This window comes from Gopherus evgoodei, chromosome 2 (assembly GCF_007399415.2).
Source record: "Gopherus evgoodei ecotype Sinaloan lineage chromosome 2, rGopEvg1_v1.p, whole genome shotgun sequence".
Taxonomy (NCBI): Eukaryota; Metazoa; Chordata; order Testudines; family Testudinidae; genus Gopherus; species Gopherus evgoodei.
Window position 1 is genome coordinate 254,266,068 of NC_044323.1, and position 144,179 is coordinate 254,410,246.

General features: G+C 43.3%; 3 protein-coding genes across 7 annotated transcripts; 1 reads left to right on the forward strand and 2 right to left on the reverse strand.

The window, feature by feature from the left end:
• The first annotated feature begins 2,168 nt into the window (after positions 1-2,168).
• Positions 2,169-80,309, forward strand: INTS8 (integrator complex subunit 8). 3 transcript variants are annotated; one of them, XM_030553503.1, is made up of 27 exons: positions 2,169-2,837; positions 8,925-9,099; positions 11,911-12,051; positions 12,643-12,714; positions 13,717-13,768; positions 15,193-15,375; positions 17,607-17,714; positions 22,984-23,139; positions 26,069-26,169; positions 26,889-27,030; positions 29,439-29,509; positions 33,922-34,097; positions 38,376-38,509; positions 39,621-39,731; positions 42,171-42,372; positions 43,674-43,795; positions 44,945-45,129; positions 47,560-47,593; positions 48,610-48,666; positions 48,753-48,814; positions 51,027-51,145; positions 53,177-53,280; positions 76,813-76,863; positions 77,906-77,979; positions 78,049-78,113; positions 79,381-79,424; positions 79,676-80,309. In XM_030553503.1, the coding sequence occupies exons 1-27, from the start codon at positions 2,708-2,710 to the stop codon at positions 79,790-79,792; spliced, it is 2,988 nt and encodes a 995-aa protein (XP_030409363.1). In that variant the 5' UTR covers positions 2,169-2,707; the 3' UTR covers positions 79,793-80,309. The 3 variants fall into 3 exon arrangements, with proteins under 3 accessions (XP_030409363.1, XP_030409364.1, XP_030409366.1); XM_030553504.1 differs by lacking the exons at positions 77,906-77,979; positions 79,381-79,424; positions 79,676-80,309 and having other exon boundaries at positions 78,049-78,119; XM_030553506.1 differs by lacking the exons at positions 76,813-76,863; positions 77,906-77,979; positions 79,381-79,424; positions 79,676-80,309 and having other exon boundaries at positions 78,049-78,111.
• An 87-nt stretch (positions 80,310-80,396) lies between these two features.
• Positions 80,397-97,085, reverse strand: CCNE2 (cyclin E2). Its single transcript, XM_030553510.1, has 11 exons — positions 97,025-97,085; positions 96,814-96,934; positions 96,542-96,598; positions 94,253-94,404; positions 91,154-91,289; positions 88,549-88,695; positions 87,503-87,598; positions 86,100-86,234; positions 84,946-85,057; positions 82,670-82,824; positions 80,397-81,382 (listed from the first exon to the last, which is right to left on the reverse strand). The coding sequence occupies exons 1-11, from the start codon at positions 97,036-97,038 to the stop codon at positions 81,281-81,283; spliced, it is 1,227 nt and encodes a 408-aa protein (XP_030409370.1). The 5' UTR covers positions 97,039-97,085; the 3' UTR covers positions 80,397-81,280.
• An 18,266-nt stretch (positions 97,086-115,351) lies between these two features.
• TP53INP1 (tumor protein p53 inducible nuclear protein 1) lies at positions 115,352-134,317 on the reverse strand. 3 transcript variants are annotated; one of them, XM_030553511.1, is made up of 5 exons: positions 134,152-134,317; positions 127,532-127,577; positions 127,291-127,404; positions 126,428-126,776; positions 115,352-119,092 (listed from the first exon to the last, which is right to left on the reverse strand). In XM_030553511.1, the coding sequence occupies exons 3-5, from the start codon at positions 127,400-127,402 to the stop codon at positions 118,843-118,845; spliced, it is 711 nt and encodes a 236-aa protein (XP_030409371.1). In that variant the 5' UTR covers positions 127,403-127,404; positions 127,532-127,577; positions 134,152-134,317; the 3' UTR covers positions 115,352-118,842. The 3 variants fall into 3 exon arrangements, with proteins under 3 accessions (XP_030409371.1, XP_030409372.1, XP_030409373.1); XM_030553513.1 differs by adding an exon at positions 121,686-121,719 and having other exon boundaries at positions 118,978-119,092; positions 127,291-127,577; XM_030553512.1 differs by lacking the exon at positions 127,532-127,577.
• Positions 134,318-144,179: the final 9,862 nt, after the last annotated feature.

Below are 144,179 nucleotides of genomic sequence, written 5' to 3' on the forward strand. Positions count from 1 at the left end.
TGCCCCAACCCCCTGCCCTAACTCTGAACCCCCTCCTGCACCCCAACCCTGAATCCCTTTGCCCCAGCCCAGAGCCCCTTCCTACACCCCAAACCCCTCATCCCTGGCCCCACCCAGGAGTTTGCACCCCCAGCCAGAGCCTGCACCCTAAATCCCTGCCTAGTGAAAATGAGCAAGTGAGAGGGTGGGGGAGAGTGAGCGATGGAGAGAGGGGGTGGAGGGAAGGGATTAAGCGGGGCGGGGCAAGGATGTTTAGTTTTCTGCAATTAGAAGTTGGCAACCGTACCTACCACTGAAAATATTGGAATATTGCCAGGTCCGGGGAGCTAACATTTCACCCCTGTGAAAGGTTCCATAATTCTTTAATGTTTAAAAGTGTTACAAAGGGTAAATTTTTTAGATGAGGAAATAATAATGTACTGCTAAATTAATATAAGCAAAGGTCATAACAGTTTCAATGCCCTTACGTTAGGGTATTGCATGTATTTGGCTAGATCAATTTTTTAAATCAATTTAAAGTGCTCCACTCATCTGGTACAAACAAAGCTGGAGGTTATGGAATGGAAAAGTGCATTTGATTTTATAAACATCACTATGGCCATGAAAAGCTTCCTGCATTGCATCCACATTCTTGAGGTCTGACCGATGAGTGAGAGGAACAGTGAATAGTTTTACATTAGCATCAAGCTCCAAGTCAGGATAGTTCAGTGGTTTGAGCATTGACCATACAACCCTGGGTTTAGCAAGCTAATCCTTAAGGGGGCTACTTAGGGATCTGGGGCAAAATTCGTACTTGGTCCTGCTAGTGAAGGCAGGGGGCTGGACTCAATAACCTTGTGGGGTCCCTTCCAGTTCTCTGAGCTAGATGTATCTCCATATATTAATAAAATCTTTTGATACAGAAAGTAAAATGCTCAGATTAAAATAATGGTTCTGAAATTGTGTGGCTACTCATTATAGGAAACAGAGAGGGTAAAGTCCTAAAAAATGGTCTTACCATGGCGTGGTGCATAAGGGACTAGATGAGGCTTTAGGAGAGCAGGGTTCTGTTCGCTGGTCTGTTACTACCCTGCTGTGTGACTTTGAGCCAGTTGTCTCACCTCCCATTTCCTCTCCCACCCTTTGTTTTGTTTATTTAAATAGCCTCTTCAGCAAGAGCTTACAGAGTTCAAGCTATGTACCTAGCCTCAAAATGGCACCCTGCTTTTAGTGGGTGCATAGTACTAATGTACTACACGTAATAAATACGTTTGGCTTATTGTCCATATGCTTTGACAGAGTCACCCTCTGCACCCTACTGCTGCCTTTCTGCCAAGCGTTCACAAAAGCAGGGCTGTAGGTAAGATGAAACAGGTGGAGAGCTGCTTGCTCTCAGCTGCACTGACATTTCCAATGCCATTCATTACCCAGTGCCCCAGCTCCTTTGCTATGCTAATACAGGCGCCCTCTGTATTTGCCGTTTCTGGTTGCTGAGCTATGGCCCTGCCTCTCTTCTCCCACCCAAGCCCGAGGGCTCGAAAGCTACTGGTGGAAGAATAACGTGACAGGAGAGCTAAATCGATCGCCGGTGGATCGATCTCAGAGCGGGGACCCCTGCTGTAGTGTAGACCCGCCCTAACGGGGACGGAGCCAACGGCCGAGGCCCAACCGCTCTCTGAGTGGCCACAAAGGCTGAATGGGGTGGAGCAAAGCGGGGCCTCCCCCCCTCCGCGGCGGCCATCTTGGAGCGTGGGGCTCCTTCGGCCGTGGGCGGGGCAACCAGTGAGGGATTCGGGAGCCTGATGGGTGTGGCCCGGGGTCGCTGAGGGCAAAGGGGAGACCACGAACGGGGGAGTTCCCCCCCCCCCAGTACCTACTCGCCGAGCGGAGACCACGAACGGGGGAGTTCACCCCCCCCCGCAGTACCTACTCGCCGAGCGGAGACCACGAACGGGGGAGTTCACCCCCCCCCCGCAGTACCTACTCGCCGAGCGGAGACCACGAACGGGGAGTTCACCCCCCCCCGCCCCAGTACCTACTCGCCGAGCGGAGACCACGAACGGGGAGTTCACCCCCCCTCCCAGTACCTACTCGCCGAGCGGAGACCACGAACGGGGGAGTTCCCCCCCCGCAGTACCTACTCGCCGAGCGGAGACCACGAACGGGGAGTTCACCCCCCCCCGCCCCAGTACCTACTCGCCGAGCGGAGACCACGAACGGGGGAGTTCCCCCCCGCAGTACCTACTCGCCGAGCGGAGACCACGAACGGGGAGTTCACCCCCCCCCGCCCCAGTACCTACTCGCCGAGCGGAGACCACGAACGGGGAGTTCACCCCCCCTCCCAGTACCTACTCGCCGAGCGGAGACCACGAACGGGGAGTTCACCCCCCCCCCCCCAGTACCTACTCGCCGAGCGGAGACCACGAACGGGGAGTTCACCCCCCCCCCCAGTACCTACTCGCCGAGCGGAGACCACGAACGGGGAGTTCACCCCCCCCCCCAGTACCTACTCGCCGAGCGGAGACCACGAACGGGGAGTTCACCCCCCCCCCCAGTACCTACTCGCCGAGCGGAGACCACGAACGGGGAGTTCACCGCCCCCCCCCGCAGTACCTACTCGCCGAGCGGAGACCACGAACGGGGAGTTCACCCCCCCCCCCGCAGTACCTTCTCGCCGAGCGGTGCTGGGGCTCAGCGAGCCGCCGCGGGGCAGAGCCGAGCTACCGCTATGAGCGCCGAAGCCGCTGACCGGGAAGCGGCCACTTCCAGCCGGCCTTGCACCCCGCCGCAGACCTCCTGGTTCGAGTTCCTGCTGGAGGAGGCGCTGCTGGAGACGCACCTGAAGAAGCCCTGCCCTGGTTAGTGCCGGCCGGGCTTGCGGGCGCTGCGGGGTCGGTGTGAGGCCGGGCGGCCTACGCTCGGTGCCTCACATGCAGTGACGGCGGCGGCCATTGGGCTCGCGGGCCCGCCCGCGACTCGCTGCGAGGGACCGGCGGCGCGTGGGAGCGTGGGAGCGAGCGAGCTGCGGCTCGTGCCCAGCTGTGAGGCGCCGCCTAGAGAGAGGCGACGAGGTGGCTGGTCCGGCCTCAGGCTCAGGGCCTCTGAACTTAGCTACTCGGCTGGCTTCGCTCTCCAGGCTGATGGTCTGGCGTCATTTTTGAACCGCTAGACTTGTATGTTAAGGAGCCAGAAATTTATAGGTGGTGAGTTTAAAGCAAACACAAGGAAGCGTTTCCCATAATGCATAGTCCACCCGTGGAGCCCGGGCCAGGGGATGTTGTGAAGGCCAAAGCTGTAACTGGGCTCAAAAAAGAGTTGGCTAAGTTCAGGGTTAGGTCCATGAATGGCATGTCCAGGTGTCCCTAGCCTCTGACTGCCAGAACCTGGGACTTGACAACAGGAGATAGATCACTTGATAATTGCCCTGTTCTGTTCACCAGGCACTGGCCACGGTCAAAGAGAGGATGCTGGGCTGTGTGGACCACTGGTCTGACCTACTATGGCCGTTCTTACGTTCTGTTGCTCCTATGAGTGCATCCAGCCTCCACCATTTCTTGGCTTCCTTTTTACAGCCTGCCTCATTCTCTCAAGCCTGTCCATCCCTTCATCTCAGTGTAAAAGTGCATGAACTAACCAAAGCAAGTGCGTTTGTAACCTTTGTCTTTCCATCCCTTTCCTATGTTGTCCGATGTCTCATTTTGTCTGTATTTACACTGTAAGTGTTTGACACAGTCCCTGCTACTAGTTTAGTTTTGTAAAGTGCCAGACATGTTCAAAGTATTGAACAAATGATAAATAAGGGTAAAGTACTGCAAGAAGACTGCCTGTTATAAGGCATGTTTAGGAGGAGACATTGTGTTGATCCTAGATCAATTTTGGGATGACTGCCAGCAAGGCTTTCAGGATGTAGGTTTGCCTATCCAGTTGAATCACAATCAGTGGCAGTCTTATGACCCAATGGTTGGCATGAGCTCAGCTGCAGGAGGCAAAAGGACATAAAATACTTCCAGAGGTAGCAGTTGACCTCATAAGACTAGCTGCGTATGCTGTATAGGTAGAAAATAGTTTTGGACACTGTTTATATTTGCTGAAACCTGAAAAAAGTATTATGTTCTTTTGTTACTTATTAAAATATTGCTGCTTTGAAGACATCACTGTAATATGCTGTGACACACAAAATCATATTTTTCATCCTCACATTTTAAAGCAGGCCTGCACAACATGCGGCCTGTGTGGGCTCACTGTGCAGCCCGCAGGCAAGCAGCTGGGTGGGGCTGCTGGGTTCACCCCCACCTGGGGGGGGGCCTCACAGCCCCGCGCATGCTGCACTCCAACCAACCTGACAGCCAGAACCACACGTGTCTCCGTCTCCCGCTCTCCCCCCCTCCCCTTTGGCATACAGCAGGTATGTCACTTCTGGGGCCTGCTGAGGCGGGAAGTGCCGAGCGAGGGGAGGGATGCCCGGCCTGGGCTCGAACCGCAGCTCGGGGGGGAGGGACTGGGCTGAGACCCCCCACCTCCCCCTTCAGTTGGGGGCAGAGCTACTACTGTGCTGGTTGGTCCCAGGGCGGCCTCCGTAGTGATCGGGTGGGGGTTGAACTGTCTATGGGCAGCCAGGAAATCCCTGGGGAAGACGTGTGGGTTGCACCTGCCCTGCCCCGACTGCTGCTCCCTTCCCTGGGCCAGGGACCTTCCCCCTTCCTGGCCCTTATCACACAGCCCTCCCCCACCCCGGCTCCCTGTGTTTTTGTGTTGGACAGTCACATCCAGTCCTGTCACACTGCCCCTTTCCCCTCCCCAGCTTAGTTCATAGCCCCAGAAAATCCCTTCAAACTATCCCTCTTTTCCCCTCCCCTTATTTCATGGGGGTGGACGATGAGCTGGGGGGCCAGTGGCGGTAAGGCTTTATACTTGGGGAGGGGGATGAGGAGGCAAGTCCGTAGCTGGAGAGGGGCATCCATTTTCAGTGTTTTAATTTTTGGTACTGCTCTGTGCAGTAATATAGTGACCCCTGGGGGGTTGAAGAGGAGTGTGATGGAGGAGACAGGCCCTATTTTACTGTTGTGATCTGGTTACCCTGTGCATGCTATTTCCCCCCCCTTCCCCCCGCCCCTTCAGCCAACAGCGCTGGAGAAGGAGGGTTTGTTTCCACAGGGCAGGTGGCGCTGGGGCGGGGTGTGTGTTTTGGGGGGGATGTTTTGGTGTCACGGGGGGGGGTGTTTCGGCCCTCAGCTGTTTTCTTCGGAGTAATATGGCCCTCGCCACTTTGCAAGTTGTGCAGGCCTGTTTTAAAGCCTTCCATAGCACTACCTCTGTTTACATCTTGTTGGTCACCTGCTGCTACACTTGTATTCAGGCTCTGTTTTCTGCTCATTGCTTTTCTCCATGCTTGTTTTATTTGTCTTTCTCAAGCACTTACATACTTTACTTTTCTTACATCAGGAATATCTTTCATGTGCTGTGCTATTTGTCTCTGTTAGATTCCTCCTTAAAGCCCACCTTTTCCTGCAGCAGGGATTGGCAACTTTTGGCACATGGCCTGTCAGGGAAATCCACTGGCAGGCTGGAGCGGTTTGTTTACCTGCAGCATCCGCAGGTTCGGCCGATCACAGCTCCCACTGGCTGCAGTTCGCTGTTCCAGGCCAATGCGAGCTGCGAGAAGTGGCGGCCAGCACATCCCTCGGCCCGCGCTGCTTCCCACAGTCTCCATTGGCCTGGAACAGTGAACTGCGACCAGTGGGAGCTGCGATTGGCTGCAGGTCAACAAACTGGCCCAGCCTGCCAGCGGATTTCCCTGACCGGCTGCGTGCCAAAGGTTGCCGATCCCTGTCCTGCAGTCTTTCAGATAACCCAGGTAGTGAAAATGGTGGTAAGAAAAATTCATATTGTTAACCTTAGCCTACCTACCACATAACCACCTTTTATTCAGACCTATCTCTCCCCTGCCCTTCTGTCCACCCCCTTGCCTGATGGTAATTCTCTAGCAATATGTTTGTCGTTCACCACTTAGGGACAGATCTTGCAAATGTTACAGGATGTAATGCTTACTGCCAATGACTACAGTGGGATAACTCATAATAAGAAGGGTCTGTATCACATAGTAAATATATTAAGGATCAAGACCTTTGCAGTCCACATGAGTTAGTCATTAAGTCTGCAAATATCTATCTAAAGAAGTGTGCACACCTGTGGTGTTTTATGCAGTTACTAAATAATATTAACATATAAATGAGCATAACTGAGAAAATAAATCTTCAATGCAAACTGACTTGTGGTAATGAAAAAAGTTTTAAAAGAATAACCAAAACTGCAGTTCTGAAATTTATTACCCAATATTCTAACACCTAAAGCTATGTCTGCACAACACACCTTACAATGGTGGAGCTGTGCTGCTGCAGCTGTGCCGTTGTAAGGTGTGCTGTGTGGTCACTCTTTATCACTAGGAGAGAGAGCTCCTGGTGCCAAAATAAAACCACCTCCCACAAGGAGCGGTAGCTTCATTGATGGAAGCGTGGTTCCCGCCAACAAAGCGCTGTCCATGTCGGCTCTCTTCGTCACTAAAACGTTTGTCATTCAGGAGGATGTTTTTTCACACCCCTCAGCAACAAAGGTTGTAGCAACGAAAGTGCCAGTGTAGACAGCATAAATTACAAGGTTTTCTATTTTTTTGTTTAATGTTTCATTTAACGATACTTCATTTCACAGTTTTCCTTTTTGTTTGGTCCTTTCACACAGCAATAGAACAAGCATTTTTTTTGTAAAACCACAAAAATTGTCAGAGGGATTTAGGCAGGTTTGTACCTGAAATTTCTTTTAACTCAATCTTAGTTTCAAGAAATCAAGTTGCATGCCTTTCTAAATGAACTGTGCAAGCGTAGCCTTATCTGTTTAGAATCAGGACTTCTGAGATACTGTTATTAACCATGAAAATTTTACCATAGTCAAGTGAGAATCTGACTAAAATTACAAAGTGAAACTCTCATTTATTTGTTTTCTTGTAGCACCAAAGGCCCTGGCCATGGCTGAAGTCCCATTATCTTCACAAAAGACTAAATATGACAGGCCCAATCTACATTGTTAATTTAGATCTCCTAGTATTAATCCACAATTTTTGATGTCTAAGGTAGCGGTGTTTGCCTGTATTTTGTAAAATACAGGAAAAAGTTAATAGTTCTAATCTTTGAATACTAAAAGCAGTCAAAGCTGTAGGAAAGATTAGTGATCAGTTCAATACTGCTTTCCCCTGACTTGAATTGTATAGCACAGAATTAGGAGTGTCAAACAATTAAAAAAAATAATTGAGAGATTTAAAAAAGTTGTGATTAATCGCACTGTTAAACAATAATAGAATACCATTTACGTAAATATTTTTGCTAATATTTTTGGTTTGGTGCGTGTGTGCTTAAAGAGAAAGCACTTCCTGCACACAAAGTACTCAGGAGCACGAATTCTTTTTCAGCCAGCAGCGCTCATTCCTGAGCCATCCTCAACAGACAGGATGTCCTCCTACCCCTACTTGTGTACCTGGTTGCTGTTGACATGGGGTCAGGGAGAAGGGTGAGCTTAACTTCAGCCCCTTTGCATTTCCTCTGCGCAGCAGACAGAAGGAAGGCTCCCTGTTCAGAGCAGCTTGGCCAGGGTGGCTCCGCTGAGGGAGAGGAGGCTGGAGCAGGGTGCAGAAGGAGGGGCGCCCCTGCCCCGACATGCAGCTGTGCCCCCTTGAGCATGGTGCCATGGGTAGTGGCCCCCTTCACCCAGCCAGTGTCTGCCTCCCTGCCCTGCTGCTGGAGTCTCATCTCCAGAGGTTTGCGATTAACTCTCATTTTTTAAAAAAGTGTTAATTGCATGCCTTAACTGCAATTAATTGACAATTCTGAAAAAAACAAAATTGCATACCTCTAAATACCATGTGGAAAAGCAGAAGTGGAAACAGATTATTTCCAGCCATATTTGAAGTTATCCATGAGGGAAAAGTCTATTTTCTTGGGATGTTAATTCCAGTGAGGCTGTACTGGAAAAGATCCTGAGAGGTCTCTGAAGAAGACTGAAATATTTATTGTTACTGTTATTCTAAACTATTATTGTCAGTGTACAGCAATTAGTCATTTTATTGAAGACCTTTAAGAAATTGAAATGAATAGGCAGTGGGTTTAAAGCAAACGAAAGGAAGTACTTCTTCATACAACACACAGCCAACCTGTGGAACTTGTTGCCAGGAGATGTCGTGAAGGCAAAAATTATAATTGGTTCAAAAAAGAACTAGATAAATTCATGGGGGGATAGGTCCATCAGTAGCTATTAGCCAAGATGCGCTGGGATGCAACTACTTGCTCTGGGTGTCCATAAGCCTCTGACTACCAGAAGCAGGGACTGGATGACGGGGTGGATCACTTGACAATTGTCCTGTTCTGTTCATTCCCTTTAAACTATTTGGTATTGGCCACTGTCGGAAAACAGGATACTGGGCTCGATGGACCAGTGGTCTAACCCAGTAAGGCCATTGTTAAGTTCTTACATTGAGCCCTGCTCAAAATCAGGTCTTAACCTTTCTATTTGCCAGATTCTTTACTGTCAGCTAATAGTTAATGTGCTCAAGACCCATTTAATATGGGAATGCTTTCTCTTATGGTTGTTGGTGATTGAAATTTAGTAACAGTAGTGTACAACAGTGAAAATAAATACAAAAAATATTTGGGTGCCATGATAAAATCATAATTTAACCTAAGTTTATTTTATTAAGAATCTGGCTAAATGCAGTGTAAAAACTCATGATGTTCTTTTGAGGTTAGAATCTCTGTCAAGCAAGAAAGATGCTAGTATAAATGCCAAGAACATTTTCTGCTCAATATTCATGGTTGTAATTTTGTTTCAATATGACGTTTTGTTTCTGTGCCTAAAAATGAAGTTTAAAATGTGTGGCGTTTTTGTTTTTTTCCTGTTTATAGATCCTCCACCTGTTCAGTTGATTGTCCAATTTTTAGAGCAGGCTTCTAAGCCATCAGTGAATGAGCAGAACCAGGTCCAGCCTCCGCCTGATAACAAGAGAAACCGTATTTTAAAACTTCTTGCTCTTAAAGTTGCTGCACACTTAAAGTGGGATTTGGATGTACTAGAGAAAAGGTATTGCTTATACATTTCAGGTTGAAAATCTTAAATTACAATGTGGCCGAAGTTCTGTTTTTTAACAAGTTGGAAATGGATCCTATTCTGTATTCCGACTGAGACATTTGAAAAGAAACTTTGGCGTGGGGTAGGAGAAGGAATTTAACAGTTCAGTCAACTGATAGTTCCATCTGTTTATAAGTAGGTAAAATAGACTCTTGATTAGGGGTTCTCAAACTGGGGGTCGGGACCCCTCAGGGGGTTGTGAGCTTATTATATGGGAGGTCACGAGCTGTCAACCTCCACCCCAAATCTTGCTTGCCTCCAGCATTTATAATAGTGTTAAATATATTAAAAAGTGTTTAATTTACTGGGGGAGCAGTCGCACTCAGAGGCTTGCTGTCTGAAAGAGGTCACCAGTAAAAAAGTTTGCGATCTCCTGCTCTTGATGATGTAAGGAAGCCAGGCCATAAACAGGGATGTTGCAACTCCCACAAGGGAATTAGTAGTAGTAGTAGCAATAATAGTAATTTTAAAAAGAAACACAGCAAACCTTATAAGATGTTCACATTCTTAACCTAAGTAAATGTATGCTCTTATTGTTGTAACCTTTGTCCTTCTCCACCTTCTCACTGTTTATTACATTTGTTTAATGTTGGATTGTAAGCTTTACAAAGCTTATCTTAAAGCTTGGGTGCCAAAAAAAAGCAAACATTGGTTTCAAGTAGGTTCATTAGAAAACTAAAAATTCACCTAATTTTCTGTCTTATAGGAGTAATTGATTTTTCTGAAGTGGTATAAAGAAAGCATAATTTTCATGAAGACAAAGAAGCTTGCTATCTTTATAAGCATATTGGACCATATGACTGTCTTCAAACAAATTTTTATATAGGTGGGATGGGGTATTCATAAACAGGTTATTCTCCTTTCTCAGCAGACTCTGATGTTTGAATTTTTATAAGCTGTGCTTCCTTGTGTATTCCACATTTTCAGATAATGTGGTGTAAGGAGCAGAGCAGGGGCCTATGAGTTAGTGTCTTTGGTTCTAAATTTCCAGCTTTTTTAAATTTCTGTTACTCAGTTTCCTCATTTGTGGGGTATAGTATTTATTTGTACTGCTGGAGTGTTGTAAAGCTTAATTAACATCTGTAAAAGTGCTATGAGGTTCTCCCCTATAAGTCTCTGCATTTATGTAGCACTTTAATCATAATCTTTATGGTCATGATTAGATACAAAACCCACAATAATATATGAGCTATAATACTTTTACTGCCAAAAATGTATTTTTAATTTAATTATAAATATACTGTAGAAGTCAAGATGAACAATCAATGCTTTCCCATGGGCTTGACTTTCAAACTGGGTCTCCAGTTTTGCGGGCACACCTTTGTGTTTGTAATTAATTCATGTGGTTTTTTTGCACTCAATTTATCAAGAGTTCAAATTCATAAAAAATAGAGGCCAGTTTTGAAAATTGTCTCCTTAATGCCCCACAATCTTGAGCTGATGCAGGACTTCATAGACTCACTTTGTCCCTCTGAACTGGTCCTGTCTTAATTTAAAATTTCTCCCTAATAGGGAGAGACTAAAATATGATCCCTCATCCTATTAACTGATTCATGAATAACTGTGGGTCTGATTGTCCTAAGGCTTCATAATCAGGACCCAGACCTTAGGGTTTCAACTGTCTATGTTAGGTTACACAGCTGCATTTAAAGAGATTTCAGTGGCATTCTCCAGGGCTTCTCATATTGGGTCAGGACTCCAAAGTGGGTCATGACCCCATTTTAATGGGTCTCTAGGACTGGTGTTAGACTTGCTGGGGCCTGATGCTGAAGCCCGAACCCCACCACTGGGGTAGTGGGGCTCGGGCAGACTCAGGCTTCTGTTTTCCATCGTGGGGTCATATAGTAATTTTTGTTGTCAGAAAGGGGTTATAGTGCAATGAACTTTGAGAACCGCTGGCATACTCTGATCCCAGTCTGCATTACAGCTTCATGCAAGGTGAATCATGGGTCCCATTTTTGCCCAGATAGACAAGATTCTTGGACCTCTCATAATCAGAGTAGATTAATTGGCATGACTTTCAATATTGTATAGCATGACAACATATAGATCAGTCTGTTATTTGTTGAGGACTAAAAATCCAAATGTTTCAGAAACGAGCTGTAGTTACTAAATGTGCATGTGGAATTGGTTGCTTTGGGGCTTTCACGAATGTTACTGTGTATTATGTAGTAGTATTTTTCTGAAGTCTTAGGGTACGTAAGCCAGTCATTTTACTTGAACTTCAAATGCTTCTCTTACAGAGAAATCTGAATTAGTAACCACGGTATTTTCAGTTGCATAGCACTGAACTTCAGAATCCTAGAGTGGGGCTTTCCTGTCTTTTCAGTGGAACTATACTGTTTTATCAGAGTAAGACCGTGATTGTACTAATGCCCATCACCTGTGTTAGTGTTCAAACTTATTATGGAGTATGTGCCACTCTAGCCCCCAGTCTTAAACCATTGTGTGGTAGTGTGCACAACTCATATGAGGCAAATAGAAGTAGCACATAGTTGCTTCTTGTTATAGGGGTCCACTCCTACTCTCAGTAAGAGTTTTGTCATTTACTTTGTGGAAGCAGGATCTGACCCTGGTTTGGGAGGAAGAACTTATCCATGAGTGGGAGTCACTATTATAGAGGAGCAAATTACTCTTACTTTCCTGGGTAATTATGGATCAATTTAAGTAATATGCCCTGCACTGACTAGTTCTATCTTATCTAAACATATTAGAATAGGACTTCTATGTGAAATGTACAATCCTCTTTTTCTTGTGTTTTAGTTTGTCTGTTCCTGTACTGAATATGTTGCTGAATGAACTACTATGCATTAGCAAAGTTCCTCCAGGAACTAAACATGTAGATGTGGACCTATCCAGTTTACCTCCAACCACTGCAATGGCTATACTCCTCTACAATAGATGGTAAACTAACTCTCTCCTTCGAGCAATTTTCATAGGTCAAATACAGAAAGAAATGTTAATTAATCCTATTTAAATTTAATATTGGTTCTAAATTAGGCTGTTCAGAGAAGTGTTCAACTTCTGTCCTTAATGAGTGTTGGTGGGAGTGGGTGTACGTGCATGCACAAAAGTACACGTTTTAGCTTGCTAACAGTTTAAATTTAATCTGTTTACTTTTCTGTACTTAGATAAGAGGTGTGCAAACTCAACATGACCCTATAAATCTCAAACTAAATGTATAGCATTGTTAATGTTCTGCTCTTTTATACTTTTGAAGTCACCTGGATGAGTGCAACAAGTGGATGGGTCTGAAGAGGCCTTAGAAAGAAAATATGCTGTTATGTAACAGAATATTGAATATAAATGTTTTTAGTGTGTTGGCTACTGAATTATATGTCTTAAATACCCTATGCAGAGAATGTGTACAAGTTGTCAGGTTTTCTAAATTGAGGGGTATTTTTAGCATGCATTGTGCTCTGCATATCACGTGTTAATGTGAATAACAAACAATTCTGTGCTTAAATTTTTGTTTTCACTTTTTCCCCCCCATAGGGCCATTCGGACCATTGTCCAAAGTAGTTTTCCTGTAAAACAAGTAAAACCTGGTCCACCTCAGTTAAGTGTGTAAGTCAGCAAATATTCTTCGGAATGTTATTGACATAACATGTATTGAGCGTCATAGTTCAGAACCTGAATTTTCAGTTTGACGATGGCACGTTAATAGCCTATAGAAGATTAAAATTATGAATTAGTGTACTCTTGAAAAAATATAAAATGAATGTATTCAGAATAAAGCTTAAAAATATATTTGTTATGTGATCTGTGTAGCCTGACAGAACTTGAAAAATCATAGAGAAAAGGGAGGCAGGTGTTTTTCACTCTGACTAGTAGGCTTAGGCCTCAGTCTAGTCTGTGTTTGGTAAATTTTTAAGTCTCTGGCTTTATTATACCAGGCTGGTTAAATGAGTCAGGTCATATTGTTCCAGACTGTCAGACTGAGAATCCACTGAGCTATTGGATTACTAATCTGCAAGAATAAAGCTTGTTTTCTTCATTAGCTCGCAGGTTATTTCATTAGACATTTTGTATACTTAAATATAAAAATCCACATTGTTTTGAGCAAAATATATAGAGTTTTTTTTTAAACTGCCCCTTGGATTGACTTTTTTTACACTGTAAATCTCTGTAAATTGCATTGCCAAAATACTGTCAGCTTTATAGTCAGGAAGTCTGTTTATGAAAAGCAGTTATTTATTTTGTAAAACAGAGGATAGACGCTAACTTTAGAGGCATAGCATACTTTATATATATATATATATATATATATATATATATATATATATATATATATAATATATATATTTTAAAACCTCCTATGTCTGGCTCTGACGCTAAACTGGTCATTTAATGGGAAGATTCTCTATGGAGAAATCAGTTTTAAAATATCCACTAATTCTAAAATAACCACTTGTCAGTTCCTGCAAAAGTGTGTTTTATTAATTGTGAAGCCCAAAAGTACTGTAGGTGTTTATGGGATTGGGCTACACTTCTTATTAACATAGTTGTTGGTTTGTCCTATGATTAGGATTGTGACTTGCCATCTAAAAATATTTTCTTTTCCTTCAGAATGAATCAGATACAGCAGGAAAAGGAACTTGCAGAAAATATTTTAAAAGTGGTGAGCGTTTTTCCTTTATTTTTGTTTAGATTTCAGACAGATGTGAGTGTACCAAAGGGTTTAACTACTAGAGGTGCAATGTAACGTGTGTGTGTGTGTGTGTGTGTGTGTATATATATATATATATAGCATCCGAGTACTTTAACTTGTACAAGATATGTTGGTTAATAAGCTTTTTCACTTATTTGTGTATCTCTGTTTTGTTATTCCACTACTTTTATAATGGATACTGATCTCTGGATAATGTAAAAAAAAAACTTGCTTTGTGTCATGAAAAGTTCTTTATGGGAGTCTTTTTGTGCTCACACAAATAGAGTAGACATAGAGGGGGGTGTAGTCATGTGAGAGTGATAATTACAGGACCAAATGCCTATGCTTTGAAATTGAATGGCAGCAAAAAGGAAAATAGATACGTGTACCTACTTCAAGCTGTGGGTTCTTTTTTAGAATTCATTACTCACACGCTTCATATGTCTAGCTCTCAGCTGTAAGTCCAGTGGTGCATGATGTGTTCTACTTTTTGTGGGGAGTAGGCTAGGAAGAATACACTCCACATTTGTGGTAGTTGACAGTTGAATTTATTGCTATGGAAACTTTTTTAAAAGAAAATGAAAACTTTGCATTACTATGTTGAACTGATTTCTTCTGTGGTTTTTTTTTCCAACATTTTTCATGGCTTTTTTCGGATATGGGAAAATGCTTTTAAAAAGCCTATTTCTACAATGGCTCTTAGACAAATTGCAAGGTTTTATTTACTGATATAATTATGTATCCAGTGCTGCAAATATAAATAATTTTGAACAGGAAATTAAAATAATTCTCCTGTCCTATTTAAGCCTTCTGAAAAGTCTCACTATATTTTAATTCTTCAGGAAACCTTATTCTGAAAGATCCTATGTGAAAATTTGCCAAAAATTGATATTTGTAAAAATAAGATACTTCAGAATTTAGGACCAAAAAAGGCAATTTTTTGCCCTTTTTTTTTTTTTTTTTTTTTTTAAATTCAAATGGAAACAGTTCATTTTTAATAAGTGAAACATTCAGATGAGGTGTCTACAACCCAACTATTGTAACTTGCTAATACACTGGAAACTGACTAAAATCAGGAAGTCAAGCTGACAGAAAGAAATTGACAAGTTTTTCTACTTTACAAAGTGAACAAAATATAAAAATGTTATAGACAGTGAAAAGTAAGGATCCAACCCTGCATTCAGTGAGTGCCAAAAACTCTCTGACTTGTGTGGGAATTTTGGATGCACAAGAAATGCAGGATCAGATGCTACATTAGACTTTTACAGTTGAAATGTTAATACTAGGATATCTGTAATACAGGTAAGGAGTATGGTTTTTGTTTTCAATATGTGAAGTTAAACTCGAGCAAAAAGAAAAACCTTGATTTTTAAAATGCACTTAAATTATTTTAGCTGAAAGAGCAGGCTGCTGACTCCATCCTGGTGCTAGAAGCAGCACTTAAATTAAACAAAGATCTTTATGTCCACACTATAAGAACTCTGGATTTATTAGCCATGGAGCCTGGTATGGTGAATGGAGAAACGGAGAGTTCCACAGCTGGATTGAAAATCAGTACTGAGGAAATGCAATGCCAGGTACATTGAGTACTAAACTAAAAGCTTGCAACTTTTTGTATTCCTTTTTTTTCTCTAGAGAAAGTAATTGTACTGTCGTTACAGTCTAAATTAGAACGTTCTACGATTTTGGATTGAGGGACAAAAAGTTCAAATAAGATAATTTGTTGCTTCAGTTTTTTAAAATACATTAAAGCTGTTTCAGAATTGTAGACCTACTGTTCATGCTTTCCCTCACAGCCCCCCCCCCCCCCCCCCCCGCCTTTTACTCCTTCTCTTTTCTCTGAAAGGAAAAAATGTGAGACCTGATGTTGACATGGAAAGTTATAATAGAATTAGGGCTGTCACTTAATTGCAGTTAACTCACATGATTAACTCAAAATTAATCTCTGTTTAAATAATTAATCACAGTTAATTGCAGTTTTAATTGCATGGTAAACAATAGAATGCCAACTGAAATTTAATAAATATTTTGGATGTTTTTCTACATTTTCAAATATATTGATTTTCTGTTACAACACAGAATACAAGTGTACAATGCTAATTTTGTATTTATTTTTATTACAAATATTTGCACTGTAAAAACAACAAACGAGAGTATTTTTCAATTCACCACACACAAGTATGGTAGTGCAGTCTCTTTATCGTGAAAGTGCAACTTACGTTGTAGTTTTTTGTTTTTGTTTTTTGTTACATAGCTGCACTCAAAAACAAAACAATGTAAAACTTTAGAACCTACAAGTCTACTCAGTCCTACCTCTTGTTCAGCCAATCATTCAGACAAACAAGTTTGTTTACATTTACAGGAGATTAATGCTGCCGTCTTTTTATTTACAATGTCACCTGAAAGTGAGAACAGGCGTTCACATGGTACTTCTGTCGCTGGTATTGCAAGGTATTTACATCCCAGATATGCTAAACATTTATATGCCCCTCCATGCTTCAGCCGCCATTCCAGAGGACATGTGTGTATGCTCATGATGATTGTTTAAAAAAAAAAATGCATTCATTAAATTTGTGACTGAACAACTTGGGGGGAGAATTGTATGTCTCCTGCTCTGTTTTACCTGCATTCTGCCATATATTTTATGTTATAGCAGTCTCAGATGATGACTCAGCACGTTGTTCATTTTAACACTTTCACAGCAGATTCAACAAAACACAAAGAAGGTACCAATGTGTGCTTTCTAAAAATAGCTACAGCACTTGACTCAATTTTTAAGAATCTGAAGTACCTGACAAAATCTGAGAGGGATGAGGTTTGGAGCATGCTTTCAGAAGTCTTAAAAGAGCAATACTCTGATGTGGAAACTACAGAACCCGAACCACCAACAAAGAAAATCAGCCTTCTGCTGGTGGCATCTGACTCAGATGATGAAAATGAACAAGCGTCGGTCGGCACTGCTTTGGATCATTATTGAGCAGAACCCGTCATCAGTATGGATGCATGTCCTCTGGAATGGTGGTTGAAGCATGAAGGGACATATGAATCTTTAGCGCATCTGATGCATAAATATCTTGCGACGCTGGCTACAACAGTGCCATGCAAACGCCTGTTCTCGCTTTCAGGTGACACTGTAAACAAGAAGCCGGCAGTGTTATCTCCTGCAAATGTAAACAAACTTGTTTTTCTGAGCAATTGGCTGAACAACAGGTAGGACTGAATGGACTTGTAGGCTCTAAAGTTTTACATTGTTTTGTTTTTGAATGCAAGGTTTTTTTTTTAATAATTGTACATTTATAAGTTCAACTTTCATGATAGAGATTGCACTATAGTACTTGTATTAGGTGAATTGAAACATACTGTTTTTTTACAGTGCAAATATTTATAATATAAAGAGTAATGTACACTTTGTATTCTGTGTTGTAATTGAAATCAATACTTTTGAAAACGTAGAAAACATCAAAAAATATTTAAATGGTATTCAATTATTTTTTTAACAGCACAATTGTGTAATTAATCACAATTTTTTAATTGCTTGACAGCCCTAAATAGAATCATGTTGTTTTCTACAGAAATGCACAGGCTGTACAAACACAAGCTACATTTCCTGCTCTGACGAGCTTGCAGTATAAAAAGACAAAAAACAAATGAAGGATATAGGAAAACTTGTACAACATATCCACAGGTTAAATAGAAGAAGTGAGAGTATAAAATACGTATAAAAATATCAACCTGAAACACTTACTTTAAAATGTTTATTAATTTTTAACTTAACTTACTGTTTAATATCAAGTAATGATTGTTGCAGGTCTGTTATGATTTGGGTGCAGTCTACTTCCAGCAAGGCTCCACAAATGCAGTTGTTTATGAAAATGCCAAGGAGAAGTTTTTTAGAACAAAGGAATTGATTTCAAAGGTAATCTTGACCAAACATTAGAGGTCTAGAAACTGAATCTTCTTGAAAGTCAGCATACTAAACATAGTTTAAAAGATTAATATTTTTTTCAGGAACTACCTAAAAACTCCACCAACACAGTGCTTAAATTCAAGCTTCAGCAATTTCAGAGGCATGTTTTCCTGAAGTTGAATGAATGGGCTTCCACTGGCCACTGGTGTCTCAAATCTGTGTTGGATAAAACCAGTTTTATAGTATGTAAGCCCTTTTAGCTCTTACACACTCAAATGCTATGGTAATGAACATGGGGTGTATCTTTCCCTTCATACACTTGAGTCCTCTATACATGTATGCAGTTTTGAACATGACTGACTAGCATATGGCAAATTTGTGTTTGTAGAGGTTTCTGAGATTACTATTCCAAATGTTGGTGATCTGGTCAGTGGATGAAATATAGGATTGGACATCTTTCCAGTTACGGTGCAATGTTCTTGTATGTATAAAGATAGCCATAGAAAGGTTATGGCATGTTTTGCTCAAAAATCAAACAAGAACACTTCATTTAGAAGAGATACCATCTAAAAGAACATGTATGTGTGCTCCAAAGAAGGGTTTGACAGGTCTGGTTTCTTTTAGGTGTAACTGCAGATCTGACAGACAACTCACTTAGTTTTATATCAGAAGGGTAGCCTTGTTAGTCTGGATCTGTAAAAGCAGCAAAGAGTCCTGTGGCACCTTATAGACTAACAGACATATTGGAGCATGAGCTTTCGTGGGTGAATACCCACTTTGTTGGATGCATGTAGTGGAAATTTCCAGGGGCAGGTATATATATGCAAACAAGAAGCAGGCTAGAGATAATGAGGTTAGTTCAATCAGGGAGGACGAGGCCCTCTTCTAGCAGTGAAAACCAAGGGGGAGGGGAAACTGCTTTTGTAGTTGGCTCGCCATTCACAGTCTTTGTGTAATCCTGAGCTGATGGTGTCAAATTTGCAGATGAACTGAAGCTCAGCAGTTTCTCTTTGAAGTCTGGTCCTGAAGTTTTTTTGCTGCAGGATGGCTACCTTTAAATCTGCTATTGTGTCTCCAGGGAGATTGAAGCGTTCTACAGGTTTTTGTATATTGCCATTCCCAATATCTGATTTGTGTCTGTTTATCGTTTTCAGTAGGGACTGTCCAGTTTGGCCGATATACATAGCAGAGGGGCATTGCTGGCATATGATGGCCCCACAATATACCAACATTTTTATGGCTGACCTGGAACAATGTTTCCTCAGCTCTCGTCCACTCATGCCCCTTCTCTGCCTATGCTATATTGATGACATCTTCATCATCTGGACCCATGGGAAAGAGACTCTCTGGAAAATTCCACCACGATTTCAACAGCTTCCACCCCACCATCAACCTCAGCCTGGACCAATCTTCACGGGAGGTCTTAGACACCATGGTGCAGATAAGTGATGGTCACTTTAACACCACCCTATACAGAAAACCTACCGACCGCTATGCCTACCTTCATACCTCCAGCTTCCATCCTGGGCACACCACATGATCCATTGTATACAGCGAAGCACTGAGGTACAACCACATCTGCTCCAACCTCTCAGACAGACCAACACCTACAAAATCTTCACCAAGCATTCTCAAAATTACAATACCCGCACGAGGAAATAAGGAAACAGATCAGCAGAGCCAGGCATGTACCCAGAAGTCTCCTACTGCAAGACAAACCCAAGAAAGAAACCAACAGGACTCCCCTGGCCATCACATACAGTCCCCAGCTAAAACCCCTCCAACGCATCATCAGGGATCTATAATCTATCCTGGACAATGATCCCTCACTTTCAAAGGCCTTGGGTGGCAGGCCAGTCCTTGCCCACAGACAATCTGAAGCATATTCTCACCAGTAATGGCACACTGCACCATAGTAACTCTAACTCAGGAACCAATCCATGCAACAAACCTCGATGCCAACTCTGCCCACATATCTACACCAGAAACACCATCACAGGACCTAACCAGATCAGCCACACCATCACCGGTTCATTCACCTGCACATCCACCAATGTAATATATGCCAGCCATGCCCCTCTGTGTACATCGGCCAAACTGGACAGTCCCTACGGAAAAGGATAAATGGACACTGTTGGGGACCCCGGTGTCCCAATAATGGAAAGGTTCGTTGCCTGACCGCGAGAGTGACAGGCAACACCAGCAAAGTCTGAACAAAAGCTCTTTAGTGAAGAGTGCAGACGACAACAAAGAGCAAGCTCGTCTTCAAAAAGAACCAGCTTGCTTCTTTACAACTAGCATATGATTTTTATAGACAGTTCCATCGCGTCACAAATTATTCATTTAGCAGTCCAATCCCCTTTTACTAATTACTAAAACCCAAACCTTTATTATGTTTAAAACTAATTGATTAAGATAAATAATGCTGCCTAAACAGTTATTACAAACAAGAATGAACAATCGCAGGTAAGTAAGCGGAAAGAAACAGAGAACAGAAACAGGGAGTTTTGCCATTGTTCCTACTACAGTACATCTGGTATCATGCCAGGAATGCCATTCCTTTTATCTCATGGATGCCTAACTCTGTCAGAGAGAGGCAACTCCCAGGCGTTTTCCACTCATTAATTACCCAGAAGCCTCTGTTAGCCTGACTTTATTCAGGTTGGCATAACTGGCTTTGTGATACATTTCCAGTTAGTCCTAACAACACAAATCGGATATTAGGAACGGCGATATATTAACACCTGTAGGAGAACACTACAACCTCCCTGGACACACAATAGCAGACCTTAAGGTAGCCATCCTGCAGGAAAAAAACTTCAGGACCAGACTTCAAAGAGAAACTACTAAGATTCAGTTCATCTGCAAATTTGACACCATCAGCTCAGGATTACACAAAGACTGTGAATGGCTTGCCAACTACAAAAGCAGTTTCTCCTCCCTTGGTTTTCACACCTCAACTGCTAGAAGAGGGCCTCATCCTGGCTGATTGAACTAACCTCGTTATCTCTAGCCTGCTTCTTGCTTGCATATATATACCTGCCCCTGGAAATTTCCACTACATGCATCCAGTGAAGTGGGTATTCACCCACAAAAGCTCATGCTCCAATACGTCTGTTAGTCTGTAAAGTGCCACAGGACTCTTTGCTGCTTTTAGTTTTCTATAAAGTTCTTCATGTGTTGAAACTCTCCCTTTTTTAGAAAGCAGTTGTCATCTCTCTGGTTTGATTGCCTATCTTGTATGGTATATATTCACTGAACATTGAGCTTATAGTGGAAAACTATTGTTCTGTAGATTGAAATAACTTCACAGTGCGCAGCAAAACTATAGCTGCATCTCGGGTTGGCAGTGCTTGCTGATGACTTCTCTGCTTGAGATAAAGTTTCCCATTGTAAATGTGTGTGTTATAAAACCACTTTTCAAAAACCAAAACTTTACTGGGAAGAATCCCACACTTCTTAATTGTGTCTGCCAGTGATGCAAGAAAATATTTCCCTGTGGACTTTCTCACTTAAGCATCAAATATTCTGAGGAAAGTTTTGGTGGGCTGCATATTTCCTACTGTAGTTGAGAAGATGACAGGCAATTGTTAAACAAATTTCCATCTCAGGTAAAGCGTTTTTTGTTTTGTTTGGATTGTTTACCAAAATAGATTGAGATGAAAGAATCCTGGAAAAAGACCACAAATTGTCTTAGGCGCTGAACTGAATAGCATTTCTCAGCATATTTTACCATGCCTTGTATATGCTGATATCCTTTAATATTACTTTTATTACCAGAAATCTGCTTGGCAAATGTACCTTTTTACAAGAGGAAAATGTTTTTATCTACTTTAGATGAGCCTGCTTTAAGTTGATTGAGGTTATAGAATTTCCAGCAGTTGAGAGAAGAACTTGTGGTTGATGCCATTGTTAGACGTTGTCTCCCTCAACTAAATCATTGCATTACAGTCCAGAATTAGCTAAAACTGTTCTCATGCAAAAACCACAAACTTAAAATAAACAAAAAAAAAAAACAACACAATTTTTTTTCTTCAGATATCTTTTCGGACTTGAGACTAGAACTTAAGTTCTGTTTGACTCATTTTTTCTCTTCTGTCACTTTAAAACAACTTAAAAACTGCAGTTGCACTCCAGATGCACCTCTACCCCGATATAATGCAGTCGTGGGGAGCCCGATATAATGCCTTTATATCGGGGTAGCAGTGGCAGGGCTGCAGTGGTGATTTAAAGGGCCTAGGGCTCCAGCTGCTGCAGGAAGCCCCAGCCCTTTAAATCACTGGTGAGGTCTGCTGCCACAGCCCTGGGATAGCAGTGGCTAGCAGCAGCCAGAGCCCAGCTGCTACTGCGCTATATGCAAACCTATGTTATATCAGGTCGCATTATAGCAGGGTAGAGGTGTAGTAGTAAAATTTTGACCTCTTTTTAAAGATACAAACTCCATCAACGACTGTTTTTAAATAGAAGCTTTGTCTCTATCGACCACCTTCTGTTTGTCTCATTCAGTTAGAGGAAGCTTATTTAAAAAAAAAAAAGGGAAAGCTCATGTTTACATGAAGGAGTTGTGTTAATACAGCGCTAAAGTTATACTAGTTTAAAAATATTCAGAAAATTCAAAAGTTTAGATTTCCACAGTAGTAATGCCTTGGCTGTACAGCACACTCTGTGTTCTTTGGTATTTAACGGTAATATGTTGAACTACATATTTAAGAACAATAAACAGGAACAGGAGATACATGTGCAATGTGGTTGTTAACATTGCTGTAGAAATCCATAACTCTTTCCATTTCCTGCTTCTGATTTTTTTAATTAAAAACTTTAATATTCCATTCATTTTAGGATGTGGGTTTATTTATTTGAATTTAGTTTTGTAGTTCTTCTAAAGTCCTTGGGAGGAGGCAAAAGGGGGAAATTAAAATGGTCACTAGTATCTTAACAGTGATCAACTTGGACTAAATTTTCAGTTTTACTAAAACAACCTTTCATAAAATCTAAGACGATAGAAATGTTTCAGCTGTTTAAAAACATTTTTCCTGCCTCACTATGAATCCAAATATGAAATCATAATGAAACTGGCATTTCTGTCCGCTTCGTCAGTGAAAAATCAAATGATTGTGAATAAAAAATTAACTGATTTTTTAAAAAGTTCTTTTGCTTTTATTTAATATTGATAATTCATTAAAATAGAAGTTGTGAATGCTCAACATTGCTCAGAAGTAAGCCTATAATTATTCATAGAATCTAAGTAGCTAAAATTTGATGTGTTCTTATTTTGCAGATTGGTTCATCATCACTTCATTGCACCATAGATGAGAAGAGGTTAGCTGGGTACTGTCAAGCTTGTGGAGTTCTTACATCATCTTCCAATAGTACATCACAACAGTCAACTCCTTATAGTCAAATCCATTGCTGTATGAGATGTGGCAACTATAAGGTGAAGTACTGGAAAAGCAATTTGGAGCCTTTTAACTTGAACGAGTTCATATCTAAGATTTCTTCCTTAAGTAGTATCCACGGTGCTCCACGGTAGGTGCGCTTGTGTCCCTGTGCTGCTGGTCAGAGAACTTTTGGTAGCAGTGTCTCTTAGACTCGCACATGTGCAGTCTCACTCCATGCCCTGCCATGAGGCTATTCAGTGCATGGGCTAACCTACCTCATTTCCTTCGCAACTGCTCTGGCTAGATCATTACTTTCTATTTGCATGTCTATGGTTAGTTAGTATAGTTGTGGCTTTTCTTTACTCTTTTTTTTTCCCCCTCTTTTTTTAAAATTTTATTTATTTTCCCCCTTGCTTTGCTTTTCTCATTGGGGACCCTTCACCCTCTGGGATATGCCTAGTTCACAGTCTACAAGAAGTGCCTCACTGGCAAGGAAACAATCCTGGTTGTAGACAAGCACTCCCAGTGCGTTCGCTGCCTCAGGGAAGGCCTCATCCAGCAGAAGTGTGGTATCTGTCAGCAACTCAGGCCACAGTCACATAGGGATAGAGAGCGCCGACAAGATTATCTTCATGCAGGTGGTGCTCAGACCCTCTCAGTACCCATGCCACAAGTCACCTGGCAGACAAGAGTCATCCCCAAATCCCTCTATAGCTAAAGGCTGTGAGTCGAAGAAGCAACCTGCTGACCCTTTTCAGCTCATCAAAGAAGAGAGTGGGAAGCAACCATAGTGAGCCCCAAGTTAGCCATGAGTGATCTCCATCCCTCTCTGTATCTTCGGCACCGAGATCGTCCCAGTCTGGTACCCATAGCTCTCAGAAACTGACAGTAGCAGGTACCGTTGACATGCTCACAGACCTAATGGGCACTGGCACAGAGTGGTTGGCACCAAGGGACACAAGTAAGCTCTCCGCTAAAAAGGCCACTTGCAGTACACGAGTCTGTATTGGTACCGTCATTAATGCCTCATCCAGCACGAGAGCGACCGGTACAGGTAAGATTCCCTGCACCCCGCCTCAGCACTGAGCTGGTCAGTACTGGCAGAATTCCACCACTCCAGATACCTCTGCGTATCAGACATAACCGGAGTCCCTGCTTCTCAGTACTAGGATCTCCACACCAAACCTCTGCCTAGCACAAGAATCATCCCTGCTGCCATGCATGCCCCCCACTCTAGCGAAAGTTCAGACAGTGACCAAAGGAGGTGATGCGTCAGTACTCTATTCAGGCTCAGTATGGTATTCAGTGTACCCTTAGATCGCCCCACCATCATCATCCTGGTACAGCTGCCAATGGGCACCACTGCTGGGCTCTGTTACTGCCACCCCAGTGGCCATATTGGGATCCATGGGTGCCATATTGCCAGCATGTCTCTTGAACTTTGAGCCTCACCCATGAACCCTTGAGGCGCACCCCCTTGGCCTCAGCATCCAGAGCTTTGACGCCCCCAGAAGACGTCATAGAGGAACCTCGAGGACCATATCCTCCTCCCTGGACTGGACAAAGCTGTCATGTCTTCCCCACCATCTTTGGCTGACAGCTCTCATCTCTTCCAGGATTGGGCAAAGAGAATTGCAGACACTCTCCAAATACTCTGGAGGAAGTCAAAGACACTCACCATCGTCTCCTAGACATTCTCCATTCATCCTCTTCCTCAAATACAGCTCTTCCTATTAATGAGGCCATCTTGTACCTGGCAAGAACCCTCTGGCAAACTCCAGTATCAGTATCACCTGCCTGCAAGTGGGAGGACAAAGATATATCCCAGCTAAGGAATCTGAATTCCTCTTCTGCCGCCCTCCACCCAAGTCTATCATAGTGAGTACCGTCACATCCCATGGCCATCGACACCAGATGGGGTCCACTCCCTGTGACAGGGACTGCACATGCCCGGACCTTTTCAAAAGAAAGGTGTACTCCTCAACCACACTTCAATTCTGTATTGCCAACTGCCAAGCCCTCATGGTGAAATATGATTATATAAATTACTGAAAACTGAATGATTTTATTGAACAGCTGCCAGTGTCACATCGTGACGAATTAAAGGCCACTATTCAGGAGGGCTAGTTAGTAGCAAAGACAACCTTCCTCCCCTCTATTTCAGAGTTCTTGTCAATCTCTTTGCAGTAGAGAAGGAACTAGGGGTGGGGGGGTACTGTGCACTGACAAGCCTCATGGCGGGGCATGAGAGGAGAGAGCATATGTGCAGACCTAACAGACACTACTCCAAAGTTCTTGGATCAGCAGCTCAGGGACGCAAGCACACCTACCGTGGAGCACCTGCAGGGGGAGATATCTTGAAGAACCATTGTTATTGCAAAAGGTGAGTAACTTCCACTTCACAGGGTAACTGTAGTATGCCATGGAGGCATTGTTACCTAGGAATTAGAACAGTAGTGGGCAACCTGCGGCTCATGGGCCGCAAGTGGCCCATCGGGGCATGGTCACCAGACCATTTGTTTACATTTGCACAGCTACTCGCAGCTCCCAGTGGCCGAAGTTCGTTGTTCCCAGCCACTGGGAGCTGCAGGCGGCCATGCAAATGTAAACAAATAGTCTGGTGGCCTGCCAGTGGCTTGCCCTGACGGGCCGTGGGTTGCCTACCACTGAATTAGAGGGATGTTGCAGTCACAACTTGTTGTTTCTCTTTCCAGCTTTTCTAATGACACATTGTGTGACGTTAGGGAAGTAATTTAATTGTTGTTTTGGTTTCCTGATCTGTAAATGGGATATAAAACCTACTTCATAAAGAAGGTATGAGATTTAATGAACAGTTCATAAAGGCTTTTCAAGTTCATTTAGGTGCAGGTTGGGTGGTGGGAACAACTTAGTTTGATCTGTTGCATTCGATAGCCTCATCTGTTAATGTCTAATTAGAGAAATGCCTTTTGAAATTGATACAGTATTTATCTGTTTGTGTTCTAGGAGTTAGTGAAGATTTTCCTTGAAGATAATATAACTCTCAGTTTACCTGTTCAGTTCAGACAGTCTGTGCTGAGAGAACTTTTCCAGAAGGCGCAGCAGGGGTGAGTAGTTAGCATTAGCAGCAGCATAACAGTAGTGCCTAGGAGCATCAGTCATGGACTAGAGCCCCACTGTGTTAGATGTACGAACACAGAACAAAAAGTCACTCCCTCCCCCCAGAGATCTTGCTGTCAACTTGACCGATGTTATTACTTTGAAAATAAAATAACAATTTTATATTGTTAATGCTTTCCACAGAAACTGTCTGAAGAATTCAGACACAAGTAATTAATTGGAGGAAAGTCAGTCTTATGTGATGAGAGAAACTGAACATTCTGCATAGATATGATTCTTCAGGCATGTATTTCACTACAGTCACACAATGACAGAACTTCTTATAAAGAAGGATAACATGGACACGAAAATGTCTGTGAAATCTTTTTCACTTAACTCTAAGCTTTTAATGCCCTTTAAGAGCTTTCCCAAAACCTGCTGCTCTAGTCATAGCTGTTCTGGCAAACCATTTGAAGCCTATGGCACTGGAGCAGACATGAGCATTCTTAAGAATGCTGGGAGAGGCCCTGATCCAGGACTGAGACCCCGAGGCACTGCTGTAATACAAATAATCATTTTTAAACACTTATCATGTAGACATGCTCCAAGCAATGTTAGACAACACGGTGCTTAAAATGCTGGTGGTTATCTGTTATCCTGTCTAGACACTCTCTGCATGGCTGTTGTCAAGGTCTGTAATCTTACTGCATTTTTTGTATTCATGCAGGAATGATGCTCTAGATGAAATCTGTTTCAGAATCTGTACATGCAACACTGTTTGTGATGTAATGCAGGGTCGAGCAATTGGTATTCAGTTTAATCAGCTATTTCTTAAACCGAACAAAGAGAAAATAGACTTTCTCCTTGAGGTAAGATGTGATTCTTGAGACTGAAAGGAGACTGTTAACTGAAAAATCTAATTTCGTCTATGTGTTACTTCTGTTATTTGTAATACCCTAAAATTTGTAAAACTGAATGATTAGAGGTGAAAATGTTTCTCTAATTTTGAGCTTACTTTGTACAATTCAGATGGTTTAGTATATAGTCAATCCCACTTCTGTGATAGTTGACTCACTTCTTTGACTCGAACAGAGGTACTCATTTCTACAAATACTGTGGCAGAGAAGCTGCCGAAGTTTCCAAGTTTAATTAGATGTTGCCCTGTTTTTCCTTTAGTAAAAAATATTTATCATTTCTAAGTTTTTTATGAAGAATTGTCCTGGAAAATGTACAGATCCCAGAGGAGCCAGAGAGGGGAGTAGAAGAGCATTCAGGGGAAGGAAGTTGATGATCCTCCAAGACCCCTTCACTGAGCTGGGGAGGGAAGGAGCAGACAAGGAAATGGTTTTTTTTGTTTGTTTCGTTTGTTTTTTTTCTCCTCACCATCCTTCAGTGGAGCTAAATTGGGAAGCAGAAGTGGCCAAGAAGGTTTAAAAAGTTTCTTCCCCATCCCCCAGTGCCCCTGCAGGAGCCAGAGAGGGGAGCATCTAGGACAGGGGTTGCCAAACTGAGGGCTGCATCTAGCCCTCCAGATGTCTTAATTAGGCCCTCGAACTCCTGCTGGGAAGTGGGGTCAGGGACTTGCTCCACTCTGTGGCTCCTGGAAGCAGCAGCATGTCCCCCCTCCTGTTCCCACATGCAGGGGCAGCCTAGGGGCTCTGCACTCTTCCCTTGCAGCTCCCATTGGTCAGAAACTGCGGCCAATGGGAGCTGCAGGGGCGGCGCCTGCGGACAGGGCAGCTCGGAAGGGTTTTGTTTTAATCACTTACATTAAATGCCCCTCTTACCTTTACACTTTGTTATATTCAGCATATAACCCTGTATTTGTACAGGTAGTTTAAACTTTATAGTTCAACTTTTTAAGATTATATTTTGGGTTAAGCTAAAATTAAAACTGCTCATGCTCTCAAATCAGTAATAGGTTTTATTGTAAAACTATAAGCTATGAAAGTCACCTGGCAAAACTGCTTTTTGAGGTGGTTCTAGGTTTCCTGGGCAACAATCAATAACCTCATAAGCAATACTGGCAGTGTAATAAGATGCAGGAACATAAAATAAAAGTGCTGTTTAAAACAAAACTGTAAATGATGATGAAATCCAAGATTTATGGTATTTCCAGCTTACTTTAATTTGATAGTCCTATAAGGAGCACTCACATTTGAAAACACATGGGGAAAAATCTGATAGCCACTCAGTTGAGTTGCTCTGATCATTTTCTTTAAAAATTCTGGTCTATGTAAGAGCAGCATAAAGTTTAGAAAAACAGATCTGCTGAACAAAAGCATTTAAAATCTCTCTCCTTTCAGAGTTCCTCACAGAGACTAGTCAACTTTTCCAATGAAGCTTCCCTGAGCTATTGCGCATGTGGGCTTTAATTGTGGGTGGCACCTATAGGAGCCCTTGGAAGGTAGTGAGCTGTGCCTGAGTTGAATTCATGCTCTTTCATTTCTCTTTATCACTCTGCTGCTGATTCTCAGGTCTCTGTTTGTCTGCTAACATAAGCCACTTCCTGTGCCATGAGCAGTAACTTCTTACCTGACACCTATAGCAAAAACCAGATAAAAATGCACTGTGCACCAGCCCCCACTGATCCAGCAGCAGTCTTTATGCCCGGTTGGCAATGAAAATTAATGTGTTTTTGACAAACAACTTTATCTTTTTCAAACTGATGTAATAAAATGATTACATTGCTGATTATTAAATTTAAGCATGAAAAGTTACTTTAAACCACCACCATCCCCTTCCCCCCGCGAGTAACTTAAGTTTCTGTTAACATGGAATACACAGGGGTTTTGTACGTAGAGAACTGGCTAACCTAAATATTTCACTTTTATCGTTAATTCAGTTAAGTGGACTTGATTGTTACATAGCAGTTGCTTTTGTAGTTTGCTAGATTATTGCTTTTGTGGTGGTGATAGCAGCATAGATGATGTAATCTTCACATTTGGCTCTTACAGACACAACCTTTAGACTCAGGAAGGGAATTGAGTATTAAAGGGCGGATGTAATGAATCACATGGCGATCAAAATAACCCCTTTTGAATACAGGGTTAATGACTGGCTTTCTGATCCCACTGTAACATCAACAATATTTGGAGAATGGCTAAAGTAGATGATTGCCTCCCTCCATAGGGGGAGAGAATGTTATGTGACGTTGATTGCTAATAGAGCATGAACAGAAAATTGTGGAAATAACTCTTAACACTCTCTCTATATAATCAAATGAAAATTCAGAATTCCTAGTGATGCTTAATAATTTAACTCTTAAATTTTGTAGGTTTGTTCAAGGTCAATAAACTTAGAACATGCTTCAGAATCTTTGAAAAGAAAAATGGCAGCTTTTCTCAAGTAAGTACCTGACATTAGACTACTTTCACTGTGCAATGTATAGATACTACCTTGGTATGTTAACGTTTCATGATCTTGCAGGTAAAAAAATTAGACAAAAAGGGCAAAAAAAATTTTTTTTTAACCCATGGATTCCGTATAAACCTCTCAAAGTTGTCTTATCTACCCATCACTGTTTTCCCACTTCTGCTCTCAAGACCCTGTGTCCCATGCTTTCTGGCAAAGGATACTTGGATGTGGGTTCATCTGGAACTCATAGATGAATGTTTCTGAATAACGAATAGGGGTTGGTCACTTTAGAGAAATGCATGATGTTTCCTCCCCCGATCCTGAGCATGATACCCATCCACAGCACACCCTTAGTTCCTACTGTAGCAAGGGAACATCTCTTGGATCATTGTGAAAGTGCTCAACTACTGGCTCACCCCATGGGTTAAATTTTCAAAATCCTGTTTATAATTAATCAGAAATAGTCATGTAGCACTCCATACATCACAATCAATTCTTACATAAGAACGGCCATATTGGGTCAGACCCAAGGTCCATCTAGCCCAGTGCCCCATTTTCCAATAGTGGTCAATGCCAGGTGCTTCAGAGGGAATGAACATAACAGGTAATCATCAAGTGATCCATCCTGTCACCCATTCCCAGCTTCTGGCAAACAGAGGCTAGGGACACAATCCCTGCCCATCCTGGCCAATAGCCATTGATGGACCTACCCTCCATGAATTTATCTATCTAGTTCTTCTTTGAACCCTGTTATAATCTTGGCCTTCATTTAGCTCAGAAAGGAGATTGACCTCCTTGCACACACGTGCTGCATTTAATTTTGGTGGACAAAATAAGCCCCTAGCCAACATAGCTATGCTGGCAAAAAAAAAGGCCAGTGTAGATGCAGCTATGCCAATATAAGAGTGCTTCTGTCAACGTTAGTGGCATTACTAACCCAACAGGAAAAACTCCTTTTGTCACATAAGCTGAATCTACATTAAGGGTATGTCTGCACAGAGATAAAAGACCTGTAGCATGACCACAGCTGGCCCAGGTTCAGTTGACTCAGACTCACAGGACTTGGGCTGTGGAGCTAAAAATTGCTGTATAGACATTCAGGCTCCAGCCCAAGCCCAAAATCTGCACAGCAGTTTTTCAACTCTGGAGCCCGAGCCCCTAGAGCCCGAGTCGGCCGCAGTTTGTTTTTTAATCCCTGTGTAGACATTCCTTGGGGGCTCTACCAGAATAGTTCTATTGGCAAAACATTTGTAATATAGACAAGGCCTTACAGAAAATGCACCTGATTAGGAATTACTGAATTCCATTCCTGGTTCTGCCACAAGAAGGGTGGATTGATTTGAATGAAAGCAATTTAAATCAGTAATTGAAATCATGACTTGAATCACCAAGTAGCCTCAATTTAAATAACTGATTTTAATTAACTTTTTTTCCATTAGTACTGCAGTAATCTTCCAATGAGAATGCAGCTTTTCTTAGTTGATACAACCATTAAAACATGTTGATTTAAAACTAAACAGCCTTTACACTGGATTTGGTTTCCCATCTAGGAGCATATGCTATAATTGTACATTTATTGAAGCAAACATATAGCTTAATATTTTCAGAATATTAATAATGAATTATGCATGTTTACTAATTAACTTTTTGCTCATGATTTGTTTTAAGCCACATTAAGATGGTAACTGGAATTTAATTAAACATATATAAATTTTATTTTTATTAAACAAAACAGTCTCTTAATAGAGTATATGACCTGCTGTGCCATATTTATAAAGCTCGACGTCCGAAGTTAGGTGTTCAGTTTTTCTTTTTTATAAAAAGCAGCCTTTAGCTCACAGTTTTTGATAAAGGCTGTTTAATGAGAACAAAAGAATGACCATACAGTGTCAGACCAATGGTCCATCTAGCCCAGCATCCTGTCTTCTGACAGTGGCCAATGCCAGATGCTTCAGAGGCAATGGACAGAACAGGGCAATTTTCAAGTAATCCATAGCCTGTCATCTGGTCCCATCATCTTGCAGTCAGAGGCTTAGGGACACAGAACATGGGATTGTATCCCTGACCATCTTGGCTAATAGCCATTGATGGACCTACTCTCCATGACATCCTCTAATTCTTTTTTTGAACCCAGTTATACTTTTGGCCTCCACCGCATTCTCTGGCAATGAGTTCCACAGGTTACCTGTGTTGTATGAAGAAGAACTTCCTTTTGTTTGTTTTAAACCTGAAGCCTATCAAGTTCACTGGCTGACCCCTGTGTCACTTTGTCATGATATATACCAAACCAGCAACAAAAGGAAACTTCTCTCTCACCACACTGGCTAACAAGAAGTCAGAAATTCAACCTCCTTAGGTATTCCAGTCCTGGATTCAACACCCAGACACTAGACTTAATGATGAGGGGTTATTTAAAACCAGTTTCATCAAAAAAAAAAAAGGGTTCTTCTGATCTCAAAGTTCTAGCCACACAGCCAGGTCAATATACAACTCAGATCTTACCCAATAATCACACTGTTGCCAGTCCTTTAGTATCTAATATCTAAATGTTTATTTATAAAAAGAAAGAAAGGTGAGAGTTAAAATTGGTTAATCAAATACATACAGTAATTGCAAAGTTCTTGGATCAGGCTTGTAGCAGTGATGGAATAAACTGCTGGCTTAAGTCAAGTCTCTGGTTGCTTCCAAATCATTGGAAGGTCCTCAGTCCCTTGGTTAGAATGCTCCCATTAGTGTAAGTTTGTAGTCCAGAGGTTTGAGCAGGAAAGAGGCAAAATGGATATGTTTCCAGGGCTTTTTATAGCTTCTGCTAAGTGAAGGGAAGCCCATTGTTCTCACTGTGGAAAATTACAGGTAACAAGATGATTGGAGTTCCATGGGTAAGTCACATGTCCATGCATGATTTTGCTTAGTCATAGCAGAGGCCATCACATGAAAGTCCATTAAGTTAAGCATCTCACATGGTCCATTGTGAGTTGTGTTCCTTGATGAGCCATTTAACTTGAATAGTCCTGTTAAGATGTGCAGGCTAAATACCTTGTGGGTGTTACCACAGGAGCAAACATTTGAAATACAGGATTTGATTTCCAGTTTTTTAAAAGGTGCCTTCATGGTGGCACTTTTCTTTTTTATTTTCTCTTACTGTTTTTTTTTTCGGGGAGAGGGTTGTTTTTGTGTAGAGTGTACATTTAACTTGAGCCTCTGTTACGGTGTCTTTAAAAAGCTTCTATGCCACTTTCAGGTATTTTGCTCTTGTGACTGTTTTAACTTCTTTTTTTAACTAGCTTCCTCATTTTTGTAGTGTTCCTGTTTTTGGAGTTAAATGCTATTGTGGTGGGCTTATTTGGTATCCCCCCTCCTGGCGCCCCCACAAGGATGTTAAATTTAATTACATTATGGTTGCTGTTAATGAAAAGTTTTTAGCTTTATTCACCTCTTGGACCACATCCTGTGTGCCACTTAAGACTAAATCAAGAATTGCCTTTCCCCTCGTGGGTTCTAGGACTTGCTGCTCCAAGAAGTAGTCATTAATGGTGTCTCAAAATTATCTCTGCCTCCCATCCTGAAGTGGCATGTACCCAGTCCGTATGGGGATAGTTGAAATGCCCCATTATTTTATTTTCTATTTGCATAGCTCCTGATCTCTCTCAGGTTTCATAATCCTCGCCACCATTTTGGTCAGGAGGTCAGTATATTCCTACTGCTGTACTCTTATTATTCAAGCATGGAATTTCTATCCAGAGAACTGTTACTGTTTGTCATTCAAGATTTTTACTATATTTGACTGTCTTCTTTCACACACAGTTCCACTCCCTCACCAGCAGAACCTACTGTCATTCTTATATATATTGTACCTTGCTATTACCATGTCCCATTGATTATCAACATTCCACCAAAAGCATAGTTATTTTTTATGTAGCTGTTTTGAGAGATCAATAAGTTTAGGCATTAAGATATTTTGTATTAAATTCAGATTTCATTTTAAACTTCTTTATTTTTTAAAAAGAAAAACTTACTATAATTTAAATAACAGTGGGAAAAAATCCAGTTATTTTTCTTGTAATTCACCATGGCTACAAGCTTTGTGACCTTGGACAAATCTGTTACTTTGTGTCTCAGTTACCCCATCAGTAAAATACCTTTCTTACAGGAGGTTGTGGAGATAGATTTATTAACATTTGTACTGTAGCTGGATATTACTCTGACAAAAAAAAGCCTTTAAATAAATAATTGAATCAATATGCTTTCCACAAAAGGAAATGACTGAAATCTTTTATATGCAGACAGAAATTATACTGTTATTAATAATCACAGACAGTTGTTTGAAATGTTATATGTAAGTAGTAAAAATTTTTATTTTACTTCAAAGTAACCTTCCTGCTGATAACTTTTAACTTACGCAGGAATATGTGTTTGAGTTTGGAAGATCTTCAGCTTGTCTTCATGATTTCCTCTCATGAGCTGTTCATAACCTTACTGAAAGATGATGAACGGAAGCTGCTCATTGATCAAATGAGGAAAAGATCACCTCGAATCAATCTATGCACTAAACCTGTGACTTCGTTTTATGATATTCCAGGTCTGTTTCCCAGCAAGTTTCCTAAATGCTTTTAAGTATTTCTTTTCATGGCCAAAGTGACAGTAATATTCTCATGTATGTTTAAAAAGAAAATCTTCAGACACTGTTATTCCTGTCTATAGTCAATGACTGTATGGGTCTACACTGTTACTGGGATAGCTGTTAGTTTAGGGTCTGGTGTTTTTTTTCCCCCTACTGTAGATGCAGTTACACCAGTAAAGAAGTCGTTTTGCTGGTATAGCTTATTTCATTTGGGGAATTGGTGTAAGCTATACTGGCAAAAGAGTGCTTTTGCCAATATGTACTACATATGGGTTAGGAGGGTTTACTGGTATAGCTATACCAGCAAACTTGTTCTGGTGCTGACAAAGCCTATGTCATTTAAACTTTTTTTTTTTTTTTTTTGATTTTGTTTTTTAAACCTTTTCACCATCCTTGAGTGAAAAACTAAAGTAAATTTTAAATTAGTGCTCTATTTTTATATTATATTTAAGTAACTTTAAAGATGAGTGGATAATTGGAGAGCTTTCTCAATAGATCGGTTTAATCTCATTTTTACCTAATTAAGTCTCAGATTCAAATACAAGATTATTTCAGCTCTTGCAGCATTGTGTTCTATATTTAGGTATTGGGTTTGTCCCTTCTTAACTACCAAGGGAAGATAAGTCTGAGTACATGTCTATTCTACAAACTTTTTGGTCAATGCAAGTTATGTCAGCATAAAGCCGCCACAGTTAATATATCATTTTGTGCGTGTGCATACTTGGTTTTTTGCATAAGTGCTGCTGCACTTACCAGCAGTGCTTGTATTAATGCTCAGTGCAGTACACTATGGATAAGTGTCCTAGTGAGAAACCCACCATCATCCAATGTGCTGTTTTGGGGAAAGTTTTGGCAGTGCATATTAGTGCAGAAATGAGTTGCACGGGGTGACTGTATGAGCAAGGGATCAAATTCCCAGCATGCAACTGTCCCCATCCCATAATGTCATCTGTATCCCATACCTTTCACAAATCCTTACATGCATTCTCACTGTCTGCCATCTCTGGTAGAAGCATGGAGCCTGCACAACTCTGCTCTATTGTACTAAGTGTTGCAAGCACAGGATGTACAATCCTCTGTACTGGCAGAGCTATAAGAAGATGATGTGTGTGAAGGACAGACTGCTGTAGAACATAATGATAACCAATGCAAGGTTATTGGTGAAGTTTATAGAGCAGCTCTAGATGGTGAAGCACTATTTCTGGGCTTGAGAAATGAGCATGACTGGTTGGATTTCATCGTAATGCAGATTTGGGATAACAAGCAGTGGCTGCAGAACTTTTGGGTTTGCAAGGCCACATTTCTGTATCTGTGTGCTGAGCTTGCCCCAGCCCTCCAATGCAGGGCCACTAAAATGAGAGCTGCAGTGACAGTGGAGAAGTGAGTGGCAATTGCATAGTGGAAACTTCCATTGCTGGATTGCTACTGGTCAGTGGGAAATCATGTGGGAGCTGGAAAATCCTCTGCAGGGGCTGTTATCATGCAAGGGTGGAGGGCCATTTACTCATCTCCTGCTATGCAGAACTGTGACTCTCAGCAACTTGAAGGGCATCGTGCGTAGATTTGCAGCAGTAGGGTTCCCAAACTGCACTGGAGTAATAGACAGCATGCATATCCCTATTTTGGCACCAGACCACCTTACAGCAGATTAATACAACAGAACTATTTTTCTGTGGTTATGCAAGTCTTGATGGATCACTGGGGATGCTTCATCAACACCCATGTTGGCTGGTCAGGGAAGGTGCGTGACCCTTGCAATTTTAAGAACATAGGAGTGTTCAGAAAGTTGGAAAGCAAGCACTTTCTTTCCTGATCAGCCATTAAATATCACCAGTGGTAAATGCCAGTAGTGATCCTGGGGAATCCAACCTATCCTTTGCTCCTCTAGCTTGTGAAGCTTTATGGTGGACTTTGTTTTACCTGGTCTTGCTATTTTGGAGCCTGTTAGGTTATCTTCTTCCAGATGGCTGCATTGTCTAGTTTGGTTCTTGCTTTGTTCTTCCTTGGCTGACCTCAGTTAAAATCCAAGAAAGAGCACAACCCCTTCCAACTGCAGATCAGTTCTGTAAAGCTAACCTTTTCGGTGTCACTTTTTTATATATGGCAGTCAAGATTGCTGTAGTCACTCTTCTCTTGAGAACAGATAAACCATCCAAATGCCCAGTGAAGTACTACATAGTAACGGCACAGGCAATTTCTTCTCTAACATCAGAATGGCCATACTGGATCAGACCAAGGGTCCATCTAGCCCAGTATCCCGTCTTCTGACACGGGCCACTTACAGGTGCCCCAGAGGGAATGAACAGTACAGGTAATCATCAAGTGAGCCATCCCCTCTCACCCATTCCCAGCTTTTGGCAAACAGAGGCTAGGGACACGATCACTATCTATCTTGGCTAATAGCCATTGATGGACCTATTCTTCATGAACTTATCTAGTTCTTTTTTGAATCCTGTCATAGTCTTGGCCCTCACAACATCCTCTGGCAAGGAGTTCCATAGCTTGACTTTGTAGTGTATGGAAAAAATACTTCCTTTTGCTTGTTTTAAATTGCCTATTAATTTCATTTGGTGATCCCTAGTTCTTGTGTTATGAGGAGTAAATAACACTTCCTTATTTACTTTCTCCACACCGGTCATGATTTTATAGACCTCTGTCATATCCCCACTTAGTCATCTTTTCCAAGTTGAAACGTCCCAATCTTCTTAATCTCTCCTCATATGTCAGCTGTTCCATACCCCTAATCACTTTTGTTGCACTTTCCAATTCCAGTATATCTCTTTTGAGATGCAATGACCACATCTGCACACAGTATTCAATATGTGAGCATACCAGGATGGATTTATGTAGAGGCAGTATGATATTTTCTGGCTTATTATCTATCCTTTTCTTAATTCCCAATATTCTGCTCTAGAATTGTTAATTGTAGATTTTAGAGCCCAAGAGGACCACAGATTTGTGAAAACTGTTTTGAGCTAAATCTGACTTATTTTGCTGAACTTGTTCCTTTTCCTGCAGCAGGGCCTACTCTTCTTCACAGTTAATTTTTAAAGGGTATGCTTATACTTAAGGCTAAGATTTTTATCATGGATATTTTTAGTAAAAAAAAGTCAGGGACAGGTCACAGGCTTCTACTTTATCACCTGTGACCTGTCCCTGACTTTTTTACTAAACGTATCCATGACAAAAGGGAAGCCGCTGGACAGCACAGGTCCAGCTGGGAGCTCTGGGGTCCCCCTCCACCTCTGGCTCAGAGCTGCAGGATCCCCTGCCAACCGCAGTGGCTGGAGGCTGTGGGGGTCCTACCATTGCTGGTACCCTGCAGCTCCTGGCTTCCCATGGGAGGAGGCAAGACAGTGCAGCTCCAAGCCACGGGCTAAAGTCACTGAGGTCTTTGGAAATTGTGGATTCCTTGACCTCTGTGACAAAATCGTGGCCTTACTTATAGTTAGTTCAGTAGACGTGAATTATGTTGCCATTGATAAGTGGATTTTTGGCTGAGCAAAGCAAGGTCTTGCACTCAACTTGATGGCATTTCTTAGTTACAGATTAACTTTTGAATGCTGCATTCAATTCCAAAGTTTTTGAGAATGTTCTGGGCAGCACCCTATTCTTTTTTTTGGAGGGGTGTGTGTGTGCGCAAATTAGAAAGCAGAGAAGGGAAAAAAGAGGACACAGTGCCCCGGCATCTGGTTTGCAGATCCAGCAGTTAACAGCCACCTCTGTAGTTGTCTGTTGATCAAGAACTAGTTGAGGGCAACCATTAACATTTTCCAGCATGACAATACCCATTCTAGGCCCTACCCATATTCCCAATACCATTTAAAAATGATGACACACATAATGGCTTATCTCTCAGACAGAAAGTGGGGAGCAGTGGGCTTGGAGGTATGCTCGGAAGTGCGAACAGCCCTGGTTATAGAGGGAAGGGTGACTGGAACACAGAGTCCCTGGCATGGGTAGGTTGGGTTGCAGGAAGTGCCAGAAATACAAGGAGGTGGAAGGTTGACATTCAGGGAGCTTGTTGGGGAGAATGGAGGAGTTGCAAGAAGCTCCTGGTGTGGCAGTGTACTTGGTCTACACAAGCCACTAGGTATGTGATCCTCTAGTGTATTATGTTTTTGTTTGTTTTGTTTGTTTTTTAAATCTTGCTTGTTCACCAAAGTACTGTGATGGGTATATCTTATAAATTTAAAAAAAAAAAATTTCTACAAACCTAGCAATCTTCTGTTCTAGCATCAGCAAGTGTCAATATTGGCCAGCTGGAACATCAGCTTATATTATCAGTGGATCCCTGGAGGATTCGCCAGATTTTAATTGAGTTGCATGGCATGACCTCAGAACGCCAATTCTGGACAATTTCTAGCAAGGTAAATTATTTCTCGTATAGCTGATTATGTGCAGTAGAACCTCAAAGTTACGAGCACCTGAGTTACAAACTGACCAGTCAACCACGCATCTCCATGTGGAACCGGAAGTACACAATCAGGCGGCAGCAGAGATTGGGGAGGTGGGGAGAGGGGGAAGCAAGTACTGTACTGTGTTAAACACAAACTACTTAAAAAAAAAAAAGCAGCATTTTTCTTCTGCGTAGTAAAGTTTCAAAGCTGTATAAAATCAATGTTCAGCTGTAAACTTTTGAAAGAATAACCATGACATTTTGTTCAGAGATACGAACAACATCCATTCCTGAGGTGGGTTGTAACTCTGAGGTTCTACTGTAGTTGCATACAATAAACTTTCATTGTGGGAATAATATGTAGTAATTTGGAGAAGGGATTGACTGTTTAGACTCCTGGATTCTGATTTTTTTTCTTCTATTCTGACCTTCTGTGACACCTGAAATAACTTGCTAACTTCTGTTTCTTTCCCCATCTATATAATGGGGATGATGATATAGCTAAGAATTCTATATTTTCTGTTAAAAGATATAGAAGTGTAAAGTATTATTGCACAGTTTTCTCTGGTATGCTTATGTTGATTCCTTGAGTTAGATAGAAATTGTTTTTAAATATGTAACTGTCTATAATAAGTCTCTATTTTTATTTTAAAATCCATACCTAAAAAATGCTGCCATTCTGCTTTTTTGACTTAAATTATTGTAACGTACTATTAATTGGCAAAAAAGCTGTCTTGCATTTTAAGTTGAGTAAAGATTTTTTTCTTTTCGACTATTAAATATTCAAAGCATCAACAAAATAGGATACCAAGGGATTTATGTATTTTGTTATGTGGAGCAACTAGTGTGTTTTTATTTGCATATGAACCTTGTGTAAACTTACATTTGAAGAGGTTTTTTTAACTGTAGTATTCACATTCAGTTAATAAGAATTTTAAATGTATATGTTGAAGAGTTGGAAACGTGAGAAACTGCTGTTTTCTTTGAGTATTTCACTAAATCTGGTCACTAATGTTAAACCACTGTAAAAACAGTTAAAAAAATCTGTTCCCTTTCAAATATTTTATATATTTATCTCTTAGTGGGAAGTACCAAATGTTTATGGCAGTGTTATCCTCGGAATTAAAGACAACTTGACTAGAGATTTGGTCTATATCCTGATGGCAAAGGGGTTACACTGCAGTGCAATTAAGGTGAGCAAACTATATATAAATATTTTTATAAATAGTTCATGGTTTTGATGTTTAATAATACAGATCATTCTCCCATAAAAAATATCCTGTTTTTCAATAAGACTTGACTATGTTCTGCCATTCTTTAGTTGCTTATGAAAAAACTGCTGTGCAGTAGGAATAGCCTAGTACATACTGATAAAAGCAGATGTATTCTTGCTGTAATAAGAACATGAAGTAAATGAGGTATATTCTTTTGTAACATACAAGTGAAAGCATAGAGTAGGGTTTGAAGTACAGAACATGAGTCAGGAGATCTAAGTTTATAGCAGGGCTGTTAAGGTTAAGACCAGCTTTGTGTTTAAAACTTGGCTGTTCTCAGTGCTCTAAAATCCATATGAGTAAACATATTGCCTTAAAATGTGATGTGCCTCCTGGGGGCACTGGCTATTGTTACTGATCCAAATTTGGAGGCCTCTTGACCAACAAGTTTGTTCCCAAAATACAGCCTCTAGAGAAAAAACAGCTTTTCTTAAAGTTGACACATCTTGGCAATGTTTTTTGCTCACAGATAGAGATTAGAGCAGGACTCAGATCATCGAATGCCCAAAGGTTACCCTGACAGAGTTCATGTTACCTGTCAACCCTTTGGGGGAAATCAGATTTAAATGTTTGAAAAAGTTTGCTTCTCCAGTAATGCACGCTGAAGTCCACATGCCTAAGGCATTACACTGAGCAAGTGTGCAGAGAGAAGCTATCTGTTTAGAAAACTACTTATACATCAGTGTCTGGGTTCCTCTGAGGGTATGCTGCAGTCATCAAGTCTGAGCACCACATGAGGCTCTGAGTACAGCTCCAAACCAGGGCAGAAATCTGAACTAAAAATAGCACACAATTTTCCAAACTGCCTCTGTCAAAGGGGGTGGGGAGTGGGAGGGCTTGGGGAAATGTAATCTGACTACAACAGAATATTCAGAAGGTGCTGAAACTATTTTCTTAAACCTACAGAGGAAGCGAACGGAGTGGGAGGGTGGTTGGAGTTGGAGAGTAGGTGGGAATGGGGATTGTTTATCTCAGAGGTCTGACCCTTCTCTCTACCCCCACATGTGATCTGGGGATCCCCGCACACACATGCACACCAGCATCTGATATTTCCAGGTTTTCAGAAGCTTGAGTTTTTCTAAATTCAGTATTCTGGAAGGATATAGCTATCTCTGGGCAACCCTGATTATATGTTAATAAAGGTTGGGGTTTTTTGCCATTTAATCTATTTACAACTCTGCAACAAACTTCCAATAGCAGGGTGGGCAAACTACAGCCCATGGGCTGTGTCCGGCCCCTGGGAGTGGGATTGGCAGCTTGCCCTGCTCCACCTGCCCGATGGGGTCGGCTTGCCCCGCTCTGCCTGACCGGTGCTCCAATGTGTTCATGAGGGCACGCGTGTTACTACGGCTGCACAACCCAAATGCTCCTCACATGCCTGCTATTTGTTGGCTTAGGTGACTATGCTGTTTTAGTAGTGTTAATTTTCCATTGTTGCGGATAAAATGAAGAGTAGTTGGCCAGGGAGTGCCAGCTGCATTGTTCACGTTAATCAAAGAGGGCATGGAAAGGGAGTAAGTTTGGTTTAATTATCGTAATACGTGTTAGGATGGTATATTTATAATAGGAAGGTTTTATGTTTATTTCCACTAAAAATGATCTTTAATAAAATGTATTTGAATATCTCCGAATTGTTAATTTCATGAGCATTCATGGCCTGCCATGCAATTTCCATACCCCGATGTGGCCTCAGGCCAAAAAGTTTGCCCACCCCTGTCCTATAGCCTGTGCTTGTCACTTAACATCTCTGTGCCTTAGTTCCCCACCGATAAAATGGGTATATACTGAACTTAATGAATTTAGCCCTACAACTCTTCAGCAAGATGGAGTTTTTGCTTAGGACACATAATGATTAATACACTAACATTTCCAAATTTGGAAAAGACTTCTTGCAACTACCTAACACTTTTTGAATGAATATTCAGCATGTGAAACCCTGTTTCTTTGCCTCTCAGTTCCTGGTTAATGAACTACACATAAGATGAAACTATAACCATTTTATAACTAGAAAACTCCAGAATGTGTGTTGAGTCTTGTGACTTTTCATTTTATAGTATGTTTTATTTCTGAACCTTTTTATTTTGCTTGAAGAACTTGGGATTCTAGAACTCCTGCATCTTTGAGGATTTGATAACATTTACTGTGGTATATTGGCTCAATCTGAAATTTACTTACATTATTCAAAGATTAGGGCTTGATCCTGAAAGGTAGCAAGAACCCACAACTCCCATTACATAGATGCCAAGGCTTGAAGTAATCCAGAATGGGTTAAAACAATATTCCAACACTTTTTTCTTACTATTGTAATTCAACCAAAGTAGTGATGTCGCTTTCACACATGCTGTGCTTTAATTACAGGATTTTGTTCATGCAAAGCAGCTTTTTGCTGCTTGCCTGGAGCTTGTGACAGAGTTTTCTCCAAAGCTGCGGCAGGTCATGCTGAATGAGATGCTGCTCTTAGACATTTACACTCACGAAGCAGGAGCAGGGGTTTCTGGAGAGCGTCCTCCTCCTGATTTGATCAGCAGAGTCCGAGGATATTTGGAAATGAGGGTACCTGGTAAGAATGTAGCTGACTGATCTCTTAGGAAAGATACAGTGAAATGCGAAGGTGGTAACAGATTTGCAAAAGCAAGAAAATTCAGAGTTCTATGACCTTCAGTACTTAGGTTATAACCAAGAACAATAATAAAAAGTAGTAAAGTATTAAATATATTTTAGTTGTCTTAGTGAGTTTTAGCATCTTGAAGTGTGATCTAGCTGTCCATGGCTGCACTTTTGCTAATTTCTTTAAAATAGAGCTGGGCAAATAACTGGTTTTTGTTCTCTGGCAACTTAGAGGCAAAAATTGGTTTGACCCAAACTGAAACTGATATTTTTGCATGCTGTGTGTGTTTGTAGCCATTTTGGTCCCAGGATATTAGAGACACAAGATGAGTGAGGCAGTAGGTGATGAGAGAGACAAGCTTTTGAGTTTACACCGCTCTTTATCAGGTGATCTGTGTAAGCTCAAAAGCTTGTGTGTCCCACCAGCAGAAGTTGGTGCAATAAAAGATATTACCTCACCCACCTTATCTCACTGAAATCATTTGGAATTTTTAGCAAGTCAAAAAAACACATTGTTTTGGATTGAATAAGTTTTTGTTTCCAGACATTTTAATCTGACATTTGAATCTCTACTCTGAAGCAGGAGTTTGAATCCTGGCCTCTCCCTTCCCAGCTGAGTGCTATAACCACTAGCTATAGGGGGATTCTGGAGTGGATCTCCTAGTCCCTCCTGTTGAAGATGTTCTGCTTCATGTAAATAATTAAACACTGGATCAGGGATTTGGATGAGGAAGAATCAAGTTCCAAGAGAGTGCCCTAATGACCAGGCTGGAGAGTCATATTCATTCTCTCTCTCTCTCTCTCTCTCTCTCTCTCTCTCTCTCTCTCTCTCTCACACATATATGATTGTTCATTGGTATTTTAACAAATACTGTTTTGGAAGCTGGTTACTGCAACTTCTGTTTACAATCTTCTAAAGGCTATGTCCTGCTTTTCATAAGCATGGAATACCTACAGCTACGAGATAAGTTAATGGAAGCTGCTGATGCTCATTTCCTCTAAAAATTAGGCCCCCTCTGTATCCATCTACCATGTTTGCTACTATAGAATATAAAAAGCTGAAATGTTTTAATGTGAGGATATATGTTTGGTACAGTGTAGGCCTAACCGCACAACTCCTGGTCTTAATTGAAATTATTTCTAGATCTTCCCAGCTGTTTGTGATGTTTATAAATGATAGCGTTTCATGGGGGAAAAAATTGATGACCTAATATTAGTTGATGAGCTCAACCTTTTTTTATAAATCTCTTCTAGATATTCCTCTTCGACAAGTTGTAGCAGAGGAATGTGTTGCCTTCATGTTAAACTGGCGGGAGAATGAATACTTAACTATGCAAGTTCCTTTACTTCTGGTTCAGACTAATCCATATGTGAAGGTAATGGATGTTCAGGCAGAAAGGGGCAAGATGCTGTACTATGCCTCTTTTTTTTTTTTTCTTTCTTCTCCTCCTTCCCCCCCCCCCACCCCCCCAGGTTCTAGTACTTCTGAAGGCATGTGTCATTCTTCATTGTTTCTGTCAAGTTTCATTCTAACTGCAGTAATGAGTGGGAAGAGATCTTCCAACGAACCAGATACTGTGTAGCAAAACTGAGCACTGTTGGTTGAAATTAAGTAATATCTAGAAATAAGGTTGATTTGTCTCTGGATTCTCTCTGTGCTACAAGAGTAACTGAGACAGGAGATGGGGCTTATACCACCTTTGTCCACTGACCTGATAGCAATCTGGTTTCATCCGTATCTAGCACAGGAGGGACATAAACAGTAATGAGTAACCTACCTATACCGAATATTGAAACAATGCTGTGAATGGGTCCCCTGCCTCAATTATATTAGGAACATGAATTATTTCAGTAGGAGGTTTAGGTGTGAAAAGGATTAAAGATTGGGCTGTACGTGTATTGTGTTCATAGAGCTCTCATTTTCCTAATAAACTTCAGTGGTTTGCAGTTTCCAACTCATTACTGACTGTATATTAAATATTACAGTGGCATTCAAACACCTATTACTTTGGAGTTCTAATTTTCAAAAATATTTGGTTTTTTTTGGTAGCAATATTATGATTACATACCAGATTATTACCTTAAAGCAAAATACGCAAACATTGTTTTTAGTGGTGAAAATTCTGCTGATCCATTCAGCCTGCTTTGCAGTTACTGTTGATATTTTTAAACTTTTTTATATTCATATTTTACTTGCTAGAATGTATAGATAAATGCAGCCCTTAGTTTTGCAGTGTGACCTGAATTCTAATTAGATCAAGAATGTAGCATTGTTTTCTTGGACCTGTTGTGGTTTCCCTAGACTGCATCTTTATATTAAAAATAAAGATGTCTGCAGTTTGCTTCCTTTTATGAAAATTAGTTTCAGGCCTCAAGCTCCTGGTTAGATGACCTGTGTCACAAAGAGTAGTCATCCCTACTAGTGTGGTATGAAATAGCCTATTTAGACCAATAATCCCTTTTATCCCTTGTAAATATGTAAAGAAGCTCTAGCCACTGTATTTTTGCTGTTTTGTTTTGCTTAGTTGGGGCAGCTTTTGGCTGCCACATGCAAAGAACTTCCAGGCCCCAAAGAAAGTAGGCGGACAGCTAAAGACCTTTGGGAAGTCGTTGTGCAAATCTGCAGTGTATCCAACCAGCACAAGCGAGGGAATGATGGCAGAGTGAGTTTAATAAAACATAGAGAGTCTACATTAGGCATTATGTACAGGTATGTGTCCATGAATTATTTAATAAAATCAATCTTTTAATTCTAAATTTGGCCTTGTCTTCATTCAGGAATTACCCTGTTTCAGCAATCAGTGGCCAGCAACTGGCATAGCTACAACAGGCTGGGCATTTTTACCAAAGAGCATTCAGTGCAAATCCCACTTGCTCTACTCTTTACCCTTAGCGGTCAGCATCAGCATTGATATAGTGACACTGATTGTTAAATCAAGGCTATTCTCAAAAGTGGACAAGGCCTTTGAATACTTAAGATGAAATCCTGACTCCACTGAAGTCAATGAAAAAAATTCCTAATGACTTCAGTGGGCCCAAGATTTCACCTTTAATATATAAGCCTCTGCTAATTTTATTTGATTAACCCAGAGGCACCCACACTGTGTCCAACTGAGAGCCATTTGCAGCTTGTCTATAGCCAATGTTGTCTCCAGGCCTCTGCCAAGGTTACAGTGATGTGTTACATGCCGGATCTCTGGTCTTCACAGGCCAGCATTCTGTACTAAATCTTTCGCGGGGCTTTGTTTAAGAGTAAAACTTTATGGAACGTTCTTTAGCCATCCTTATGCTGATCTGGTTAATATGCATCTAAAACCAAGCTGCTTTGTCTTTCAGTACTATGTGATTGGCTGGAGGAGAGGGTATAGAGGCTTGCTTTTTATGTTCTTGTGATTACATATTTCCTGAAGCAAAAGGGAGCCAAGGCCTAGGTGTACACTGCAATATTGAACCTGTTACAGCTCCTCTAGTTCAAACAATAAAAGGTGATAGCCTTGTCTTGATAGGAAAACTGTTTAGAATTTAATGGTAAAGGCTCCATCTCTTGTTTGAAATACGTGATGGTGAGAATTTCCAGGTCCAGCAGTAGTATTACCAACTGCATATACAATAAAAACAGCTACAGTGTATCTTTGCTTATTAGTCTTTGGCTCACTGCTTTGATCCCAGCCTGTGGAATTACGTTTGTGGCCCTGACTGCCGTGCATTAAAAGTTCTCTTCAGGTGATTGTATATGTCCATTCCACTTCAGGTGTCTGCACACCAGCACACCGGAGCTGGAGAACTTTTTCACATAGCGGAATTCATCAGGGCAGCGCATGTGCTTTCTGCACGCTTGTGCTGCTAGTCGATGGTATAACAGGCAAAGCTGCCCTGACCCTCAGTTCCTTCTCATTCCCCTTGGTCAGTAGTTGTCACACATGTGAGCTCTTCTTACTCCTTCCCTTTCTCTTTAGATCCCCTCTAAAGAAATAATTTCTTGAGCAAAATTCTTTAGCTAATTAAAATAATTAGTTTGTAGTGATACTCATTTTAAGCTTCCTTTATACTCCCCTTCCTCCCCTCCCCACCCCCCCGGAGTTTCAGCTTGGTCCCCTAAGTCCCCAGCTTATTACCATTCAGTAATAAGTCCATGCCAGTTAGCAATCTCCACTGCAGCTTCTTAAAGTATTTAGGAGAGGGTCACATTAGGTACAAGTGTCCTATATGAAAAATTGAAAAATTAGGGAGAGTTCAGAGCAGCCATTAGAGTGATTATAATTATAGACTTAAGCTAAATAGATTGAGTGCCTTAACAGTGAGAAGGTTAATGGGTGACTTGATTACAGTCGGAAGTACCTACGTGGGCAACAGATATTTTATAGTGGATTCTTCAATCTAGCTGACAAAAGTATAACATGATCCAATGGCTGGAAGTTGAAGCTGACAAATTCAGACTGGAAATAAGATGTAAATTTATAGCAATGATTAACCTTTAAAGATTAACCGTTAAAACAATTTACCAAAAGTTGTGGATTCTTCATCACTCAACAGTTTTTAAATCAAGATTGAATGTTTTCCTAAAAGATGTGCTCTAGGAATTATTTATGGGAAATTCTATGGCTAGGGTGACCATAAGTCCAATTTTGGCTGGGGGGCAGTCTTTTAAAGGTCTGTCCTGTTATCCTGCATTTGTCCTGTTTGCTCCTGCCAACTTGAGCTGTGTGTACAGCAGCGGGGTCCACATAGGAAGTTAGTGTGTGGTACACTATGTGCTGTAGATTTACACTCCAGCTTGCTGTGCACTATTTCATCTATAGAGTGCACAGTCCGCAGAGCTTCTTCATGCTCCTATTATATTAAGTAATGGACTGTGCTAAAATAAAAGCAAAGGACAAACTAATTTGAAAAATATTATTCTTGGTGTAACACTTAAAATGGAACAGTCCAACATCAGTAATGGAATAAATGAAGAACAATGATGAGCATTCCTCCTTAATGCTCCCTATGTATATATGCAAAATTTAAATTAAGAATATTCCAGTAGGTCAACAGTCTGTTTTGCTTGACCCCCACTGTATTATTTCTGATGAACAAATGTTTCTATGCACTTTCAATTTTGTTTGATACCTTACACATGTAATATGTATCTCTTATTTAGGAATGAATTACTCTCTTTTATCAAAAAGTTACGGGTAAGTTTTATGTTGCAGACTTTAACATCTGTGCTTTATTTCCCTTGGTATAATATTTCATGGATCATGTTGCCTATTACTTCAGAAAATGTTGAGTATTATGTAAATATTATTTTTTTTATGGCAGATGATGTAATTGGGAATTTGTCTAATCATACAAACAATGGTTTGCCAAATAGCTTGCTTAAAATTCCACTAGCTTCTGATAGCAGAGATTTTATTAAGCTAACGATCATAGAATGAGGTAGATAAACTTTAATAAATAGACGACCACCATAAAACCAACGTTCACCTAAAGATGACATAGCTGACTTTGTTTACAATTAAGAATTCAGATGAAATTTTCTTTCTCTTCTGTTCAAACTGACTCCTTCTCTATTACCTTAAAGTCTAATGTGGACTGTATTTTATGCACCCCAATCTAAACACTTCCATAAGGGCGGGCAGGCAGACAGCTGCTGTTTTGGATCGCAAGAAACATATGCACAAGTCAGAAAGTAATGTGTTTTTGTTTTTTTTTAAATTTGTAGAGTATTATAGTACCCATTGCACTTTAGAGCCAGGGGGGAATAAATATGCACAGTGGCCTAAAATAAGCACCACTAATTTAACATCTTTCTGAGTAGTTTATTAAGGGACTGTCTTTTAGGGCTTGTCTACACAGGGAGCTATTCCTGATCAGCTCCGTGTGCTGGATGCCCTATTAGTTTAATTCATTTTGGAAGTGGATTAAGCTAATTGAGAATAAGGCACTCTTGTTCTGGAATAAGAGCATCCACACATGGAGCTAATCAGGAATAGTTAATCTGATTTAAATTCACATTATTCCTTATCCTAGATTAATCTCCATGGGTAAAAATAGTTGTACAAAGACTTAAAAGTCCTTGTAAACCCCTTAAAGGATACACCTGCCCTGGAAGAAATAACACTGCTATATGTTGGCTGTCCCTGATGAGGAGGAGAGAGAAGATGGGCTATTGTGTAATCTTGTTCTTTTTCTTCTTCTTCCATTATAGGAACCACTGGTTTTGACTACAATATTATCCCTGTTTGTTAAGCTTCATAATGTTCGGGTCAGTACAGTGTCATCATTATCCTTCCTTTTTTTGAACTGCATATTTGCTTCTGTAACTCATATTTAATGTCTTTCTCCTCTTAGGAAGACATTGTGAATGATATTGCAGCAGAGCATATTTCTATTTGGCCATCAACTATTCCCAAGTAAGATACCTACCAATATAAAATACTGTTTTCTAATTATTTATGTGTATAGTGTATCTAGTTGCACCTATAATGTTACCTAGTTTTCTATTAGAAGGCATAGTTGCATTCATTCAAGTGGGATTCTGATGTAGCCTTACAATGGATCTTTGCTCACAGATATGGATGCCCCTGATAGAGGAGCAAGTACAAATGTGGTTTTTCATTTGTTACCTTATTACTACTTATTTAGTAGCTCTAGAAGTTAGTGTTATGAAGTGTTAATTTTTCCAAAATGTTAACAGTGGCAAAGGGTGTGTGTGCTTATGTATGTAATGTTATCTCTTGAAAACAAATGTGGAGTTTGATGCATTTAAGCTTTGTTTTATTACCTCATACACCTTATCTACGCTAGGGCTATATCTGCACTACCAAAAAGTGTATGTTTTTACAGCATAAATAACTAACAGTACATCCCCACCCGAAATCCTGTGGTAAAAACATCTCTCTTCTTGGAAGAGGAAAAAAGGCTAGCTCATTTCCCTTCCTCCACCCTCCCCATTACAATTTCCCAGTGTAGCTCCATCAGTGGGAGCACTTGAGTATACACATCACTGTCAACCACATATTATGTAGATCTGCTCTGAGCCAGGTTAGGTATTTATTATTGTTTGTATTCTAGTAGCACTTAAAAGGCCCCAATTGGGGATCAGGGCTCCTATTGTGCTGGGTGTGCACAACAGTCCCTGCCATAAAAGAGCTTATAGTATTAACAGTGTCTAAGCACACAATGGCTAAACAATGATTTAAAACTCCTGTAGCTGGTCTGCACTAGTGCTTCCAGTATTACTGCCACTGAACTAATGCTCCCAGTATTACTGCCATCTAGACTCATTCCTAAACCTGTAGCAAATCCGATCTTATCACAGGTGGTAGTTTCCTTTTCCCACTTTTTTGGTGGAAGCTAAATTTTGCGTAGGACTGTTCTGTGCTGGCAGGTGAAAAGTGTCAGAGAAGGGTGGGTGTGGTGCAGTGATACAAAGTATGTCTCCAGATAGTACAGGCAGGTTTGTTCACCTGGGAAATTTTAAAACGGGATTCTTCTCTAAAGTGGTAAATTATTTTTAGGAGATAACTGACAAAGGTCCTGAGACAGCTGAAAAGTCCTGAGGGGAGAACTGAGTAATTTCAGAGATGAGTTTTTAAATCAGTGGTACCTAAAATTTTTACCTTGCATTCCCCCTTACCTCCATCCATGCCCTCCTCCATCCCAGGGCTGGGATCGGGGCTGCAGCTCTGGGATGGGGGCGACACAGACAAGGGTAATGGAGCCAAGGCTGGGGCCACAGCTGGGGGCAGGTGTAGGGCCATGAGCTGGGGTGGAGCTTGATCATTCCCTCCCCACCTCCTGTGGGGGCTGGCCTGGGTCCCAGCCCCACACCCCAGAACGTTCCACCACACTCCTTTCAGGGGCATGCCCTACAGCTTGGGGACCTCTGCTTTAAATGAACACTTTTTAATAGGAGACTAACCCTCACCCAAGTGTGCACCAAGGATATATATGATAGGAAAATCATGCAATTTGGCCCCCACCCGAATTACCCCCTATTTATAACTGCACAGGTCATAACTTGTTTTTCTAACAAGCTAATGAGTATTGCAGTGCTGTTGGATAGCCAGATCAGAAGATGTTTTTTCCAATGTTTCCAAAAAGACAGCTGTAAAGTGGAAAACTTTTTTTTTTTTTTTTAAATGTGGAGAGTCTATATATTCCACCAGGAGAAACTACTAATGTGCTAAATTCCTGGTATCACTCACTTCCCAATCAGTATTGCATGCCTGCATGCTTTCTACCACTGGAGGTTGCTGTTTCGCTGGTTGTTATGCAAGTCCTGCAGTGAATCTGGACCAACACAGGTTTGAAGTGTAACTTCTCTGTTCTTGAAAGTGAGACCCCATTGCTTGCAGTTTACTTCAAGGGTACCACTCTTTCCCAAGGTCTTATGTAGTCATTGATACCATTCTAAACTTTATGAAACTGTGGTTGATGTATTTGAAAGGTCTCAATACAGGAGATAAAATAGGGTAACAATCTTAATGGTGGTAAATCTTATTGGGGGGAGGGATATTTAAATTTTTTTTAGCAAAATAACTTCATTCTTAAAGTAGATCTGAAATGAGCTTGTTTGTTTCATTATAGTGATTGACATTACAAAACTGCCTCTTTCTTTAGCCTTCAGTCAGTGGATTTTGAAGCTGTAGCTGTTACCGTAAAAGAGCTGGTCAGTTATGCATTGACTATAAACTCAAACAACCACTTCTGGTTAATTATTCAGGCAGATATTTATTTTGGTAAGTGAAACCAACGTGTGTGTGTGCGCGCACGCGCACTTGTATGCACTGTGCTCTGTCTTAAGAGTTACTTACCCTAATGTATCTTTTTGCATAAGAGCGAAAGCTATGTTATATCTTATACTAATCATTAATCAGTAAAAGCTTAAATAGCACAGAGCTTTTAAAAATGGCAGTGTTTTTGGACTCAAATATGTAAATGGATTGACAAGGGCAGATCTTGAAGAGCATGCATTGTAAAAGTCAGCGAGATTCCATGTGGTCATGTAAATCATCCTTCAGGGTGGGGGCTTTGGGTTCTTTCTCATTATTTTAAAAACTGAAATAAGTAGTTGTGACTTCAAATCTTCAGTGCTAAAGGAAAAATTTAAGATGCTAATACTCTAATTTATATACCAGTCTGTAGAATCAGGTGAATATTTGTATTCAGTGATCCAAAAAAAAGTGAAATGTAGTTATGAGACCCTTGCTGGAGTAGGGCTCAGAGGTGGTAATTCCCTGCCTAAACTGGAATGTTTTTAAAAATAAGATTCTAATAACCCAGCTCAGCCCTGTCCATGCTGGCAAATCAAATAGTAAGGGAAAACCAGTTAAGCAGTTTAGACATTGTTCCTCAAATTCATTGTAAGGGTCAAGATAGGCAAGACATGATAAATCCTGCTCCCTAACCTGTTGCATTTTGAAGGTGAATTAAATGTTCCCTGGATAGTTTGTGGGTCAGATACCGTCCATTTGTGGCCCTCATGGGTGCTAGAAAATTTGAGTTTCCACTTGCAGTGTTTCATTCAAATTTGTTTTGAGAGAACAGTCTCTCAGAATGACAAGGCACCTGTCAGTCCCATGAATCTGTGGATGTTAAGAGATTCAAACAAATCTGAGTGTACCAGGAGGGGCTTGTGTGCAGTGGCTACTGCCTCTGCATTGCTTCCTTGGCTCCCCACTTCAAAATAGCAGCATGTGACCTGCATTCTTTTTCCAAAGGTAAGGAAGTTGCTCTTGGTTCTACTAAGAACAGGGGGTGGTACTGATACCAGTAGTACCAGTTAGAGCCATAAAATAGTTGAGTGCCAGCACAGAACCATTCAGATAAGCATCGAGTTGTGGTGGAGCCAGTGTTCTGAGCAGTGGATGGGAGCATTGTGAGACTGCAGTGGGAAAATCAAATGTATTAGTTCAGTGATAATAGTTGCCATTTCTTTCCACATCTGTCCAATAGTTTGAACTGAATTAGTGTAGGGAGACATTTACAAGATTTTTTTTTGAGCTTGTGTACTGGGAACGTCTGTGTAATATTAGTACAGTGGTGTATGAACAAACATTTCAGGTGCTTGCACAGTTACTGGGAATGTCAACATTCTGTAATATGGATAAGATGCCAGAGTTCAAACTCTGCAATCTGATTTCTAGCACCATTTGCTTATTCCTGTCACCCCCGTATCTGAGCTGCCACTTGACTCTGTTCTTTCCATCCTGGACCCTGTAAATCCCCTTTGAGATCACTAACCTTCTGTGAAGCCTTGACAGTTGCCTCGAATGTTTTGAAATAAAAATCTGCAGCAGCACCTGCTAACGGTCTTCAGTCCAGCTGTGGCAGTTTGTTGGTGCTCTGATATTACAAATGATGCATGTTGGAAACCCCTGTGTGCGGCAGAGAACTGATTCAGGGTGAGGCAGCAATGTGGCAAATAAATTAACCCCATGGGCCAACAGAATGGTACAAATTAAACTATTTTTTAAAAGTCCCACTTGCTCTCCACAACTAATCAGAGTGAAAATGTTTTAAAATATGAAAAATAATTAAGAGAAACTTGCTTAAAACCCTGGGCTTCATAGTTGTCAATGAGCGTTACTGATTAATCTAAGTGTAATAATGGTTACAGTGTTGCCACCTCCATGGACAAGTATGCATTTATACCTAAGTGGTGATTAATTCTTCTTCAAGTAGAATTAAACTGTAGTGAACTTTAAATTGTTACAAATGTTTACATTTTGATTTTTGAGATTATTCTAACCTTTTCCTCCCTGCTGTAGCAACAAATCAGTATTCAGCAGCCCTTCATTATTACCTTCAAGCAGGAGCAGTATGCTCTGATTTCTTTAATAAGATGGTACCGCCTGATGTATACACAGACCAGGTGAGTTATGCTATTAAAATATTTGGCACCGTGGAAATACTCTCTTGGATTTGTAGATATGAGACAACTGTACACTAATCGGGGTGGACCTTATCTAACCACATAAGTTAATATATAGTGTGTGTGAATGTATAGATATTTAGCTATTTTAAATTACATAGACATAATATATTTCCTTCATTGCTTGAAACTCAAAGTCTGTAGGTTTCTACTGTGCTGATGCACAGGTGGGTGGATGTGTCTTACTCATTTTTTAAGTAATTTGTAGAGATTGAGCATATAATCTATTTATGGAAAGCACACAAACTGATGTTGGATTTATATATACCTGAGTGGAATCCTCAGAATATTTATGCAATTATACATTAGCAAACTAATCAACCTTTTACAAAGTTTGTAATTACATTTTTAAATTAACTATACATCTGTGCATTTCTAAACTACCCTCTTACTGTAAAGGATGAGCACTGGATATGGATTATATAAATAGTGAGAGCAGTTTCTTCACCTACTTTAAGTATAACCATAGGCTTCTGTCTTTGAGCACAAAGTCACACTTCCTTTGGGGAATGCTGTGGTGAACAAGGGTTCCTTATAACATTGCCTCAGGGTGATGAGGGTAGGACTATAACTTGACCTCCTTTGGGAATAATGTTTTATGGTATGTCTACACAGCAATGTGAGTCTGTGCTCAAGCCTAACCTAACCTAGAGCTCAAACCTAGGGTCCAAGCCCTATTGGACACAGTCCCAGCTTGACTCTGGTCCCGGAAGTCCTCTGGATGTATCCCAAAGTTCCGTGGGGCAACTTCATTTAATCCTTTCTCTTCCGACAATCTGTGATGCAGTCTATTGCACTCTGTATTACAAACAGAAGCCATGCCTCCCTTTGCAAATGGAACAGCTCAGATCAGCATTAACCCAGTGTCGTCTGAACACCAGTCAGCAAGCACGCTATCAGAGAGCCTGTGGAGTGTTCAGTGGAGATGGATGAGATGTTTTTTGCAAAGGGATCTGCTTCCTGGTCTCAAAAGTGCAGCCATATTTTTTTTGTACATGCTGTCTTGGTGCCCCTGCACATGCAGCCCCAAGGAGATATGGGGACAGAAAGTCAAGTGGAGTCTAAGCAGCTTCCTTGCAGAGAATGAGAGTGACACAGCTCCCAGCTCAGCACAGCCATGTGAGGGATGACCCCCAACACCCAAGCCATTCCCCGTCCCTGCCAGAGAGCCACTTGGTCCCCACTCTGCTCCCTGGGGCTGCATGTGCAGGTGTGCCCAAATGCGTGTACTGTGAGAGTGGTAAATGGGAGTCAACCCCTAAACTTTCTGATGCCTCCTGGGGATCCTTTAGCCCTTCCCTGGGGATGCACTTCACCAAGCTGAGTGGGTGAGTGTTTTTCCTCTGAAACCTGTGTTTGACATAAAACTTCAAAACAGACGAAAAATAAAAAAGCAAAGAAATACCTTCGTTGAACATACCGTTTTAAAAATTAAGAATTGCAAAAGTTTCATTTTAATAGTTTGACTGCCCTGGAGACTGAGTGTCCTAATTATCCTCTGAACAGATGCACATGGTGTTTTCCTGCCAGTGTGACTCCATCTAGAGGTGGAAAGCCCAGTTCTCAGATTAGATGGTAATTCAGTATAAAGCCTTCTCAAATGGCAGACATTCTACTGAGCCAGCCATCCCAGGAGCTAAGTGCCCATAAGTACATAAATTGCACAATTGAGTCCCATCAATAGTGCTGTCTCAGGAAACAGGGTGAGCAGTAGAGTTTTTTCCCACAGTGCAACACATTTGGAGGGCTAGAGTGTGGACACTAAGCTCTCTAGGACAGCGTTACTTTGACTTGGGTCTGTGCACTGCAATGTGGACGCCAGCACCCTAGTTCAAGCATGGGTCAGAAAATCCTTAATCTAGGTCAGTGGTTCTCAAACTGTGGGTTGGGACCCCAAAGTAGGTCACAACCCTGTTTTAGTGGGATTACCAGGGTTGTCTTAGACTTGCTGGGACCCAGGGCCAAAGCTGAAGCCCGAGCCCTACCCACCAGTGGTGAGGCTTAAGTTACAGGTCCCCTGCCTGGGGCTGAAACCCTTAGGCTTCAGTTTTGGCCTAGCTATCCTATCTTGTAGGACTGGAAGGGACTTTGAAAGGTCATTGAGTCCAGCCCCCTGCCTTCACTAAGTACTGATTTTGTCCCAGATCCCTAAATGGCCCCCTCAAGGATTGGACTCACAACTCTGGGATTAGCAGGCCAATGCTCAAACCACTGAGCTATCCTCTCCCCCTTCCCCCCCACCCCCAAGTGCTGGGGCTCAGGGTTTTGCTTTGGCCCCTCCATCCTGAGCCGTGGGGCTTGGGTGGGCTCAGGCTTCCAACCACCTCCTGGAATCATGTAGTAATTTTTGTTATCAGAAAGGGGTCGTGGTGCAATGAAGTTTTGAGGATCCCTGACCTAGCTTTAAAATGCGAGTCCCACTAACCCTAGGCTTAATTGCTGTGTAGACATAGCCTCAGAGCCTTGGCCTCTCAACAGAGAGTCCCCATGTTTGCCTATTTTAAGTCTGGGCTCTCTTAAATTTAGCAAATTATTATAGCTTCCATCAGGATACATAGATCTTAATTGTTCTATAAATAATTATTTTTAATCTCTTGTTCCATTCATACTTTTGATTTTCCGAAAGAAAAGTTTGTTCTCACTGATTTTTTATAACCATTAAAACATATCAATTTGCAACCAAATGCAGACTTTACACTAAATTTGGTACTTTGTGCTGATCAGGAGGAGGTTTTAATATCTACACACATTTATTTAACCACTTAGACTTTAGCATACATTTATTGAGATTCTTAATTTTTACTTTTTAATTATGATAGAAAATGGTGAATGACACTTATTTACTAGATGGTTTTGGTTTTTTTTAACTCTGAATTTTTGTCAAGCTGCGTGTGGATGGAAACTGAAATTCAAATATACAAAAACAGTATTGTAAGATTTTTTGTTAGTTGAATGAAACTGCCTTAAGTGGCTGGATGCATAAGAGGAAAAAAAAGCTTATCAAAATGTATTTTGCATTTAAAACTTAATGATTTAACTGAAATATTAATTTAGTTAACACTGATTTTTGGCGTAGACATTTTTAGTAAATTTCACAGCAAAGGTGCAGGGGAAAAACGATAAGTCATGTAACAGTTCAACAAATAAAACAGTTTCTTCTCTGAGTAATGTCCATGTGTGCTCCACTTCAGGTACATATGTCTCTCGAGCCTTTGATAGGAGATTTTCTATTAGCACTATATGTTTGTCCCACACATGCACTTTGTACAACTTTATGCTATGCTCCAAGGGTATATAGCAGGGGTCGGCAACCTATGGCACACGTGCCAATTTTTAAAGGCACACTGGAGCCTGCTGGGACTCCAGCATGCCACTAAAAAATCCTGCCCAACCCAGCCCGCTGTCCTCTGCTCCCCCCGCAGGGGCAGGGAGCAGAAGCATAGCCGTGCGCATGGGGGGTAAATGGCCCCACTCTCCCGTCACGGCAAGCCGGGGGTCCGCGCTTCCGGTCCGCAGCACCAGGCCAAGCGCAGCAAGCTGCCGGCCCTTCCCCCGCCTTCCCCCCTCCCCTGGAGCCCTGCCGTCACGCGCAGCACTCTGTGGGTTGGGGCTGCGCACTCCTGCGGGGCAGCGTTTGGCTCCGCGGGGAGGAAGACACGCTTCCCGCTCAACCGGAGCTCTGCAACTGCCGCGCGCAGCGCTCTGAGGGGCAGGGCTATGTGCTCCCACAGAGCAGCATGTCTTGCTCTGTGTGGAACCTCATGGTAAGGGGTCCAGGGCTGGGGAGGTTGGATAAGGGGTGGGGGCAATCAGGGGACAGGGTGGGTTGGATGGGGAGGGTGGGTGGTTAGGGGCGGGGGTCTTTGGAGGGGGCACTTGGGGAGCAGAGAGGGTTGGATGGGGCATGGGAGTCCCAGGGTCTGTCGGGGGAGGGGGGGTGGATAGGGGTCAGGGCAGTCAGGAGATTGGGAGCAAGGAGGGTCTGGGGGGGGGCAGTTAGGATGGGGGGTCTCTGGAGACGGTGGTCAGGGGACAAGGAGTTGAGGGGGAGTTGGATGAGTTGGGAGCTGTGTGCCTCAGAATGTTCTGTAGTTCAGTGTGTGTTAGTGTAGAATTGGATGTACAGTTGAGAGGTTTCAGTTTTTCCTATTCACCTTTGTCTCCCCCAGCTTTTTTCTGGGGAGCTTATTTGGCCTGGTTGGGCATGCCTGACTCGCCAGGTTTCAGATGCTGCCTCTCTTGTTGGGAGGCTATCCCAATCAGTGAAGGCCAATCTAAATGTGTCTGTTGCTTGGGAGAGTGCCATATTGCCCAAAAATGTAACTTTTTTGCCTGACTATAAAATCTAGAGGTCAGAAGAATCAGGAGACCAACCTGAAGCTGCTGATGATGGAGCATGCCCTTCAATCCATTTCAGAGTTCGTCCCCCAATCCCTAAAATACATCTGTCTTCGTACAGATCATGTACCCCTTCGACGTCAACTAAGGCCTTGCCTAAGAAGGGGAAGATCTCTGAGGGTGCAGGGAGGGCTCCAGGAAACTAGGGTGTCAGTCTCCTCCACCAAACCCCCAACACAAGGAGACTTTTGAGGAACAGGAGGCTAGGGTGGACAAAGAGATTACCCTCAAACCCTTATTTCATCTCCGGAAAATACAATCATGCCACCACCACCACCAGGAGCTGACAATTGTCTCCATTTCCAGGGCCTTGCAAAGAGAGATGGCTGACACCCTCCAGATACATTTTTAAGAGGTTAAAGAATCACATCACAAGTTCCTAAACATCTTGCAGTCTGTGACACTCAAGTGGGTAGGGCTACCTGTTAATGAAGTGTTCTTGGATCCAGCATATATACTGTGTGGCAAACTCCTGCCACCAACTTGTAAATGGGCAGATAAATATTATGATTTCCCCCAGGACTCAGCATTTGTGTTCTTCCAGCCTCTGCCTAAATCCCTGCTTGGGGATGCTGTAAATGAGCAGGGTAGACAGCATTACTCCAAGTCTACTTCTTATGACAAGGACCACAAAAGATTACTCTTTTTTTGGATGGAAGGCCTAATTGTCCGCAACCATCCAGTTCTTCTTTGAGTGCTTGCTCATATCCATTCCAGTTAGGTGTGCGCGTGCCGCGTGCACGTTCGTCGGAAGATTTTTACCCTAGCAACCCCCAGTGGGTCGGCTGGGTCGCCCCCCTGGAGTGGCACTGCCATGGCGCCGGATATATACCCCTGCCAACCCGACCGCTCCTCAGTTCCTTGTTACCGCCCGTGTCAGTCGTTGGAACAGTGGAGCGCGGCTTAGCTGTCCTCCACTTCCCTAGCTACTCCTTGTTTTTTTGCTATCTTGTTGTATATCGTTGATTTTATCTGTAGTTATAGTTAGTTCGATAGTTCTTAGTTAGTGTATATAGTTCAGCGGGGTTTGGGCACTAGCCCTTTCCCCGCACCCAGGGCCGGGGCCCATGCCCAGTTCACCGGGGTTTAAACCGTGCTCGGCCTGTCATAAGCCAATGCCCACGAGTGATCCCCACGACTTGTGTCTAAAGTGCCTTGGGGAATCACACATTACAAATAAGTGCCATATTTGCAAGGCATTTAAACTGAGGACAAAGAAGGAGAGAAACTTTCATCTAAAGAATCTCCTCATGGAGGCAGCTTTGAACCCTCCGTCCTCGGTACCAAGCGCGGAGCACTCTATTAGCAGCACTCCTCCGGCACCGGACTGTCCCAGCACCGCGAAGACACCGCAGCACCGGCCATCTCCGGCACAGGGACCTGCTCGGCACCGATCTCTCTCCCGAAAGCAGAAGAGGTCGAAGTCCTCCACTACCTCTGTGCCCTCGGCGCCGCAGACTCAGCCTCGGTCGGACCGCCCGGCACCTGCACCTGCCACAGCACTGACTTCTGCAGTACTGTCGACTCCGGTCCCTGAGAGCTCCCCGCCGAGGCCTGTGGTTGAGCTTACGGTCCCCTCTACACCGGAGACATTCTCCGCAGCCAGGGACCTTGTCGCCATGACGGAGTCTGTCCTGCCTCAACCCCCGGCACCACCAGTGCGGATATTACCTCCATCAGTCGGCCCAGCTGACTAGCACCGATCACGATCCAGGTCTCAGCGCCGTTCGCAATCTTATAGACGATCGCGATCCCGACGCCGCTCGCAGTCTTGGCACCGCTCGCCTGTCCGGTACCGGTCGTACTCGCGGCACAGATCAACGTCTCGGCCTCCACAGTACTCTTAGTATCGCTCCAGCTCCCGGCACCACGACTCTCGCAGCCGTTCACGTCATAAACCTTCGAGATCCAGGTCGACCTCCCGGCACCGCGCCGGTCGCAGGTCCCGGTCTCGTTCTCGGCACCAGTATGGCTCCAGGTACCGATCCCCAGTGCCCAGGAGCTCACCAACTGCGAGACAGAGGGACCCTTACCATGATCTCTCGGTTCCTCCCTAGCCGTCCCGGCACCCTTCCGTGTCTTCCCAGGCAGACAATGCGTATGCTTAAGACAGACACTGGGTACATCTACACTACGGGATTATTCCGATTTTACATAAACTGGTTTTATAAAACAGATTGTATAAAGTCGAGTGCACGCGGCCACACTAAGCACATTAATTCAGCAGTGTGCGTCCATGGTCCGAGGCTAGCGTTGATTTCCGGAGCATTGCACTGTGGGTAACTATTCCGTAGCTATCCCATAGTTCCCGCAGTCTCCCCCGCCCCTTAGAATTCTGGGTTGAGAGCCCAGTGGCTGATGGGGCAAAAATCATTGTCGCGGGTGGTTCTGGGTAAATGTAGTCAGTCATTCCTTTCTCCGGGAAAGCAACGGCAGACAATCATTTCGCGCCCTTTTTCCCTGGATTGCCCTGGCAGCCGCCATAGCACGGCAACCATGGAGCCTGTTCAGCTTCTTTTTTTTTTTTTTTTACAGTCACCGTATGTGTACTGGATGCCGCGGACAGAGGTGATACTCCAGCGCTACACAGCAGCATTCATTTGCGTTTGCATGATAGCAGAGATGGTTACCAGTCGTTCTGTACCGTCTGCTGCCAGTGTAATTTGGCAATGAGATGACGGTTATCTGTCCTTCTGTGCTGTCTGCTGCTATCATGGATGCCCTTGGCTGAGATCGGCCGAGGGCGCAAAAGCAAAACTGGGAGTGACTCTCCGAGTCAGTCCCTCCTTTATGGTTACTAAAAATAGAGTCAGTCCTGCCTAGAATATGGGGCAAATGTACAAGAGAAGCAGTATATCGGAGAGTACAGCTGCTCTGTGTCAGATCCCGCAGAAATGATGAGCTACATGCCATTCACAAGGGGCGCCCCTGCAACAACTTCACCTGTTGCTTCCCTCCTCCCCCAACCTCCCTGGGCTACCGTGGCAGTGTCCTCCCCATTTGTGTCATGAAGTAATAAAGAATGCAGGAATAAGAAACACTGAGTTTTTAGTGACATAAAATGAGAGGGAGGCAGCCTCCCAGTGCTATGATAGTCCAGGCAGTACAGAATCTTTTCTTTTCACATGAAAGGGAGGGGGCTGATTGAAGCTCAGCCCCCAGTTGCGATGATGAAGACGGTTACCAGCCGTTCTGTACCATCTACTGGGAATGAGTGGTAGTCATTCTTATTTTCACCCAGGTGCTCCCGGCCAGCCTCACCTGAAGCCAGCCAGGAGCACTCACGGGTTCACAAGAAGGACGGTTACCAGTCCTACTGCACTGTCTGCCACGAGGGAGGGGAAAGGAGGAGATACTGCTCTTCACTGCTGCAGCATCACATCTACCAGCAGCATTCAGTAGGCATAGGGTGACATTGAAAGAAGTCAAGAAACGATTTCTTTCCCTTTTCTTTCATGTAGGGGGTGGGGTAAATTGACAAGCTATTCCCTGAACCACGCTGGACAATGTGTTTGACCCTACAGGCCTTGGGAGCTCAGCCAAGAATGCAAATACTTTCCGGAGACTGCTGTGGACTGTGGGATAGCTGGAGTCCTCAGTACCCCCGCCCTCCCTCCATGAGCATTCGTTTGAGTCTCTGGCTTCCCGTTACGCTTGTTGCGCAGCACTGTGTAGCCTGTAGATTTTTTTTTCAAACGCTTTGTCATTTCGTTTTCTGTAACAGAGCTCTGATAGAACAGATTTGTCTCCCCATACAGCGGTCAGGTCCAGTATCTCCCGTATGGTCCATGCTGGAGCTCTTTTTGGATTTGGGACTGCATTGCCACCCGTGCTGAGCAGAGCTCCACGCTGGGCAAACAGGAAATGAAAATCAAAATTTCGCAGGTCTTTTCCTGTTTACCTGGCCTCTGCATCCGAGCTGAGATTGCTGTCCAGAGTGGTCACAGTGGTGCACTGTGGGATACCGCCTGGAGGCCAATACTGTCGATTTGCTGCCACACTAACCCTAATCCGATATAGTAATATCGATTTTAGCACTACCCCTCTCGTGGGGGAGGAGTACAGAAACCAATTTAAAGAGCCCTTTATATCGATATAAAGGGCCTCGTAGTGTGGACGGGTACAAGTTAAATTGGTTTAATGCTGCTAAAATCGGTTTAAACGCGTAGTGTAGACCAGGCCACTGATGTGCCCACTGCGGAATTCCATGAGCCCCAGGCTCAGGATCATGGACCTCAACAGTGGGCGTTCTGGACACCCTGGGCATATCATCAGGCCCAAGGTACACATCCAGGCCCATCGCGCTCTGCCACATCAGAACACCGGGTGCCGGAGGCCACTATTAGCCGCCACCCTCCTTCTGTTTCGGAGGAAGTGTCGATCCAGCCACAGGACTCCCAGATCCCAAGGGAGACAGAGGCTGTCCACCAAGAGGAGCCCTCAACTGACCCGCTTGTCCCGGGTCTCTCCTCATCCTCCTCCCCTGACGAGGCGGTAGCCGGAACGTCGGCGGTAGGCCCTCCACCAATCGACCTGAGGGCCCACCAGGATCTCCTCAGGCATGTTGCACAGAACATGAACTTGCAAGTCGAGGAGGTCTCGGAGGTAGAGGACCCAGTGGTGGACATCTTAACATCAAATGCCCCCACAGGAGTGGCCCTCCCCTTTATACGGACAATCCAGGCCAATGCCAACACAATCTGGCAGTCTCCGGCCTCTGTCCCACCTGCTGCCCGGGGAGTGGAACCCTCGGGCGCATCTTCAAAAGGAGGGTGCCCTCCAAGGGTTATATGGTGCCCTCCAAGGGCTACGAATATTTATACGTCCATCCCCCTCCTCGCTCCCTAGTTGTCCAGTCGGTCAACGAGAGGAAACACCATGGCCAACAGGCCCCAGCCCCGAAATCAAAAGACACGAGGCGCATGGACTTACTGGGGCCCAAAGTCTATTCCGTAGGGGCGCTCCAGCTCCGCGTGACTAATCAATAAGCCCTCCTTAGCTGCTATAATTATAATACCTGGGCGGTGGCGGACAGATTCAAGGAGTTGCTCCTGCAGGACTCCCGACAGGAATTTGCGGCCATCCTGGATGAGGGAAAAAAGGTGGCTAGAACTTCCCTCCAGGCTTCCCTAGACTCTGCGGACTCAGCAGCCAGGACCCTAGCCTCCAGGGTGACTGAGGCATATCTCATGGCTACAAGTCTCAAGCCTTCCCCCGGAGCTCCAACATACAATCCAGGACTCCCCTTTGAAGGGCAGGACCTATTCTCAGATAAAACAGACCATAGGCTCCAAAGCCTAAAAGACAACAGGGTGATTATGCGCTCGCTGGGCATGCATACGCCAGTGACTCAGCGCAGGCCGTTCGGCCCCCAGCCACACCGCTATTACCCTCAGCCCAGACAGAGACAGGACTTTGCTAGAAGGCGGGGTAGAACCGGTCGCCGGAGGCAGTCAGGGGGCCAGAACCAAGGTGTCCCCCCCCCCCCCCAAAACCTTCCACAGGGCCGAAACCCTCCTTTTGAAGATGCGCCCGAGGGTGTCATACCAGTATCGTCAAACGATCTGTTCCCTCCTTTCTCCAACTGCCTCTCCCTTTTCCTCCCTATGTGGTCCCAGCTAACGTCAGATCGCTGGGTCTTACGCACGCTGGAATTTGGGTATCACTTCCAGTTTTTCATGCCTCCCCCTCTTCCACCCCTCTTCCTCGTCCCTCTTCAGGGACCCCTCTCACTAGCGACTCCTCCTCCAGGAGGTGCAGATGCTCCTCGCCAAAGGAACCATAGAGGAGGTACCGGAACATGAATGGGGCACGGGCTTTTACCCCCGCCACTTCCTAAACCCCAAGGCAAAAGGGGGTCTCCGACCTATCCTGGACCTGCAGCAACTCAACAGATACATGATAAAGTTGTAAAAGCAGCAAAGAATCCTATGGCACCTTATAGACTAACAGACGTTTTGGAGCATGAGATTTCGTGGGTGAATACCCACTTCCTCAGATGCATGTAGTGGAAATTTTCAGAGGTAGGTATATATATGCTAGCAAGCAAGCTAGAGATAATGAGATCAGTTCAATCATGGAGGATGAGGCCCTGTTCTAGCAGTTGAGGTGTGAAAACCAAGAGAGGAGAAACTGGTTCTGTAGTTGGCAAGCCATTCACAGTCTTTGTTCAATCCTGAGCTGATGGTGTCAAATTTGCAGATGAACTGAAGCTCAGCAGTTTCTCTTTGAAGTCTGGTCCTGAAGTTTTTTTGCTGCAGGATGGCCACCTTAAGGTCTGCTACAGTATGGCCAGGGAGGTTGAAGTGCTCTCCTACAGGTTTTTGTATATTGCCATTCCTAATGTCTGATTTGTGTCCATTTATCCGTTTCCGTAGAGACTGTCCAGTTTGGCCGATGTACATAGCAGAGGAGCATTGCTGGCATATGATGGCGTATATTACATTGGTGGACGTGCAGGTGAATGAACCAGTGATGGTGTGGCTGATCTGGTTAGGTCCTGTGATGGTGTCGCTGGTGTAGATATGTGGGCAGAGTTGGCATCGAGGTTTGTTGCATGGACTGGTTCCTGAGCTAGAGTTATTATGGTGCGGTGTGCAGTTACTGGTGAGAATATGTTTTTCAGGTTAGCAGGTTGTCTGTGGGCAAGGACTGGCCTGCCACCCAAGGCCTGTGAAAGTGAGGGATCATTGTCCAGGATGGGTTGTAGATCCGTGATGATGCGTTGGAGGGGTTTTAGGTGGGGGCTGTATGTGATGGCCAGTGGAGTCCTGTTGGTTTCTTTCTTGGGTTTGTCTTGCAGTAGGAGGCTTCTGGGTACACGTCTGGCTCTGTTGATCTGTTTCCTTATTTCCTCGTGCGGGTATTGTAGTTTTGAGAATGCTTGGTGGAGATTTTGTAGGTGTTGGTCTCTGTCTGAAGGGTTAGAGCAGATGCGGTTGTACCTCCAGTGCTTGGCTGTAAATAATGGATCGTGTGATGTGTCCGGGATGGAAGCTGGAGGCATGAAGGTAGGCATAGCGGTCGGTAGGTTTTCGATATAGGGTGGTGTTAATGTGACCATCACTTATTTGCACCGTGGTGTCAAGAAAGTGGACCTCCCGTGTAGATTGGTCCAGACTGAGGTTGATGGTGGGGTAGAAGCTGTTGAAATCGTTGTGAAATTTTTCCAGAGTCTCCTTCCCATGGGTCCAGATGATGAAGATGTCATCAGTGTAGCGTAGGTAGAGAAGGGGCGTGAGTGGACGAGAGCTGAGGAAGCGTTGTTCCAGGTCGGCCATAAATATATTGGCATATTGTGGGGCCATGCGGATGCCCATAGCAGTGCCACTGATCTGGAGATATATATATTCATCAAATTTGAAGTAGTTGTGTGTGAGGATAAAGTCACAGAGCTCAGCAGCCAGTTGTGCTGTGGCATCATCAGGGATAGTGTTCCTGACAGCTTGTATTCCATCTGTGTGTGGGATGTTTGTGTAGAGAGCCTCTACATCCATGGTGGCTAGGATGGTGTTTTCTGGGAGGTGACCAATGCATTGTAGTTTCCTCAGGAAATCAGTGGTGTCACGGAGATAGCTGGGAGTGCTGGTGGCATAGGGTCTGAGTAGAGAGTCCATATATCCAGACAGTAGTCCTTCAGTGAGTGTGCCAATGCCCGAGATGATGGGGCTTCCAGGATTTCCGGGTTTGTGGATCTTGGGTAGTAGATAGAATAACGCTGGTCGGGGCTCTAGGGGTATGTTGATTTCTTCTGGTGTTAGTGTAGGGAGTGTCCTGAGTAGATGCTGTAGTTTCTTAGTGTATTCCTCAGTGGGATCTGAGGGAAGTGGCCTGTAGAATTTGGTATTGGAGAGCTGTCTGGCGGCCTCCTTTTGGTAGTCAGACCTGTTCATGATGACAACGGCACCTCCTTTATCAGCCTCTTTGATGATAATGTCAGGGTGGTTTCTGAGGCTGTGGATGGCATTGCGTTCTGCACAACTTAGGTTATGAGGCAAGCGATGTTGTTTTTTCACAATTTCTGCCTGTGCACATTGGCGGAAGCACTCAGTGTATAGGTCCAGACTGTCATTTCGACCCTCAGGAGGAGTCCATGTGGAGTTCTTCTTGTGCTGTTGGGGGGAGGGCACCCGTGTATCAGTGCACTGTTCAGTGTTGTCCTGGAAGTATTCTTTGAGTCCGAGATGGCGAAAGTAGGCTTCCAGATCGCCACAGAACTGTATCATGTTGGTGGGGGTGGTAGGGCAGAAAGAGAGTCCCCGAGAAAGGACAGACTTTTCTTCTGGGCTGAGTGTGTAGTTGGATAGATTGACGATATTGCTGGGTGGGTTAGGGGTACCACGGTTGTGGCCCCATGTGGCAGGTAGGAGTTTAGACCAGCTTACAGTCCTTTTTCCTTTGTAGAGAGGTGAAGTGAGTAATGTAGATCTCCTGTCTTATTCTAGTGAAGTCCATTTGTATAGAAGTTTGGTTATTAATGAGAGTCTCCAGGTTGGAGAGCTCTTTTTTGATGTTTGCCTGTTTGCTGTATAGGATGCTGATCAGGTGGTTCCTCAGTTTTTTTGATAGAGTATGGCATAATCTCTCACTGTGATCTGTGTAGAATGTAGATAGCAGTGGATTTTTTACCTTTAGTCCATTTGGTATGATGTCCATCCGTTTGCATTTGGAAAGGACGATGATATCTGTCTGTCTTTGTGCAAGTTTCTTCATGAGGTTGATGGATTTCCACTCCATACGGCTAAATGCAGTGTCTTGCATGGTTTCAAGTATCAGAGGGGTAGCCGTGTTAGTCTGGATCTGTAAAAGCAGCAAAGAATCCTATGGCACCTTATAGACTAACAGATGTTTTGGAGCATGAGATTTCGTGGGTGAATACCCACTTCCTCAGATGCATGTAGTGGAAATTGCCGGGGGTAGGTGTATATATATATATGCTAGCAAGCAAGCTAGAGATAACGAGGTCAGTTCAATCAGGGAGGATCAGGGAGTCCAGCTTCCATCCCGGACACATCACACGATCCATTGTCTACAGCCAAGCACTGAGGTACAACCGCATCTGCTCTAACCCCTCAGACAGAGACCAACACCTACAAAATCTCCACCAAGCATTCTCAAAACTACAATACCCGCACGAGGAAATAAGGAAACAGATCAACAGAGCCAGACGTGTACCCAGAAGCCTCCTACTGCAAGACAAACCCAAGAAAGAAACCAACAGGACTCCACTGGCCATCACATACAGCCCCCAGCTGAAACCCCTCCAACGCATCATCAAGGATCTACAACCCATTCTGGACAATGATCCCACACTTTCACAGGCCTTAGGTGGCAGGCCAGTCCTTGCCCACAGACAACCTGCTAACCTGAAACACATTCTCACCAGTAACTGCACACCGCACCATAATAACTCTAGCTCAGGAACCAATCCATGCAACAAACCTCGATGCCAACTCTGCCCACATATCTACACCAGCGACACCATCACAGGACCTAACCAGATCAGCCACACCATCACTGGTTCATTCACCTGCACATCCACCAATGTAATATACGCCATCATATGCCAGCAATGCCCCTCTACTATGTACATCGGCCAAACTGGACAGTCTCTACGCAAACGGATAAATGGACACAAATCAGACATTAGGAATGGCAATATACAAAAACCTGTAGGAGAGCACTTCAACCTCCCTGGCCATACTGTAGCAGACCTTAAGGTGGCCATCCTGCAGCAAAGAAACTTCAGGACCAGACTTCAAAGAGAAACTGCTGAGCTTCAGTTCATCTGCAAATTTGACACCATCAGCTCAGGATTGAACAAAGACTGTGAATGGCTTGCCAACTACAGAACCAGTTTCTCCTCTCTTGGTTTTCACACCTCAACTGCTAGAACAGGGCCTCATCCTCCCTGATTGAACTGACCTCGTTATCTCTTGCTTGCTAGCATATATATACCTACCCCTGGAAATTTCCACTACATGCATCTGAGGAAGTTAGTATTCACCCACGAAAGCTCATGCTCCAAAACGTCTGTTAGTCTATAAGGTGCCACAGGATTCTTTGCTGCTTTTACAGATCCAGACTAACACGGCTACCCCTCTGATACATGATAAAGTTGAAGTTCCATATGGTATACCTGGGGACCATGATCCCATCCCTGGATCCTGGAGACTGGTATGCCGCCCTCGACATGAAAGATTCATATTTTCACATAGCCATCTACCCACCTCACAGGAGGTTCCTCCGATTCGTAGTCAACTGCCAACATTTTCAGTTCGCGGTCCTACTGTTCGGCCTTTCTACGACCCCAAGAGTATTTACAAAATGCATGGCTGTAGTCGCCGCTCACCTCCGCCATCGTCGGGTATATGTGTTTCCATATCTAGACGACTGGCTCATCCAAGGGACCTCCGAGACACAGGTGATCCATCACATCGGCATTGTCAAGGACCTTTTCCTACATCTAGGCCTAATGATCAATACAGAAAAATCCACTCTGATTCCCACTCAGAGAGGATAGACTTCATTGGTGCCACCCTGGTCTCCAACCTTGCCAGGGCCTGCTTACCGCTGCCCCCGTTCCAGGCAATGGTGGCCATCATCCAGAGTCTGCAAGCTGCTCCGTTGACTTCGGTTTGCACTTGCCTCGGTCTCCTGGGTCACATGGCGGCCTGCACGTTTGTGACGAAATACGCCAGACTGCGCCTCCGTCCCCTCCAATCATGGCTCAACTCAGTGTACTGACCGGGCAGGGATGCCATAGACGTGATTGTCACCATTCCCCCGAGCATCCAAGGCTCCCTCGAATGGTGACTGACTCCCTCCCCGGTGTGTGCAGGGCTGCCGTTCCACCCGCCCCAGCCCTCTGCATCCCTGACGACGGACGCATTGTCTGTCGGCTGGAGTGCTCATCTTGGGCATCTACGCACTCAAAGCCTTTCGTCATCTCAGGAACTGGCCCTGCACATCAATGTCCGGGAGCTGAGAGCAGTCCGCCTTGCTTGCCAGGCGTTCCAACAGCATTTGCAAGGTCGTTGGCTGTCGTGTTGTCGGTGAATATCGACACACGTACTATGTAAACAGGGCGAGACAAGGTCCTCGACCCTTTGCCACGAGGCCTTACAGCTCTGGGACTTTTGCATAGCCCACTCTATAGACCTTATAGCGTCCTTTCTCCCCGGGGGTTCGGAACACTCTGGCGAATTGCCTCAGCAGATCCTTCCTTTCTCACGAGTGATCGCTTCGCCCGGACGTTATTCTTTCGGTCTTCCGGAAGTGGGGATTTCCCCGTGTAGCCCTCTTCGCGTCCCTCGAGAACAGGAAATGCCAGATGTTCTGTTTCTTTCAAGGCCTCTCACAGGGTTCAATAGCGGACGCTTTCCTCATACTGTGGACAACTCACCTGCTATACGCCTTTCCACCGTTCCCGCTCGTCCACAAGGTCCTGCTGAAAGTACACAGAGACAGAGCCCGCTTGATCATGATCGCTCCAGCATGGCCCAGGCAGCACTGGTACACCATGTTGCTAGACCTGTCAATAGCGGACCCTATCCCACTACCTCTGCACCTGGACCTGATAACTCAGGACCACGGCAAACTGCATCACCCAGACCTACAGTCCCTCCATCTCACGGCATGGCTCCTGAGTGGTTGACCCAGTCTGAGTTGCATTGCTCTACCCCAGTGCAACAAGTACTCCTGGGTAGCAGAAAACCTTCTACTAGAGCAACGTATCTAGCCAAGTGGAAGCGTTTCACATGCTGGTGTGCAGAGCACAACGTTCTTCCCACCGAGATCCCCATCCCCACCATCTTGGACTACCTCTGGTCCCTTAAACAACAGGGCCTAGCGGTATCATCTTTGAGGGTGCACTTGGCAGCCATCTCTACCTTCCACCCAGGGGAGAATGGCCACTCCGTGTTTTCACATCCTATGGTATCTCGATTCCTCAAGGACTTGGAGCGCCTGTACCCCCAGGTACGCCACCCCAACCTGGGACCTCAGTCTGGTTCTTACCAGACTTATGTCAGCTCAATCTGAGCCATTAGCAGCTTGCTCCCTTCTCTACCTCTCCTGGAAAACCGCTTTCCTTGTAGCCATCACATTGGCAAGACGAGTTTCTGAGCTCTGGGCTCTCATAGCGGACCCTCCCTATACTGTCTTCCACAAGGACAAGGTGCAGTTGCGACCACACCCAGCCTTTCTCCCCAAAGTGGTATCAGCCTTCCATGTTAACCAGGAGATCTTCCTTCTGGTCTTCTTCCCGAAGCCACATTCATCGCGCAGGGAGCAACAGTTGTATTCCCTAGACGTCCGTAGAGCGCTCGCTTTTTATATCGAGTGGACGAAGCCCTTCCGCAGAACCCTCCAACTCTTCGTCGCGGTGGCAGAGCGTATGAAGGGCCTTCCCTTTTCCTCACAGAGGATTTCATCCTGGGTAACATCGTGCATCCGCACCTCTTACGACTTGGCTCACGTTCCGTCGAGCCACCTCACTGCACACTCTACCAGGGCTCAAGCCTCATCTGCTGCTTTCCTGGCTCACGTGCCCATTCACGAGATATGTCGCGCAGCTACCTGGTCCTCGGTGCATACCTTCGCCTCTCACTATGCCCTGGTTCAGCAGTCCAAAGATGACGCAGCCTTTGGCTCCGAAGTATTACACTCTGCGACATCTCACTCCGACCCCACCGCCTAGGTAAGGCTTGGAAATCACCTAACTGGAATGGATATTAGCAAGCACTCAAAGAAGAAAAGACGGTTACTCACCTTTGTACTGTTACTCACTGTTGTTCTTCGAGATGTGTTGCTCATATCCATTCCAAACGCGTCGTCCTTCCCCACTGTCGAAGTAACCGGCAAGAAGGAACTGAGGAGTGGTCGGGTCGGCAGGGGTATATATCCGGTGCTAGGGCGGCACCACTCCAGGGCGTGACCCAGCCGACCCACTGGGGGTTGCGAGGGTAAAAAATCTTCTGACTAACATGCACGCGGTACGTGGGTACACCTACCTGGAATGGATATGAGCAGCACATCTCGAAGAACAACAGTTACAAAGGTGAGTAACCGTCTTTTTCAGATTGTAAACTATCAGGCCATCATGGCCAAGTATGACTACATCAATTACAAGAAGTTTGCATCCTTTACTGAACATTTTCCACAGGGGCACTTCCGGGCCATAGTTAAAGACTGTCAGTTATTAGCCAGAATCCCTCCCTAGGTGCCCTTGGATGCTACGGACACTGGATGCGACAGCAGTTGTCATGCCCAGGGTGTCATGGTTCCAGTTGTTGGAATTCCCAAGAGAGGTTCAGGATATGGTTAAGGAACTCCCATTTGATGGTCAGAAGCTCTTCTTGGGAACTGTAGATGAGTCCCTGCACACACTATGCCTTGGTCCACGCCATCAGATCTAATGTGGCACTTGGTTCAGCAGTACTCTCTTCAGTCTTGGACTCAATTCCAAAGTTCCCTCCGCCATGTGAGGATACTACTTGAAAGTCACCTGAAGTGGAGCACCCAGAGGGACACTACTTGAAGAAGAAGAAGAAGATTACTCGCCTTGTGCAGTTAACTCTTGTCCTTCAAGATGTTTGTCCCTGTCGGTGCTCCGCCACCAACCCTGCTTCCCTTCTCCTTCGGACTGTTCTTTTTGGTTGTTTGGATAGGGAAGGGACAGGGCAGTTTGCCCATGCAGCCCTGTGTAGCCCTGAAAGCACAGCATGAGGTTGCATAGAGCGCATGCACGGACCAAACAGACACTGCTATCAAAGGCTCAAGAGGCACATGCACACCTGAAGTGGCACACCTATGGGGGGGACACTTCAAAGAACTATAGTTACTGCACAAGGTAAGTAACTTTATTTCACTACATCAACATATGCAAGAGTATAGTGGGAGTACTCTAACCCCATAATGGCAGCTCCTGGCCTGCAGGGGTGGGCCTGGCTCCTTACTCCGCACATCGTGACCAATCACATGGGGTTGCCGTGCCCCTCCATCTCCAGAGGAGTGAATGGGCCACACCTGAGTGGTGCTGTGACCTCGTGCTCCAGATCACACAACCCCTCAGTTTAGGAGCCTAATCAAATCTGTTTTTACAGCCATTTCTAAGATTTCGTTCAAATTCAAGGTATCTGTGACCACTATGACAAAATTATATCTGTAATTGTAGTTAGTGGATTGACTGTTTCTGGTCACCATAGGACAGATTTTCAAAGATATTCAGATGCCTGAGATACCCATCTAGTTGAATTTTCAAAAGTGCATAAACAGCTTGGGTGCTTAAACTGCTTAGACACTCTTGAGAATTCCACTGGGTGCGTATCTGTATTTTTAGTTGCATAAATGCCCTTGAAAATCTGCCCCCCTCTTCGCCTTTCCCTGTTAGATCTCACCCTCTCTCATCTGGGTTTTTATTAATTGTAAAGACCTGAAAATAATATACTTTTAATGCAGTATATGACATTTTGACATTTATAAATAGGGCACTACCAAATTCATGATCCATTTTGGTCAATTTCATGGTCAGAGGATTCTTAAAATTGTAAATGTCATGATTTCAGTTATTTAAATCTGAAATGTCACAGTGTTGTAATTGTGGGGGTCCTGACCTAAAAAGAAGTTGTGGAGGGAGGAGGATTGCAAGGTTATTGCAGGGGTGGTGGGTGGTACTGCTACCCTTACTTCTGCGCTGCTGGTGACAGCACGGCCTTCAGAGCTGGGCAGCTGGAGAGTGGTGGCTGCTGGCCAGAAGCCCAGCTCTGAAGGCAGAGCCACCGCCAGCAGCAGCACAGGAGTAAGGATGGCATGGGATGGTATTGCCACAAGTACTTCTGTGCTGCTGCCTGCAGAGCTGGGCCCTTAGTCGACAGCCGCTGCTGTCTGGCTGTCCAGCTCTGAAGGCAGTGCAGAAGTAAGGATGACAATACCGCAACCCCCCTAAAATAACCACCTGATCCCTCTGCAACTCCCTTTTAGGTGAGGACCCCCAATTTGAGAAACACTGGTATACTATACAGATTTCACAGAGGATAAGGTAAAAGCACACACAGGACCAGATATCATTGTCTGTGAAGTGTTTTTCATGGCCACGAATTTGGTAGGGCCCTATTTATAAAGCTGGAGTTAATCACAAAAGTTAAATATGGTGTTCCCTCATGATTCCACTGTAATTAAAAAGCTGCACCTTTTAACTCATTCAAAATATTAATGCAGCATATTTTTAAATAATATTTTAATAGCTTATAGGAAGTTTAGGCTTCAGCATAGTTGTCACCAATTTTTAAAATAAATTTATTAAATTTAATTAAACTACAAATAAAATCTGATTTAAGTAAAAACTTTTTCTATCTGTAGCTATAGATAGATATAAAAACATCATCAGTTTTTATCCACCCTGGCTTCCATGGTGTACTCTAAAACAGTGTTTCTCAACAACCAGTCTGTGGACTGGTGCTGGTCCCTGAGATCTCCCTCACGCAGTTTAGGAAGGCAGCAAGCCGTTCCCTGGTATAAAAAAGGTTGAGAAACACTGCTCTAGAAGATGAGCCAGAAATTCTTTTGTCAGAATTTGACAGATATTCTTGTTTATGGAGAAGGATCATTAGTCTTCAGTCACTGTCATGGAATGTTCTTGTGAAATTAAATCACTGTATATGACTTAGATCTGGTCTTCCTCTATTTCTCTCTCATTCATCTGAAAACCATTGTAATGATACTTGACATTGTAATGATTGTGGGCAGTATGTTAGGGAGTGGTTGGGGACCATGTGTCAATTGCTGTTGACAGTAGGAGATCAGTACTTTGCCATGACCCCTTGGAAGTGTAAGAATAGCCCCTACCCCCTTCTGATAAGGAGCTCTGGAAGCAGCTGGGTTCATGAGTTTTGGGATCATAACTAAGTAGTTAATTTTAGTTATAGATGGGAGAAGGCAGGTAAAGAGAGGTGATAATGGCTGGACCATAATACATGTTCAAAGGCTATTGTCTCCCTGCTCTCCACTGGAGATTAGGTCTGTGTACCTTCTGAGGTATAACTGTCATCCCTGGGCCAGGAATTTCATTCTGTAAGGACTCAAAAAATCTTTGTAAAACAAATCAAGGTATGGCAGGTAAATGTGTCTTGCTGGAAAATATTAGTTCTTCGAGTGATGGTCCCTATGTAGATTCCAAATGTGGATGCACATGTGTGCTATGCACCGGAGACAGAAGATTTCATAGCAGTGGCCGTTGACCTGCACACATCATGCATCGCCTCATGCTCCCGTATGAGGTTATAATAGGCCCCTCTTACCACCACATAGCTGGAGTCGGAATCCCTGAGGGTGCCTCAGCTCCCAAGCTTCCCCAGATGGAGCATAAGGAGAAACAAACAGAACCTGCTGGTGCAAGTGCTGTCTCCAGTCCCAGCACTGGTGTGCCAGCTGCCTACAGCACCTGGACTCTTGGGCACTCCTTAATGAGGGCCATCTGGTGGCTAAGGTGGATCTTCTGTACTCCATGGGTGCAGCTTACATTGCTTCCTGCTCATTTGCTACTCGAGCAGTGGTGCAACCCTCTGATCTCTGGACAGCTATACTACAGCTCCCAAAGGCAGACAGCAACAGCAGCCATTCAGGCCCCCTATTCACTGTATTATCATAGTCAGAAGGAGGCACTATGTGGCCTACAGGGATCCCAAAGACCATGCTACTCCACCTCTGCCACAACCACCACCTCAGCAGCCAGCCAAGCACCAGTTTTGATATGCATATAGAGAATCCCCACTCTCTCCTGCAGCGCCCTATGTTGTCAGCTTTGGGGGCTGCCTTGTTCTATTTGCCTGCAATTGGGGCAAGATCAACACAGACAGCTGGGTATTGGAGATCATCCACAATGAATACTCCATGGAATTCCTGGCATTTCCACACTGAAACCCTCACCCCGGATGTCCCCCAGAGATCCCTCCCATCGGAGCACCTTCCAGCAGGAAGCTGACGCCCTTCTCCTCAAAGGTGCCATGTAACTGATCTCACCTCCCTACAGTGGACTAGGGTTCTAATCCCTTGACTTCTTCATCCAGAAGAAGTGCAGAGGGCATCACCCTGTTCTTGACATCAGAGTGCTCAACACTTTTATTTGAAAGGCCAAATTCCGTATGTCAGTTTGTCCCATCCCATCCCATCCGTTTCGCGCAGAGCCTGGTTTGCAGCTCTCAATATGAAAATTGCCTATTTCTAAATCAGTATTCACCTGACCCATCAAAAGTTTCTCTGATTCAGAGTTGGACTTGGCCTCTATCCATTCAGGGTCCTGATTTTTGGCATAGAGAGAGCTTCACAAGTCTTCACCATCATAGACGCGCACACATACCATCTAGGCTACTCTGTCTTCCCTAACCTGGACAACTGCCTCCTTGTCACGCATTGCTGCTAAACTTTCCTCTTTGCCATCCACACCCTCACCTCACCTCTCTTGGCATTTGTATCAGCGAGGCAAATTGGTCCTCATACTTATCCAGACCATTGCCTTCATTGGAGTGTGGCTGGATTCTGCTGCTGCATGTGCCTTCCTTCCGACGACTTGCTTCACAACCCTAGTCACGGACCCCTGCTGCAAGCTCCAGACCACCCTCCACCACTCTCTCTCCCCTTTTTGGCCACATGATGGTATGTACCTCATTGACACTGCACACTTGCCTCCACATGCATTGTTTGCAACTCTGGCTCCTCTCCATCCACCAACCAACCACAGACCAGCTAGACAACAAAGTCCTGATCCTATGGCAGGCGTTGGCATCCATCATTGGTGGACCAACCCTTCCGAGATCCTGATTGGTGCCCCCTTCATCCCTCCCACACCATGAGCCACTATCACAACAGATGCCTCCCTGGCAGGTTGGAGAGATCACCTGGGTTGTCGTACGTGCAGGACGTGTGGATGCCTTAAGAGGTCAGGATATGCACATCAATATCCTGGAATTGAGGGCAGCCTGCGTGACATTCCTCCTCCTCCTCCTTATCCAAATCAAGCACATCCAGTTACTCTCCAACAGCATCACAACAGTGGTTTATCCTCCCCCCTAATGTTTGGCATTTCTGTATCACACACCCTACCATAGTCTGCTTCCTAAGGGGCCTGCTCCACACCTTCCCCCACCTAGTCAAAAATCCCACATTCTCATGGGACCTTTAATTTCATTCTCACCGCTCTCACAAAAGCACCCCTCAAACCCATGGCATCATCCTCATTTACACATCTCTCCCTGAAAGTAATCTTAGTGGTCATTACCTCAGCTAGATGGGTCAGTGAACAAGTGGCCATGATGCCTGAGCCCCCCATACACCATATTCCACAAAGACAGTGTCCTTGGGTTTACACCCTAAGGTGGTGTCTGAGTTCCACATCAACCAGTGTATGCACCTCCCAGTTTTCTACCCCAAACCTCCTGTCTCCATTGCCAATAGACTCCCTCGACATCCGATGTGCGCTGGCATTCTATCTGTAATGAACCTGTGACTTCCATGCCTCATCACAACTCTTTGTAGCAATTGTCAAACGATGCAAGGGCCACATCCTCTCCTTGCAATGCATTTCTAAATGGGTCTTCGGGTGCACGTGTGAATGCTACACGTTCAGCAACATGAGGCCGCCTGATGTTGTCATGGTGCACTCTACCTGGGCTCAAGCAGCTATGTTATCCTGCCTCGTTGATGTCTCCTGGCAACATGGTACTCTGTACATACCTTCATCTGATGCCATCGCCGACAGGGCAGTAGCAGATGCAGCAGCAGGCCAACCTGTACTATAGCCAACACTTTTGACCACATCACTGCTTGCTACTCATCCACATTTGGAATCTATACAGGGACCATCACTCAGAGGAGGTACCAGACAGGTACCACACATCTTGAAGAACCTCCAGTTACAGGTAAATAACCTCTGCTTCAATTTATCTTTAAAGAAAAGAATGTCTGTATAATTATTTACCATTTGTTTACTGGGTCAGATAAGTTGCTAACAATGTGCTTAATATAAGCATGAGCATTTTGGAAGCTGTTGTAATTGTCTTGTGAATTTGTGCTCTATAGGTAATAAAAAGAATGATAAAGTGCTGTTCTTTGCTCAACTGCCACACCCAGGTAAGCATGTATTCAGGTGCCAGTTTAAATAATGACTTTTTTAAAAAAAGTCAATTTTAAGTCCAAACTCTCTCTTTAAAAGAGAAAAATTAACAAAATCTGGTTTTAAAAACAAAGTTTGTTTATGTAAACATTCCCTGGCAGAGTTGGGAAACTAATCAAAATATTGTGATAATGCTTCAGAACCAGCCAATGAAATTTTAGATCTGAACTCACTTACTCAGTATATTAGTTGAGCTTCTCATGTTTTTAATCTTAAAATATTCATTTCCTTGCAATCTCTTCTCTTCCCCATGCCCAGTCTAGCAGCTGGGGAATGTAATGGGATTTGTATTATGGAGGCACATCTTTGCCAGGGCTGGGGTCAGACTCTGCTCAGCCTAATAACCACACAGGGCAGTCTAGAGATCAGTGGGCTGAGCAGGAATTCTAACAGGACTGCACCCAAAAGTATTTGGATCCCTCTTGCTGAAAGAAAAAAACCTGTCAGCTTGAATGAACCCACCCACTGGAAAAGTAAGTTAGGATTAACCAACTCTGAAAAGACCAATGGCATGTCACCTTCTGTCTCCTCCTCTTCCCCCCCATCCCATGAGTTCCTTTTACCCTTCCCAGAGGACTTAATGACTTGCAAGCATATTTTTTTTAAAGCTTCACCTAATCAGTATATCTCTTGGAGTTACTCCAAGCTATTATCCTGGTGGGGTGGAATAGAAGACTAAAAATAGAGAATTGTTAGCAGGTCTGACTGATCTTTTCCCTCCTGTTGCCTCTGCAGTCTGCTGGTATTATTCTGGCTTGAAAGGCTGTATTAAGCCCTTAATTGGAGCAAAGCTAACTCATAAAGCTTAATTTACTGTCTTTGTCTCTGATATTTTGATTCATTCTGCAAACACTAAGTTTAGACTACTGAGAAGCCATTTACTGTGAAAACTAGATGTAATTATTAAATTTCCCACATAGTGGAGAAAAATTTGTCCAGTATTTCAGGATGAAAAGAGACAAGCTTTAAGGAAATAAATTACAGTCTTTCTCCCTACAGGTAGCAATTTTATGTCAGTTTCTCAGAGAAATAGACTATAAAACAGCATTTAAGGCACTGCAGGAACAAAACAGGTAAACATATTTATGTTTAAAATTAAAATTATGTATATATTCCATGAATTAATTGATATTCTCTTTCAGCCATGATGCTATGGACTCTTACTATGACTACATCTGGGATGTTACCATTTTGGAATACTTGACATGTATCCTTTCATTAGAAAGACTTAAAGAAAAAGCAGCTTTGTGGGGTCATGTTGAAAAACCAACACGAAGCTTAAGTGTAGTGACAGTTGAGTTGCTCTTAAGTTTCATGCTAGACACTTAGATGTAAATAAATTACTCCTAAGGCAATTTTGGGCTTAAAACTTATGTACACAATATTGTAAAATTTTGCAAAATTCTGCAGATTTTGTCAGTAAATAAATGTGGCTCTAGCATGGCAGTGGCATGCTAGCATAGCATAACAGGCCACTGGCTGCATTGAGGTGGGAGATCACCCTGAAGCCCCCAGCTCCCCTGGTTACAGGGACTCTGCAGTAAGGCTGCACCTGACCCTGACCCAGTACAAGGGCTGGGACCTGCCCCCTCTGTACTAGGTGGGGGGGGTGAGGTGTTTCTGTGTGGGGCAGTCTGGATGCACAGGGGCTTAGTGGGGGGTTCTGGGTGCAGGGACACTGCAGGGGTATAGGTGTACAGGGGTGTAGGGTTTGTCAAGGTGAGGGTTTGATGGGGAGCCCCAGCTGCTGCTGAGAGGATGGGCTCCTACTTCCCTTATTCCCTTTTCTTCTCCATCCCCTTCCTCTCACTCCTCCCTTCCTCTGTCCTCTTCATCTGTATTCCCCTTCACCCCCTAGGCTGATTGTGGTCACTCTGTTGCACAGAGAACAGGAAGACTCCCAGGACACAGAATGGAAACACGACTGGCCCTAGAACCCAAGTGGTGCTCTTCAGCTACAGTGTCTCTGGAGCCCAGATGCAGCCTCCTTAAGTTGGGCAGCTCTGTGCTTGCAGAAATAGGGGTGGGGGAGAGACAGCAGCATGTAACCCTGTGTGGTGTGCCCCCCATGCTTCATCTCTGTTTGGAGGGGGCAGTCCTGCAAAAACACCGCACCCATAGTTGCCCCCCACATGGCTTCCCTTTGCTTCCCTGTTTTCTGCAGTCATGCAGTCCCCACCCAGGAGTAATAGGTGTAGTAGTCCTGTTGCCTTGGGCAGGTTGTCTAGGTCTGCTGGAGTTGAAAGGAGGAGTATCTATACTACTACTGTTTGCTGGCACAGCCTGTGTAGAGCTTTTGACCTGACTCAAACTTAGAATTGGGTAGAAAAATAGGTTTAGTGTCCATGACTTGCTCAGCCATTACCAAACAGTTATTTCTCAGGAAATACTATGCAAGTGTCTTGCATTTAGATCATGGCTGATTTGTAGTGCTGCTACATTACACATGAACTGTTTCCTTGACTCTTGTTCAGATCTCCATCATAAAAGAGGAGAGACAGACAAGAGACAAATAGCAGTAAGTTAAAGAAGGGGAGGGGTGTGGTGCTAGGGATTTGTTAGCTTTGAATTACATTGTACAGTTTTGCTCAGTCCTCCACTGCCCAGCTGTAACTATGAAGGTGAATGTTGATGTGAACTCTGGAATAAGCTTTCACTTTATAAAGTGAAATACTTGCTCTCTCTTTAGATTAAGGCAGAAGCTGTCTTGTAACTAATAACCTTATTGTTCACTTGTATTACAAAAATTCTTGTTTTTTGTACTTCAAGATTAAAGCTATTGGCCAGACAGAGCTGAATGCTAGCAATCCAGAGGAAGTATTGCAACTTGCTGCACAGAGACGAAAAAAGAAATTTCTTCAAGCAATGGCAAAACTTTACTTTTAAACGTTCCTATAAATGCTGGTGTAGAGTGGAAAATATTTCACTTTATTTAACTTGTGTTGAGTATTTGAAGTTTATACAATACATATTTACAAGCATATTGTGTGGCTTTTTAAAATAGGTGAAATATTAAAACCCATTATCTTACAAAGTTGTACAAAAGAACTTAAGTAATGCTTTTTTAAAAAATCCATTTGAAGCAATGAGTTCAGGCATCAGTTAAGTTAAACTCAGCATTCTCTACTAGTTATGTACATTAGAGAGGCTACTACGTATTGTGATGTTCTCAAAAATAAGCACTACTCTCACAGTGCCAGCAAGAGTCTTGCTTTGAGTTCTATAAAATTTTTGTACTCTGCCCTCCTGAAGCATATAATTCCTACATTGTTCAAAAAGATGCTCCTTGTTGGAGCAGCTACTCATGGCAGGAGTAGAGGTAGTGAATAGAGTGGTAGTTAATGCTGTTTTAAACATTGATACCTGCACAGTATGGGCTATTAAAGTACTGCTTCCACTTTGAGTGGCTGTAGAGTTCTTGCAGTCAAGGTGTGCCTCTTGCTAAGAGCTCTACATTTAAAAGGGGCCATGTCTAGATCTTAATATGTAAAAGAAGATTTTTCCCTTCAATTACTTTTCCAGTTAAATTACTTCAGCAGCAAATTACTTTACCTGAGGTCAAACTTAGCACTTAAAACAAGATCAGGTTAGCACCTTTTCAGTAGCCCTCCCCCCCAGCAATCTGTCACTTTAGTGAGGCCTTGTCTAGACTGAGGATTTAATCTAGCCCTACCCCTCTAAAGATGCTATTTTGGCCTTAGAAGCTCATCTGGGCTTCAAATAGTAATTCCCCTTGCACCAAAATCAAGGTAGGTAGGCAAAGATGCTAAATGCAGTCAAATTAAATTTCCAACTCAAACATGGCCTTTAACTTTATACTGCAAGTACCACACAAACCAGGAATGACTGGCATGGATATAGGTGACAGCTTTTTGTTTTGGTTGAACTGATTTAAAAAGTGACCATACCCCAAAGTCACTAGGGTATTGGGGAATTTGTACACACTGCTGCTTTAAGGAGCACCACATAGCTTTGTTTCTCCTGCCATTCAACAAACTGGTGTATGGCTCTGTTTTAAAACAAGTTCTTAAAATCCATAATTCATAATTTAAAGATTGGTTAAATTAATATTCCTACTATAGCAGAGATTAAAAGCAGAAGGGACCAAATGATCTAGTCTAACCCCCTGCATAACCTAGGGAGGGATGGGGTGTTGTGTAATAATCCTTAAGAATTAAGTCTGTACCAGGCCAAGCTATCCATTATTCAGTTTGACACATCTTTTTCTGCCTCAACATCCTGCATAGCAGTAAGTGTTCAAGGATTAGATTGAGTCTCTGCTTTAGGGTAGTGCTGTACTGAAGCAGTGTCCTGCTTTGGAGTTTCTACCACTGAGTGTTCATTGCATCTGTCTTGTCAGTGGTTTCCATACTTTCACTTTTTCTCTGTGCTTCTGGGGGGTGTTATTATTCCTCCTATACACCCTGGAGATAGTTGTCCTGGTGCTGTTAGAGCTACTCCACAATTCACTTCATCCTATGTAAATTGGGGGGGGGGGAAAAAAAAGTTAAAGTGGATTTCACTACTACTTTGTATAAGGGTTGTGCTGAGTTCAAGGCTTTTATCTTCCAGTGAGGGGCTACAGTTACTATATTTAAATATCCCAGTTTAAATATCTAGTTTAACTAGAATTTCTTTAAGGTAGTCTTTTAGCCGTACCTTCTTAATATGGAATTAGAAAGGAGAAGGAATTGAAGATAAATTTAGGTATTTCAAGTGCTTGAGCACCTCAATCTACATTGAGAGACTTTGACAATTTGAATACAATGACCTGTGTCTACTCTTACAACTTCAGGTACAAGTAAAATGGGATTACAATTATGGGAGTCATTTCCTTCTGCAAACACAGACATATACCATTACCATGTCCTTAAGTGGTTGGCAAAGCACGAGTGCTTTAATCTAGAATACTACTAGATTACTAGATTTTACTAGAATACTGGATTTGGCTAAGTTTCATATTGTAGTAGTAGAGTAAATTTCACTCACATGCACACACCTCTATTACTGAAATAGCACTTAACTGGTATAGTTTCTTATCAATGAGACATCTGGCACAACTAGGCCTGTCAGGGTCAAGGGAATGAAGACATGTAAAATCAACAGAACTGTATATAGTACTCAAATAAATAAATAAAGATAATTGTTAGCAACTTAGCCTGCAGGAGAGTGACAAGATAGTATAGGCCCTGTCCATACAACATCTCAATGAAATGTGCCACGTTATAGCTAGGGCCCATGACTGTCTCCCACCTAGCTATTTTGTGCCTCCCAGCAGCCTACGGTTGTCTTCCTGCTGCTAGTTCAGCATCCTTTTGCAGGGGCAGACGTACTCCATGTTTGTGTAGACAGCCTGGCCTGTCATCCTTCCCCCAGCACCTGGCAGCCCTTGCTACATATATGGATGTGGAGTAACTAGCTGTTTATCTTCCAGGTACTTCACCTACCTCATACATGTTTTCCCTGTGTTACAGTGATACAAGCAAGGTTTGATGGCAGGGGGGAAAGAGTCAGACAACCATGGTACTTGCCTCTAGTCAGCTAGACCAGTGTTTTTCAACCTGTGGTCTACAGACCTCTAGCAGTCCATTAATGTAATGTAAGGATCTGCAAATGAAAAAAAGGTTGAAAACCACTGAGCTAGATGAATGAGTATGTGGACAGAGCTTTAGGAACTGTACTATTCTCCACCCGTTTTAAGCTTAGGCATCATACAAATCAGTGTTTGATATACAGACAAAAGACACTAAAGTAAGGCCATACCAGCATGTCCAAGTAGTTTGTGTGGGTTTGGATATTATGTTTGTCTTCCACTGCAACCTTCTTAAAACTCTTCATTTTCACAGGGGCTTTTCTTGCCACCCTAACAAAAGGATCCATCCACTCTACACATTCTGAAATGCTGTTCCAATCTAAACCTAAGGAGAAAATATCAGCTTTAGGCATTGTGCAGCTAAACCTTAGTTGTGTAGCCATCCTCTAATCTAACTTATCCTCTCATTTACCACGTTAGAATGTTCGGTAGTCTGTTTCCACTTTCCTGTGATTTGTGCATATCTTCATTGATATAGTACTGGCTACAGGTTTAAAATTAGATTAAACAAAAGCTACCTCAAATTACTTGTTTGCATCCTGCACTATCACATAGCAGATAAAGTTTTGTCCTATAATCCCAGTGAATTAAGATAAACATTTAGTTTTACTCAAGGCCCAAACCATAGTTAATGGCTATCAAAAAGCCATGTGTTTAATAAAGCAGCTATGACACGTTGCCTTATTTAGCTTATGAACAATAATCACACTCCTAAACATCCCCCCCACCCCTCCCATAAGGCTCAAACTTGCCTTCAGTAGTAGACTAGATGTGGAATCAGCAACCCAGGACATGCTAGGAGCCACTGCTCTGTGCAGCTCTTTATAGAAGAGCATCACAGGGAAGGTACAAGATCTGATCAGTTTCATGCTCTTGCTCTTTTATTAGAGAGGTAGCAGAAAATGGGAAAGTATTTAGATTTTTCTACTGGATTTTGACAAAAAGTGAGACAGTGTAGTATTCAAGTGTAGTATTCCACTTTCCTCAATATCTGCCAGAGTTTGGTACCTTATATAGAGGGGTAAGTTGGCACCTCTAATGTAAAGATAGATGAAGCTACTATGGAGACTAACCAGGGTCTCGGCAGAAAATAAGGTGAGTTCCTGGCCTAGAACATCTAATTATAAACTTATTTTTATCATCATTTACTTTACAGCTGGCCTGACAGGAAAAAAAATCTGATTTTTAGAGGGGGAAGGAACATTTGTGGTAGCCAGCAGTCTACAAAAGTAACAAATTGAGACCCAGATACTCCGATGTATCAGTGCTGCAGCCTCTGATTCACTTTTATCTATAAATATCACTGTATTAATCTCATGCACAGAGATAGGAGTAATCAGACAATCACTGTATCAAAATAATCTTGCTACATTTTTCAAGTTATCCCCTTGCATGAAGATGAATCCCATTATTGACAAAGGCATACCATCTTGTGGGAGTCAACACAAATAAAACCCGCATAACACACTCATGTAAGATTTAGTCACCAAAACTCCCCAACTTTTTAGCATTACCTAAAATTACCATTTATCCTTTCGTATCAACCTATTTCTGCTATGTCCAGCCACTCCACTTAAGCTATCCTCTTGAGGCAAAGGATTCTGGATAGGAAGTTTTTATCCTGGACTGCTGTTGTCAGTCAAGAATGACTGGTTATAAACAAATCATCTTCCCCAGGAAGAACTAGATACAGGCTACTGGAGCCAGATCATAAATTAATAATGATTGCTGTTGAATTTTTAGTTTACAGAGCAGCAGCTACAGAAAGAGCAGCAGACCAGGAGCAAAATATTCAGTTATATTTCCAGATACTTCACCTCAGAGGCGCAACAATTTTGTGCTTCTAGTGGTTGTGACCCTAACATAGCATGGGGTGCAAATGAATGAGGAATCTGAAAAATAAAATGGATCCAAAACTGAATCTATTTTAAATTGATCAAGGGGGAGGGAGGTCAAGGGGTGAATTAAGTAAAAAACATGCTGTTAAAAGCAAGGTAATTTTAAATGACCTCAGGTTCAATTTTTAGAAAGTTTTGCAGTGCTCTAAGCATTTAAGGCAGGGGTCAGCTACCTTTCAGAAGTGGTGTGCCGAGTCTTCATTTATTCACTCTAATTTAAGGTTTTGTGGGCCAGTAAAATATTTTAATCTTTTTAGGTCTTTCTGTAAGTCTATAATATATAAGTCAGCTATTGTTGTATGTAAAGTAAATAAGGTTTTTAAAATGTTTAAGAAGCTTCATTTAAAATTAAATTAAAATAAAATGCAGAGCCCCCCAGACTGGTGGCCAAGACCCAGGCAGTGAGAGTGCCACTGAAAATCAGCTCGTGTGCCGCCTTCGGCGCGTGTGCCATAAGTTGCCTACCCCTAAATAAAGTGATGATATAGCAATGAATTGAAATCACTTAGCCAGCCCTTAAGTGCTGTCATTGTAATAGACCACCTTACCTGAAGCTTTTTTAACTACCTCAGCTGAGGTATAGTGCCAGAGTGCAGCAGCAGCCAGTGTCCTATACTGGAAGTCCAGAGAACTGACATCTAGAATACACAGGTCTAAAAGCTGTGAAAACAATAGTAATGGTTACAACGTTTCTTTTAAGAGAGAGTCTCCCAGGCCCATCATAGGACTAAACCACTAAAAGAGATACAGTGTACAGGCATAATTTATTTCCTCCACACACAAAAATATTAGAACTTAAAGTCTAAGGGACCTTCAGTAAACTGGTTTGTTATTCTGTTCTAAATTTGATTGTACAGAATCTACAGCTCCAGACTGGTGTTTTGTTTTGGGGATTGGCCTCCTCACAGTTAACAGCCATCTCAAATGACCCAGCATGAACATGGAAAGTGTCCATAATAAATCTATACAATCTTGAAACTGAAATAATTGAATCAAGAAAAAAAAAAGTTCTTGGTTCATATTTCCATCTAGTAACCCTTATGCTTCTTATACGGCTGATAAAAGTGTGCACAGAGATTGGTTTAGTGCTCCAAGTGTTTTTTCATACTAAACAGTTCTTTCTTTCTCTTCCAAATAGAGGATGAGATGCACCTTAATTTTTTTTTTAAGTTATATGTAAAGCAACTTAACACAAAACATCCATTCACACCTTTAAATCTTTTGCCACCCATCAAACACGACCTTGTTTAATACTGTAGTCCTGTCCACCTTGGGATCAAGACTTCCTGGCAAGTGTACTGAGCCAGCTGTTGCTAACAGTTATAGCATGGTTTCCCTAATGAGTGCTGGCCCCACTTCCATATCTAGACTATAAAACCATCCTATGGACAATGGAACCCTACTAACAAAAGCTTAGCAAGGAGGGGGAGAGAGGAAGATAGAAGTGTGTGCTGTTGGACATTTTTCCTCCTAGAGGTTTAGATCTCTGGAACAACAAGTGACCGTATTGCACTTTCTATTTTTAATTAAAATGGTCACCACCTTCAGGGAACCACTTAGATATTATCATATACAACTCTGCCTTGTTCTTTTAAGTATTAGGCAAGATATTTTTATAAATCTATTTTACAGCATACACTTCTGCCTAGGTCACCAATGGTAGCGTGTTAAGTAGTGTGCACTGACTGAAACAACTACCTACCTGTGCTATTTGAATGAATTTTTCCTGAGAATACTGAGGTAGCAGCACTTTTGGAACATCTTTCAAAGCATCCACTTGGAGATAAAGATTGAGCCAGGAGATGATTGTCACTGGACATAGTTCCCATTTTAAAGCCTGCAGATATTAAAAACATGAGATAATATAAGTGCATAACACCTCTTTTAATCCCCCAATTAAAAAAAAAAACAAAAACAAAACACCCTACCACCACCACCCAAGTTCTCTACCCCTACAATCTTACCCAGTCCCCTTTTCCCATTTTCATCTCCATTTAGGTCAGCCAGACCTTTTATCATGCACCTACATGCCTGAATCACATGCAGGATCCCCTACGATTTCAAGTACACGTGCTCTGGAAATAATATCTTCTGACTTTTAGAAATAGAGCTGGAACAAGCCTAGATTTCAACAACAGCCAGAACATCTTTCCCACCCTTTTTCCCCCACCTTCTCCAAAAGATGCCTCACAAACACTGAGCAAGTGATCCTCATGCATGATATGCACATAAGAGCTGGGGAGACAAAACATATGTTCTCAAGATGTTCCATGGCCTTGGAACTGGAGCTACAGCAGCTGCAGCCTAGCACAGATTAATTTAGTTTTGGAGGATTTCTAGGTTCTCAGCAGAACAAGGATTACCATTTTCCACCCAACTCTTCCGGGAACCTTGGCATGGAGGCATTCCACCTGGCAAACAGCCCAAAGCCAGGGACCCTTAGAGTCCCAACTGCAGGGCAGTCCACCTGGCTAGCTGCTGAGGAACCATAGGTCAGGACTCCAGGTTACCGGTCAGCCTGCGAGGTGTGCTGCTGAGTCTGGCAGGCAACCAGGTTTCAAAATCTGCCTAGTTTCTGACAGAATTTCATCAAAAGGTGACATGGTAGTGCAGAACAATTAGAATTTGGTGAAAAATTGTTTCAACAAAATCTTCTCAACAGGTTCTAATACGGTCTTTTAGACTATTTGTATGGGCTATTTCAATAGTTCCTCTCCACTCCTAACCTGCCATCCTCCAGCCAGGCCTATTGGTGGGGTTTGTTTTTTTTTTTTTTTAAAAACACCACACCCCACACATACACACGCCACCTTCCATTACATACAGTTCTTGGGGGCGCACCCTTTCTTTACAGAAAACAAAAGTAGGATTTAGGTGGCAAAGAGGGACCCTTAATAGAGACCTCCACCCTAAGGGTCAATGCCAATCTAGGAGATTGAAGAATTCAATTCTTCAGAAAGTTAGAAATGAGGTACTACTTTTTGCCTACAGATGGGGGAAGGACACCAAGAGTGCAGTCATTAAATATAACAAGATGCTAAAATGAAAGGCTCTACTGGGCTATCACTCAACCAGCTAATAAAAATAGTAAGACTGTTACATTACCTTTAATACAATGAGCTCCATTCTTATAATATCATCTTCACTACAAGCACCATCTGTGACATAGGCAAACTCTTGTAGTTTAGGAGCATATATCTCCTTTAAAAAGAAAAAAAATAAAATAAAAAACAAGACCAGAAGGGTTTTTGTATCCTGCAAGAATGCAAACGAGCTGCAGAAGACAGCTGTGAATCTTTTCAGATTTATACACAGAACCATTTTATCAACTCAGTTGAAACAGCTGTACTTCAGCTATTTCTTATGATAGTACAAATAGCATAAGCCTTTCATACTGTAAGTGTCCACAAAATGTGAGCTAGAAACTAGTAGTGAAAAAACCATTAAATATTAATAGAGAAGACATTATGTGTTCCACAGGCCATCATAGGACTTTATTAGAACCAATTTTATGGATAGGGGAGTAATGTTGGCCAGAACAGATTTATTTCTTGCTTATGTCACCTTCAGAGTCTAGGATTTTCACCTGCTCAGACAATTCTGAGACCCCCAGTGAAACAACTCTGTTTAATTCAAACATCATTTACCCTATCACTCCTTGAAGATACATTCTATATACCAATAGCTATATTAACAAATCTTAGTAGATGCAGTTTATACCACCAAGAGTGCTTTTACCAGTATAAAAAAAAAGTTGTTTTTTAAAAACCAGGTTTAAAGAAACATTAATTTGAAATCTAGCTTATTGCAACAGTTCAGTAGTTTCAGGTCCTACACCTGTCCCTGTGACCACCTGCCAATTTCTGTGTATTTGGGGGAAGGGGGGAAATGGTTCTGTCCCCTACTGCTGTGTACAAGGCCCATAGAGGAAACTGATGGGCTCTTGGATTATGCAGGGGAAACAGAGAAATTGACTACACATAGAAGGCTAAAAGATGCATAAAGTTAAAGAAAATTTCTCTGATCTCAGTTGTTACTTGTAACAATACCAGGTTAACAGTTATCTGAATCTCTTTTAATGTTGATAATTTCCCTTCAAGAAGCAGTTCAGATATTCCAACCCTAAAAACACCATGCATATAGCTACTTACCTCAAGTTTGGAGGCAATGAATAATGAGGTAATTCCTATTAGCTGAAGCATATTTTTATTAATATTCTTTTGTGTCAACATGAATCTATCAAAAAAATCTTGAGCTAGGTAGAAGGTTTCTCTGTGAAGCATATATACTTCACATACCTACGACAAGACAAAAAACAGAAACAAAACTTAGTCCAGTTTTCTGTTGTACAGCGTGATGTATTTATAATTAGGAAAATGCGTTAGTAAATCTGTTTTAATAGAAAGACACAATTTTGTCCTTAATGTGAACAAAGATAGTCATGTTTCCAAATGTGTTAGTTTGTTGTGGTTTGCTTTTGGGGGAGGGCAGGGGAGGAAATCTGTCCAACACCCAGGGTTAAGCACAACCTGCTAGCAAGTTTTCAAAATACGATACACAAGTTTCAGTTTTAATTAAAACTAAAACAAGATGAAACTATAAACTGATGTTAGTTGTATGCCTGTTTTTGCTTTAAAACAAATTGTAAAAGAGGGGAAACTTTTTTAATCCCACCAAAACTCAAGCTTATTTAGGATTCTGCATTTCTCCTCTTAACTTTAGGCAGATTTTAAGTAAGTCATTGCCCCCTTAAGATTAAATTTTACAGAAGCCTGATTTTAAAAAAAAAAAAAAAATTACTAAACTTCAAAGCACCTGAAACAATAATTCAAGAGGTATGAACTCTTCCACCTACAAATTAGTTTCAACTGAGTGCAAAGTCAGTACTTAATTTAAATATCAACGTCACTAGCTATTTCATAGTAGAAGAAGGGGCTAAAAACCTGAAATGGTCTGGTTTGTGGGTTTCCCGTTCTTATTTTGGGGGAAAAAAAAAAATTACCAGTTGGATCAAACACTGTTTAGTCTATCTAGACTAGGGTAAAAAGTGTTATTTAGCTAACTAATATCTAACATCATACCTTTACATCCTATGCTAGATAAGGCCTTAAACAAAAAGGAAGGAGATAAATCCATCCTGAAGCAAGTGGATGGAAGTCCTATAGCAATATCTGTGTCAAATTCAGTAGTGACACTCAGTGTGGTGTTAAGTTACATATCAGGAGGTAAGTGACACAAAGCTGTGTCTACACTGTGCAGCTTACAGTGCCACAGCTGTGCCTCTAAGCCATGTCACTATAAGGCACACAGTGTAGCCACTCTTTGTTGGCAGAAGAGAGCTCTCCTGCCGACAAAATAAAACCACCCCCCAACAAGGGGTGGTAGCTTTGTCAGCAGGAGAGCATCTCCCACTGACAGCGCTGTCCACATCTCCAGAAGACAACAGTGAGCCAAATTCAGAGGTGGTGAATACGTTAACATGTTGGGAGTAAGTGGTGAGATCATGTGATTTGCATCACTTTGATGACAGTCAGGCTGTACATTTTCCCCCTAAAATTTATTAGTTCCATTGGTGATAGCAACCGTTGGAGTTCTAATTTAAATAAGGCATTGGTGGCCACATTTGATGTGCAGCACATCTGAGGTCATGAAATTTACCATGTTTCACAATCTCACACAGATCCGCCAGCGGAGCAGGGACAAGAATTTTGTACTACTGGCAACAGTCAGACATCCCTAAAACAAGAGGTATTATAATACAAGAGCTATGTTCTCCAACCATTTCCAAATATATCCAATCTCAAATAGTTTTGAATGTGGTTTGGCTGCCAAACTGTTTTGAACTGTTATGAAGGAAGCCATTGCCCCTTTAGGGCACTGCACAAGCAAACTGGTGAAATCTTTTGAGCAAAATTTGACCCACCCCCATTTATGCACAAATTTGTTTTAAAGAGGAGTGGTGTTTGAAATACTAAATATAAACATCAGGAGAAACAGCTACAAACACTGATCTTTCCTGTACAAGACACAGGGCCTTAGCCATGTCCCCAAAACTACTCAGCTATTAGACAGTTCCAAGCTTTGGGGGATGTGATTAAGGTCCCATATATAATCATGCTAGAACCATTTCAGTTTACAACTATGCTGAAGTATGATTCTCCACAACTAGAGATGGGCAGATAATTTTTCAATTCAGCTGCCGGATTGTTTTTTGTGGTTTCTCTTTCCCTTTTTTTTTTGCGCGGGGGAGGGGGGTGGAGGAGAGGATTTGGTTCAGCTAGAACAATCAAATTTCTGGCAAATAGAAAAAAGTCCATTTAGGTTCTCTTCTGGAACTGGAATTTGAACCTGTTATCCCACATCCCAGATGAGTGCCTTAACCACTGGGCTAAAGGTCATAGAGGGGAGCACCAGCACCACCTTATCTGGCCATTTTGTGAACAGTAAAAACTATTCATGTCAAATTTACAAAAAGAGTTTATAGAACTGCATTTTTCATCAAAAAAAGCTTATTTAAGACAAACAAACACTCATCCCATTCTACCCACAATTCTGATGCGTTAAAAGGGCCAAAAAATGAGGAATATTACTCCCTGCTCTATTTTAGAGGTCAGCATTGTCAACTTTTGTGTTTCAAAATATGTTCATCATTTAATGTCTACACGACCACAGATATTAGCACTTTACATAAACTCTTTGCTTTTATACCAATCTATTTTACAGCCATAGCACAATATAAAGTAACTCAAAACATACCTCCAAGAGCCAGTCCAGGAGTATTGATCTCATGTGTGGTTGCAAGTTAGAATGTAGCGATGTAAAATGTTTGCAGTGAGCATATTTGTTCTCCTTCTTCAGAATATTGAGCCAGACATCTTTGGAATTTCCCCAGCTATGGGAATAAAGGTCATGTGAAGTTTTGAGATCTCTTTACAAAAAGAGATAAAATGCTTATCTCAGTGTGTTATATTTTAAGTTAATTTTTCAATATTCATTCAGAGGGGTAGCCGTGTTAGTCTGGATCTGTAAAAAGCGACAAAGAGTCCTGTGGCACCTTATAGACTATAACAGAAGTATTGGAGCATAAGCTTTCACCCATGAAAGCTTATGCTCCAATACTTCTGTTAGTCTATAAAGGTGCCACAGGACTCTGTTGCTTTTTTCAATATTTATCTGTTTATACGCAATCAGAAAAAAATATTTTTAAGTTAGACAGCTACAGGCATACTGTGTTCTGAAATCCCAAGATATATCTTAGATTCCATGAGGGCAGGGGACTGGATTCGATGACCTCTCGAGGTCCCTTCCAGTCCTAGAGTCTATCTTAATAACCCAATGGTCAAGTACGTACACACACACACGTACGTTATCACTTGGAGAGGTGAAATAAGCAATTGCGCTCCATGTGGTCATACAGTTCAGATTTTATCAATTTGAAACCTGAGCTTCTTAAGTCATCAGATAAAAGATGACTTAAGACACCCAAATAATAAATCTTCAACCTGATTTAATGCTACAAGCCAGTCCAAACTATTGGTGTTCAGAATTCATTCTTCTCTCCCTTCCCTACATCATTTTCCCAGGGACTGGAAACATACTGTGATGAGCATAACTTAACAAAAAATAGACAGTTTTAACAATGAAGTAGTTCATTTACTCACATTGAAGGTTTGAAAAATCCACTAGGGCAGTGGTATCCAGTATTTTTCCTTGCCCCCCCGCTAACCTCTGTCCACACTCTGCCAAGTCATGGAAAGAGGCCAGCCGTGGACCATGATGCGCGTAGGGCCAAGAACAGAGCTGAGTGGCGCTCCTTCCTTGCCCACCCCCATGGGGGCTGGCCTGGGCCCCAGCCATGCCCCTCCACATTCCTCTGTGCCCCCCTACGGGGCATGTCCCACAGTTTGGGAACCTCTGCACTAGACAGTAGAAAGCTTTCACCGGAGTAAGTAGCTGCTTATACCTTCATTTTTGTATCATTTTAACTTTGCATTATTATGGAGTGTTTTGAGTTTGGTTTGTTGTTTTTTTTTAAAAACTACACATCTCACCATGTTGTCACTAATGGCTGGTCTACCCTGAAAAAGTTATATTGGCATCCACACCCCGAGAGACTGTTAAGCTGACCTAATCCCTGGTGTAGATAGTAGGTCAAGAATTTTTCCATCGACCTACCTAGTGCCTCTCACAAAGGTGGATTACCACAGTGATAGGAGAACCCCTCCTATTGCTGTAGTAAGTGTCTACACTGAAGCATCAACATAGCCTAAGAAAGTGCTCCAAAACATGAATCACATGTTAATTGATTCATTGTTGTTTTCATCAGTCCTCACTCATACTATCAGTTTCAGTGTCTGCTGCTGCTCCTACTTCTTGCTAAGCAGCAACAGAAACAGATTAACAGGATGGGTCAGTTTCACTGCTACCCACAGGATTCTGAATAGTACCAAGCAAAAGGCCATGTCAGTTTTACTCAGCTGCTCATGAAAGATATGAGAAGATGCAGAATTATTTGCCAGATGTATTCAAGGGAATGGGATCCCAAAATGAGTTTAAAGTATCAGAGACCCCTTTCCATCATCTTCTTACAACAGCTAGGCAACTCTGGAAAGGGCAGAAGAGAAAAATGATTTTCCTGTACTCAGCTGAAGGGGGTTTATCAGATACTTATTAGACAAATATATGAAACATGGAGTCCACAGGGAAGAGTCCATGAACAGAACTCTGGAAGAAATCTTAGCACCCTTTCCAGAAACTCCAGGGGGAGCATAAAGGAGTTCAGCTTCTCACCAGAGCATTGCCCCAGGGTTCACAGAGATCACTCACCCATCATCTTTCATATCTACTGTGGGCTATTAGGCATCTGCTAAATTTTCCAAGTCCTACTCACCTCATCATTCTGTTCTTTAGAGAGTGAAATAAACTAATAAAATGGAACCTATTCACTCACCTCAGTGGAGTAGTAACTCAAACACCATGATAGTTTATGTAACAACTATTTCATAGCTGGACCATTTTAGCAGAAGTATCCAGCTAATATGCTTCCCCAATCTGGGTGAATTCCTTAGACATTGGAGACTGAAGAAGGTTTCTTCAATCAGGTCATCTAGTTCTAGTCCATCCACATGGGAAGTGCAGGATTGCTCCATACAATATATTCTCTACATTTTTCTAGACTTTATACACCGGGCTTCCATAATTTCTCTAGCAGATCTACTCCACACAATAATTCTTTTCCATGATTAGGAGACCCTTCCTCTTCACCGGTGTCTCTGAATATGATGCCTCCACAATGCTTCCCACAGGCTGGAAAAACCAGGGCTATGCCTAAAACCAGGCCTTTTATCAGCATAGCACTGTGCTAGCCACCCAGGCACTAGAATGAGTAACACACTGTCTCATGGTCAAAACATTAGACATACTTTAGAGTCCCTAAAGAAAACATAGGCTAAGAATGCTTTGGCCTCTATGTTTTCCAAGTGTCTGGTTCCAAATAGCCATGAATACAGTTCATTTTAAAAAACCACCACACACCCCCCACACATATCCCCAAACCAAACACCGTAATATTTGCAAATGACTGAATTTTACATTGGTATTTGATATTAAGCTATAAAGAATGGCTCCAATTACAAGAGTTAATGTAACCCTCTTTGCATGTGTGCTCCCCCTCAAAAAAAAAAAAAAAAGGAATTTTTTGGGTGGTCAGGTGAGGGAGCCAGGGGAGGGGGATTATAGTGGATGGGATGAAGATTTCATTTGTCTCTGGTTATGAACCCATTATTGGACACAGTTAAATTAATATAGTGTAGAATTTGTTGTACAATAATTTGGAATAATATGTAGATAACTTACCTAAGTTCAGGCAAAGGTGATGGATTTATGAAGAGGTTTCTGAACCTGTATTTCTTGAATCTGGAGAAGTCAGTAGCTGCCATTTCCTTGTGTGGTGTTTCAATAATTATGCAGGGGGAGATGCCTCCTGATATTGTGGGTGGCCAACAACTCTACAGCATAAACAAAATAAAGGTTTTAAGTGCTGACTTCACCGGCCCAGTTTGCTTTTGAGATATATACTAAAGTAGTAACAGAATAAAATAAATCAAGAAATTGAATAACTTATATTGTGTACATGTAACCTATCTAGCTTAAGCATCTGTAAAAATGCTGTAAGTAATTTCAAAAAAACTCTTCAGAATAAAGAGCCTGTTTATTCAAGTGTTCCAGGATATACATACGGGTATTGAAAGATCAGAAAACAAAAGAATGGCTTCCTAGTCAAGGTGGAACCACTACATGCACATAATTCTGATAAATCAAAGGAACCTGGCCTTTGGGAGGTAAATAACTTGTGATTTACCAACCAAGGTGTAACTAAACTAATCCATTACTTGAACTATCAATTCATTTATTTGTGGAACTACGATGTTCTCCTGAGTACCTAAAATGTCATGGGAAACAGCAGCCAATTCCACTATCTGCTTTTCATCTGGGGAAGATAAGGAGAAAAGGACAGACATGAACTATCTACAGCACCTTAGTGGAAACACAGCTATATATTACCTTCAATTCACTATTCAAGGGGCAAACCACCCACACAGTTCCAGGGCTAGATACCAACCTGTCAAGCAGCAACAGTCTTTCAGCCTGCCAAGAACCAAAAATGGTACACAATGGAGACCCAAAATAAGGGACATATAAAATTATTTATGCAGAAAACCTTAAAGTGATATTTGTACAACAGGAATGACTCTCATGACTCTGTTTCATGATTGTTTAATTAAAAACATAACTGCCACAGTAGGACAGACCAACGGTCCATCTAGCCCAGTATCCCATCTTCAGATGGTGGCTAGTGGCAGATGCTTCAAAGTGAATTAACAGAACAGGGCAATTATCAAGTAATCTATCCCATCATTTTGTCCCAGCTTCTGGCAGTCAGAGGCTCAGCAACATCCAATGCATAGGGTTGTGTCCCTGACCATCTTGGCTAACTGCCACTGATGGATCTATTTTTTTTTTAATCCAGTTATACTATTGGCTTTCACAACATCCCCTAGCAATGGAGTTCCACAGGTTGACTGTGCACTGTGTGTACTTCCTTATGTTTGTTTTGAACCTGCTGCCTATTAAGTTCATCAGGTGACCCTCGATTCTTATGTTATGTGAAGGCATAAACACTGTTATTGATAAGTTTCAACCAACCAATGAAAGTGAAGTGACATCAAATTTGTATGGAATATAGGCAACAGATTAAAGTGAGCAAAATCCCTTAAAAAAAGGAAGGTGTGGCCAGTTTGTCAGCAAGTGCTTTCTAATGGGATGAGATTGGCCATAGCCCACTAAGCTGCTCCAAGGAAGGAAGGAAGAGCTATTCCAGGACATGTTTATTTTGCAGAATACTGCATATGAAAAATACATGCATCCCATACCTAGAAACCTATTTAGTGAGATGGAACTCTCTGATTGCAACTAGTTAATAAAGTAACTTTTACACCTATATAGCACCTTCCATCTCCAGTTCTCACAACACTTCACAATCAACATGTTTAGCTTCAGATCATTCCTTTGATATAGTAGTATTCCCATTCTTTTAGCACCAGAAAACATTGACTTTTCCCAAAGTCATAGGCAGGTCTTGTCTACAGTAGTTAAAGTGCTATTTTAATCTGCTTTAGTTAAACCAAAATAAGAGGGCTTTCACTGGTTTAAGAGTGCCTTATCTCGCTTCATTTTAAACTAATTCCTAAGAGACCTGAGGAAAAACAAAATAAACCTGATTTAAACTGAAATAAGAGTACCCACATAGCCTTTTCACCCATTCAACTAAATAGGTTTAATTTAAGCTGTGGTTTTAAACTAGTGTAACACTCTTGTTAGACAAGCCCTGGAATGAATCTCATCATCCACACCATACCTCATTCAAGAATAACTTTCCACATATAGATAAGCCTTTGGCCTGTGGCAGAGGTGGGCATACAACCCAGAAGTCCTGTGCCTGAACAATGATACTCTACTTCAGTAAAGTAGTAGCTTCCCGTCACTACTCTACTTACATCTTCCAGCGGCAAAATGTATATATAAAATGGGGGAGGACTCCTCCCCTCCAAGTTCCAATCTGTTTTGTATGCATGAATGCATTACCTTAATCTCATACTGATGTCTTTTAATGACTTTTTCATCTTCTCCTTTCTCGATATCCTGTTGAGAAAGACATTAATTGATCAATGCTCTTCAACCATACGAGCATATAAAGCAGTGTGCAGAGTAAACCACTACTATCTTACGCCACTTCCTAATCATGTGTTCTACTGAGACCACCACCACAATTCTTCCCTGTTCCCTCTACAGTGGCAGGTATAGGAAACAAACCTTCCAATCCTGCATATTTCCAGGTGAATTAGTCCCCTGCTCACCTCTGTTGCTCTCCTTTTCTTGGTTTGGAGAAGCTCTGGTGCCTGCAGCTCTTGTGGAGACTCTTCCTGACAGGGGGATGGGAGTGGCGGCAGCAGCTGCTGCTTGGCTTGCAAACGACTACTGCAGAGGAGAAAAACATACAGCATGAAGAAAGCAGCTGCTGTTAAATGGACATAGGTTAGTTTGGTTTATGAAGCTGACAGAAATTACCTGCGTCTTGACATCTTTCTTGGGGTGTAGAATCCCTTCCTGGAATGAGGAAAGAACAAGAACTTAGTCCATAGACACAAGAGGAGAAAATAGGACAACTATGGAGCCTAACTCAGATTTAACACCAAGATTTGGGTGCTGCACATTTCAAGCACGGCTCTTACACCAGTAGGCGTCAGAGCACAAATATTTTACTAATGCGAAGTATGTGTACACATATGTACAAATACACAATGTGCATGTATTTTATATCTACATAATTGCACAATGTAGGTTATACATATGCACAACCAGGTTCACCACTAGGCATAAATCCATGGTTTCCAAAATACATGTGCCCATGTACACCAGTAGCAAATTTAATTCACTGCATTTGTACAGGGGATCAAGGGCATGCTTCGTCTAGGTCAGTGGTTCTCAAACTTTTGTACTGGTGACCACTTTCATATAGCAAGCCTCTGAGTGTGACCCCCCCCTTAAATATATAAAAAAGGGTTTTTAATTTATAACACCATTATAAATGCTGGAGGCAAAGTGGGGTTTGAGGCAGAGGCTGACAGCTCGCAATCCCATGTAATAACTTCACTACCTCCTAAGGGGTCCCAAACCCCAGTCTGAGAACCTCTGATTTAGATGGTGAAGAGGGAATCCAGGGTATGCAAGGACAGAGAGGGGACACTAATCCCTGGCCACCTCTTCTTCCCCACCGTCAGTGTGTTGGTGTTGCATATTGGTCTATTATAAATAAATAGACACCCACATTAAGCAAATACCATATATTTTATATGCGCTGCCATATTATTTTTATTATATACACTCATCTAATGTATACACACAGTGTACTAACATATTTAAAAACACACACAGCAGTTGTGCGTACCCACCCACCCCATGTACAGCCAGACATCTCTTCCGCCGAGCTATTTCTGTCCCCTGCACCCCGGAGCTGCTACGCCTCTCCCCACCCCAGCTCTGAGAGGACTCTACCCGGGACCCCAGGACTCCCTGCCCTCTGTGGCTCTGCGAGCTGCTCCGGCTCCGCGCGTTTCTCCGGCCCCTGAAATGCCGGTTCCGCGCCAATTTAGAGAGCGGGGAAGAGCAGGCGGCAGCGGCCTGGGGCTGGGCTCTGGGCGTCCCCCTGGTACTGCCTGCCCCGCTCCACCCCCGGGCCCTGCCGGGGACCCATCCCCCCCGTGTCACAGGGCAGGGGGGATGGGTCCCCGGCACTTTCCTCCCCCTCCCGCGCGGGGCCAGCTCCCTCCAAAAAGGCAGCCCCCTCCCCGCGGTGCCCCTCACCCTCCCACCCGGACAGGGTTAACCAGGGAGCCCCCCCACACCCCCCTGCCCTCTATGGGCGGTATAATGGGGCCAGCCCGGGGCTGGATTCCCCACCCCCTTCCCTCCCTGCACCGAGCCAGTCTCCCTCCAAAACCTCAGGCACGGGCGCCCCGACCCCCACTCCAGTGGGGGCCAGCGCGGAACGGGGTCACCCCGGAGCTGGAGGGGGGCTGCAGCCGATACCCCCTCACCCCGCGGAGGGGGCGCAGCCCGGGCCCCCCATGCCCAGAGAGGCTCGCAGGAGGCGCCCCGGAGCTGGATGGGGGCGCCCGCCGGACACTTTCCCCAGCCGCTCTCCCTCCAAAACAGCGCCCGGGCAGACATCCCGCCGCGCCGCCCGCCTCGGCCCCGCCACGGCGCGGGGCCCAGTCCCCACCGATCGCCCGGAGCGGGCCCTCCAGAGCCGGGCGCCGCCGCCCCCCAGCCCGCAGGAGGGGGTGCAACAGGCGCCTCAGCGCCTCGCCCGCCCCCCATCTGTGTCCCCCTCGCCGCGCGCCGGCCCCAGGCTCAGGGACACCCCCTCATGCATTGCCCGCCAGCCCGCCCCCCAGACCCTTCACCCGGGCGCACCTCACCCGCTGCCGCCCGGCTCAGTGCTGCTCAGCTGGCGCCGGCGCCAAGCCGCTATATACCGCCGCCCGGGCTCTCCCCTGCGCATGCGCTTGTCCCGGCTCATCACCCCCCGTCATCGTCCCTCCCTGCAACACCCAGGCCCTACTCACCCCCACGCGTGCACAGACCTCCCCCTCCCCACGCAGCACAGGGCACCCCCAGGCTGCTGCACTCTCCAGCAGTCCCCCACCCTCCCTCTCCGTCCTATGCACCCCATCAGCCTCACTGGACAGCCTTCCCTGCCCCCATGTGCTCTGCCAACTCAGCCAGGGCACCCCCGGGACAGTGTTCCCTGCCCCATGTGCTCTGCCCCCAGCACAGCCAGGGCACCCACTGGACAGCCCTCCCTGCCCCATGTGCTCTGCCCGAAGCACAGCCAGGGCACCCACTGGACAGTGTTCCCTGCCCCCATGTGCTCTGCCCGAAGCACAGCCAGGGCACCCACTGGAGAGCCCTCCCTGCCCCCAACACAGCCAGGACACACGCTAGGTAGCTTTCCCTGCTCCTATCTGCTCTGCCCATAACACAGCCAGGAAACACGCTAGGCAGCTTTCCCTGCTCCTATGTGCTCTGCCCCCAACACAGCCAAGGCATCCATTGGACAGCCTTCCCTGCCCCCATGTGCTCTGCCCCCAACACAGCCAGGGCACCCACTGGACAGCCTTCCCTGCCCCCATGTGCTCTGCTCCCAGCACAGCCACGGCACCTCCTGGACAGCCTTCCCTGCCCCCAACACAGCCAGGACACACGCTAGGCAGCCCTCCCTGCCCCCAGCACAGCCTGGGCACCCACAGGACAGCCTTCCCTGCCCCCCGCACAGCCCAGGACACCCCAGCTCGCTGCTTCCAGGGGCAGGGCAGGGCACAGCAGCCTCATCCCTGCAGGGATATGCAGCCTCATCTCCGGTTTTCTATGTCCCCACACAGGCTCCGACTTCCATACGACTCTGCTATGCCCCAGTCCAGCACAGGACATGCCAGGCTGCTGCAGCTCCCAACGGGAGGGCAGCCTCAAGCCCAGCTCCCCACACAAACACCCCGAACTCCTTACACCTCTCCCCGTCGCCTCCGGCCCAGCCCGTACAGTGCGCCCGAGATTCCTGCTCTGGGGGTGCGGCGGGACACAGCACAGCTGTCAGCTCCCGCCTCCTTCCCCATAGGACCTGCACATGCCCCCGCCCAGCGCGGGTTGACGCGGAGCTCCACCCCCGGGCGGAGCCAGGGTCAGCCTCGAGCCAATGGGGAGGGAGAAAGGGCCGACAACGTGGACCTGGCTGCAAAATGTAAACACAGAGCTGTGCGCGGCGTCGCTCCCAGAGAAGTGAATTTTAAAATCCAGCAGCGTGACTGTGTAGCTACACATAATAATAGCACGGGACGAAGCTGGCGTTCTTTCTGTGTCACCATTGCAGATATTTGAGTTTAAATAAGACACTGCTTCCTTACAGCCTCAATAGTGAATAAATTCTTCATATTTAGCACTTGCCCTCAGGGCCGTCCTTAGGATTTATCGTGCCCTAGGCGAGATTATTAAACTGGTGACCCCGTGCCTGTCTTGCTCTTAGCAACACAAACATAAGCTTACAGTACTGGAAAACTTGCCACATGCATGTTATTAAAACCAGTTTAACTTAATGAAGCGCACTGTAATGCTGATGGACTAGCACTAAAGAAGTAGCACTATAGAAAAAATTCTGATTTGACAGAATGATGCAAATAATATTTTTTTTAAATTTGTCAACATTTTATTGGAAATTTCTATGAAGAGGTATTGAAACAAGGATTAGTTTGTAATTAAAAGCAATCTTTCTGGCTTTTTTGGCTGCAAAATCAGTAATAATGTCATCGTATGACAAAAACAAAGTGATGTCTTGTTCGACTGCAAGAATAGCAAGACCAGTCAAGTGTTCCTGACTCATTGTAGAGCAGAGATAGTTTTTAATGAGCTTTAGTTTTGAAAAACTCCATTCTCCTAATGCTACTGTTACAGGAATTATTAGTAGAATACGAGTGGCAATGTACACATTAGGATATATGTCAACAAGTTTGCTGGTATGAATAAACTGTACAATGTCCATCATCGATTTTGCATGTGGCAACAACTCAATTTTTCAAACAGTTCAAGTCCATTTAAATCAAAACGATCACCATGCTTCAGGAGGTTCTTTAGGTCTGGGGTCCCCAACGCGGTGCCTGTAGGTGTCCCGGCGCCCGCAGGGGCCTCTCAGTGCACCCACGTACTGGCCGGAGGACGAGCATCTGCCAAAATGCCACCAAAATTCAGCATCATTTTGGCAGATGCTTGTCCGCCACCACGGTCCTTCGTCTGGCGCGCGCCAGACAAAAAAGGTTGGGGACCACTGCTCTAGGCTCTTGCACTTTGTCATTAGTTGCTCTTGTTTTCCTATTTCATTGAATTTAGTCCTGCTCAGCCCGCTGCCAGCTGAGTGAATGGAACCCCAGGCTGACAGTGGGTTGAGTGGCTCAGCCAGGGTCTCAGCCGCCAGCCTGCTCAGCCACTGCCAGCCTGGGGTTCCTTGGGGGTCCCCAGGCCAGCAGTGGGTGCTGAGTGGGGCCGGCGGCAGGGACCCTGGGTGCCAATGGGGCAGCAGCCGGAACCCCAGAGCAGTGGTGGGCTGAGCTGCTCAGCCAGCCGCTGCGTGCCATCAAAAATCTGCTCACGTGCCACCTTTGGCATATGTGCCATAGGTTGCCGATGCCTGCTCTATACATTAGTAACGAGATGAGCATATTACAGTTGTTGGAGGGCTCTATTTAGCAGTAACAGGGCTATAGGAAAGTCAGTCAACATTTGTCGTTTCTCTTATGAAAACTGGCCCACTCCCTTCCCCATACCAAACTTGTGACAAATAATTGTCAACAATTTAATTTTCTGGCTTTGGCTAAGATATTGATTTTTAAAAAGAAATATTGAAATTGAATTCAGGATTGTTAGCAAGCATTTTTGGCAAACAAAGTTGTTAAATGACACTTTAAATGGCAACACGGTACTGCTTTCATGCTTGGCTCACCCCCCCAGCCTGCTGGTCCAACAGCTGCAGTAGAGGAGGAGATAGGTGGGAAAACTGCAGGACCCCAAAATCCACCTCTTGGGGTGCAGAGTGGCAACAGCAGCAGCAAACCCTCAGGTCCGATCACACGCCAATGGGCACCACCGCCAGCCCAACAGACCATGGTGAAGTTAGCACAGCATCTGATCTCAGGGACGGGGCACCCATGGAGCCACAGCAGCTCATCCTGCCCTGTGCAGCTCCCCCTAGATGAGATGGATCACTGACAGCCCAGGGGAGAGACGCACTCCCCAGCTAGGGTGATCAGATCCAGATGTCCTGATTTTATAGGGCCAGTCCTGATATTTGGGGCTTTGTCTTATATAGGCACCAATTACCCCTGTCTAGGGTGACGAGACAGCAAGTGTGAAAAATCAGGATGGGAGTGGGGGGGAATAGGAGCCTATATAAGAAAGAGACCCAAAAACTGGGACTGGCCCTATAAAAGTGGGACATCTGCTCACCCTACCCCAACCCTCTGTCCTGATTTTTTGCACATGCTCTCTGGCTGTGCCCAGCCCAGCCCTGTGTGACCATTCCAATCCTGGCTGCCTGCCGAGGAAGTGAATTACTTTCACTGTCATCCCTCAGCAGGCAGCCAGCCAGCCTCCCCTCCCTCCCAGCACCTCACCAACCCAGCCCTGACGGAGGGGAGGGGGAAGAGAGGGGTGCTCCACGAGGGGGGAGGGAAAAACAGGGGTGTGCTCTGTGGGGCAGAGGGGAGAAGAATTGACATTATGGAGGACAACAAAGGATACTGCCAGAGCTGCAGAGCCTGCCTCATCTCACGTCAGGGGAAAGAGTCACACTCACAGGTGATTTCCTTCCCCCACCCCTTCCCAGAGACCCCAGCAGCCAATCCCCTCCCTCAGACTGTGCTGCATTCGGCTCTCTCTAGGACCCAGCAGCCCTGCTCTTACATGCTCCACTGCTTCTCGTCTGTTCAGGCTCTCGCAGAGCGGTGCCCCTAGACCTAGTGGTGCCCTAGGCGGCTGCCTGTTCTGCCTATGGCTAAGGACAGCCCTGCTTGCCCTGATAGTTTGTATAGTGCTTTGAACTACTTCCCATAACACTCCTGCAGGGAAACTATGATCTCTATAAATGGGGAAACTGAGGCTGAGTTGCTCAGATCTGCACAGCAAATCAGTAGACCTGCCGTTACAATACAGGATTCCCTGTGGGTGGTGGTAACGTAACCCTATACCAAAAACCTACCGACCACTATACCTATCTTCATGCCTCCAGATTCCACCCAGGGCACAGCACACTATCCATTGTCTACAGCCAAGCACTGAGGTACAACCACATCTGCTCCAACCCCTCAGACAGAGACCAACATCTATAAAAGCTCCACCAAGCATTCTCAAAACTACAATACCGGCAAGAGGAAATAAGAAAAAAGATCAACGGAGCCAGATGTGTACCCAGATGCCTCCTACTGCAAGACAAACCCAAGAAAGAAACAAACAGAACTTCATTGGCCATCACATACAGTTACCAGCTAAAACCCCTCCAACGCATCATCAGGGATCTGCAACCCATCCTGGACAATGATCCTACAATTTCACAGTTCTTGGGTGGCAGGCCAGTCCTTGCCCACAGACAACCTGAAGCATATTCTCACCAGTAACTGCACACCGCACCATAGTAACTAACTCCGGAACCAAACCATGCAACAAACCTTGATGCCAACTCTGCCCACATATCTACACCAGCAACACTATCACAGGACCTAACCAGATCAGCCACACCATCACTGGTTCATTCACCTGCACGTCCACCAATGTAATATACGCCATCATATGCCAGCAATGCCCCTCTGCTATGTACATCGGCCAAACTGGACAGTCCCTACTGAAAAGGATAAAAGGACACAAATTAGATATTAGGAATGGCAATATACAAAAACCTGTAGGAGAACACTTCAATCTCCCTGGCCATACTGTAGCAGACCTTAAGGTGGCCATCCTGCAGCAAAGAAACTTCAGGACCAGACTTCAAAGAGAAACTGCTGAGCTTCAGTTCATCTGAAAATTTGACACCATCAGCTCAGGATTAAACAAAGACTGTGAATGGCTAGCCAACTACAAGAGCAGTTTCTCCTCCCTTGGTTTTCACACCTCAACTGCTAGAACAGGGCCTCATCCTCCCTGATTGAACTACCCTCGTTATCTCTAACCTGCTTCTTGCTTGCATAGATATACTTCTCCCTGGAAATTTCCACTACATGCATCCGACAAAGTGGGTATTCACCCATGAAAGCTGATGCTCCAATACATCTGTTGGTCTATAAGGTTCCACAGGACTCTTTGCTGCTTTTTCAGTTCAGAGTATCTCTTGAATATAAACAGACTTTTCCAAGTCACACAGTAGGAATGGTGGGCATTTAAAATGTAAAAGTTCCCAAATGTTTCACAAAACATTGATGTGTTTTTAAAAGAGCTCTCAGGTCTAAATTCCACAGAGATTTTGGAGAGATAATGTACGTTATAAGAACAAAGCTTGAATGGTTATAGTTTCTGCAAACAAAACTCCCAAAAATGAAAAGATATTCACCTTTATATACAGTTTAAGAGGACATTAATTTTTAAGATTCTACCCTAGTATTTTTATTTTTCTCCTCTCTTTCACCTTCTGTGTCTCAGGCCTTGTCTAAATGCAAACTTTCAACATTTTTTAATCCATTTTAAAATAGATTTAGTTCAACCAATGCAAACAGCTGGTTTATCTCAATTTACCTTAATTCAGTATAAACCGTCAATAAGCCTATTCAAGCGTGTTGCATGGGGACATACTGGTTTCAATAAATAATTTTTAAAAACAACTTTGGTTAAAATGGTGCAAGCTGTATGTGTAGACAAGGCCTCAGGCACTGCTTTCTTATGTATTGTTGTCTCCTTCCCCATCACATCTCGAAACACTTATGTTCCTCCTCCTTCCATTCTCTCTCACCCCCTTTTAATATCATATAACAAAATTACACACAAATTTTCTGATATCCTAAAGGGATGACAGGAAGTACAAATATATGCACTTTTTATTCCTGTCTTTTTATTGCTTTGTCATTTCAAAGCGCAATAACAAGCAATATATTATATCAAAGGTTGAGATGCTATAACAGTTTCATTGGCAAACAGACTATTTCAACATGTAGTAAGCTCTTTGGGGCAGGGACTGTCTTTTAATTCTGTGTGCATAATGTCTCATACAATAAAGCCTACATTTCTGTCCACTGCCACAACACAATAAACAATGTCTTACAGTAGTATGTGATAGATACCCAAGGCCAATGTTTTTCACAATTCTACAAAACTGCCACAGGATCTAAACTTTCATTTTTGACAAGTTACATTGCTAGTCCTTCTGATTAAGAAGAAAGCCTCCAAATGTAAATCAAAGAAAAAACAATGTGGTGTTTACTGTTCACATCTGTAAGTAGCCTACAAGTAATCCAGGTGAGATGTGAACTCCCACTATTCATTCCAATGGAGTTAATTTTGAAAACTAGAAGTGAGACTATAACATGCCATTATTAACTATTTCACTACTGATCATTTTAAAATAAGCATTCAGTCCATGTGCTTTCTATGGGTAGGCACAGACAGATATTGGCCTCATTTAGCCAAAGATTGTATAATATTAGCACATGTTAACATGCCAACTAATACATTTTAACAGTCTATGGTAGACAAAGCACACTGCCTTTAAACACATTAGCTTTAGTTCAGCCAGCCTTCACACATGAAAGGCAATGTGGCAATAAGTCAAACCAAAGAGCCATATTTCTTTGATTCTCAATAGTATCAGCTTTCTTCTTTATCTAGATAGATACATTTGGATTCCTTGATCTTTACTCATGATGGAAAGACTCAGTAGTCCTAACTTAGAGGAAAACCAGTTTCTTTTGTTTCAAGTCTCAATTACAGTGGAAGAAGATGACTCTGTCAGACAGTCTTACCCTTGTCTCTATGTGACTGAAAGTCTGGTCTTTTGCCTTCAATACTAATAAAGTTAATGGCTCCCCCAACCACAACCATATCCTTCTTGTTCTCAGTTACTCCTCAGCCTATTAGGAAGGCACCCATTTCTATATCCCTCCTGAAAGAGTTCCTCTGCAATCCCTACACTGAGGAGCAACACCTGTTAATAATAGTGTATTAACCCTCTCCTAATCTAACTCTGCATATGGTCTCACACTCAGAAAGGAGAGGACTGATTTTCTTCACATTTTCTAGCACAAATTCACCTCTGAGCTGTGACTAAGCATGAGGAATTTCAGTTCAAGAAGTAGTTTTGGGAGTAAGTTCTAAGCCACTGAAAAGAGAAACATAAAAATAAAATACTGAATGCTTTTCATGATCAAAATATTTTACAAATATCTAACTAATTCCCACATCACCCCTATGAAGCAGGTAGAATACTATTTCCATTTCATAGATGGGGAAAGTGAGTTGGAGGTTAAGAGACTTGCTCTAGCACTGGGTTTCTTGTCACTACCAACACCCTAGCCTAGGTCTTCTGAGCTGGGAATTATACCAAGATGGGTCTGGTTCCTGACTGATGAGAGACCAGTCTGATTCAGACAATGCTATCAGCTGTAGAGGACCCTTGTCTCTTGGGTTTTTTTTCCTACAAAGGCAGGTTGAAGTTAGTTTAATGTTCATTGACTACACTTCTCTGTGTCATGGTGTATGATATAGTCAGTGCTGGCTGTAAGCTTGAAAGTGATAATAATTTGAGCCCCAGGGAATTTGAATTTCTCTACATTCCCCACTCCTTATCTGGATATGGCTGGGACACAACACAGGTTTCCACTCATCACCTTTAACATAGGAAGTCCCCATCCACTATTTCCCATACTCACTCCACAGACACATGCAGCACTTCTAGACAGGTTCCTTATTATCCCACCCCTATAAGTCTACACCTCTGCTCCCACAGCTGGCATGGGAAAGGAGTGTGGATCAAATGGGGTGGAGGATGTTGCACACTGGACCTTGGAGGGCAATCAAATTACTATGCAGAAACCAATGGATTTGCTTGAACTGGCCCTGATCAGAGGGTGGTGGTTAAAGCTGAATTCCAAATACTCACACTCCCTTTCTCTGTTTCTATGTGATGTGTAAATTACTGCCTAACAGACTTTCAGCTTTGAAAAATTAAATTTAATTTCTGCAGTTACAGTTTAAAGTTAATTCTGGAATTTGGTCATTTTCAGACGTGCTCAGTGTCAATATTATGGTTATATGCTATTCATATGCATGAATTTAATGCAGGTAGCATATGTTGAGGTTTGTGTGCCCACTCTGAGGCCTAGTCTACACTAGGAATTTCCATTATGTAGCTATACCTCTTGGGGTGAAAAAAATCCACACCCCTGAGAGACAAAGCTATACCAACCTAGCCCCCTCTTGAAACAGAGCTAGGTCAATAGAAGAATTATTATGAAACCCTCCCACCAGTGTAGGCAGCATCTACATTAAAGAGTTACAGTGATGCAGCTACAGCGGTGCCACTGTAGCATTTTAAATGTGGACTCACCCCTATTCTTTCTTCCCAGGTTTCAGAGGCATCTCCTCATCCACAAAGTGTGTGGCAGCTGGCCAGCTCCCATCTTCCACATGCCAGAAACCCTGGTAACCAGCAAAGATGCCCACCTGCTCTGTTTCCCCCTCCCAAAAGGAGGTCTCTGAGAAGACCCATTATAGGAAAAATGTGAGTCTTGTGGCAGTCAGCTGAATTTTCCTTTACACTGAAGTCATATTTTTAGTTATACTTACTGCTGGGACTTCTCTTTGTGTGGCTGTAACAATGAGGAGACCGTGCTCTAGGAGGTAGCGTTGTTTTGTGGTACTGCCCATTCAGAGCTATGTGAACTTGGACAAGCCACACCCTCTCTCTGCCTCATGTTCCCCATCCATAATTAAAGGATACAGCTACCTGCCTCCCAGAGATGGTAGAGGATTAGTTAGTGTATGTACAAAACTTTCAACATCTGAATGTTCAATATTATTTACATAGTGCCAGTTCAGTGCACAATTCCTTACAGAAAAAGAGGCATTGTCCCAAGGAATTTAAAATCTAAATACAACAAAATGCAATATCAGACTGTGAGATTGTCAAAGGAAAGAAGATGGGGGAAGGAAAGCAACTATTTTACAAATTAAATCTTATGTTTCTTTATGATCAGGGCAGATTTGGAGCTGATAGCGTCAGAACTGCAATTAGCACACAATAACAAGCCACAGTTTTGCTAAATGGAGGAAAATGTGTTCTTAAGGAATATTTTCCAATTTTTATTACTGTTTATGCTTTGGAAGAGGAGCAATATTTAAATGGTTAACGATAAATTGTAAGTGATAATAGTAAAATTAGATGGCAGAATTCACATGCCATTGAGATGTTTTGGTAAGGTTCCATACAACACCTAAGTAATATGTTTTTATAATTTAGCAACCTCAGAAGAACAACAGGTGCCTCACTGATACTAGTTCAGAAAGGCTAATGCTAATATTGCAACACAGGGTTGTAAATGTAGGCCCTTTCCACAATGAGAATATCTACAGTAGACACTTTTGTATGTGTTTGCCAGCAATGGAAGCAGAACAATGCTAGACACAACTATGGTTGTTTTTTTTTTAATGTTGAGCAGTCAGTTTAATAACTGTAAATTGCCATTGGTGCAGACCCTCCAGTTGAAGCAATGATGGAAGTTGTAGTACAGCCAGCTTAGGCATTCTGCCCACTACTCTAGACAATAGGGTGATAAAACTGCCTGTGACCAGTTTGTAATAGCATTCCCACCACATGAACTGCACTACTGTTGAAAAACAGTGGGAGATTTTCACAATACCTCCAGCTCTGTTTTAGAGTGACCAGATGTCCTGATTTTATAGGGACAGTCTCAATTTTGGGGTCTTTGTCTTATATAGGCACCTATAACCCCCCACCCTCTGTCCCAATTTTTCACACTTGCTGTCTGGTCACCCTACTCTGTTTAAACTAGGGAAAATGTCAAAGAAGTCCCACTGGTGCTAGTAATTCTGGGAGCCCGAGGCCCTTCCTACACTGGGTCGGGTTTATTTTTGCACCGTGTACTTACACCAATACAAACCTCTAGCATAGAGGCACTGTACCAGTAGCTTATGCATTTCAAACTGGAGTAAGTCACAGCTTACTCCAATGCAGTGCGCTTACGTTAAGGGCACCAGAGTAATTACATGATGCAAAATATATTGGAGAAAGAGGCCATCAGCCAGACATAGCCCTTGCAGCGGTGTTGGAACAATTTTTATAGGGGGCCTGCTGAGAGCCAATGAACAAACCTGTAAACCCTGTATATAATGGAAACCACTTCAAGGTAAGGGGTGTTGCTGCAACCCCAACACCCCTAGTTCGAGCATCACTGAGCCCTGGCTTTCGTGGGTTGATACTGCCATTGTTTCTAACCCCATGGTCTAATCCCATGGTATAACTGACACTATTATAAAGGCTGTTGGTAGCTAGTGATCCGTTGTTTATACTTAAAAGACATTTTTCAAAAATTTCCCGTTGCTAACACTGGTTCGGCTCTACTAGCTGCTGCAGGCCTTTTAACAACAACGTTGTTAAGACCTGATCTGAGCAGGTTTAGTTAAAACAATGATTACATTGGTGGCAACAGTCCTTGCCCACTCTGCACTAGGACACTCATTGTTGCTTAATTTTTGTAGGACTGAACTATTGTTAGCAATGGAAACGTTTTTGGAAGTGGACTTGGAATAGACTGGGCTCAACGTAGACCAAATGCAGCACATCATAACCATGTTTGGCACCATTGTACAAAAGCTCAGGGAACACTAGAGCTGTGGTATGGGCCAGTGATGGAACTGGAAAAAAGATTACTACCAGCACGCCAGTCCTTGTGGCTGCTTCTCTCAATAGGGCAACATAGTTGTTGAGAAGCTCTCCGCTACACGGGCCCCTGTGGCCACTTCCCTCACTGTGGTTGAGCAGATTGTTGAGTCGATCTCTGCTCCCACAATCTCTTACGGTGACTGGGTTGTTAACTAGCTCCCCACTTCCCTCCAACTGCTGGTTGCTTCCCTCAGTTGGGCTAGGAAGAGGGTTGTTGAGCAGCTCTCCAGTTCACACCATGCCCTCAACCATCTTGCCACTAGAATAAGGGAATTTTCTCAGTAGCCCTGATCCTTGCTATAATGTGGCTAGGTGACTATCACATTTAGGTCCAGTGTATACTATATATAGAGCCTTATGGAGGTAGGATGAGATGGTGCCCTTCCCTTAATCAGCATACTGGCAGACTATCAAAACTGAGTTTTATTATTCACATTTCTCAGCCTGTGTTCAGCCTCCTCTATTCTGAAAGGTTGAATTGTGGTTTAAGGATGTCAAGGGGACAATGGTGTAAAAAACATGTCCTAGCATGACTTTTCCTATGATAGAAATGACTCATTCTCTCTCTTTACACACACACACCCACACACCCCTTGACTCTCATTTGCATGTGTCATGGGTTGATGAAGTATGAAAATGGAGGTAGGCAGCTTCTTGTGGTTATGACTATGCACTAAAATGACACTGTGAGAAAGCCTACATTGCACAGCTGAATCAGAAAATATAGTTATTAGGGATCCATTACAGTTTTAACCATTGAAGAGGTGTAATTAAAATGATACTATGGTGACTAGAGCTATATCAATAGCTATTTTGTCTACAAACAAAAGTTATACTGGTATAAGCTGAGGTGTTAATTTAAACAGATACAATTATGGACACTTTCATTCTGGTATAAGAGGGTTTTTTTCCTGTTTTTTGGAAGGGGTTTAAGCCAAACTGGAGAAAAAAAACAAACTCCTCTTATTCCAGAAAGAGTGTCTACCTGAGGAGCTACACCGGTATAGCTATAGCAGTTTAACTACATGTGTATAATTATACCTGTATAAATGGTAAGAAACTTTCCCTGTAGACAGGCCTCATTATATAGCTCCATGTTTTCATAAACTCATAACCCTCTATATGTTTTTTTCTTTGGAAATGAAAACTTCAACATTGTACTCTCAGCAAAGGGGTGATTTTTTTTTTCTGGAAATTCAGTTTGACCATTTTTTAGTTACTTGAAAAATAAAAAAAACACTTCACTGACTTATCTCATACATAAGAATTATACAGTCAAGTCACAGAACTGGGCTTTTTGAAGTTTACACTTTATTGAACAATACAAAGGGTAACACATACCTGTTCAAAGGAATGACCATATTGGGTCAGAGCAGTGATCTAGCTAGTTACGATCCCATCTCTGACAGGGACCAGTATCACTAGTCCAGAAAAAAGTGAAGGAAACCCCGTAATTCCAGAGAGGTTGCTGTCTTCCCTGGGAACAGATTAACCGTGAGTGTCTTCACTACAGAGTTAATTCAAGTTACTTCCCTTGTGTTTACCTAGCTCAAGTGCAAGTGGCCACACTGTGATAACAACACACTGCTGTGTCCACACTGGTGATGCGCTCATTCATGTATGGCACATCGGGGTGGATCCTACCACTATTCTTTCCACTGCAGTAAGCTGAGCAGAATTTTTTTTTCTTTAGGGAATTGGGGAGAACTCGTCTTTTCTTTCTGGGCACCCAGGAGGAATTATGGGAAGGAATTGGAGGACTAGCAGCCCTCAAACAGAGCTAGCCTGGCTCCATGCTACAGAGCAGTGATGTTAGCAGCTAATAGACTGGCTGATCCATTGGGGGTATAGCATAAAGCGAACATGAGCGTAACCTAAATTAGATGCCAACACAAGACAAGGGATTGTGTGTGAGGATAGGACTCAAGTGAGCAGCAACACTCAAATGTACATTAACTTTGAAGCCCTATAATGTAATGAACTTTTATAATTGATTTCAGTGAATAAGTACTGTAGATTAAATACTGTTTTCAAGTGTCAACATACAGAAATTTATTGATAATCTATTTTACAGGCAGATGAGGTCACTCTACCATTGGATTAGCACAGTGCCAGTTAACTCAAGGTTTACGGCTAGCCAAAAACTCCAAAGGTAGTAACAAAATGTTTCTTAAGTATATCAGAAGCAGGAAGCCTGCTAAACAACCAGTGGGGCCCCTTGACGATCGAAATACAAAAGGAGCGCTTAAAGATGATAAAGTCATTGTGGAGAAACTAAATGGATTCTTTGCCTCAGTCTTCACAGCTGAAGATGTTAGGGAGATTCCCAAACCTGAGCTGGCTTTTGTAGGTGACAAATCTGAGGAACTGTCACAGATTGAATTAATTGATAAACTCAACATTAACAAGTCACCAGGACCAGATGGCATTCACCCAAGAGTTCTGAAAGAACTCAAATGTGAAGTTACGGAACTATTAACTAAGGTTTGTAACCTGTCCTTTAAATCGGCTTTGGTACCCAATGACTGGAAGTTAGCTAATGTAACACCAATATTTAAAAAGGGCTCTAGAGGTGATCCCAGCAATTACAGACAGGTAAGTCTAATGTCAGTACCGGGCAAATTAGTCGAAACAAAGGTTAAGAATAAAATTGTCAGACACATAGAAAAACATAAACTGTTGAGTAATAGTCAACATGTTTTCTCTAAAGGGAAATAGTGTCTTGCTAATCTATTAGAGTTCTTTGAAGGGGTCAAACACACACATGGACAAGGGGGATCCAGTGGACACAGTGTACTTAGATTTCCAGAAAGCCTTTGACAAGGTCCCTCACCCAAGGCTCTTACATAAATTAAGCTGTCATGGGATAAAAGGGAAGGTCCTTTCATGGATTGAGAACTGGTTAAAAGACAGGGAACAAAGGGTAGGAATTAATGGTAAATTCTCAGAATGGAGAGGGGTAACTAGTGGTGTTCCCCAAGGGCAGTCCTAAGACCAATCCTATTCAATTTATTCATAAATGATCTAGAGAAAGGGGTAAACAGTGAGGTGGCAAAGTCTGCAGATGATACTAAACTACTCAAGATAGTTAAGACCAAAGCAGATTGAGAAGAACTTCAAAAAGATCTCACAAAACTAAGTGATTGGGCAACAAAATGGCAAATGAAATTTAATGTGGATAAATGTAAAGTAATGCACATTGGAAAAAATAACCCCAACTATACATACAATATGATGGGGGCTAATTTAGCTACAACGAGTCAGGAAAAAGATCTTGGAGTCATCATGGATAGTTCTCTGAAGATGTCCACGCAGTGTGCAGAGGCGGTCAAAAAAGCAAACAGGATGTTAGGAATCATTAAAAAGGGGATAGAGAATAAGACTGAGAATATATTATTGCCCTTATATAAATCCATGGTATGCCCCCATCTCGAATACTGTGTACAGATGTGGTCTTCTCACCTCAAAAAAAGATATTCTAGCACTAGAAAAGCTTCAGAAAAAGGCAACTAAAATGATTAGGGGTTTGGAGAGGGTCCCATATGAGGAAAGATTAAAACGGCTATGTCTCTTCAGCTTGGAAAAGAGGAGACTAAGGGGGGATATGATAGAGGTATATAAAATCATGAGTGATGTTGAGAAAGTGGATAAGGAAAAGTTATTTACTTATTCCCATAATACAAGAACTAGGGATCACCAAATGAAATTAATAGGCAGCAGGTTTAAAACAAATAAAAGAAAGTTGTTCTTCACACAGCGCACAGTCAACTTGTGGAACTCCTTGCCTGAGGAGGTTGTGAAGGGTAGGACTATAACAGCGTTTAAAGGAGAACTGGATAAATTCATGGAGGTTAAGTCCATAAATGGCTATCAGCCAGGATGAGTAAGGAATGGTGTCCCTAGCCTCTGTTTGTCAGAGGATGGCGATGGATGGCAGGAGAGAGAGATCACTTGATCACTGCCTGTTAGATTCACTTCCTCTGGGGCACCTGGCATTGGCCACTGTTGGTAGACAGATACTGGGCTAGATGGACCTTTGGTCTGACCCAGTACGGCCGTTCTTATGTTCTAAAGGCTAGTGCTCACTTATGGGGCCCAGTGAGCCTGTAAAGTGTCCACACTTGCTTTCACAAAGGTCTTAAATACCTTGAGTTAAACAGTCAATTAACTCTAGATAAAAGTCTAGTGAAGACTGCTGTAGAGGAAGCACACCCTCTACCTTTGCTTCCCAGACAACCCCTCTGCAAATGAAGTGTTTGACTCGTATCTGCACATTGTCTCCTCCCATTCCAGGGCCCTCAAGACTACGTTATTTGGCTAAGGCACAGCCCAAGGTGATATGCCATGAATTATGTATAATACATAATGTTCAGCTATGTGTTACCATCCACATAAGGAGCTCGTTGCTGACAATGTGTTAGCAATTCCCCTCCCCCGCCCATCTCCCCAAAACTCTTGTTACTGGTACTGAAAGTGGTTTAAATTGCAACTGACAGAAGTACAAGACTTTTAGCACCATTATGTGTAATAAGGACCTAGTAGAACAATGTTTTGATGATGCTTGCTATAGTGGGAGAAAGCTATTTACAATACCCATCTACAGCAGCAGTGAAACCATTTTCAAGAAGAGACACTCATCGGCCCCATCTCCACTAGGGTTCAATGCAATGGACGTTAACATTAGCAGAAGACACTCAGCAAATATTAAGAACAGCAGCAGCAGCAGCTAGTCCTATATGGAGCACGTCTAACTGGTATGGTGTTCGCAACTGCCAGCAGCCAGTGGGATGTCTAGACCAGAGTTCCCAGACTCTGGTCTGGTAGGTTAATTTAAACCAATGGGAAGTTTTTGAACATTTTGCTAGCAGAGACAAGGCCATTGCTCACTGTATCCAGCAGCAATGAGCCATTTTCCTAGTACAGGCCATACCTTTCTGAATACTTAGCAGTATCTCAGAATCCTCACTTGGACTAAGATTCTGTGGCTTTTGTATGGTAATTTGGCAAACAGTTAGAGGCAGATGCCCCTTATAAGGAAGGCTAGGCCATGCATCATTGGAAAGGTAGACTCCTCACAGATATTTAGTACTGACTTGACATCACCATGAGCGGCTAGTGTAGCCATTAAAATATACAAAAAGAAGTTGAACCTGCAATTGTTAGAGTTGGAACTTTGTTTACCCTTTGCCATTCCCACTTCCTGGACCCCAAGAGCACAATTTGTTTCACAGCTGACTGGAAGAGCAATGTAACCCATTACTATTATACCCCAAGAACAGAGAGAATTTTGAACTACAGAAGGTCATTTTGTAGTGACAATTGTATTTATAGACAGTGTACAAAAATTAGTGCTCAAACATTTGGAATTTAACTATAGTATGGACAAAAGACTCAAGACAAGCCACTTTAATAGGCCAATTTTTATTGATAGTTAAGATCATATGTTTCTTCATAAAGTGCAAGATGCACCATGGAACCAAAATACAGGAAGTTGTGTTAATAACTACACATTGTTTAAGCAATGCTACTTTTTGGCAAAGTGCTGTATTTTGCTGTTGTCCAGCTTGTATTAAACTGCCTATTCAAACTAAGAGCCAGACCACCTTTGATATCAAAAGAACAGCTACAAGTAGAGAAAGTGGCTCCAGAAAGAAGCTGCCGTATATGCATAGACTGATGTACAGTATTTATCTTAACTGAAATGTCCCTTTTGAATTTTCAAGTTTGCTGTGTACAAGTTAAACCTAGAAGGCACAGGTTTGTTTAAAACACATCTGTCTATTGACTGATACATACGGAAACACAGTTTCAACAAAATTAATGAATCAGTATCTGAGACAGTGCAAGGCCTCCACTTTTACAAGAAACAATATGTTTTACTACTGTTCAAAAACCACAGAAAAAGCCACACAACTCACATACACTACTAGAGAACAACAACAACAAACTGCCCAAGAACTCCAGGCACAAAACAGAACTAGTAACATAAATATGCAAGACAAAATTAACAAAAAAAAAAAGTCACTGATAAAAGTATTGATAGATAGAGAACTCTATCTCATACAATATAGCATGGTTTCCAATATTAAGAACTGAGAGGCACAGCTTTTGTGCAACAAAAAAGTTTATATCCTGAAAGATATAGGATTTCATCACTAGAAAATTATCCAGCAATATAATATTAAAAAAAGGATTAGTATCTCCCAGTTTTTAGGAGCAGTCTAAAATTGCGTTTACTTGCCAACTGAAAAAAGGAGGCTCCAATTATAATGCTTGGGAGCCATGCACTTCCCCACCACCCCCCACTAAAGAATTACAAAACCCTTTTAATTCAAAAGAAGGTGGAGATGCCATCTTCCTTCATTTAACTTTAGGGAAATTTAAGCTGAAGGAAAGTAGTTATTCAGGAAGAGAAAAATTAAAGCAAGGAGTCTCCTGAGCTGGAAAGAGAGTGTGTGGGGGGGGGGGAGGAGATGAAAAAAGAGGAAAAGTTGAAATGAATGATAGCAGAAGCAACATTAAGATCTCAGTGAGCAAATGAGAGAGATTCTAGGAATCAAGATTGGTGAAGCTACAAAATTATTCTTGGATAAATAAGTGAGAGTTTCTAGCCCAGAGGAAAATATTGTGTGTGCCTGTGTGTGTGTGTATATATATATGGATATGAATCACTAAAAAAAGAAGAGGTAAGAACATCATCTACATTCTGAATTGGCATTAAGCACTTAGACTCATACATAATCATTCAAAGCAAAAAACGGATGTTCTATATCACTGGAAGTTTTAAAGAACAGGTTAGACTAAATACCTTTCAGGGATGGTCTAGATAGATGTGATCTAGATAGATGTGATCCAGCCTAAGTGCTGGGGACTAGACTAGAGGACCTCCCGGTATTACTAGGAATATACTCTAGTAAGATGACAGGAGTACAAACAAAAGCAATGTGGATAGTGCTACATTTATAGATACACGTGGCAATTAAACTGTTAACTAAAACTTGAAAAAAAACAGAATATTTGAAGGGAATTGGGGACCAGAAGGCTATTTGCTACAGGATTAGGAAGATTACTCTCCACCAAGAGTTCAGCCTGCATCTATTATATGCAGTGCTACTCATACTGCAAGGTTACTACAAGGCATTAGGTTTTTGTATCAGCAGAACTGAAACATTTGGCCATATTTCAAAGAACATTTCATAGGTCTGAAATAATTCTTAAGCATTACTGGTTTCATCTAAATCACAAAAATTAGAGCCACCCATATACACGTTTTATAGTGTTGAGGCTTTTCCACACGATTTCAGCTGGAAGACATGGTTGAACGTGACTAACATTTATATGCCTTAGCAGCAAATGCAGGAAAAGCAGTGATCACAGATGAAGCACTGGAAACAAAAGAGGAAGTGTAAAGCTTCACTATTCTCCCCCTGTTCCTTGATTTACTCAAATTTTCAAGAATTATCTATCATGGTTGATTTTGTAGTGTGGCTGTCTGGAAGTATCTGCACTGTCAAATTTGGTGCCTTTGCCTTTCAAGGCATGCTTTCTTCCAGAAGATCATGCAAGATTTTAAATAACTTTTTAAAGAGAATGTTTAATGTTCTGTACTTTTCCCTCTCCACTACTAGTCTATAAAATTAACATCAAGTTAGATATGTTTCTGCTTTTATGCCACATGAGCAATGAAATATCCACTGTTAATGCAGCTCCCAGATCTCCACTTTTATATACTCTGCTAGCACTGCTTAATACTGGAAGACCAGTAGTGTTAGAATGTATTTAAAACGTTATGCCTTTCAGCACTTCCAGGCATGGCCACCTCAACTTTATGCTCTTGTTGGGAAAGAATTAGGAAGGGTGCAAGACCTCATCTAGAGATAGGTTTTCCAGCCAGTAGTTTGTGAGCCATTCCTAATCTATCACTTGAAATGAATTGATCAATTCAAGGCAGTAATCAGCAGCTCGGAAGCCCATCTGAACTCACCATCCACTAGAATAGGTTCTGTAGAAGGTGTTTCAGCTATGGGATGGACCTATTATAGAAGACAATCAGTCTAGCCCTTTCGCCTTGGATACACACTATAGATAAACTAAACCAAGTTCCGGGAGATGCATAATAGATGCATCCTCTCCCCAAAGAAAAGAAGAAGTGGAAAAGGAAAAAAGAGCATGATCTAAATACTGATGGAATCTTTGGGCTAAGTGTCTATATTTAATAAACCACAGGTCTACTTTTCATTTCACTCCATATGAAGGCACAAAGTTTGTCCCTTTCCAATACCTGTAACATTCATGCCACATCTTATTCCAGTATTATTAGGTGGACATTTTACGCTCTTCTGCTGCTTATATGAAGTAACTGTTTGTTTAACGAAAGTAGGTAATATCTAGTTTAGATTAAATCTAGAGTTATCCTTCTTTCAATAAGAGTTTAGTGACATTTACTTCAAATCCATTGGCAACTATAGCCTTTTAATGCTTATGCTAGAATATAACTGTGTACACGGTATATACAGACATACAAAGCTGTCAAAAGCACTGGTTATTGAAGTGTATGGTTGACCCCAATAATTTTATTACTTCATATGACTGAAGAATGCATGTTCCATCTTTGTTAGAATTTTCTTTAAAAACCCATCCAAACATCACAGTAAAGTTAAAAACCACACTCACACATATTTCCAAAACACTGAAATATTTCAGATAACCATTTAGGACCTATAGCAAGGCATTTTGTGATACACTATATGTAAATGTGGTTTCAAACTAATGTAACACTAGTCATGATTGTATTCAAATGATTGATGATCAGCTTCAGATTGTTCACACCTTCATTATCTATACATTAAAACAAAAGCACGCTAAGAACAATTAACCGATAGGATTAAAACCTCAAAAGCCTTCAGTAATTATACTGACGCTGGCAAGGCTGGTGAACAAACAATCCATTGTGCTTGATTTGCCGAGAGTGACAATCCCTGGTAAGATTTTGGCGACGGAGACTGTTTCTGTTGAGATGGTGTCTTTCATTATGTTCTTTTACCAACTGGGTCGGACGAAAACTCTTGGTTTGTTCCAGAAAACTTGAGTGAGCAGCGAGGGTGGCAACATAGCAATGAATATGCTGCCCCATTTCATTTCGTGCTTCCATTCTAAAATTTAACATACAAATGTTAGTTACAGTTCAGCTAGCACTTGGAGATCTAGGTAAGTTTATTAAGGGAATGTATTTTCTTCTAGCTGAATGAATACAGATAGGCTTGGAAGGATTAGTTTTGTATCAGTAAATGTCACTAAACATCATTTTCACTGCATACACACAAAAAATATTTCTATCAATAGAAATGTACAAATAGGTAAAGTAAGAAAAATGCTGCTTGGAGAATTTAAGAGCTTGATTTCAGGATATTTACTGTGTATACTTTGACAAGTAATGTTGACAATTTGTATTTTAACGGTTATAATGCTTTGACTTTTTGGATCTCAATGTGTAATGCCATTAAATTATTGTCTGACATCCCCACTGCCTGGCCCTTCCACCCCTAATAATCTCCTACAACTGGGAGAATTTAAATAGATAAAAACAAAAAAGTGCTTAAAAATAAAGAGAGATAATCCATCAAAGTTATTTAAAAATAACCAAATATGCCAAGCCTAAATAGTGATGTTTACATAAATCACTTCCAGTAGTTGACCCTATCCCATCACACTAGGCATGAAGTTTTTTGATGTAGTTCTTCAGCATGTTTTAGGGAGTGAGTTAATAGGTCTGTTTCCTCTACCCTCCTTCTCTCTGTAAAGGACTGTTCTATATTGCCTTTTGTATTTCTGATTCAATATTTAATCCTTTGGGCATAATGCACTTTCCAGCTTGCTATTATACATGAACTAATGGCACAATGCCCAAAAGATCATATAATGTATTAAATACAGAAGGCAGCATGTATTTCACGATCCTCAGAAGAATTAGTAAATATTTACTAGATGTTATGGTTAAAGGTCATCTTGCACAGGATAGTTTAGGCTGTGTGAAAATAAAGGGCACTAAATAAAAGACTGTTTGGATTTTCCTGCATGGCTGGCAACCCAAACATGATGATCATGCATAAGACCTGGAAAGTTAGACCAGGTAAGCCACTGAAGTCAGATCAGCTGTGTGAAATGCCATGAGTAACTAAAGATCTTTCTTCAGCCTGTCCCTTTGATTCCCTCAATGCCTCTCAAAGTCAGACTGCTGTAGAGACATCCCATCGCACAGTATGGGGCATCACCAGCCTATGCAAGGGTGAGAGAATACATGGGTAAAATGTCTCTTGCTTCCCACCCCCACAGCCTGAGGGTGGGGGTGGTGGTAAGTTTTGTAACATAAGAGCTTTCCAGAGCCCATACAAATTTTAAAAACAACTTCCATGAACCTCCCCATCAAGGTGGCATGATAGTGGTGACATTACCTCTATAGCAGACACTTTTATGGGACACGATATGGTAGTATGCAGCTTTACCACCACCCTTTTTGGATGACTCAAAGTTTGGGAGCCCATGCCTTCCGTGAGCTCAGGGCACAGAGGATGGGGCCCTCAGGGAGTCAGTTATAACAAATTCAGCTCTAGCATGTCTGTTTCCACTAGTGGAAGAACCTCATACCTGTGGAAAATCTGTACAGTAGAACATCCTGCTATGCCCCTGGTCTGCCTACTGCCCTCCATGCTGGCAGAGTACGTACAATGGGCACTGGAACAGACTCCCCGGTTCCCTTGACTTCCCACCAGCAAAGAGTTGAAGCCAAAAGACATTCACTTTGTGCCAGCAGAGCAGCACAAAATGAATGGATTGAAGGATATGGGCCCCAAGATGAATTATGCATTGAATGCCTATCCCAGAGTTACCTTCCTTTACAGATTATTAAAACCGACAGACAAGAGCCGGTCAGTATAATGTCCAAGTTGACATTCTGTCCTTCACTCACCTTAGTCATTTCACACTGGAACTGCTCTTATTCTTTCCTTTTATGCTGATCAACTGACTTTGCATGTAGGCTCCTCTAACTATGGCACTACCACTGGCTACACATGATGCATTAACGTTTTTAGAAGTAACATGTCAGAGCTGAAACTCTGAATGAAGACAGTAATAAGGGAAGTTCTGGAACAAGCACAGTTATGGTAGCACAAATACAAGCACTACAACAATAAAACCATAACAGATCAGGCATTAGTAGACTAATTGTGTCTCAAGCATGGTTTTGACTTGTGTCATCAGCCACAGAAGTGCATCAATAGCTCACCAATACATACATGGATTTCATATTGTCCAGAACAATAAGCCACAGCATATGTTGTATTAGTGAGCTATTGATGCACTTTGAGACCCAGCCACCCACCCTCCTCGCCTGGGCTTCTGATGGAAGGGGAATGTAAACATAGTGGGAGATGGAGTCAGGTGATCTGGGCTCTGACACTCACGTGGGTGTTTCTCTCCACTGGAGATGTACCCCCAGTGACTTCACTGTTTGCACATAAAAGCTAGCAAGATTGGAACCCTAAAGATTCTTAACTGATATTCAACATTTTTAAAAGCCACTATTCTGTACTTAGCAGTATATTTTACTTGTTATAGCAGAATTAGAATTGACTAAGTAACTTGACACAGAGGTTAGTTTTAAAACTGGTACAGTTTTGATAGACAAGTCTATTTACAAAGCAGACTGATCAAAGAAGAGTACTGTCCCAAAGCAGTAGTACTTACTGTGCCAGTGTGCCTTAAGCAGCTTTTCCTGGCCCTACAATGTTAAATGGCCAACCATTAAACAACTAGAGATTTTAAGACAACATTTTACTGTATTGTCAGCTTAGTTGAACAGTTCTCTCTCTCAGTTACTGTATTTCATCTCAACTTTAATGTTTTAGAGTGAGACAGTTACAATTTTGTTCTCCAAAATAATTACCTTGTACATGAAATTATGGACAAAATATTTAGCCAAGATCCTCAAAAGGCATTTAGGCACCTAATTCCCATTAATTTCACAGAGTCTTAGTATTTAACAGCGATACTTGGGCCACATCCTCAGCTGAATGCACAGCTCCATTGAATTCAGAGGAATGACGCTGATTTACACCAAGTGAATATCTGGCCCTTTAATTTAATTATATATTTAAGTGGTGCTGCATTATAAAAAGATGCAAGATATACTTCTGGAATGGCTTATACCAGCATCCCTAAATTGTACAAAGCCATCACAATAATTCAATATCCATCTACTCTTGAATGACACAATTCTCACTCAAATTTCACCATCTCCATTTTGCAACCATTTCTGTTACATTGCTGCTACTGACTGTAGGTTCTTACAAACTAGTCTATTCCGTTTTAATTGTGTTATGCCCATTGCCATGGTATTAGGGCACCCTACAGTTGTGACAGATTTCTTCAGAGCCCAATTTTCAGAGGTGCTGGGTACCCACGACTCCCACTGACTTCAGCCAGAGCCATGGTGCTCAGGATCTCCCAAAGAAACAGGCCCTTGATACCAAGAGCACAGATTTTCAGTATTAGCCCCATGCTTGTTAGACACTGGCTTAGGTCGCTTTACCAAGAAAAGAAAAAAAAATTACCCATTTTCTTTAAAGTGTTGCAAACCAAGAAACTACAGGCATGGGAGCTATGCTGCCATTGAAGTCAGTGATAATTACTTGCACGTTGCTACACACAGAACCAAACTCACCATAAGATGATCCTTGTTCATTCTTATTACAGAGGATGAACACTAGAAGTAGGCAAAATTTGTCCAATCCTTCTGAACAAGGGCCCCAGAAATTACGTTAATATTTCTCAGAACTTGACCATATGGGAAAGACGTGTGGGGTCATAAGTATTTTTGCTACCAGGCAAATATTACATGATAGGTTTGAGTCTGTGGTTATTCTGCATGGTTACCTCCTTAGAATTCAGATCCTAGTGGAAGAATAATTTCTGACTTTAACAAGAGAAAAATAAATTGTTTATTGGTGGCCGTCCCAATTCACAGAGCTTGGGCTGAGCCCAAACGTCTACATGGCAGTTGAATAGCCCCTTAGCCTGAGCCCCATGAGCCTGATTCTACTGGCACAGGCCAGCCATGGTTTTTTAATTGTAATGTAGGCATATCCCCAGACTTCTTGTGACCTGACCTTGGATAAATCACACGTGTTTTCCCCCTTGGGTTCCCAGTCTCTGCAATTGAGATAGTAATTCTCCCTCTTCAAAGGGTGGTTGTGAGGACATCATCAATGTTTGTGAGAGCAGCGAGGAGTCCTGTGGCCCCTTATAGACTAAGGCCTGGTCTACACTACGCGTTTAAACCGATTTTAGCAGCGCTAAACCGATTTAACGCTGTACCCGTCCACACTACGAGGCCCTTTATATTGCTATAAAGGGCTCTTTAAATCGGTTTCTGTACTCCTCCCCAATGAGAGGAGTAGCGCTAAAATCGGTATTACCATATCGGATTAGGGTTAGTGTGGCTGCAAATCGACGGTATTGGCCTTCGGGTGGTACCCACAGTGCACCACTGTGACTGCTCTGGACAGCAATCTGAACTCTGATGCAGTGGCCAGGTAAACAGGAAAAGCCCTGTGAACTTTTGAATTGTATTTCCTGTTTGCCCAGCATGGAGCTCTGATCAGCACGGGTGGTGATGCAGTCCCAAATCCAAAAAGAGCTCCAGCATGGACCGTACGGGAGATACTGGATCTGATCACTGTATGGGGAGACAAATCTGTTCTATCAGAGCTCCGTTACAGACGACGAAATGCCAAAGCGTTTGAAAAAAATCTCCAGGCTACACAGTGCTGTGTGACAAGCGTAACGGAAAGCCAAAGAATCAAATGGAAGGTCATGGAGGGAGGGAGGGGGGACTGAGGACTCCAGCTATCCCACAGGCCACAGCAGTCTCCGAAAAGTATTTGCATTTTTGGCTGAGCTCCCAATGCCTGTAGGTTCAAACACATTGTCCGGCGTAGTTCAGGGTATAGCTCATCAATGTATCCCCTCCCCCGCCCACATGAAAGAAAAGGGGAAAAAATAGTTTCTTAACTTTTTTTTAATGTCACCCTATGTGTACTGAATGCTACTAGTAGACGCAATGCTGCAGCAGTAAAGAGCAATATCTGCTCCTCTTCCCTCCCCGGTGGCAGATGGTACAATATGCTTGATAGCTGCTGAATACCCCTGGCTGGCCTAAGGTGAGGCTGGCCGGGGAGAGCGCCTGGGTAAAAATAGGAATGATTCCTGGTCATTCCCAGTAGATGGTACAGAACGGCTGGTAACCGTCTTCATCATAGCAACTGGGGGCTGAGCTTCAATCAGCCCCTTCCCTTTCATGTGTAAAGAAAAGATTCTGTACTGCCTGGACTATCATAGCAGTGGGATGCTGGGCTCCTCTCCCCCATACCATTTAATGTCCTGCCTGGACTGTCATAGCAGTGGGATGCTGGGCTCCTCTCCCCCACACTGCTTAATGTCTTGCCTGGACTATCATAGCAGCTGGAGGCTGCCTCCCCCTCATATTATCTCACTAACAAGTCACTGTTTCTTATTCCTGTGTTCTTTACAACTTCATGACACAAATGGGCGGGGGGGACACTGCCATGGTAGCCCAGGAAAGTTGGGGAGGAGGGAAGCAACGGGGGGAGTTGTTGCAGGGGCAACCCCCGTGAATGGCATGCACCTCATCATTTCTGTGGGATCTGACACGGAGCAGCTGTGCTCTCTGGTTCTCTAATACACTGGTTCTCTACTACACTTGCCCCATATTCTAGGCAGGACTGACTCTATATTTAGATACCATAAAGGAGGGATTGACTCAGGGAATCATTTCCATTTTTGCCTTTGCGCCCCTGGCCGACCTCAGCCAGGGGCACTCGTGATAGCAGCAGACGGTACAGAACGACAGATAGCTGTCATCTCATTGCCAATTTACAATGGCAGCAGACGGTACAGAACAACTGATAACCATCGCTGCTATCATGCAAAAGCAAATGAATGCTGCTGTGTAGCGCTGCAGTATCGCCTCTGTCAGTGGCATCCAGTACACATATGGTGACAGTAAAAAAAAGCTGAACAAGCTCCATGGTTGCCATGCTATGACGTCTGCCAGGGCAATCCAGGGAAAAAGGGCGCGAAATGATTGTCTGCCGTTGCTTTCCCGGAGGAAGGAACGACTGACGACATTTACCCAGAACCACCCGCGACAATGATTTTTGCCCCATCAGGAGCTGGGATCTCAACCCAGAATTCCAAGGGGCGGGGGAGACTGCCGGAACTATGGGATAGCTATGGAATAGCTACCCACAGTGCAATGCTCCAGAAATCGACACTAGCCTCGGTACATGGACGCACACCACCGAATTAATGTGCTTAGTGTGGCCGCGTGCACTCGACTTTATATAATCTGTTTTACAAAACTGGTTTATGTAAAATCGGAATAATCCCGTAGCGTAGACGTATTGGAGCATGAGCTTTCGTGGGTGAATACATACTTTCGACGAAGTGGGTATTCACCAATGAAAGCTCATGCTCCAGTACGTCTGTTAGTCTATAAGGTGCCACAGGACTCTTTGCTGCTTTTACAGATCCAGACTAACACGGCTACCCCTCTGATACTTGAAACAATGTTTGTCAGGCACTTTAAAGGGGTAGGCACAAGTACCTTCTATCATTTTGATTGCTCTCTTCTGGTTTAGAAATCCTGCTCTATGAGGAAGAGAGAAAAAACTGGGCATGTTTAGTCTTGAGAAAAGATGACTGAGGGGAGACTTGATAACAATCTTCATATATTTTAAGGGCTGTTAAAAAGAGGAGAGGAAAGCGATAAAGAGAAGGTAAGGAGGGTGAGGACATGTTGTTCTCCATGTCCGCTGAAGGTAGGACAATATTAGAAATGTTTCCTAACTATAAAGGATAGTTAAGCACTGGACTAGGTTTCCAAGAGAGGTTGTGAAATCCCCATCATTGGAGATTTTTAAGAAGATGTTAGACAAACTCCTTTCAAGGCTGTTCTAGGTATTCTTGATCTTGCTTCAGCCCAGGGAGCTAGATTGGTTGACTTCTGGAGGTCCCTTGCACTCCTACATTTCCAGGAAGCACCTAGATAGAATAGTCTATCGTATCAATTGTGCAAGTAACTTCATCTGACTTCAACAGGAATGGCATGTACAATGAATGGGATAATTAGGCCCCAAAAAGTATTAATTACAATGTCAAAACCGAATGGCCACCACGTACACGAGTTTTAAAATCAGGCATAAAGCTATGATGAGCTTATCTTAAAATGTTGGCGTTATTTGTGCTTTGTTCATTCACTTAAAACTGAAGCTTCTAATTAATTCTTCAGGCATTTGGGCTAAGCAAGTTGTAACCAGGTATTTTACTGTATTCCTTTGCACTCAGCAGTAATTCATGGCCTATATATTTACATCATATTGCTAACTGAAAAATAAAAAAAAACTTACCTTGGACTACTTGGATTATGAAACTCCTCATCTCCACAGCTAGTCTCATTTAGACTGTGACAGGTATTATGGACAGCATATACAGACATGCTGGGATGTTCAATTAGAAGGTTCTCCATAGGACTGGTTTCCACCTTGATAGTGGTTAATCCACCTGCAGTAAAACATGGGGGAGGGGTAATAAACCAGCTCTCCTCCATGGGACATGAGTCAAACTGGATGAAGCAAGACTCGCTGGCATCAGCCAAACACTCTAAGGAAGTCGGTAAACAAGAAAAGACTGGGGAGTGGTCAACAGCTGATGTTTCACTGATGTCTGCTTCTTCTGTTGAAAAGTTAGTGCAAGTGTCTAGTGGAGGTTGTCCATTGTTCCAGTTGCCACAGTTGAGATGAAGTCACCACAGATAGGTGATTGCAGGAGATGGAGATCAGCCAGTTCATGTGGAGCAAATAGGGGAGAAAACAAACAAAAAGATCTATCATCAGCATGTACACAAGCATTTTACACACAAACGAATAAAAGGGAGGTAATTAGGAAACGCTTTCCCATGTCAGATAAAAAAAATCAGGAGTATTGCCAGGAAAGTGATAGAATTGTGCAACAGAGATTGCTCAGTGTCAGATAAATATTATCTGTACAAGTAGTTCTACTACGGTCTGAACTTATTAGTCTTGGGAAACTGATGTCAGTTTCCCTAGTCAGCTTACACAAGATGTTTTGTGGTTTATTGTTTTACACAAATCCATGTTATTTATGCTTAGGCTAAAAATGTCTTTGGAGCGACTGGCTTCCTTATACAGAAGTATGATAAATATAACTGCCTGCTTCCTGCTGTAGAGGTTATATTTAACAGACATCTTACCTATAAAGTCAACCAGAATCCATTCATCATCTTCTTTTTCACTGAACTCTGGCTCTTGGCTGGACAAGTTATTGATCTCTCCCACAAACATATTATTCAGCCTCTGGAACATTACTAAGGCAAGAATGAGACTGTGGCTAGTAAGTCTTTGTATCCAAAAATTCAAGACACGGGCTCACACTTATACTAGCAAACTGGCAGAGGTATGAGAATAAAGTGCATAGATGCTTTATCAGCTTACGTATGGAACATGGAGAGTCATGGTTTGTAAACAGTTTATACAAAACCTGCAAAGAAGAAAAGAGTGGACTTAATGCTAAAGCAATTAAATCTATTTGTAAATAACAAGTAAGAACTCAGATAGGGCCAATTCTTGACTGCAGGTTTTGGGCAATGGCCTACATCAGTGGTTTTCAACTTACCTCAGGCAGCTCCCAGTCAGCTGCACAGCCGGGGTGCAGAGGGAGGCTTCCCACCTGTCCTGACTCTGCAGACCCTGCTGCGCCATGGAAGCAGCCAGCAGCAGGTCCAGCTCCTAGGTGGAGGCACGCAAGCAGCTCCATGCTGCTTTTGCCTGCAGGTACCACCCCTCCCAGCTCCCATTGGCTGGAAACCGGCCAATGGGAGTGCGGAGCTGGTGCTCAGGGCAGGGGCAGCACACATAGTCCTTTGGCTCCCCTGCCTAGAAGCTGGACCCGCAGCGTGGTGTCAGAACAGGTAGGCAGTAGCCTGTCTTAGCTGGGCAGCACCACCGACGGGACTTCTGGTGCTGATCAGAGCTGCTAAGGTTCCCGAGTGCTTAGCAAGATGACCCAGTGCCTTACTTAGAGTACTGGGTTGTGACTTGAACTTTGAAAAACACTGGCCTACATGACTCAAAGTATTTGCCATGAGGTGGTATTACACTTTTTCATTGGCCCATTGCATCCCCTGCCAACAAGCTGAACCACAGGAAGAGGCCTTATGGAGGAAAGACCCAGCAAGGCTCTCTTCACAGGGTTGCCTAAAGCCCTCCATCTGGATTCTGCCTCACATGCAAAGATCTGCATAGCTCCTGGCCCCATCCTCACAGATCTGCAGGAATGGGAGAGAGGCAAGGGCTATCTATGCAGAGACCCTGTGCTCTAGAACCCCTGGGATCTTCTGGCCAAAGTGGCTCCAGATAAGTAATAGCGCTTATAACCTCCCCTGGGAACCTTTCCTCCTTCTATGTAAGTGAGGGGTGGGAGGGAAGGAAGGAAGGACTCTACAGAAGAAGTGACACAGTCTGAAGCTGTATTACCTAAGTAGTCCATGTTGTGGGGGAGGGGAAAGTATTGTAACCCTATGCACATGCCCCAGTCCCGCAGAGAGCCCTCTGCAGGGTCCCACTGATGTAGAATATAGGTAGTTGACCCTCTCTGTATTGAGCAGAGAAGGCACACACAAAGAACACCACCATCCTTGTGCAGTTCAGGGGCTCTGCTTGAACATTAACCATATTACAGAAGAAAACAAACAATCAGGTTCACAGGTGCACTAGCGTGGTTATTAAGTGGGATCCTTTTCATAGTGATTAGTTAAATACTACTGTGTTCTGTGAGGTTCTACGTAATTAATGCAAATACTGGCTGCACCACCACAATTTCAGAATAAAGTTGCTTCCTTACATTTCATGATAAGCAACATTAATTTCTCAACAGAAGACACTTCCCTAAATGTATATTTAAGAGACTATCTGTTTCAGCCTGGACTTTATATTATATATAATTTTTGTGGTTGAGGCTGAAAAAAAATTAGCCATTTAACAATAAATAAAAATAAAAATTAAAAAAAAGTCCAAGTTCCTGGGATAACCACAGCAGCACATGAGATCACCTGTTGCAGTCACTATATCTGAACTATTAACAGAGTTCAAATGATGGTGTCAAAATGCTACACTTTAACAGTAATGTTCAGGTATTGAAACTTCGGTCATTTATTTTCAGCACCTCTAGCTCTATTTCCACCTATTAAGTGAATTATTAGAACGTGTGTGCAAACACAGTGAATCAATTATACAATCTCTCCTCTCTTCCTGGAATTACCTTAGGTTTATGACAGACTAGGTAAATTATAGACATTTACATAAAAAGGTCGGAATTTCTATATTCAGATAGCTTGTGAGAGTGAAAGATAAAACTATACTAGAGAAGGCATTCCGAACAATTGTTCAAAGCACAGCAAAACAAAGTGTATAAATTTAATTTCTAACAAGTAAATATTGGTGAAGGGAGATTATGTTTACAGAACATGAACTCCAAGTTTCTGTATCAGTGTAGTGTAACTCTTGGACCAAAGATGCCTTTGCATTGGATGCCAGAAAATTAAAAGAAGAGAGAGACCTTTGCTAGTTACTTCTGTTTATCACTGGAGTGTCTCTCCTGTTTGTTAAGCCACCTAGGAACTGGTTTACATTCTGACATCGAGATCCAATACTATTGGTGCCTCTCAATTTGTTTTACTTCTGCAGCACATGGGATGTCAGACAGAGGCTGAAAAAATAAGAGTATTAATCAAGGACCATTGTAACCTTAGACAATTAAGGTGTCAATGGTTCCTGTAAATATAGCTGGGGGCAGCATAAACTGAGGTTGGTGCTATTTGGTTTGCTATGCAGCTGTAAGTGTGTTTACTGGGTAGGCTATGCAGTATAATAGCGATTATAGTAGTTGACTGAGAGTTGTGTGTGAAAGGACATCAAAATAAGGTCTAGTCAATTCTTGACTGTAAGAGCTTGGTTCCTAAACTTTTATCCCCATGCTAAAACCACTAACAGTGTCATTGCTCAATGGCCTCTTGACAACCACCAGGAGGATCCAAAAAAGCAAGTTTTAAACAAAGCTGAAAGAGGTATAGGTAACCTTAGCTGGTACTGCTCAAGAAAGATCTTGGAATCATAGTGGCTAGTTCTCTGAAAACATCTATTTCACGTGCAGTACCAGTCAAAAAAGCTAACAGAATGTTAGGAATCATTAGGAAAGGGATAGATAGATACAATACCATTAAATAAATGGTACACCCACACCTTGAATTCTGGTCACCTCATCTCAAAAAAGACTATTAGAATTGGAAAAGGTACAGAGAAGAGCAACAAAAATGACTAGGATATAGAACAGTTTCCATATAAGGAGAGATTAAAGACTGGGACAGTTCATCTTGGAAAAAGAGAAGACTAAGGGGGAGATATGATAAAGGTCTACAAAATCATGATTAGTGTTAAGAAAGTAAGTATTTATCCTGTCAGATAACATAAGAACCAGAGGTCACCCAAGGAAATTAACAGGCAGCAGATTTAAAAACCAAACAAAAGGAAGTACTTCTTCACATAATGAACATTCAAGCTGTAGAACTTGTTGCCAGAGGATGTTGTGAAGGCCAAAAGTATAACTAGGTTAAAAAAAGAATTAGGTAAGTTCATGGAGGATAGGTTCATCAATGGGCTAAGATGGCCAGGGATGCAACCCCATGCTCGGGGTGTCCCGAAGACTCTAATTTCCAGAAGCAGGGACTGGATGACAAGGGATGGATCTCTTGATAATTGCCCTGTTTTGTTCATTCCTTCTGAAGCATCTGGCACTGGCCACTGTCAGAAGAGAGGCAACTGGGCTAGATGGACCATTCTTATGTTCTTACTATGGCAAAGCGTTTCTCCATCCACCATAACAGCTGTCAGTGCATTGACTTGAACAAAGTGGCCGCCATTTTGTAAACTTCATTTTCTACCATATAGTGTAGTTACTGCTTAGGTATTTTATCTGCAGTCAGGTTGACTGTATTGTGCTTCTTACAAGTAGCGATATCTATACAGAAGAATGTCTACAAGGTAAGGTTGTCAGCCCAAATATTTACTGACCACAACACTGGTCCCACTGTAAAATTCATATCAAATCCATTGTAGTTCTAGAGAATGCAATAGCTTAACATGTATTGGGCTGAAAATATTACAAATGAAAAAACTGAAACTTCACCAGGAGTCAATAAAAGTGATGCATGTTTTCTAGCTCCACCTTAATTTATGTACTGTTTTCAGTTTGTTCAGTCAAATTTTACTTTTTAAACTTTCAGCCAAGGAAATACTAGGTGTGGAAGTTTTTTAAAATTATTGTTATTTTGAGAGGGGAAGAACAGGAGAGAAATAAAATGGATTCTTAAAGGAAAGCTTAAAATGAAACACCATTTTCATGGCAGGTCAACGATTAGGCCTAGCAGACTTTATAGTGTTCTTTGATGCATAAGGCAACAAGTAAGATTCTGAATAACTCAAACTTACTGTAGGTGGCATAACAGCCTCTCTGAAACAGTTATCCAGTTTCCAAGATGTGTTTGGCATTCTGAATATTGGTGGAATATTAAAAAGGAAGTTCCTCTGAACTGCTTTCAGAGGTAGATGATACAAAGGTATATATGTAAAATAATCAACTGATTACTCTACTTCAAAATATTTGCAATTTATAAGACACCGAGCTTCTTGAGAAGCTACTGCAAGTCTGGTTTCTGGAAGTCTCCATGTTTTCTCAAAAGCAAATCAAGAGAACTTGTCCATTCAGTGCCTATACTGTTATTAGAAAGGTCCAGTTAGAATCATAGATTATTAGGGTGGGAAGGGACCCTCAGGAGATCATCTAGTCCAACTCCCTGCTCAAAGCAGGACAAGACAAATCCCCAAATGGCCCCCTCAAAGACTGAACTCACAACCATGGGTTTAGCAGGCCAATGCTCAAACTACTGAGCTATCCCTCCAGTTGGGGTTATTGTTGTTCCTTACAAGAGCAAGGACGTGAATAGACTTATAGGAAGTGTCTAAGAAACCACAGAACTGCTTTTTGCTGAAAATATGTATGTTATCAAAAAGACACCTCATCCTTCACAGAAGGATTGAATAAAAATGAGGAGGTAGGCAAAATATGAAGTACTGGATTGTAGCTCTGGCTATGTGGCCACAGAGGAGTAAGGCCTACAACCCCTTACTCACTTGCATAGCTGCATTAGCCATGTCCAGATCAAATCTCCACATGCAGCTGTGTGGGGAGCAGGCACTGCACACCTGACACTTACATGCATACATCACCAGTGAACAACTGGATAGTAAAGGGGGAGACAAAGCAATGGTTCTGCCCAATATGCACTGGCCAGCAGAGCTGACAGGCTGCAGTCTGTACCACAAAAAGGGAAGAAACGTACCACACTTCACCATCCAAGCATGAGGGGAGCCCAGAGAAGAGTTCCACTTTAGAGGGGGAAGCTCAGATGAAGCCTGTTCCTCTGGGCTGAAGCTAACAGTCCACCCCTAAGTGAGCTGAACGTGTCCAAGTACGCTTGCAGAAGTCATCATTATGCTTTAATGGTTAATTGGCTTCCACAGCCGCTACCTCACTCAAACCTCATAATGGAGGGGTGCCAGCTGTCATGCCTGACAGAAGATTGTGATTTCAGGTGGAAAGTCCCCAGCAGGTGCAGATTAATTCTCCAGACACAAAGAGCTCGCTTTGGGGCAAACAACAACAAAGAGGAAGGTGGGACCGGGCTGCTTCTGAGGGGAGTTTTTGTCCGGGTCTCTGGCCACCGGGGTCAGGCACCTTCCCTAAGGACCCGGCCCTGGGTTTGGGTGACCTGACCTGGCAATCCGTTGCCCTCTCGCCTGTGGCTGAGTCACATCCTGTGGTTTGTTTTGATGGCTCGGAGCCCCCCCTCTTCTAGGGCGGTGCCTGCAGGATGGCTGGGTTTAGTCACACCTGACTAGCGCGCAAGCAAGCACTGCCTTGGCAGCAGGGGCGGGGGGAAGTTCCCTCCGCAACCAAGCAAATAGGCCCCGCACCGGTAGGAGGAGGCAACCCGACACCCCTCCAGCCTCTGGGCGGACCGGTCGCCCCGAACTCCTCCTCCCGGGGGGGGGGGGCGAGAGACAAAAGGGTAAAACTAGGAACGCAGCTACTTCGGCGTCTGCGAAGAGGAAGTTCAGGGAACAAACAAATAAGCGGATCGGTGCCTGCCCCCAGCGAGGCTTGGGCTCCCACCTCCTCGGGGGCAGAATTCAGCCCCGCTGCGCGGTCCCGCCTGCGCCCCAACTCCACCGTACGCGGAATCTCCCCGCGAGGGAGCGGAGGCGCGCGGCCAATCCGCGCAGAGAGTGGGGCAGCAAGTACCAGGAGCTGGGCGCTCCTTCGCACTCGGGTGGGGAGTGCACAACGCAGCTCTCTGTCCGAGGCATTTAGGGACACCCATTGCTCCCGACGACGAGTCGCAATGTACAGGGGCAGTGCGCATTCCCCACCCCCCCGAGGCAAAGGGACCCCCACTGTTACGCTGCTTAGGGGCGGCGTGTGCTCATACTCACTCCATAGGGAAAGACCCTCCCATAAAAACGACACAAGCCTCTATTTTCAAAGGGGCTGAGCCCTTGCGAGTTCCCGTAGGCTTCAAGGGAGTTTGCGGGTGCTCAGCGCCTTGAGCAGTCAGACCATTGTCCCGATCGCCTGTAATCACGGGAGATCTTTTCTGTTTCATAAAGTTTCTATCGAGCTAGTCTCCTTCCCAGGACCTGGCGCTACTTTAGGAGTCTCGGGGGAGGCGGGGAGAAATACATGTCAGACCCACGTATAACGGTGACACTGATCGCTCTGCTCCCTCCCGGACATAGGCAGAGCCGGGGGGTACGTTACTGGGCGTGGGGAAAACGCTCCAGTCCCGAAACCGCAACACCCCTGCCGCCAGCGAGGACGCAGTCTAGGCAGAGGGAACCTGAGGTGGCCGCTGTGTCCGGAGGGGGTGGGGGAGGGTCCGAGCAGCACTATCAAGCTGCCAGGGCCACTTCCAGACGGGATACAAATCTCCGCTACTCACCTTCCAGAGACAGGAGGGGCGGACGGCAGCAATGGCTAGTGAGGTAGATGAGGGGAGGCAGCGATGGATCCCGGCTCTTGTTTCCGCAACCGCCTCAGTCCGACTCGGTTCCTTGCTGAACCTTTTGTTGTTATAGAATCCAACGAACAGCTGATCGGCCCCGGCCGCCCCAGGCCCCGCCCCGGCTCCCCCTCCAGACTCCCCGGGGCCGGGCTACGGTTCAGACCCCACCAATGTGAGCAGAGCCGGGCTCGGGGCCGCGCCGGGACAGGCTGTCACTAACGCACGTGATCCGGCCCAGCGCCACAGAGAAACTCTGCGCTAGGAACAAGCCCAGGCAACAAAAGGAGAGGGAGAGAAAGAGAGAAGGGGGGAGCGGAAGGGAGGGAGAGAGAAACTGCAAAAAGACGAGATAAAGGAAGAAGAGAGGAGGAGAGATTGAGCGAACAGATGCAAGGATGGGAAGAGGGGGAAAAAGGGGAGGGAAAAGATTTGAAAGAAGTGAGGAAGCACTCAGAGTCCATGGTGATGGACGCTGAGTAAGAGCCTAAAAAGAGAGCGAAGGAAGGGGAATAAAACGCAGCTAATAAAGAGTCTGACAGATAAGGGGACAAAGCATCAAGTTGCAAGTTGGTATATTATGTACAGACACTACTGCATGCATAGATACGTTATTTAGGCTGAACTTAGCTCCCTAGAGTTTGTTTCTCAACTCTAACTTCACCACAATCAAATTGATCTGCCTGAACTTTCATCTGCAGGCTCTTTGCTTAGAATGGAGCATTTCTAGCATTTGGGACAAATTGGACAAAGCATATGGGAGATATAATTGGATTGGACAGGAATTTACCCGTGCATTTCAGTTGTCAGATAATTTCCTGAGTTGTGGGTTCGTTCCTTCTTTTTTTTTTTTTTTAGCTTGTCCTATTTCCAAAATGACTTGGAAAGTGCTACATTGTTTTGGCAGAGATGTGGTGCTTTTGACAAGTTTTGGGAGTGGTGGAATTGCTTACTTATTAACAATGGTTTCCATATACTTTAAAAAGTCTGCTTAGACCACTGCATAATTAAGTATCAGAGGGGTAGCTGTGTTAGTTTGTATCCACAAAAACAAAGAGGAATCTGGTGGCACTTTAATAAGACTAACATTTATTTGGGCTTATGCTTTCTTGGGTAAAAAACCCACTTCTTCACATGCATGGAGTGAAAATTACAGATCCAGGCATACATATACTCACACATGAAGAGAAGGGAGTTACCTTACAAGTGGAGAACCAGTGTTAACACGGCCAATTCAGTCAGGGTGGATGTGGTCCACTCCTAATAACTGATGAGGAGGGAATACCAAGAGAGGGAAAATTGCTTTTGTAGTGAGCCAGCCACTCTCAGTCCCTAGTCAAGCCCAAACTGATGGTGTTAAGTTTGCAAATGAATTGTAGCTCAGCAGTTTCTCTTTGAACAGGGGCTGCTCCAGGCCCCAGCATGCCAAGTGCGTGCTTGGGGCGGCAAGCCATGGGGGGCGCTCTGCCGGTCGCCGGGAGGGCGGTGGGCAGGCTGCCTTCGGTGGCATGCCTGTGGAGGGTCCACTGGTCCTACGGCTCTGGTGAACCTGCCACAGGCACGCCTGAGAGGGGTCCACCAGAGCCACGGGACCGGCGACCGGCAGAGTGCCCCTCACAGCACGCCGCTGTGCTTGGGCTGGCGAAATGTCTAGAGCCACCCCTGTCTTTGAAGTCTGTTTTTGAAGTTTTTGCTGAAGAATGGCTACTTTTAAATCTGTTATTGAGTGTCCAGGGAGATTGAAGTGTTCTGCTGGCTTTTGTATGTTACCATTCCAGATGTCTTATTTGTGTCCATTTATCCTTTTACGTAGAGACTATCCGGTTTGGCCAATGTACAAGGCAGAGAGGCATTGCTGGCACATGATGGCATATATCACATTAGTAGATGTGCAGGTGAATGAGCCTTTGATGGTGTAGCTGGTCTGGTTGGGTCCTATGATGGTGTCGCTAAAGTAGATATGGGGTCAGAGAAGGCAACAGGGTTTGTTACAGGGATTGGTTCCTGGATTAGTGTTTCTGTTGTGTGGTGTGTAGTTGCTGGTAATTATGTGCTTCAGGGTAGTGGGGGCGTCTGTAAGCGAGTTTTGGCCTGCCTCCCAAGGCCTGTGAGAGTGGGGGATCGTTTTCCAGGATAAGTTGTAGATAGTCAATGATGCGCTGGAGACGTTTTAGCTGGGGGCTGTACGTGATGGCCAGTGGCGTTCTGTTATTTTCCTGGTTGGGCCTGTCCTGTAGTAGGTGACTTCGGGGTACCCGTCATTGCATATTTGTAGCTATACAATCATAACTGATTGTTGTAAGAAACAACAATAGGGAAAAGAAGAATAGATGGGCCCAGGCTGAAAGGAATATGAGAGGAAGCCACATAAGAACAGGGGAATCCAGAGTTTGGTTATAGGTAGCTCAGATGGAGATGACACTAAGACTAGGGGAATGGAAAATAATGAAGAGGAGAGATAGGTACAGAAAAATCTAGATTGCTTGCACCCAGCTTACCAAACAATGTGTATTTTAATACATCCAAATGTAAAGTAATACATCCAGGAACAAAGAACACAGGTGCTGCTTACATGATGGGGGAGACTTTATTCTGGAAGAAATGAATCAAAGAGATTTGGGGACCATAGGGGATAATCAGCTGAACATGAGCTCCTTGTGAAACACTGTGGCCAAAAAGGGCTAATATGATCTCTGGATGTATAAATGGGAATACTAAGTAGGAGTAGTAAAATTATATTACCACTGTATTTGACAGAGATGTGAATGCTACTGGAATACCGTGTCCAGTTCTGGTATTCACTATTCAACAAGGATATTGAAAAATTGGAGAAGGTTCAGAGAAGAGCCACAAGAATGAAGTGATTGAAAAAACACATGCCTTATAATCTTGGACTGAGTTCCTTCAATCCTTCTCTAAGGGGTGACTTGATCACAGTCTACACATATCTACATATGGAACAGGGGTGGGTTGGCTGGCTGGCCCAAGACACCACTACCAGTGGTGGATCTGGAGTTAGTGGGGTCCTGTGCGCAGCTTCATTTTTGGCCTACCCCACCTCCCAGACAATAAAAAGAACATTCTATTATCTTCCCTCCCTCCCCATTATTCATTCTTTTTTTCTTCATCTTCCTCCTATATTATAAGTAATGGTAAGTAAATAAAAATAAAGTGAGGTACCTTGATTGGGGCAGGGGGTTGAAGTGCAGGAGGAGGTGTAAGCTCTGGGAAGAAATTTGGGGGCTGGGTGCGGGCTCTGGGCTGGGGCAGGGGGTTGGGAGGAGGGGTGAGGGCTCTGGGAGGAAGTTTGGGTGTGGTGCAGGCTCTGGGCTGGGGCAGGGGGTTAGGGTGTGGGAGGGGGGTGGCGCTTACCTTGGACATGCACACACTCAGGGGCCGCAGGGACATGCCGTCCGCTTCCGAGAGCAATGCGGAGAGAGGGGGGCAGGGAGCCGCCTTAGCCATGCTGCTGGCATGTCTCTGCACACCCCTTGGGGGTAGCGGGTCTCTGTGCGCTGCCCAGGGAGGGGGCAGCACACAGAGCTGCCTCCTCCACCAGGCCCCTGCCAGGGGCATGCATAGACGTGCCAGTAGCTGGCTGCTTCTGGGAGTGGTGTGGGGCCACCGGCCACGGCACGCAGGGAGCCTGTCTGCCTGAGCCCTGCTGCACTGCCGGCCAGGACTCAGGAGCAGGTTGTCAGATATTTGTCCTGCATTTTGGGGGGCCCCCTGTTGTTCGGGGGCCCATGCCACTGCATGGTTTGTTTCATGGTAAATCCACTCCTGACCACTACCCTTTATAGGAGACAGACCACAGTTACAGAGCACCACTTCCACCAAGCAGCTCACATGCCACAGTTTGAGAGCCCCTTGGCAAGATAATCACAGTGGTCCCTTCTGGTTTAAAATATGTGAATCTATGCAATCAAGTCACCTGAGCTATATGGGTGTAAATGATAGGAGAATCAGGCCTTTGTTCTGAGGAGCAGGAGAGAGGAAACCACGTGTAGGTGGAGGTCTTTTAGAAAGAAGCAGAGTCCATCTGTGGCAGCTTGCAGGGACTCCTCATTAAGCAATTTTAAGACATTCTATAAAACCTAAGGAAATTCTCAGGAAAAACCTCCGTAAGTGTAGTTAAAATTGAGCACAGGAACAGACTATTTTTTGTAAACACCCTTAAGTAATGTTACTGTAAAAAATACAAACCTACACTGTGGAAAACCTAGTTACCCAAAATTAAGGTAGGGTTAAAAAAACCCAAACACCTACACATTATAAAATATGGAAATACACAGTTAAGATTATGCATATAATCTTAACTCTACCCCACACCAGTGCCTTGCTCTCATATTCCATCCTTCCTTCCTAAGTCTTCCTTCTCCTCTTATCTATTTTGTAAGTCATGGTGTATATTTAGCAAAGACTTTTCATGAAGTTTTTTGTCTTCATTTTCATAAGGGCTCTAAGAAGTCTACAGCCTAGAGCTACAGACATCTCATGCTTGGAAAAAGCCATAACACAGTTCGTGCGTGGACTATAGTAAGTGTGTACATCACGTATTACCAATACTCAGTATAATTCTTTGTCAGGTGACTAATCTGCTCTTTCACTGTAGATCCTACAGTATAAGGATCTGGGTCAAAGATATTTGTCACTGTAGTTGCTAACTCTGAACCTGATTTTCCTCTCATTTATACTAGTGTAAACTGAAAGTAATTCCATAGATGTTAATGGAGTTACAACTGTGTAAACCCAGTTTAAATTAAAGGGGAATCAGAACCTCTGTTTCTGTTGTCACTTTTACAATTGGTGACAAGAAGTTTGAGAAAAGTGGGAAATACTGTCCCTTGGTGTATTGCTTTTGAGTCAGGAAGTGGTAAAGTGTTCTTTCTGTGGACTGTGCAGTGCTTTGAAGAATCCAGGCATACTGGCAGTTACTGATGTAAATTAAAAGGTGCAGTTTGGTTTAAGTTACACTGTAGTGTGTAACCACAATGGCCTCACTTCTGCTGAGAGCTCATTGTACAATCAGGGCCTAAAAGCATTTGAACAATATGGAATTCAACTAAGAGATGTTCTTAATTTGGGGGGCAGGGGCTACCTGGAAGGAGGCAATGGTGAACAATCCAGGCCATGTTTGTAAACTTTTGAAAAAACAGAACTGAGCATACCCAGACAAAGACATTCTTGTCACAGCACCATCTACCTTAGTCTGGCTTCTCTCTAGCTGCAACCTCAGTTTCCCCTCACTCACGCTGTATCTCCTCATCTTCCCAGGAAGGACTCACTGGCTCTCCCAAGTCTCTCTCTGGCCAGTTTTATTCCTCCAAACATAAAATTTAGGCAAAATATCCCAAACCAGAAAACGGTTCTTCCACTCATTCTGTCTTTCCCCCAGTCCTTGCCTCTCTCAGTTCTGAAAGGAGAATCAACTATTCCCTTCAGGACCTGCTGCAGAAGTCATGTCCTTCCTGCAGCTCCTCTCAACCCTTTACATGCTCTGACCCCTTCTTAGGAGGGTCTAATAACCAAACAGGGCTGGCTGGTTCCAGACCCCTGGTTACAGTTCCATTCAGGCACTGGTTCTCAACCACAGTACATTTACCCATGGGGTTATGCAAAAGTCTTCCAGAAAGTATATCAACTCATCTAGATATTTGCCTAGTTTTACAACAGGTTACATAAAAGCACTAGCAAAGTCAGTAGAAACTAAAATTTCATACAGTGAATTTATACTGTTCTATATACTATATCAACAGTTCTCAAACTGTGGGCAAGTTCATTTTAATAGGGTTGCCAGGGGCAGCATTAGACTTGCTGGGGCCCAGAGCAGAAAGCTGAAGCCTGAGCCCTGCCACGTGGGGCTGAAGCCAAAGCCTGGCTTTTTAAGAGAGGTGAAACTTGGGGTAAGCAAGACAAATCAGACTCCTGAAAGGGGTACAGTAGTCTGGAAAGGTTGAGAACCACTGCATTAAGGTGTTAGCTACTCATGTAACAATGGTGGCACTTTGAAGGCATGCACAAATAATTGAGTGTAGTTAATTAAATATGTACTTGTTACTTCAAAGAACCTCCAATGTCAGCTGACTTGTAAGATGCAGAAGCCAAGAACAGTTGAGGACCAAAGAACTTCAAGCCCTGGAATCCCAGAAGACCAGTAAACTGGGCAAGTCAACAACCCCCAGACTTTTTTCTTATTTTTTACTTTAAAAACAAATAAATTAAAAGCAAAAAACCCCAAAGAACCAAAACACATTTATGCAATGTTGCACTGTGAGATAAATAATTAAACAGAATGGAAAATCTAAAAGTTAAGCTTAAGGGTATGTATGCTACAAGGGTTACAGTGGCACAGTTGCAACTACACTACTCTAGCAGACTCCTACTACAGTGACAGAAGTGTTTTTTCCATTGCTGTAGTAAATCCACCAGCTCAAGAGGTGGTAGCTAAGTCAACAGAAGAATTCTCCATCAGCCTAGCTACTATGTCCAGGAGGACAAAGGGGCTGAAGTCACCCTAACTATATCGCACAGGGCATGAAAGTTTTCACAGCCGTGAGCAACATCTCTAGGTTGACCTAAGTTTTAGGTGTGGACCACCTAACTTTCAGGAAAGTTGGCACAGCCACATTGCACATATGGTTTATATTTAATAAAACATTAATTAACATATTACACCATTAATTGTCTATGTTAGGCTCCAATCCTGTAATGAGTTCCGCAGACTTCTGCATGCATGTGAAGACTCATTGAAGTTAATGGGGAGGGGGGTGCCATGTGGGTCTGGGACATTCCCACATATAGCACATTGCAAGATCAAGGCCTTAGATTGTAAACTCATTGAGACAAGGGCTGTTTTTGTTTGTATCTTGTATAGTGCTGAGTTTTATTAAAATTGGCTTTTAATAAAAACACTAATAATATAGATACAAGATTTGCAACATAAATGAATTACTGTTGTTGCTTAAGGCCAGGGTAACTTTTGACATTTCTTGATTCGGAGTGCTTGTTCCTGTAACCTGTAATCAATGCTTTTTTGTATGCATTTTTTCCCCCTTATGGGAGCACACAAAACTTACATGTAAAAGAAAAGCTTCGAGAAACTATCACATAACAATGGCTGAAAAATGTGTTCTTGCAGCTGGGAGTGGGCTTGAAGGAGTCTGTCCAATATGTGTGACTTGATTGACAGAATTTGCATAGCATTTAAGGTTTGCAAAGTGCCTATGTAAACTCTGTCTGGTATTTTAGGACACACATTTCTCTAGGCTGCACTATCCCTTCCAGAATTATGAGATCAACTTTAAAAAAAACGGCCATATGAAGGTATGACTGGGTGGTCCACTCACTGCTCAGTGGCGTCTCCCGTATCTCATTTGGGGAATTAGCTCTGCCACCTCGTCTGATGCTGCTTTCTTCAGTTACTCAGTCCATCATTCCCTTCAGTTACGCCGTGGCCTCTCCTGCATCAGGAGTGGAAGCAGTGTCCTCTTCATAGCTCAGTCCTCCAGCTAAGTCACATTAATTTCTCCTCCCCTCCAGGGTATCACAAGGCCTTTGAGGCAAACTGTCCCAAGCAGTCCACTCCCCACTCCCTGGTCTCTGCTACTTCTCTGGCGACTGATGGGGGAACCCAGGCTTGCCCTCTACATCGGTTTCCAATCCAGGAATCCTCAACCAAGCAGCTCTGGATTGTTACTCTCTCAGCCCTTATTGATCCCTGCTCCCTCCTTGCAGCTTCTTCCTCTTTCCCCTTGTATCAGGCAGTGCAACTGCAAATGTCATTTTCAACTTATTCTTTATAGATCCTGTCCAGCTCCTCCCCCTAGCTGGACTTCATCTGCAGTTAGACTCTAACACACCATAGGTTTTCTCCAGGTGCAGCCTAAGGGTAATTGGCCTAATTTATCCCATCAGGCCTTGTGTGTGGTGGACACCCCATCACAGAAGGGTAATTTGACAAGGTGGAAAATAACCTAAGAGCTATACACTAAGTTATTTTAATATATTACATTAACTTTCAGATCACTGGCAAGTTATTAAAGAAACTTAAAAAACAAGACTCAGCTCTGCATATAGGAAAAGCAAATTAAAATACCTTTGCACTTCCAAAACACTGGCTGCGAGATGGGTAAGGGAAGGAAAGTGGTTGGTAAACAGCACATGTATTTAGATCACCACTATTAAAGAGAGGTGAGACACAAATTAAACACAAAAAGTCTCCCTCAGGGCTTGTCTGTAGAGGAAAATTACAATCTGCTAGAACATGTGTTAATTAAGACAATGTTAACCACTCAGTATAGTGAAATATTGTCATGTTTAGCATTGTATGCTGAGTCACATAGGGTTAGCTATGACCAGCCAACTCAGTGTTAAACATGATAGTTCTTGTCTGCATTAAGTGCCATGTTAAGTCATGTAACATAATTAACTAAGATGCATTTTAACATGATGACATTTTCAAGTGAAGACAAGCCCTAAGAAGGTTTATATTGTTGTGTTTGAAAGCTGGCTCCAGGAAGAATTAAGAAGGGCAAGTAATATATTGGAGGTCCCCAGCAAGATACTTCTTGGGGTAGAGATCTCTCATTTCCTGAGCTGCTCCCCTTAGTTTCTCTTTCCAGTCCTCTCATCTCCCTAATCGTGCCTTTTACTTCCTGTTTCCATCATCAGGAAAGGATGAAGACAGTGGATTTTCCTCACTCCTTTCCCCAAACCACACAATCCTTGGCAGGAAGGAGACAGGCCTGAGAACAAGGTCTTGTCCCAAAATGGGCCCGCTGCTCTTGCCAATCAATGCTCTATTGACCCAAGTCAGCAAGGTCCTTAAGCATGTACAGAGTCCCATTGAAGTAAATGTGACTATTCATAAGTTTAAGGTAAGGCATGTATGTGCTTAGAAATCTTGCTGACTTGAAGTCTATGGGCTTGAATCTGCACTCATTGAAGTCAATAGCAAAATTCCCATTGACTTCAGTGGTGCAGGATTAGGCCTTAAATCCCTAACCCAAAGCTCATTTAAGTCAGTGGGACTTTTTCCAAAGCTCGTTTAAGTGAGTGGGACCTTAGTAGGCATTAGCAGTTGCCCATTGGTCTGGAAGTGAGCAAGAGGAATCCCACATGATAGAGATTACAGGCTGCCCTACCAAAGTTAGTATCTCATCTGGACATTTGAACAAGAGAATAATGAGAGGTAAGTGTATGTATTGAGCTCCATGTTGCTGCTCTACATCGCTCTGATATGAGGATGCTTCCCAGACAGGCTGCAGAGACCTCTTGAGTTCCACTGAGATGAGCCTTAATATGTCCATGGAGATGTTTCTTGGACAAAATTAACAAGTCTTAATGCAGTTGAGAGCCACTTGGACAGGCACTGAGAGGACATAGGTTGCCCCTTAATCCTTTCCGCAAATGTCTGAGGGCTAACCTTGTGGAAGGAAAAGAAACTTCAATCCCATGTTTGTTGTGGTTGTCCTGCAAATTGAGGTCCCTTATAAGTTGAAGAGATTCCCTTGGTCTTGGGTTTCATGGGCCACAAAAGCTGGCCCTGGATCTGACTCCCCCTTATAAAGATTTAAATTTGTAATTTGTGTTGGAGAATTTCTTCTCATGTTATTAAGGGGGGAAAAAGACTCAGAAGAAATCACTGAAGCAAACAAACCAGGCTTATCTCCCCAAATTGTGTATAGTTGTGTGATTATGAATTAGGGTTAGTGGTGGAAATAAGCAGACCATCCACTAGAACTCCTGTATACCCAGAGACACATTAATAGTATGGCCATGACTATAAAATATGATGTGCACATCTAGGATGCTATATAGATGTAATAAAAATAATAGTCTGGGGCTCTGACATCCCGTATTTTCAAAACTTTATATTTATTGATTTTCAAGAACTGAAACATTAGCGCTATGCATGACATACTGCACATGTAACACCAGCCCTTACTATGAAGAATGTATGACTA

Coding starts and splice junctions, on each gene's coding strand:
- INTS8 (XM_030553503.1), top strand. CDS start 2,708: ATGAGCGCCGAAGCCGCTGACCGGGAAGCGGCCACTTCCAGCCGGCCT. Junction 2,838..8,924: donor CCTGAAGAAGCCCTGCCCTG/GTTAGTGCCGGC, acceptor TCCTGTTTATAG/ATCCTCCACCTGTTCAGTTG. Junction 29,510..33,921: donor AAAATGGCAGCTTTTCTCAA/GTAAGTACCTGA, acceptor TAACTTACGCAG/GAATATGTGTTTGAGTTTGG.
- CCNE2 (XM_030553510.1), bottom strand. Junction 96,599..96,813: donor AGAAAAGGAGAGCAACAGAG/GTGAGCAGGGGA, acceptor CTTTCTCAACAG/GATATCGAGAAAGGAGAAGA. Junction 86,235..87,502: donor TGGAGCTCATTGTATTAAAG/GTAATGTAACAG, acceptor TAATATCTGCAG/GCTTTAAAATGGGAACTATG.
- TP53INP1 (XM_030553512.1), bottom strand. CDS start 127,402: ATGTTCCAGAGGCTGAATAATATGTTTGTGGGAGAGATCAATAACTTG. Junction 126,777..127,290: donor GATTCTGGTTGACTTTATAG/GTAAGATGTCTG, acceptor AACCTCCACTAG/ACACTTGCACTAACTTTTCA. Junction 119,093..126,427: donor CATAATCCAAGTAGTCCAAG/GTAAGTTTTTTT, acceptor GTTAAATTTTAG/AATGGAAGCACGAAATGAAA.